Here is a 128,366-nt window from a genome sequence, read left to right on the forward strand (position 1 = left end):
GGATTTTGAGGAAGGGATAAAGCCTTCTTTGGCGGCAGTCAAGCCTGACAACTTTGCACTATTATTGTCAACTGTTACCCACTTCAGACACCCATGACTCTTTGAGGACTAGGTTTTGATTAAGGGAAAAAAAGAAAAAGGGAGAGGTAGAAAAACGGGGGTGAATAACTAAAGGAGAATGGTGAGAGGGAAAAGGAAAGTGTGCCTGATGGGAAGTCTTCTTGATTCTTCATTCCAGGTGATGCTCAGTGACTGAACTTGAGGTATAAAGCTACTTTCTCTCCATTAAAGACTTGAAGACCCCGCCTTAGTTTACGGCTTCATTTAATTTCCAGACTGTCTTTTTTGGCCTGTAAGGTGCAAGCGTAGGGCATTAGGACCCAGCGATTGTTGTAGTGAGAGTGGTTGAATCTCAATCTCTCAATTTTTCTCTCGAGCTCCCTCCTCTCTCTTTGTCATTCTGGCTGCCTGCTGCCTCCGCAGCGTCCCTCTAGCTCTCCCTGTGCTAACTGCCTGCGCCTTAGACCGACGGGGTGCGCAAAGCAGAAGGATTAGTTGGGACCTGCCTGGGTGACCCTATGGCATCCCCCAGAACCGTAACTATCGTGGCCCTCTCAGTGGCCCTGGGACTCTTCTTTGTTTTCATGGGGACTATCAAGTTGACCCCCAGGCTCAGCAAGGATGCCTACAGTGAGATGGTAAGTGAAGCAACCGGGCGATGAGGAGCGCACCCCCATGGGATTGCCAGTACCTCTCCCCTTCTTTCTTTCTATCTCCAGTCCCATCCCCTTAACCTCTACCCCCACCCCGGATCCTCCTTTCTCCCCAACAACTTTGCAGCTCGGGAGGAGCAGTTGGACAAGAGCGATTTCATTCGTGAGCTATACTGGGAGCAACTGTTTTGGAACCACTGAATATCGGCTGGGGGAGGGGCTGACCAGCAAGTACCCCCAACCCCAAGTAAACCAGAAGGCTGAGCCCTGTGTAGCACCTGTCATTGGCAGGAGTCCTTCCCTCTTTCCAGCACACACCCAAAGTCCAGGGCACCAGTCAGCAAGTCCGAGTCCTTCCCTCAGAGCTAAGAGTTTTAAAAGCTGGAGAGTTTATTTATTTTAGGGAGGAACAAAGAGGGAAGAGGGGAAGAGCTGGGGAGAATGGGTTACTAAAAGAAGCAATTTGTAGAGGCTGGCTAGGTATTCCTCATCCCAGGTACAGAGCTGATAGTATTCCTCTAGCTCCCAGCGTGTATCTGGGATCCTTAAGACAAAGCAGTCTTGGCCCAAATAAAGGTCATTGCGCTCCTGCTTCTACCCTTTTCCCAAGGGAGAGTTAGATGTTTTATTTTGTTTTGTGATGTAGGCTAATCTACAAAATATGCAAAGTCTGCCTTTTCTCCCCTGCAAAACAGTCCATAATCCCTACCTTGCCTCCTGTGGATGCCTGGGGCCAGGCCCTCTGCAGGTTTTCCCCTCTGCAGAGTTGGAATCACCGAAGGTGACTGGCCAAAACATCTCTGCAACCTGGGGGCTGGGCTGCTTTCCTCAGTTGGGTGTGATGAGGACTTGGAGTACTAGGAGATAGCAAGGGATGTTTCCAGCACTTTCGGTCTGTTGCCTCTCTCCCTGTCACTTTACCTCTTCCTTTCCCCGCCCCAGATGAAGGGAACCTGCTTCTCCAAGCCTTTGCCAGACTGCCAGTAATGGGAGGGAGCACATTACTGGGCTCTCAAGGTCAAGAAGGAAATGAGCTTAGGGGAGGAACAGAAGAGAGAGAAAAGAGGCAAGAGGAACTCCCTGTTAGGGCCAATGCTGAGAGGAATAGCCTCACACGTTGAGACAAATTAATCACTCTCCTGGAGCCCAATGCAGAGCTTTCCAGGGCCCCACAACGTGAGCTGCAAATGGATCGGATCGAGACTGGCAAATTGTAGATGCTCAGAAAATATTTGCAGGCAGCTCTGGCTTCTGTCTCAGGGTTTGAGCTTGAGCTTTCCATTTCTTTTTTACCACAGGATCACCCTGAGGTGGGGGAGGGTGGCTGGGACTCAGGGCTTAGGTCTAGCCCCAGTGGCAAATCCTAATATGCTTCTCCTTTTCCCCTCCCCTCCTCCCAGCATGTTTGACCAGATGGAATTGAAATCAGGTCAAAATGAGTATCCAAGGCAGTCTGGGGACGGGGGGTGGTGAGGTAGCAGAAGCCACAAAAGGGTTTGAAAAGATTGGGGCAGATGGACAGGGTGGAGGGGAAAATGCCACTATATTTTTTGTGTTGGTTATAGTAGTTTAGTGTTAGATTATAAATAAATAAATGTGCTCTTGCTTTACTCTTCATATGTACACATATTTATATATTTGTGTGTATGCACCATAGGTATTTTAAAGCTTTCCCTTTCTTAGGGAAATCATACCCTTCTTCAGTATATATATCCTGACCTCCGGACCTTGCTCAGCTGCTTTAGAGGCCCCCCCAAGCTGCACCCTGAGTACAGTGTTAGGTTCTGCAGACAATCCAACTAAGATGGAGTCACTGGGAAGCTTCCTACCAGCTTGGCAGGAGCTCATGAGGAGGACCAGCCACACATGGGTTTACAGTAGGTTTGTTCCTAGGGAGTGGAGCTGTCTATTGCAACCTAATGAAAGAAAGAAGAAACAAACAAGAATATTTCATTTCATGTCATACACAGGAATGTATTTAAATAGTTATAATCTAATATAGTAGAGTGGAACCACTGTGTTTGTGTGTGTGTGTTTGTGTGTGTGTATATGTGTGTGTGTATTCACGTCTGTGCTTCTGTGCATCTGGAGGGAATGGAAAGACTACATCTAACTGCAAGGTAGATGTCATTGTGGTATGAAGCTTTGAAGAGGATTTTAAGACTGCCCTTTTTCAGGGTTCTCTCCTGCACTAAGCATCAGGATAGAGATGACTCTCTGGGATAGGACCCACTGCATAGTGCCTAGGCTTGGCCCAGCTTTATTCTTAAACCCATAGGAAAGGGGGAAGATTCAGTTCTAGTACAAAGAAGGCACTCAATGAGTGTGTTTGTGTGTAGATATACATACACACATATATACACATATACATACACACAAGTGTGTGTTTATATGTATGTATATATATATGAGTGAATAAAAGAGTCATTGTAGCATTGCCTTGGTTGGTCATCACCCTTCAGATTTCTCTGGTTTTCTCTTGATTATGCAGTTCAGGAGCTATTTCTTGTTATTTAGAAGAGGCCAATAGTCCCTCAAAACCACAAGCCTAGATCAGATTGGATGATTATCTGGAATTTTCTGTTTTGCATTTAGAAGTGATTCCTCTGCATGGGGTTAGTCATGTATTGACTGCAGTGGCATTTCTCATAAGATCTTAAAATGCTGTTTTTGCTGTTATTGTTTTTAAGATGATTTGTTTTTAAAACGGCTCTGTGAGATAGATTCATTTTATTAGTTATTCTTATTTTACTGATGAATAAACTGAAACACCTTATCCAAGGTCATAGGGTAAGCTGTTGTTGAAGCAGAGATTAGAAACCAAGTTCATGAGCCAATACTCCCAGTCGAGGGGTCATTGATGGTTAAAATTATTGGATTTTGGGGGAATGCCAGAACCTACAACTGACCCTTGAAAATATCTGGTATGTTCTGCCTTCCTTTTTTTGTACCAGTTCAACTCCTTAATCTATATTTTTTTATTTTGTTTTACTTTTTCTTCAGAACAAATTTTTCAAAAATTTAGAATTTTTTTCTTCTCTGCCAATTATTTTTCCTGTTCTTAAACCATTAGTCTTATGCTTAGGTGTTATTTCCTCCATGGAGAATGACTGCTAAAAACTGAATGGACAAATGGTTATGAACCTTTTTAACCCTGTCTTGACTGGAGAAGCCAGAAAAGGTTAGAAGAAAAAGTACAGGTTATTGTTATTGTTATTGTTGTTGTTGTTGTTTTGTAAGTACTGGAGATCAAACCTAAGGCCTTACACATGATAGGCAAGCGCTCCACTACTAAGCTACATCCCCAGCACACGAATGTAGGCTTTGGATTCATACAAGCTTGGGTTTGTGTCCTGGCATTTTGGTGTCTCAGTTTCCTTATTTATAAAATGGGGATAATAATACATACTTCAGAAGGTTGTAAATATGAACCAAGATTGCATATGAAAGTGTCTTATACAGTGTTTGCTATAGAGGTATTCAAGAAATACTGAGGGAGAGCTGGTGATGTAACTCAGTGGTAGGGCCCAGCATGCATGAAGCCCTGGGTTTGATTCTCAGCACTGAAAAAAAAAAAAGGCTCTGATGAGATGATGATAATTTATTCTATTTTATGCAGTGGATTTCTAACTAATTTGAATGGTCTGTTTAAGGGATTGAAATCAAGCATTAAGAAGAAAAAGGTGCTATTTTTGTGTGCCCTGGTAAACAAAATTATGCGATCAGCTAGTACTAAAAAATCCACTTGCTGCTGGGTAATGCACAGTGGATCCCATGTGGAACTTGCAGATGCATCTCTGAATAGCCCATTTGGCATGTGTTGTCTCATACCTCCTCCAGAATAAGCAAGTATTATAGAGTACTCTAAATCCTACGTGAATCCAACATGATTTGCTACTCCTTTAACTAAATGCCTTCATTAGTTTACTTGAATTGGAGGCCAGTACTTACAGGTGCTGCTAGGCAGTTTCCTGTGCAGTGATTAGAACATGAATGGTTAATTTGAATTAAATTTGAAATTCAGCTTTTTGTAGCAGTGGTTTTATCCTGTAAGCACAGGGGCCAAATGTGGAATGGTAGGAAAACACCGAAATTCTGTCACAATGAAGCCAAAAAATTTTGACCCTGAGGATAATGGGACACGTCTTAGATTCTTTGCATCCCCTCATAGTAAAGGTTTGTTGATTTGATCGATTTGGTTATCTGCAGTTGAATTGCCCTCCCGTTTGTGTAACCCTGGGGAAGCACACCTAAAATATTCAGGCAGCTTATTTAATGTTCATAGGCAATCGTTGACATTAATTGGTTTCCAACTAGGTAATAAGGTAGTCATTCCCTGGTGCTTAGACTGCTCTCTGAAGTGGTACAGTATGTTTTTTTCCTTAGAGAGGAAACTGAGACCCTGAGATAGGAAGTGACTTTACTTAGTTAACACAGCTTGGAGCTTATGTCAGAGAGCTTGAAGATGCTTAGCATGGCCAACAGCTTAGTTTGTTTCAAAGCGACCTTTGACAGTAAAAGCCAGATTCTTCTGCCCTAAGATGTAATGTGGGAAGGATCCCCTATGGTTAGGAGGACCAAGCTTTTCAGCTTCCTCTTTAGGTGGGCACTAAATGACAATAGAAAGTAGAATTGCTTGAAAGGTGTTTATCATTCATATGGATATTTGGGATATTTAGAATGGAACAAATGATGAGCTTTTTATTGCATTTAAACAACAATCTATGATTCACAGGTGGCTTTTTTTCTACAGAGATTCAGGAAAATCATACATGAGTCAGTAAATTTTGCAGCACTTATGTTGGCTTTATGGTTCAAGATAGCAACCAGGCTGAGATTTTTGGCCAAAATATATTTTTGTGAGTGCCCTCTTCTGGTTTCACACTGTTTTCCCCTGCAAATTTTATTGAAGTATAATATTTATACCAAAACATGCACAAGGAATTTTCAGGATGCCCCCATGTAACCAGACACTCATAACAAGAAACAGCACTGAGCCTGGCGCTGTGGCACATGCCTATAATCCCAGCAACTCTGGAGGCTGAGTCAAGAGGATCGCAAATCTTAGGCCAGTCTCAGTAATTTAGCCAGACCTCAGCAACTTAGTAAGATCCTGTCACAAAAATAAAAATAAATGGGGATGTAATTCGGTGGTAAATTTCCTGGGTTTAATCCCCAGTACCATTAAAAAGAAAGAAAGAAAGTACTGAGTAACACCCTTAGCTACCCAGCCTCATGGACCATTCCAGTTACTTCCCTCCCAAGGGTAATTACTCTCCTGACTTCTAATAACATAAGTTAGTTTTACCTATTTTTGAACTTTTTTAAAAAACATTTTTTCAGTTGTAGGTTGACACAATACCTTTATTTTATTTATTTGTATGTGGTGCTGAGGATCAAACCCAGCGTCTCACATGTGCTAGGCGAGCACTCTACCGTTGAGCCACAACCCCAGCCCCTATTTTTGAACTTTTTATAAGTATATTATACAGTATATTTGCCCAACAATTTTTTTTCTTTCACCTAATTGGTATAAGTGAACTAAAATGGATCAAATCACTTGCCCTCTTTCCCCATTTTGTCTTGTTAGCTGGCTTAGGTTGGTTATTAATTATAATCAAAGATGAATGGTATTTGACAGTTTTCAGCTGTTCAAAGTTTAATGTCATTAATATGAGATCATGGCCCCTGGGGTGAAGAATAAATGACAAAAAGGAAAAAGAGGTACCACTAAAGAAAGGCTCCATAACACTTTTGACTCATGTCTGAATCATATATCCTCATACCAGAAGAATGGACCTGCTTGATTCATCACTATTATCATTGAAATTACTGTGATTTGCAAATGTATGGATTTCTAATTGTGTGGTTCATTAATGATAAAATGTATGCATATGATTCTTTAAATCCTCCAAGTGCTCATTTCAATGAAAAAAAGGGAAACTGAGGTAATAAAATACTTAGTAATTTTCTCTAAGCAATTGGGGTAAAACCAAAATTGGAGGGCCTGGTGATATGGCTCAGTTGGTAGAGTGCTTGCCTAGCATGCACAAAGCCCTGGGTTCAATTCCCAGCACACACACAAAATTGGAATTTAGACCATTTTAAGAATACTGGTGAGCTGGGCACAATGGTGCAGGCCTGTAATCCCAGCAACTCAGAAGGCTGAGGCAGGAGGATCTCGAGTTTAAAGCCAGCCTCAACAACGCAGGAAGGTCCTGTCTCAAAATAAAAAGATAAAAAGGGCTGTGCATAAAGTGCCCCTGGGTTAAATACTTGGTACATCCCCCCTGCCCCCTGCAAAAGAAAAAAGAATATTGCTCCAAGGATATTGCTGGATGATTGCCTTTGACTGAAGGGATTTGAAACATTGACTAAACCCTTCTCTTTCCTACTTCTTTCCCCTGTAGGGAAACTAGGTTTCAGGGTCTGCCTCAATTCAATAGAAAGAAACAGAACTAACAAAGTGAACTGCAAGACCCTTTTGGGAAAATGAATGGGTCATCTCTCTTTATTCTTACGATCAATACAATTAAAGTCTTTAAAGACCTAGTTACCATAGACACAAGACTGTGACCCTTCTATTGTTAGAAATGAGGTGCCTGGGACCAAGCATAATAATGGGGCTGGCAACAGTGGGATTCTTTTGATGTCTCTATGTTACTCTACAAGAGAAAGAATAAAGAGCTTCCTATAATGTCAAGAGCCATCCAAGGGCCAGAGGCAGTGGCACAGGCCTGTAATCCCACCAGCTGGCTCGGAAGGCTGAGGCAGGAGGATCACAAGTTCAAAGCCAGCCTTGGCAACTTAAACACTCACTGAGACCCTGTGTCTAAATAAAATATTTTAAAAAGGGCTGGGATGTTGCTCAATGGTTAAGCACCCGTGGGTTCAATCCCTGGTACCAAAAAAAAAAGAGCCAAACTCAGTCCCATCTCTAAGAAATTACACATTCCCTTTTTGGAGTTCTAGAGAATAGATCCTATCTATACCTACTCAATTTTAAACTAAAGACTTGATAAATGGCTTATTCACATACAGTTTTCTCTTTAGAAAAAGAGGAAAGAAAGATGCAACAGCTGCATAAAAATATCCACAGCTGCAGTTTAACAGGCTAGCTAAACCGCTGGTCATGGTGGTGCATGCCTGTAATCTCAGCAGCTTGGGAAGCTGAGGCAGGAGGATTGAGAGTTCAAAGCCAGCCTCAGCAACTTAGCAAGGCCTTAAGTAACTTAGTGAGACCCTGTCTCTAAATAAAATATGAAAAAGGGCTGGGGATGTGGCTCAGTGGTTAAGTGCCCCTGGGCTCAATCCCCAGTACACCGCCCCCGCAAAAAAAAAAAAAATTTAGCTGGAAAAAAAGGAATACAGAGTTACACCAAATTGAGAGAAAAAAAGATCTTGGAAGTCATAGGAACTTGATTTAAACACCTGAAATTTGGACCCAGGCTACACATTCCACTACAGATAGATAAGAATCTATTTTTTGTATCTGGAATTGAACCCAAGGGCACTTAAACCACTGAGCCACATCCCCAGCCCTTTTCATTTTTTATTTTGAGACAGGGTCTCTCACTAAGTTGCTTAGGGCCTCGCTAAGTAGCTGAGGCTGGCCTCGAACTTGTGATCCTCCTGCCTCAGCCTCCTGAGCCTCTGGGATCACAGATGTGTGCCACCACACCCTGCCCAAGGATCTATTCTTGAATAAATCGTTAGCACTAGCCAAAAAGGGGGAGTTACCAGAAGCCGTCCATCAGCATCTGGAAGTCTTGGCTCAGAACTGACTGGAAAAACTCATCTTGCTTCCTGTGTTCATCATTAAGAAGCTTACACTTAGGATTTAGGAATTGCCCCTTGAGAAACTTTATGTTGCTAATTGGAAATGGTCCTTACTTAAAAGTGTTAAGGAAGCCTCTTGGGTCTACATTTCTTTTCCCAATGTCCCCTTGCTACCATCAGCTGAGTGCAGAGGAGGAGGACATAGGCAGGTAGTGTATTTAGGTTAATAGAGGAAAGGGGTAACCATCACCCCTGACCCTCAGCTCAGTTCTGCTCCACATGGGTCTGGCTTTATTCAGCTTAGAGTTTACATACTGGTCAATATCTTTCCTAATTTCTCTCTGAAAAATCCCTGATTTAACCTAATATAAGAAGAGAGAGGGTTGGGGATTTAGCTCAGTGGCAGAGCCCTTGCCTAGCAAGAGCAAGACCCTGAGTTCAGTTCTCTGCCCTGAAAAAAAAAAAAGAAAAGGAAAGAAAAGAGAGGGCCAGGTAAGGGGGGTGGCACTTGCCTGTAATCCCAGTGATTCAGGAGGCTGAGGCAAGAGAATCTCAGATTCAAAAACAGACTCAGCAAATTAGTGAGGCCCTAATCAATCTAGCAACACTGTGTCTCAAAATATAAAAAAGGGCTGGGGATGTATCTCAGTGGTTAAGTGCCCTTGGGTCAATCCCTGGTACGAGAGAGAGAGAGAGAGAGAGAGAGAGAGAGAGAGAGAGAGAGAGAGAGAGAGAGAGAGAGAGAGAACTACAAACATTTTATATATCCTTGTGTGCTTGGGATCAGGTAGGGATCAGGGTGAGTTGAAATTTTAAATAGAGACAGTCTCTGACAGGGGATTAGGGATAAAGTGAGGCAAGGTCATGTAAATTAAGAGTCAGAGCCTGCCTTTATTTAAAATTGTTATAACTTGTTCATCACAGATATTTTTCTTGTTTAATGAGTGTTTTTGAAACTCCCTTAAACTTCCTTAAATCACCCAAGGCAAGTAGACTGACTTACTTTGCCTTAGTCCCCACCCTGCTCAGAAAAATGAGACAGAGAGGTCAAATAATTTGCTCATGAATATCCAACTGGAAAGTGGCAGAGTTGAGCTGGTTGTAGTGGTGCATGCCTGTGATCCCAGCGAGAAGGCTGAGGCAGGAATAACACAAATTCAAGGTCAGTCTAAGCAACTCTAGCGAGGGCCTAAGCAACTTAGTGAGACCCTGTGTCAAAATAAAAAATTAAAAGGGCTGGGGGTGTGGCTTAGTGGTTAAGTAACCCTGGGTTCAATCTCTGGTACCAAAAAAAAAAAAAAAGAAAGAAAAGAGAAATAAGAAAATAAAGTGGCACACCTAATTTGAATAAGTTACACTCCATGTATGTATAATATGTCAAAAAATGCACTCTTGGGCTGGGGAGGTAGCTCAGCTGGTAGAGTGCTTGCCTCGAAAGCATAAGGCCCTGAGTTCGATCCCCAGTACCGCAAAAAAAAAAAAAAAAAATGCACTCTACTGTCAAATATATCTAAAAAGAACAAATAAAAAAAGAAAGTGGCACAATTGGAATTGGAAGTCCAGTCCACTTGGGTCTATTCTTAAGGTGTTTTTTTTTTCCCACTAAACCATCAACTTTTTTTTTTTTTGGTACTGGAGATTGAACCCAGGGGCATTTAACCACTGATCCACATCCCCAGCCCTTTTTATTTTTTTAATTTTGACACAGGGTCTTGCTAAGTTGTTTAGAACCTAAGTATCTGAGGATGGCTTTGAACTTGTGATCCCTCTGCCTGGGCCTCCCGAGTCACTGGGATTGCAGGTGTTTGCCACCATGTCCAGCACCATCCGTCTTTTAAAAGTCCTCATAGAGGATTATCTGTGCCACTTGTTATATTAACTCATCAAATAAAGGTGCATTCACATGTCTAGGAGTAGGAGAAATGTTTTAACATTTGTTCCAAACCTAGAATGTGCGAACACTATTCTGAGTGCTAGATGTTTCTAAGAGGTCAAGTTGGCTTTCTGCCCAATTCTTATAGCACAGTTTGTCCCTTAGTATCCAAAGGGGATTGGCTTCAGAAACTGCCTAAGGACACCAAAATCCTCGTGTGTTCAAGTCCCCTATATGAGATGGCATAGTACTTTCATGTTATCTGTGCACATCTTTTCATACACTTTAATTTTTTAATTTTTATTTATTTATGTTTATGTAGTGCTGAGGATCAAACCCAGTGCCTTACATGTGGTAGGCAAGTGCTCTACCATTGAGCCACGACCCCAGATCCCTTTCATACACTTTAAATCATCTCTAGATTACTTATAAAACCCATACAAGGTAAATGCTATGTAAATAGTTGTTATATGTATTGTTTAGGGAATAATGACAAGAAAAAAGTCTGTACATGTTCAGTACAGATGTAATTTTTTTTTCATTTGGTACTAGGGGTTGAACCCAGAAGTGCTTAACCACCGGGCCACATCCCAAGCCTTTTTTTTTTTTTTTTTTTTTTTTTTTTTTGGCGGTGCTGGGGATTGAACCCAGGGCCTTGTGCTTTCAAGGCAAGCACTCTACCAACTGAGCTATATCCCCAGCCCACAAGCCTTTTAAAAATATTTAATTTACAGACAGGGTCTCACTGAGTTACTTAGGGCCTTGATAAGTTGCTAAGGCTGGTATTGAACTTGCGATCCTCCTGCCTCAGCCTCCTGAGCCTTTGGGATTACAGGACTGTGCTGCCATGCCCAGTTAGATGTAATTTTTTAAAATACATTTGATTTGCATTGGTCGAATCCATGGAGGTGGAACCTGTAGAGATGAAAGGCTGCTTTTAATTGTCTGGCATCTGGTACCTTTTATGTGTGTGTGTGTGTATGTGTGTATGTGTGTGTGTGTGTGTATGTGTCTGTATTTGGGGGGAAGCATGCATGTGCACACTGAGGATTAAATCTAGTGTCGTGCATGTGCTAAGCATATGCTCTACCACTGAGTTATACCCACAAACCCATTAGTCTCCTCTTAAAACTCCTCTTGGATCTGGGTGTGGTACCACATGCTTGTAATCCCAGTAATTTGGGAGATTGAGGCAGGAGGATTGTGAATTAAAACCCAGACTCAGCAATTTAGTGAGGCTCTAAGCAATTCATTGAGATCCTATCTCTAAATAAAATATAAAAAGGGTTGGGGATATGGTTCACTGGTTAAGCACCCCTGGATTCAATCCCTGGTACAACAACAACAAACTCCTCTTGGTGTCTAAAATTCGCTCTCCTGGTTTGTCACTCACTTTTTTGACCATAACTTTCTTCTGTATGCTTTGTGGACTCTCTTTTTCTTCCTATTTCTTAAATGTCTGTCACACAATTTTTCCCATTGTATATACCCTCCTTGGGCATACCAATGACTATCCACTCTTAATCTTTAGCCCAGACTTCTCTGATTGAGCTGCCTACAAGTCATCTCCACTTGGATGTCTTTAGAGATATCTTGATTCAAAAACCCCAAGTCAAATTCCTCATTCAGCAGGTCATGGTGGCACCCACCTGTAATCCCATCAGCTCTGGAGACTGAGGCAGGAGGATTATAAATTCGAAGCCAGACTCAGCAAAAGTGAGGCACTAAACAACTCAGTGAGACCCTGTCTATAAATAAAATACAAAAAAAGGACTGGGGATATGACTCAGTTATTGAATGCCCATGGGTTCAATCCCCAGTACCAAAAAAAAAAAGGATTCCACATTCATTCCTTCTCTTAGTCCCCCTACTCCCATCCCTCTCAATATTTTCCTCATACTTGGAAAGTGGTAACACCTGTTTACTGAGGCACCCAAACCAGAGAGCACAGAATCTTTTTTTGGTACTGGGGATTGAACCTCGGGCTTTGGTGCATATGAGGTAAGCACTCTACCAACTGAGCTATATCCCCAGCCCTCAGAAAGAATCTTTCTTGACTCTTTTCCTCAGTGTCTACAACCAATAAGACACCGATTTCCATTGATTTTTGCTTTCAAAGTATTCTTTTCTTTAAAAAAATTTATTATTTGTTAATAGACCTTTATTTTATTTATTTATATGTGGTGCTGAGAATCAAACCAAGTGCCTCACACATGCTAGTCAAGTGCTCTACCACTGAGCCACAACCCCAGTCCTCAAAGTATTCTTAACTTTGTTTTTTTTTTTTCCCCTCCATCTTTTCAATGTCATTATGCTAGTCCAGGTCTCTCCCCTGATCTCTTTGTTCCCAAGAATATCTCTCCCAGTCCATCCTCCATGCTATTTCTAGAAAAAGCTTCCTTAAAAAGCAAATTGAAGATAGTAGAATGAAACAGTATTACCCTATGTATATGTATGATTATATGAATGGTATGAATCTACATTGTTCATAACCGTAAAAATGAAAAGTTGTGCCCCATTTGTGTACAATGAATCAAAATGCAGTCTGTAAAAAAAAAAAATTTAATAAAAAAAGCCAATTGATTATGTTACTCCCCCTGGCTTATAGGACAAAGTCCAAAGCTCCATAACAGAACAGATACGATTCTTCATGATCCAATTCACGTCTATCTCTTCTGTTTTACATCTCATCTCTCTTCCTTTCCTCTCCCAATCTATGCCAAACTGAGGAAGTTTTTGCAACAAACCAGTGTATTTTGTGCTTTAGGGGCCTTTTCTCATCCAGTTTTCTCTGTCTGCAAAGCCCTTCCTGTATTGATCTTGAAAATGCCTATTCTTTGAAGATATAATTCTCAATTTTCTGTCACCATCTAGGGAGATTTGACCACTTACTCTGGTGTGCTCCCACTGTTCCCAATACATAATTTTATGCAGCACTCATAACATTTTATTGCATATATGCTTTTACACATCTACTTTTTCCCTGTAAACTTCATGCTTCAGGATGGCAGGGCCCTTTGAATGATTGATATCTGTATTCAGAATACTTGGGCTGGAGGTGTGGCTCAGTGGTAGAGTGCTTACCTTGTACATGTGAGGCACTGGGTTCTATCCTCAGTACCACATAAAAATATGTAAATCAAAAATAAAGGTATTGTGTCCATCTACAACTGAAAAAAGTAAAAAAGAACAATACTTAATACAGTGCTTAGCACAGGGAGACAATAAATATTGAGTTGGTGAATAGATTTTTAATGAAAAATAAAGCAGTGGACCAACCCAGTAAGACATTTGATAAAATCTCATCGATATACTCCCAAATGAGGATTATGCCGATCTGAATAGCGAAAACTATGAATGATCTATTGCTCTAAGATCTATATAATTCTATTATTTTGTAATATATCTAGTGACTCTTTCCTCTGTCCTATAAGGTTTCCTTTTGGGTTGCCATTGGACCTTGTACAGACATCTATTATATATATTTACACATGCTGCTTTATAATGTCATTTACATATCCACCCCACCCCCTGCCACTAGACTGAGAGCTTCCTGACCCTGTCTTAGTTCTCTCCGTATCTTCAATGCACAGCCCATAGTAGGTGTTCAATAAGTATTTGTCATATTAAAATTAATGAATTTTTTTATTGTAAACAAATGGGATACAGGTTGTTTCTCTGTTTGTATATGGAGTAAAGGCATACCATTTGTGTAATCATAAATTTACATAGGGTAATGTTGTTTGATTCATTCTGTTATTTTTTCCCTCCCCCCCACCCCTCCCACCCAAAATTAATGAATTTGAATTAAGCTAATGAAAGTATTATCTTGTAAAGTTCTGAAGTTTATCTCATTGAACACTGGAATGATTTTTTATCTTATATTAAGATATATAAGGAGCTAATACTTGTATACATTTTTATTTTTCAATTTGCACATTAATTTTAAAATTTTTATATATTCCACAGATGTAAACTAAAGCTCAGTTCTTTTTGGAAGTATGATAAATGCCAAATTAGGGAAGTACAAATTAATGAAGCTTTATCATACTATGCCTTGCCTTATTTCATTTTGTTTGGTATTCTTTCATGTGCATCTGAGATTGTACAAGGCAGGCCCTAGAAAATGTAGATATGGCTACTACACATCAGTTTTTATAGGTCCAATGAATTTTCTTTTAAATCCTTAATGCTTATGATTTCTTTTTGGCAATGCTGGAATTGAATCCAGTGCCTTGTGCATGCTAGGCAAGCACTCTACCACTGAGCTACAACCTCAACCCAATGGTTATGATTTATAATTGACAACTTTTTTTTTAAACTATGAAGTCAAATTCTCTGCCTTAAGACATTTGGTGCATGTCTTAGTCCATGCAGACTATTGTAACAAAATAACATAAAGTGGTATCTTATAAACAACAGAAACTTATTTCTCACAATTCCAGAGTCAGAGAAGTCCAAGGTCAATGCTAGCAGATTTGGTGTCTGTTGAGGGCATTTGTTTTGGTGCCTTCTAGCTGTGTTCTCACATGGTATAAGGGACCTCTTTTATAAAGGCACTAATTCCATTCATAACAACTCCATCCCACAGTCTTATTAATTCCTAAAGGCCCTACCTACTAATACCATGACCTTGGGGTGTAAGATTTCAACATGAATTTGGGGAGGACACAAACATTCAAATCACAGTAGTACTATTACTAAGTTTTAAATCACAGAGATCCCAACAGATAGTTTGCTTTCTTCTTAATTACAAGGCTTTCATTTAGGGGACAAAATGAAAAATGGGATACCTTTGGCTGGTGTGGAAGTGTGATGATAGGTAAGGAGGCCCCTGTTTGTGTTTTTCTTCATTCTAATGTTAGCAACATGGTTAACACAGTGATTTCCTTATGACATTCCCACTCTAGAAACGTGCTTACAAGAGCTATGTTCGAGCCCTTCCTCTGCTGAAGAAAATGGGCATCAATTCCATTCTTCTCCGAAAAAGCATCGGTGCCCTTGAAGTAGCCTGCGGCATTGTCATGACCCTTGTGCCTGGGCGTCCCAAAGATGTGGCTAACTTCTTCCTACTCTTGTTGGTGTTGGCTGTGCTCTTCTTTCACCAGCTGGTCGGTGATCCTCTCAAACGCTATGCCCATGCTCTGGTGTTTGGAATTCTGCTCACTTGTCGCCTACTGATTGCCCGCAAGCCTGAGGACCGATCTTCTGAGAAGAAGCCCTTGCCAGAGAATGCTGAGGAGCAACCCTCCTTATATGAGAAGGCCCCTCAGGGCAAAGTGAAGGTGTCATAGGAAAGTGGAAGTGCAAAATGTGGACCTTCCAGGCAGTTGCCTCCATGACACCCAGGAAGATGTCAATGTGTAGTTTTCATTTGATTTATTTATCTTGGGGAAAAAGGAAAATATAATCTGCAAGTTAATTGGCTTGTGTACATCTGTACTCTAAAATGACCTTCCCACGTTGACATTTGTGCACCACCTTTAATCACTCTGGGGCAACACTCACATCTGGCTGCATGTACATGTATACGGCTACTATTGAAGTGTATTTGTGAGATGGACTCCAGCAAGCATGTGACTGTGAGATTATGTGTGGGAAAATGTATTTAACTACCGTGTGTGTACACACACACATGTGGAGAAGGCTCTGATCTTGAACTAATCCTGCACAGGTATCCTTCCCTTTATAAGTTGATTCTAGTAAAGACAGAATAAAACAAACTTTTTTTAAAGAGAATCCTACTTTTGGTATAAAAGAAGTGACCTATTCCCTTGTGGGGAGAGTATCCTTCTCTAGATGAAGCTGAAAACTTAAACTCACCACTTTAGGGAAAAGTTCCTTTAATTTGAAACACTGAGTTATGTGTAAAATTAATTAGCCTTTACTTCAATAGTTAAGTTTTAAATACTTCATATTGAGTTTAATTAAAACAAAGGATACATGCAGTCAATTGATAGTCTATTCTTCAAGTGATAAAATAGGTTGTTTCACCTTGCCTTTGTACAAGCCCAACTTACTGAGTTCTTTTACTAACATTTAAAAACGGAAGTAGTAGGATTTTCTTAAGCCCACAGCTGCCTCACTTCCACTATTCTTAGTAGCTAACCAGGATTTGGCAGCTGCTCCACTGTTATGGTTGATGGAGCAGGAATTGGTCCTGTTAGAAATTGGAATCTCAAACATTAGCTATTCTCTGAAACCGTCTCTGAAAATTGACAGAGAAGTTGTATCCTGTTTCCCTGCCAAACAGTTTCACTACTCCTATTGATTCTTTACTGAACTTTGCTAGTGTAAGAAAAGTTCAAATCAGCCCCAGAATTGTGTCCTCTATATTTCTTTATCATTCCAGTAGGTGGAATTTGGCTGGGGGAAGGACATTTGACATGGGTTAGTTGGATTGAGCAGTATGGAAATTTGCTTTCTTCATTACATACTGCTGTTTCTCCTTGTTAAATGTGCTTTGATGGTTTTAATATTATTGTGCCAGGGATGGGGAAAGGGGTGGGGGGTTGTGTGTGGGGAGAGTACCTATTGTATTTTCTTCAGTGTCATTGTTCTTGGTAATTGATACCTCTGTCTTATTTCTCTCATTCTTTCAAAATAAAAAAAAAAATTTTTGAAATTTGGAGGAAACTGTCTGGATACATACTGAAAATCTGAAAAGAAAGGGTACTTAAAAGGAAGAGAAAGGAGAGTATAAATATAATCACTTAATACTCTAATGAAATTGTCAAGGCCAGTTTGCTAGTCCCTTATAAATTCCCTCACTTTTTTCCCCCACCAGTACTGGAGATTAAACCCAGGGCTTTGCACATGCTAGGCAACTACTCTACTACTGAGTTATATCCCCAGCTCTTTCTATTTTATTTCAAGACTGGATCTTGCTATGTTGTCCAGGCTGGTTTCTTTCTTTCTTTTTTTAATATTTCTTAGTTGTCAATGGATCTTTGATTTTATTTATTTATTTATATGTGGTACTGATGTTCAAACGCAGGACCTCACACATGCCAGGCAAGTGCTCTACCACTGAGCCACAACTCCAGCTCCTCGGGTTGGTTTCAAATTTGAGATTCTCCTGCCTCAGCCTCCTAAGTACCTAGTCCCTTACACTTTTTTTTAACGCGCATAAGACAGAAAGCTGTAGTTAGGTTCCCAATCCAATTTTCAGGTTTGGGAGTTCTTTATTAGTTGATGCTAAGTGAAGTTAAATTACTTCAGAGAAAACTGAAGGTTTATTAAATAAATATGAACTACTGTCTCACCACGTATGTGTCCATAGAGAGGCCTATGTTTTGCAGTGCCCAAAATTTGTCATGTTAGGCAAGTTATTTCATTGCTTAGGCATCAGTTTCAAGGTATACAAAAAGAAGGTTGCTGGGCATGGTGGTAAACACCTGTAATTCCAGTGACTCAGAAGGCTGAGGCAGGAGGAATGAAAGTTCAAGGTTAGTCTGGGTAACTTAGTAAGAGTCCATCACAAAATAAAAAGTAGAAAGGGTTGGGATGTACGTTAGTGGGAGAGCACCCCTGGATTCAACCCTCAGTACTGCAAATAAATAAATAAATAAATAGGTGTCAAAGTCTTAAGATCCTTTCCAATGTGTGTTTATTTGAGGCTATAAAATGATTGAAAGCATGAAAAATGACAACAATTTTTCAGTTTTACTAAAGAGTAGCTATCAGAAAAATTGCAGTCTCGATTTTCATGCATGAGTAAATAAGATTTCTTCAAACTACTCTGAAAACCACATAAATATAAGATGCGCTAGTCATTTCTGCTGAAGTCTTTTCCAAATACATTACCTTAACTTTTGATTATTCATCTTTCTCTAAAATTGCAAAGTTTCCACCTACATTATATTTTGGTCTCAAATCAGGGAGTGCCATTACATTTAAAGCTTTCCTCTATTTTTAAATTTTTATTTTATTTATTTATTTTTTGTACCAGGTATTGAACCCAGGAGGGTTTAACTGTTGGGCCACATCTCCAACCCTTTTATATGTTATTCAGAGACAGAGTCTCACTGAGTAGCTTAGGGCCTTAGCTAAATTGCTGAGGCTGGCTTTGAACTCAGCATCCTGCCTCAGTCTCTGGATCCACTGGGATTACAGGTGTGCACCACCAATCCCGGCCTATCCTTTTTTTTTTTTTTTTTTTTAGGTACTGGGGATTGAACCCAGGTGCACTTTGCCACTGGGCTACAAACCCAGACCCCTTTTTCCCCTCGGTAACCCCGGGGAGATTAACCAATAAGTTACACTCCCGACCCCCTTTATTTTTTGAGACAGGGTCTCAGTAGGTTGCTGAGGCTGGCCTCCATCTTGTGATTTTCCTGCCTCAGCCTCCCTAGATCATAGGACTAGACATGCGCCACCGCATCTGGCAACCCCAGACTTTAAAAAAAAATATTTATTTTTGGTACCCGGGATGAAACCCCGGGTGGGGAACTTTACCACTGAGCTAAATCCCCAGCTCTCTTTCTTTTTTTTAATTAAGACAGGCTCTCCCTAAGTTTCTAAGGACTTAGCTAAATTGCTGAGGTTGGCCTCCAATTTCCGATCTTCCTGCCTTAGCCTCTTGGAGTTGCTAGGATTACGGGCATGGACCATCGCGCCAAGGCTTTTTTTTTTTTTAATTTTAATAAGGTCTGTTTTAGTTGCTGAGACTGGGCCTCAAACTTTCCATCTTCCTGCCTCAGCTTCCCCAATTGGTGGAATAACAGTTATGCACTACCACACCTGGTTTATAGTTCTCTTATTCCTAATTTAATAAGAAATTAAATCAGGTCTTAGACTAAGCCATTGCTAATATTTTAGCGAGCTTCTTTATGGTCAATGGATTCTTCAAGGTTAGGAATATATTCGCTACAGCCCGCAATCTGCAATCTTCTAGGTTGTTCAACATCTGGTTTAGGACACAGGTTTCCAGAAAACGTGGGATGTTATCCGTCCCTACTCTAGGTAAAAGGAGGGCATAACTTTCCTCCCAACCCCCTAGCTTCACAGGAGGAGAGCGATTGCACCCTTTCAATCTCAGCAAGAGAGAAATCGCTTTTACAGTGAAGTTTGCGGTCTCATATTTTCCTGCAGACTCAAATTGATATCTGGGGTCAATATGGGCAAAATGAACACTATAATCGATCATGTTAAATTTAAGAATCCGGACACCAGTTACCCGCTTCTACGCAAAATGACGAATGAGAACATTATTAGAAGAGTGAGAACGCCACCCAATCAGCTAACTCCAGCAGCAACGGCCCACTCTCTGCGTTTCCCCAGGCCTACGTAGGTGGGGCAAACCGCTCTCCGTAATTGGGTCTGCGTCATTATCTGCGCGCGCGCAGACTCCCGCCGTAGAACTGTATTCCAACCAATCAGGCTTCAGCAGAACACGTCACTCCGCCCAGTCGCCTCCCGGATCTCCGCGGAAACGCATGCGCGGGTCGCGGCCCGCGTCTTTGAATTCGGGAGGTGGCTTTCAGAATCCAAGGTTGTGGCCGAAGAGTGTGTCAGGTGAGGAACTTTTAAACACCGCGCGAAATAGGGCCTCTGAGAGCGAGGGGAATATCCCAACTTCGAGGGCGGTACTATATTGTGAAGGATAACTGGAGTCGGGATTTCTTCCAGCTCATGAATTTGTCTAATGGGTGTCGTCTTTGATAATTTCGCTCTCTGCTTCAGCAGGTTGTGAGAGTGGTCCTAGGCAAGCACTGACACGGTTCACCCCATGGGGTCAGAAACTGCTTCCCCACCTTCTTTCTTAGCACTCTAGTAAACTACTACGAGTTGGACCGTCCCACTGGATTATATATGTTATATATAATAGGTTACTCTGCTGTTCTAGATAGGTGGGGTTGAGTAAGTGTCATTTCGAGCATTCTTAGTTTTTCCTATTTGAAGCCAAAATTTTAGAATTCATTCTTGGTTCTCCTCTTTCTTTTTCCTACATCTCATTCTTTTGTTGTAGCCGCCCAGTCTACCTCCACAACATATCATGAATTCAGTCTTTTTCCACCACATCTTAGGCCTAGTGCAGACTAGTGATTCATCTTCTGGACTTCTGCAAGGACCTTTACGTGGTCTCTTGCCGCTCTTTGACTCTTGATGTTCTTGTCTCCATACTGCAGATAAAACGGTCTTAAAACACAAATCAGATATTGCTCCCTCCCCTGAAGACCGTCCTCCTCTTCCTTCTCCTGTGCGAAAAATCCAAACTCCTTACTGCTGGCCTACAAGATGCAGTGTGATATACTCCATGGCTGCCGTTCTGACTCTCACCACCCCTTGCCTCTGGGCATTATCACCAAACTGGTGTTGCTGCTGTTTCATTAACATACAAAGCTCTTTCTTGCTTTAAAGTCTTCGAATGTTTTCCTTTTCCCTCCCTATAAAATACTCTTGCAATAGATGCTTACATGGTAGGTTCCTTGACACACAAATATCAGCTTAAGGGTTACCACAGAGGGACTTTTTTGAACACTTATTTCAAAGTAGATTTCCACCCCACCCTATTTCTATCACATCTCTGTATTATATTTATTATTATTTGTTATTTATTGATTCTCACTTCTCCTTCAGCCTCTCTCCACAGTGTGAGTTTCATGAATGTAGGGACCTTGATTGTTTTATTATTTTATCCCTGGTAACTAGAATTGTGCTTGGCATATAGACAATATTCAGTAATTATTTACTAAACACATGCATTAATAAATGGAGAATGTTTCTGTCTTGAGAATGCTTAGTATGGCTCCCAATTTGGCTTTTTAACTATGTAATTTTAACTGAGCACTGACAAAGTGGGGACCATAATGATTAAAAGCAAAATCAAGGAGGAGTGCAGAAAATAGGAGTGGAGAAAGTAAATTGAGTTCATGAGGTATATTAATTTTGGACTTGCTTATATTATATAGCCATTCTAAGAGGACACTTTAAGTTTCTCACAGTTCAGCTGATAAATATTACCTTGGCCAGTTGTTAGTTTCTATTTAGGTTAAGGGCTTTCTGAAAAAGTTAACCTATATGTTTTATTTCCTAAATTGTTTTGAACTTATTAATTGCATGTCTTTTGTGTGCTAGGCACTAGGTACTAAGTGTGGGAATATAGGCAGATATGGTCCCTGTCTTTGTGGAGGAAAAAGTATTGTTTGACTAATGATAACAATGATAACTTGACACTTGTTTCTGTATAGAACATATGTAATAATGTCACCTCAAAAGAGAGTCAAGAATTCCCAGGCACAAAACAGAACTTCACAGGTTAGTAGTTGTCAGACCAATCTCTCAGCCTGGAAAGCAAAACCAAGCAACTCAAAGAGTATCTTGAAACAAAACACAGTGGAAGATTGTGAACATGCTGATGATCAAGCTGAAGATGCTCTGCAAATAACATTGGAATATTTTGAAAAAGGTAAAGACATTGTTTTCCTTATGAAAGTCCTATTTTGATAAAAATACTCATCTTTTAAGATTTTTTAAAGGAAAACATGTTTTCCTTATTTATGCATTTGTTTACTTACATTTGTTGAGAATTTACTGCATATCAGTATACTAGTTATTATGAACACACAATGAAACATCTTTCCCATTGGAGTGGTTCCCAAACTGCTGTACATTGTGATCACCTGAGAATTTAAAACATATTGATACCTAGCATCCACTCTTAGACATTCTGATTTTATTGTTATGAGATGCAGCCTGGCATTAGGACTTCTTAAAGGCTTCCTAGGTGATTACAATGTATAGCAAAGTTTGGAACCATTGTCCTAGTGTTGAAAGAGATTATAGTCTAAGTTGAGGACTTTTAGTTAGTTTATAGCGGGGATGCCGGACGTGATACAGTTTTTCTCATTAAAGGTACTGTTGCTGTTAAATATTTTAGACTTTTAAAGGCTTTCAAGGGTTGGAAAAGTTTTTTCATATAAAGCCATTCCTTTAGAGCATGCCAAGTTGTGATTGTTGGGGCTAAGGACTGAAAACATTTTAAAGGTCTTATTATTTAATATTATTCTTTTCTTAAGGACCTATTAAAACTTCAGAGAGTAAAAATAAAATCTTGGAAAAACACTTGAAAACTGTGGAAAGTACGGCTTGGAAGAATGGGTTAGCTGCAGAAGCAATTGACATTCTATTAAATGTGGCACTCAGTGGCAAATTTGGTATGTCAAATGGATACATTTGTCATGTGTTTGCTATTGGTTTTGCCTTTCAGACTTTGGATTAGATTATTTGTTGGAATCGGTTGCAGTCTTTATTTTGCTATTCTCCTAAGATTAATCTGGTAAGATTATAAAATGGACCTTTCTTGGGTTTAGAGTACTTTATGAGCTAAAAATTTCTGTCTGCATATTGCTGAAAATGGCCTGTTACCACCTACCTTGCAAATTAAATGCAGAATCTTGTCACCAAACACATGGAACCATTTTTAGTTTTTTCTTTTTTTCTTAGGAAGCATAGAGGGGCTGGGGATATGGCTCAGTTGGTAAAGTGCCTGCCTCGCAAGCACAAGGCCCTGGGTTCAATCCCCAGTACCAGAAAAAAAAAAAGCATAGATAATATTTTATTTATTATTTGATAATATTTTAAATAATGCTGCTGGAATGCATCTTAAGAGATCACTTACTCTTTTTCATTGCCTTCAGGTTTACTTATCTAAGACTGGTTCCTTTTTGCACTGTTTTCATTCCAGTGTCTGTAATCTTTAACAGTCAAAATGCTTTTTGTTTGTGTAAATGTTTCCTTTTCTGTTCTAAGGTTATTGATTGGTGGTTGCAGTAGGAGAGGTTCTTAGAAATAACACCTGGTCAATATTATTTTTACTTGAAAAGATTCTTTAAACCTTCACTCATCCAAATTCAGAATTGCAAGGTATTTTAGTCCCTAAATATACCCATTTTAAAGAGGAGGAAACAGGCCTAGAACAGTTAGAGACCTTCATAATGTCAGAGCAATAACTGGGGAAATCAGATCTCTTATTGCCGGGCTAGCAGTTATACTGCATACTACATGACTATTGCTTTTTTTTTTCTACTTAAAAAAAAAAAAACCTAATACACTCATCAATACTGAATTCTTTTTTTTTTTTTTTTTTTTTTTTTTGTGGTACTGGGGATCGAACTCAGGGCCTTGTGCTTGCAAGGCAAGCACTCTACCAGCTGAGCTATCTCCCCAGCTCCTGAATTCTTTTAATACTAAATGTTTCTGAATCCTTGTGTATTGGCTTGCTTTGTGTATACAAGTACACAATAGCATCCAATTTACAAGTGTGTGTTTTAAAGTAAAAACACATTCCTAACTGAATTCAATCTGTAACTCAAGTATTTTTTTTCCTCTTTTACCTGATTAGTTCTGTGTGTTTTCTTAGAAAATTAAGTTAGATCTAATAAAATTGACTTTTATTCTTGTAGGAAGTGGTTTCAAATTGTTTGGTTCTAATACCTTTCCAAGAGTACATGTTGATTAGTGTCTATCAAGATCAATTTTACCACTCACTTATCCCATTAAAACATGTATAGAGGGGCTGGGGAGATAGCTCAGTTGGTTGAGTGCTTGCCTTGCAAGCACAAGGCCCTGGGTTCGATGCCCAACACCCCCCCCAAAAAAAAACCATGTATAGAAAGTACATGTTTTATATTTTGGAATTTATCCTTGGTGATATTTAAAAATTAATGGTTAGGGAGTTTTCATGATGTATGCCAAGTATTTCAAAAGGCATGTCTCAGGCTCTGGAAACTTGTATATAACAATTTAAAGTGAAACACTCTGGCTTTCTGTTGTTTTCATTTTTCTTTTGGGCTGAAATTTACTAAGGTTGAATATGACCTCCTTAATTCCTTTTCTCTCTCTCTTTTTTTTTTTTTTTCGTACTAGGGATTGAGCACAGGGGCACTTGACCACTGAGCCACATCCCCAGCCCTATTTTGTATTTTATTTAGAGACAGGGTCTCACTGAGTTGCTTAGTTAGTGCTTTGCTTTTGCTGAGGCTGGCTTTGAACTTGCAGTCCTCCTACCTCAGCCTCCTGAGCTGCTGGAGGTGTGCACAACCCTGACCGACTCCTTTTCTCTCTTTTAGTTGGTTCTTTGATACATCCCCATCCCTGCTAGATCTTTATATGTAGCTCTTTTGGGAAATTGAAATGCATATTTAGATGCATATTTTGTGGGCAGTTATACTAGAAATATCATTATAATTAGGTTCAAAGGAATCCTGAGGAATTACTTAAAAAGTCACTGGGAAATAAAAGTAGAGTCAGTACTGAATTCCTTCTTTGAATTTGGTACATGTGTAAGGTGTCAATGGTGAGACCGTTTTAAAATTTTAAAATGTTAGAGAACAGGAGTGGGAGAGAAAAAATACATAAAAATAAGAAACTTCAGAGTAGAAAGCAGGGATTTTTATTCTTGTGATTTTTTTTTAACGTGCCATCACTGCTTTCTTCTCCACAGGGTAATGGGATAGATATTGATGATATATATATATATTTTTTTTTTTTGGGGGCGGTGCTGGGGATTTGAACCCAGGGCCTTGTGCTTGTAAGGCAAGCACCCTACCAACTGAGCTATATCCCCAACCCAGCTATATTTTAATTGAAACATTTTTAAAGGATTTTTTTTTAGTTGTAGATGGCCACAGTATCTTTATTTTATTTATTTATTTTTATGTGGTGCTGAGGATCAAATCCAATGCCTCACACATGCTAGGCAAGTGCTCTACCACTGAGCTACAATCCCAGCCCAATTATTGAAGCTTTATTGAACATAAGTTAGAATAGGGAATATACAAAGCCATTATCTGTAACTGGCTTCTATTACTAGATGAAAGAATGCAATGGAGGCCAGAGGGCAAGATGGAAAGATTAGACTAGAATAAAATATCACCTCCAGCTAATCCCAAGAAGATGTTTCATTTTGCTATCCTTCCCCCTTTTCTGGGGCAGTGGAATCTACACATTTATTTATTTATTTATTTATTTTTTAATGTTTTTTATTCTTAGTAAGTATACATCAGTTTCATTTGGGAACAGGAAAAATGTGAACATTTCAGACTAATCTTAGTACAGTATATTTATTTATTTTGAAATGTAGCAGCTCATGTAAGATGTCTACTGTGGCTTTAAATAAATCAGTCTGTTTTGCCATTAGAAATAATAAAATAGGGCTGGGGCCGTAGCTCAGTGGTAGAGCGCTTGCCTTTCACATGTGAGGCACTGGGTTCAATCCTTAGCACCACGTGAAAAAATTGATGAATAAGTAAAGATATTGCGTCCATCTACAACTAAAAAAAATTTAAGAAATAAGAAAATAAGAAAAATTTGAAATTTCTCTGTGATTAAAGACTTTTTGAGATATAATTCACATATCATAAAATTCATGTATTTGAAAATTCAGTGCTTTAGCTTATTCCCAGAGTTGTGCAACTATCAGCACTATGTAATTCCCAATTCTTTTTATTGCCTCAAAAAAACAAACCCTATGCTCATCTCCCCTTTTAAAATAGAAATATGTGGGCCAAATAATTTGCTTCATAGTTTATTTCAGGAATTAGAAGTACAGTTTTGTTTTGAGCATTGTTTTATAATGAAGATAAGAGGTAATGAAGATAATTCTAAATATTATATAGTTTTGGTTTTTATTGCCTTCAAGATAAAGTATGATTTGTATGACCAATAGTGGATAATAGTAAGTAAACAATTGAGATACTAAAATGTAGTTTAATTTCGAGTTTGTTGTCCAGGGAATGCTGTAAATACACGGATACTGAAGTGCATGATTCCAGAAACTCTAATATCAGAACATTCTGTGGTTAAGGCAGTCTCCTGGCTCTGTGTTGGCAAGTGTTCCGGTAGCACCAAGGTAATCTTTTTAAACACTTTGATGATAAGTCCTTCAGAACCACTTAAGGGCTAGCAGGGAAGAGCCTCTTATGAAGTAATGGCAGTGGCCTTTTGTGTAAAGCCTGTAGTTTTGGAACAGTATAGCTCAATATGAGGACTCCGTTCGAACAGGAATTTTTACTGAGAAATGAAATCTATTATTGTACTTTGTGATAGAAGCGTGTAAAACAGCCCTGAGGGGGAAATTAAGCTCTTCTGTGCCTGTTAGTTGTATTTCTTTAAAGATAAGCATTTTGTCTCTTGATAGGTACTTTTTTATCGTTGGCTGGTTGCAATGTTTGACTTCATTGATCATAAGGAGCAAATTAACTTGCTTTATGGCTTCTTTTTTGCTTCATTGCAAGATGATGCACTGGTAAGTAAACATTGGATAGCATCTAGCATCAATCAAATAGTACATGGATATGAATTGACACACCATATATGTTTCAGGGTGCTATCCAATGTGTTTTCTGTGTTTATTTAAAAATATATCAAATATACAGAAAGTATAAAGAATAACATAGTACAACATTGCATTATCTCTCAGATTAACAAATATAAAAATTTTTACCATATTCTATGTCATCTTTAAGGAAATAAAAGTATTACAGATTGAGTTGATTCCACAATGGAGTCTCTTTGCTGATCTAGAGCAGTGATTACCATTTTTTTCTCTCTTAAACCACTTTAGCAAACTCCTTTGGGTCACTTACTCTACATTTTCTTGATTAACACTGCAAAAATTTCATCAGAATTAATGAGAAGGAGAGGATTACTTTTTATGAGTTGCCAATGGACTGATTATGATTAAATGGCATAATTATTCCCATTAAAAACATTAATAACTCTAAGAAATCAATCTACTGTCCTCCTGGAAGACTTTCAAGGATTATTAGTAGTTCACATACATTGTGAGCAACACTTCTAGCAAAATTCTTCTATAGGAAAGGAATTCATTCACTAATTTCATTTTTAAAAATACATGTTTCAGCCAGGCATGGTAGTATGCTCCTATAATCCCAGTTACTTGGAAGGTTGAGGTAGGAGGATAGTAAGTTCAACTTACTGGGACAACTTACAGGGATCCTGTCTCAAAAAATAAGAAAGGGCCAAAGGGCCGAGATAGTAGCTCAGTGGTAGAATACTTGCTTATCATTCACAAGGTCCTGGGATCAATCCCTCTACTGCAAAAAATAAAAAAAAATTTTTATTGTGTTTCTTGCATTGTAGTACGCACTGTAGAAGATTCAAACTTTAACACGGAGTTTCTGTACTCCAAGAATTTAAAGTTTACCTGAGGAATTAAGGAACGCACATGAAGTTAAATAACTCGAGAGTGAAATTATGAAGACAGTATATGATAGTGTGAGGATAGTAATTGCTACAGTATTTCCAAGAAGGAAGAGAGCACTAAATCAGAGGGATTAGAAAAAAGTATCATAAGATATGTGGGTGTTGAGCTGGGCCTTGAAGGTTGAATAGAAGTTGGGATTTGATGAGAGGAAAAGATATTTGAATATTTCAAGAAAAATTATGAGATGCATATATTGTTTAGGGAATAATGACTAGAAAAACATGTTCAGTACAGATACTTTTTTTAAAATTTATTTTTATTATAAACAAATGGGATACATGTTGTTTCTGTTTGTACATGAAGTAAAGGCATAGCATTTGTGTAATCATACATTTACAAAGGGTAATGGTGTTTGATTCATTCTGTTATTTTCTCCTTCCCCCCTACCTCTCCCACCCTTCCTTTCCCTCTAAACAGTCCCTCCTTCCTCCATTCTTGCCCCCCTCCCACCTCCCATTATGTGTCATCATCTGCTTATCAGTGAGATCATTCATCCTTTGGTTTTTTGAGATTGGCTTATCTCACTTAGCATGATATTCTCCAATTTCATCCATTTGCCTGCAAATGCCATAATTTTATTATTCTTTATGGCTGAGTAATATTTCATTGTATATATAATACCACAGTTTCCTTACCCATTCATCAATTGAAGGACATCTAGTTTACGTCCACAATCTGGCTATTGTGAATTGAGCAGCTATGAACATTGATGTGGCTATATCTCTGAAGTATGCTGATTTTAAGTCCTTTGGGTATAGGCCGAGGAGTGGGATAGCTGGGTCAAATGGTGTTTCCATTCCAAGCTTTCTGAGGAATCTCTACACTGTTTTCCAGAGTGGCTGCACTAATTCGCAACCCCACCAGCAATGTATAAGTGTACCTTTTTGCCCACATCCTCTCCAACACCTATTGTTGCTAGTATTCTTGATAATCGCCATTCTAATTGGGGTGAGATGGAATCTTAGGGTAGTTTTGATTTGCATTTCTCTTATTACTAGAGATGTTGAACATTTTTCCATATGTTTGTTGATTGCTTGTAGATCTTCTGTGAAGCAGACACATTTTTTCTGAATATTTTTTATTTGCAGTGATTGAATCTGCTGATGGAATCTGCAGATACAGGCTGACTAGCTGCTGATGGAACTGGGAATGAGAGTTGACTATAGACATAGTATTGAAGGTCCAGATGAAGTTAGAGAACATGAATTTTGGACCTTGCAAATATGCACTAGTGCCAGGCGTGGTGGCACATGCTTGTAATCCCAGTGACTCAGGAGGCTGAGGCAGGAGGATTACAGGAAGTTCAAGGCCAGTGTCAGCAACTTAGTGAGGCCCTATCTCAAAAAGTAGAAAGGGATGGGATGTGGCTTAAGGGTTAAGTACCTCTGGGTTCAATCCTTAATTTAAAAAAATCCCCCCAAAAATATGCAAGAATGAGTGATTTATCCAGAGTATGAGAAAGGGGAAAGAGAGTGATTAAACTTTGGACCATGGAGTGAAAAGGGAAGAAAGTAAAGACAAAAGAGGGTAGATCTGGAGCACATACATCTTAGATTCAGGATGCCTTGATGACATTCAGGAAACATTGAACTTAGGGGCTGGGGAGATAGCTCAGTCGGTAGAGTGCTTGCCTTGTAAGCACAAGGCCCTGGGTTCAATCCCCAGCACCCAAAAAAAAAAAAGAAACATTGAGCTTAAAAGGTGGATTGATAGCAAGTTGTAGCACTGAAGTTTATGATTGAGGGGATGACTCAACGTAATGACAAGGTTCTGAGAGACCACCAGGTGTTTTGTTGATGTACAGTGAGGGAATAAAGGTTATTAAAGTAGATATTTTCTATATCCTTAGGGATTTTTTGTTGTCACTGTCCATCTGCCAGTAACTGAGTGAGGTATGTTAAAAATCAGCTACGAAGGCAGATTTGTCAATTTTCCTTTAAAATTCTCTCAATTTTTGTTTTCTGTATATTTTGAGTGTATTACAAGGTATATGCAGAATTATAATTTTTTTTAGTACTAGACCTTGAACCCGGGGGTGCTTAACAACTGAACCACAACCCCCAGCCATTTTTATTTTTTATTTTGAGACAGGTTCTCGCCAAGTTGCTTTCTACGTTGCTGAGGCTAGCCTTGAACTTGCAGTCCTCCTGCCTCATCCTCCTGAGCTGCTTTGATTACAGGCATGTGTCGCTGTACGTGGCTGTATTTCCCTCTTTCAATTTTTTTAAAATTTGTTTTTACGTACCAGGGATTGAACTCAAAGGCAATTTACTACTGAACTACATCCTCAGCCTGTTTTTTTTTTCCAATTTTTGATTCTTTCATTATAGTTATACATAATATTGGGGTCCATTTTGATATAATTATACAAGCATGAAATATAGTTTGCTCCAATTCAGTCCCGAGTACTTTCCCTTTCCCTGCCCTCCTCCCTCCCCTGTTCCCTTTCCTGTACTCTACTTCTATTTATTTATAGTTTTTTAAAATGATTGTATTATGGATATATATATAAACATGAAATTTACTGTGGTAAGTTTGATCAGATTCATTCCACTGTTTCTTTCTTTTCCTGTACCTTCTCCCTGCCTCAATCCCCTTCCTCTACTCTACTGATCTTCTATTTTCATGGGATGTCCTTCCACTTCTTCTTTCTTTGGTCTAGCTTCCAGTTATGAGAGAAAACATTTGACACTTGACTTTTGGGGTCTCAATTATTTCACATAGCATGATGTTCTTCAGTTCCATTACCAGCAAATGCCATGATTTCATTTTTCTTTGTGGTTGAGTAAAACTTGATTGTGTATATATACCACATTTTCTTTATCTGTTCAGCCCTTTTATTATTTGTTTGTTTGTTTGTTTATGGTACTGGAGATTGAACTCAGGCATGCTTTGCCATTGTGCCAGATCCCCAACCCTTTTTATTTTTTATTTTGAGACAGGATATCACAAAGTTGCCCAGTCTGGCCTCAAACTTGTGACTCTCTTGTCTCAACCTCACAAGGAGATGGGATTATAGGCATGCACCACTTTGCCCACCTGTAATCTTTTGATTTTTAAAAAATCTTTTTCTACATCTGTGTCTCTTTTGAAAATTGCATACAACTCTGTTTGTGTATATGGTGCTGGGGATTGAATCCAGGGGCTTGTGCACGTTAGGCAAGCTCTGTACTGCTGAGCTATACCCCAGACCCTGGATTTTAGTTTTGATCTTTTTTTGGGGGGAAGGGACTAACAGAGATTGAACCCAGGGTGCTTAACCTCTGAACCACATCCCCAGTCCTCTTTTGTTTTATTTGGAGACAGGGCCTTGCTGAGTTGCTGAGACTGTCCCTGAACTCATGATCCTCCTGCCTCAGACTCCCAAGCTGCTAGGATTATAGGCATGCACCACTGTGCCCTCCTTGTTTGATGATTTTCCTTTTGGCTTATTTTACTTCTTACTTTATTTAATTTTATAGTGATTATCGCTCTGGTAGAAATAAACTCAAATATCTTATTTTGAGTTTTCTAAATCACCTTTTTTTCTCCCTAATTCTTCTCTATCTCCTTTCTTTTTTTCTTTTTTTCCCTACTTTCTTTTGTATCGATTTTGGTTTTTCCTTTATTTTTGTTTGGAAGTTACATACTCTGTGATCTTCTCTTTAGTGTTTTTGTAGCAGTTTTCACATACTTACTCAAAGTCTAAGTATAGTTGGTATCTTTATCTTCTGTAATTCAAGGACTTTAGAGTGCTTTAACTCTGATCACATCCCTCAAAGTTATATGGTATTATTTGGTATTTCTTCTCCATCCTCCTCCACACACACAAAACAGACTTCATTATTATTTTTACAATTGAGTTTATTTAGATTTACCTTCATATTTACCAGTATCTTTGCTCATCATTTTCTTTTGTATCTTATACATTTAATATGAGATCATTTGCCTTTTTTTGTCTAAGAAGTATGTTTAGTAGAGTATAGACTATTCTTTCAGTGAAAATCTAAATGCTCTGTCTGAAAAAGTATTTTTTACTTGTTTTTGAAATCTGGCTTTGCCCTATGTAATTGATGCCCTAGGATAATTGTTAAGTTCTCTTAGGATAGCCACAATATTATTCCATTGGCTCCTTACTTCCATTGTTGAATCAGTCTAAATGTAATCTGTCTTTTTTTTTCTCTGTGGCTGCTTTAAAAAAGTTTTGAGATATAATCCACATGCCATACATTTCACCTATTAAAGTATGCAATTTACCGGTTTTTATGTAGTCATAGCAATCATTAACATAGTCAGTTTTAGACTATTTTCATCATCTCAAAAAGAACCCCCAAGCCAAGCATGGTGGCACATTCCTGTAATCCCAGCAGCTTGGGAGGCTGAGACAGGAGGATTGCAAGTTCAAAGCCAGCCTCAGCAACTTAGCAAGGCCCTAAGCAACTTAGTGAGATCCTTTCTCAAAATAAAACATGAAAAGGACTTGGGGTTGTGGTTCAGTCGTTAAAGTACCCCTGAGTTCACTCCCTGGTACCCACCCACCCCCAAAAAAGAAAGAAACCCATACCCTTGAACTGTCATCCTCCTCATCTCTATTTACCCCTAGCTTAAGAAATCCCTAATATATTTTCTGTCTATATAGATTTGTCTATGCTGAAATTTCATATAAATTGAATCACATAATATGCGGTCTTTTGTGAATGACTTCTTTTACTTAGCAAAATGTTTCTAAGCTTCATGTTGTAGCTTATATCAGTGCTTCCTTTATAAAATCTGTTCTGCTTTTTTCTATCCTGAAATTCACTATTTTAATGATTTCTGTGTATAATTCAGCAGCGTGAATTACATTCACAATGTCGTGCGGACATTACCCCTATTTCCAAAAGTTTTTCATTACCCCAAACAGAAACTCTATGCATTAAGCAATAACTCCCCATTCCTGCTTCCTCCTCTGCTTCTGATAACCTCTCATCTACTTTCTGTTTCTATGAATTTGCCTATTATAAGTACCTCATATAAGAAGAATCATATGATATTATCCTTTTGTGTCTGGCTTCTTTCACTTAGCATATCTTCAAGGTTTATCTATGTTATAGCATGTAGTGGAACTATATTCCTTTTTATGACTGAATAGCATTCTCTTCTATGCATATACCACATTTTTGTTTATCCATTTGTCTGTTAATGGGCACTTGAGTAGTTTCTACATCTTAGGTATTGTAAATATTGCTGCAGTAAGCAAGGTAGATAATAAAGTGTCCCTTAGTATCTGTGGGGAATTGATTCTAAGACACCATCATGGATACCAAAATCCAAGGATGCTCAAGTCACTCATATAAAATGGTGTAGTATTTGTGGATAACCAATGCATATCCTCTTGTGTATTTTAAATAATCTCTAGACTGCGTATAATACCAATACAATGTAAATTCTATTTAAATATTTGTTATACTGTATCCCTTAGGGAATAAAGTCAAGCAAAAAGCCTGTACATGTTCAATACAGATGAGTTTTTTATTTTTATACTTTTAGATATACATGACAGTAGAGTGTATTTTGACATATTATATATACATGGAGTATAACTTATTCTAATTAGGATTCTGTTGGGAGAAATCCTAGTTCTTGGCTTGCAGCAGTTTATGTCTCAAGTGTGTAAACTTGCAGAGAGGAGCATTCCGCTCTGACCACCTAGGAATGTAAACAACTGCCCCAAGTTGACCTAATGAGTGTTAACAAGGGAACCTGTATAGGAGCCTGGTGGTCTGATCCCCTGTGCCACATTGTGATTGGGCAAGAAACTTATAAAATGTGTACCTGTTCCTGCAATAAACGAGTTTGCAGGCTGCTCACCACAAGCCTGCTTCTATCCAACTCCCAGAGTCTGGGTCTTGACTCCTTGGCCCTTACCTGCACCTGAGCTAGCCTGGCACCCCTACAGTATCCCCAGCCCCAGCATTTCCATTTTAACCAGAGTTGATTGTCTTTTATTATTGGGTTGCAAGGATTCTTCCTTTCTTCTACTTCGTTTTTTTTTTTTTTTGGTGGTGCCGGGGATTGAACCCAGTGCCTCACAGATTTCAGGCGGATGGTCTACCACTGAGTTATAACCCTATTTGTTCTTTCTTTTTTCTAGATACAAGTCCTATATCAAATCTATAATTCGCTTAGGAGTTAAAACCAGTTCTTTGAGTATTTCCAGGTCATAACAGTAGTGTTAACTCAAAATGTAGACCTGCATAGGACTGGCTGGTGATTATAAAGTTTTGAGAGTAGGTTTATTTTCTTTTTACCCAGTCCCAAGATCAAGACAGGAAAGTTTATTTGCTGTCATTGTCCACACAGTGGGGTTTGTTTTTATTTCACAACAATATATTAGTATATAATTTTGTGGGTTCCAATTTTCTAATGGATCACACTTTTATCTCCTGCAACACCCCCTCCCTGCCACACACACTTTGTAGCTGTTAAACCCAGAAGTTTAAGGTTTGTAAGCTTTGGCAGAACATCTCGAGGAAAGAGCTTGTTTAATATTTAGTGTTCCCATATTCCCTTTGTCTTCAGGAGCTGCAAATTCTTTGCTTTCATGTCCACTCAGAAATGTGTTTATATAGCTGAATACAATTTAAAAAAGCTAAGTTGGCAGTAAAGCATACAGGTTCGTTGAGGGTATCTAATATATAATATTTCTATGAATAATAATCAGATTATGGCTGGGGTTGTGGTTCAGTGGTAGAGCGCTTGCCTAGCATGTGTGGGACCTTGGGTTTGATCCTTAGCACCACATAAAAATAAAATAAAGGGGTTGTGTCCACCTATAACTTAAAAAATATTTCAAGTATAAAAAAAATCAGATCATTGTAGTTAAGAAGGTCAATAAACTGTGTGGCTAATGTGATTTGTTGACCCAGAGCCTCTTATACACTAGGTAAGTACTCTGCCACTGAGCTATGACCGCAGCCTTGAGTTGTACCTTTTATAACCCAATTCATGGCATATAGTATGTAAAGTTTACAAGAACAGAACTTTTTGTCTGTTCATTCACTACTCAATAAATATTTCATGAGTGAATAGAACTACTTGTAAATTTCAAATCAAATGCAATCTCTTTGAGTAGTTTTCATTATACTAACTAGAGAATTTCTTGTTCACTTTGGCAAGAGAGAAGGGAGCCAATTTTCTTTTTCTTTTCTTCTATCCTTTTAAGAAAAGTATTTAATAAAGTATAATATAATGCAGAAAATTGCTGATCAGCTTGGTTAATTTTCACTAACTGAATGCTCTTGTGTAAATATTACCCAGATCAAGAAACAGCAGAAACAGGCCCAAATTTTCAAAAGTAATACTTTAGAAAAGTAATTTTCATATAATTTCGTGGGAATCTGACTCTGTAGCGACTCAGATGTGGTAGTTAAATATTTGCCAGAAAGGTGACTGTAAAATGTTAGCTGCACATGAATTTTTCCTTTATAGATATGATTAAAGGAGAATGTCAGATTTCTTATAATCCTGGAGCCCATGGCCAGTGATTGTGTGGCACTCATACTCAACATGATGAATAGTGTTGCTAATGGTTTGTATCCTAGGGGTGTGAGATAATAAATTTTTTATTGAACTCTAAATTCATGCTTTAAAGTACGTCTAGAGTCTGCATCCATTTCTATGCACAGAAAAGGCAATATGGAATATACTGTACTTTAAAGTTTAGAATCAAAGTTTTTAAAAGAAAGTGTTTTGTTGCTTTCTCTAGTTCCATTAAATAATTTACCTTTTTAACTTTTCCTATCATGTAGAGCAAGTGTTGGCAAACTTTTTCTTTTTTTTTTCTGTTTTTTATTCTGTCATTTATTTCTAATTTCAATCCATTATGATCTGATAGAATACAAGGTAGTATCTCTATCTTCTTGTATTTGCTAACAGTAGCTTTGTGGCATAAAATACGGTCTATTTTAGAGAAGGATCCGTGTGCTGCTGAGAAGAAAGTGTATTCGTTCTTTGTTGGATGGTATATTCTATATATGTCCGTTAAGTCTAAATTGTTGATTGTGTTATTGAGATCTGTGGTTTCTTTATTCAATTTTTGTTTGGAAGATCTATCCAGTGGTGAGAGAGGTGTGTTAAAATCACCTAGTATTATTGTGTTGTGGTCTATTTGATTTCTGGATTTCTGGAATTGAGAAGGATTTGTTTGACGTACATGGATGAGCCAATGTTCGGGGCGTAGATATCTATGATTGTTATGTCTTGCTGATTTATGGTTCCCTTAAGCAGTATGTAATGTCCTTCTTTATCCCTTCTGACTAGTTTTGGCTTGAAGTTCACATTATCTGAAATGAGGATGGATACTCCAGCTTTTTTGCTGTGTCCGTGTGCATGCTATGTTTTTTCCCATCCTTTCACCTGTAGTCTGTGGGTATCTCTTTCTATGACATGAGTCTCTTGCAGGCAGCATATTGTTGGATTTTTCTTTTTAATCCAATCTGCCAGTCTATGTCTATTGATTGATGAGTTCAGGCCATTAACATTCAGGGTTATTATTATGATATGATTTGTATTCCCAGTCATTTGACTCATTTTTGTTTTTTGACATGATTTCGTTTCTCCTTTATTTGGCTATTCCTTTAGGCTAGTTCCTCCTGTTGTTGATTTGCATCATTGCTTTTCATCTCTTCCTCATGTAATATTTTGCTGAGAATGTTCTGTAATGCTGGCTTTCTTTTTGTAAATTCTTTTAGCTTTTGTTTATCAAGGAAGGATTTTATTTCATTGTCAAATCTGAAAGTAAGTTTTGCTGGGTATAAGATTCTTGGTTGGCATTCGTTTTCTTTCAGGGCTTGGTAAATGTTGTTCCAGGTCCTTCTAGCTTTTAGGGTCTGGATTGAAAAATCTGCTGATATTCTTATTGGTTTCCCCCTGAATGTAATTTGATTCTTTTCTCTCGCAGCCTTTAAAATTCTGTCTTTATTTTGTATGTTAGGTATTTTCATAATAATGTGCCTTGGTGTGGGTCTGTTGTCATTTTGTATATTTGGAGTCCTATAAGCCTCTTGTACCTGGTTTTCCATTTCATTCTTCAGATTTGGGAAATTTTCTGATATTATTTCATTGAATAGGTTGTTCATTCCTTTGGTTTGTTTCTCTAAGCCTTCCTCAATCCCAATAATTCTTAAATTTGGCCTTTTCATGATATCCCATAATTCTTATAGATTCTGTTCATGATTTCTTACCATCTTCTCTGTTTGGTCAACTTTGTTTTCAAGATTAAATATTTTGTCTTCAATGTCTGAGGTTCTGTCTTCCAGATGTTCTATCCTATTGGTTATTATTTCTATGGAGTTTTTAACTTGGTTTATTGTTTCCTTCATTTCAAGGATTTCTGTTTGGTTTTTTTTTTTTTCAATATCTCTCTTTATTGAAATGATCTCTTGCTTCCCGTATTTGCTCTTTTAACTGTTGATTGGTGCGATCATTTAATGCCTGCATTTGCTCTTTAATCTCCTCTTTTGCTTCCCTGATTGTTTTGATTATGTACATTCTGAACTCCCTTTCTGACATTTCTTTTGCTGTGCTGTCATTGGGATTTATTGATGTAGTATCTAGATTTGTTTGGGACATTTTCTTCCCTTGTTTCTAATATTGGTCAGATTTCCTCTTTTGGCTTATAGTGTCCCTATAGATTTCCAGTATATCACCTCGTAGCCTTCAGTAGCCTGAAGTCTTGGAGGAACTTGATAATGCAGTGCTTCCGAAGAAAGCTGCCCCTAGCCCGCTACTGGGTCCAGGGCTGGGGGCTGGTTCTGTGTGGAAATCCTCCTGCTGGCTGCTTGGGGAAGCCTCTCGCTGCCCTACCCTGGTCTGAGAAGCCGCCTGCGGGCCGGGACCCGCTGCTGGGTCCGGAGTTGGGGCCGGGCTTGGGGCTGACTCAGTGCAGAAAAGCTCTCACTGGGCGGGCCTGCTCCTAGAAGCTGGCTGTGGATCGCGCCTGCCGCCGGAGAGAGCAGGGCTGCTTGGGGAAGACTCTCTGCTGCCCTGCCCTGCTCCGAGAAGCTGTCCACTGTCCAGGCCTGCCGCCCTGGCCGAGCTTCGCCCGGTGGGAGAGACTTACCCCGCGGCTCTATGTTGGTCCGAGTCTCTCAATACCTCCCCTTCTTGAATCCTGAGTTCTGGAGTGACGGGAGATGCAGTCACCCTCTAGTCCACCATCTTGGATCTCTTCAGACATTTTTCTTAAAGGACCAAGTACTAAATATTTTAGTATTGAGGGTGGTACTGTCTCTGTCACAACTACTCAGTTCTGCTAGTGTAGTGTGAAGCCAACTGTAGACAATACATAAATGATTGTGAGTGGCTGTGTTCCAGCAAAACTTTATTTACAAAACAGGTAGTTTGCTGACCCTGATCTAGAATAAGACCTCAACAAATGGATACTCAATGAATTATCATAGGGGAATTCGTCATTCAGTAATTCAGTTAACAAATTACTGAGTGGGTGCTAATTGCCAAACTGAGGACTAGGCTGTTAACTAAATTATGGTATACCTGGACTACATTGGAGTTCTAGCTCAGTGTGGGAAATCAAGATAAAAGTTTTAAGTTTATATCTTAATAAATACAGACTGATACTGAAAGAAATGTATAAATTTTTGTTAGGTAGAAAGACAATGGAAAATTCTTTTCTGCTTTTCAAATTGTCTTCAGGGTTTTTGCATTCCAAAAACAACTAAAAGTGACCTAATGGGATGCCAGTTAAAACTTGTTTTCATTGCTGTTATGTACAGATTGAACATACTTAATCTGAAATCCAAAATATTCCAAAACTCTAAAACTTATTAATCATGGACATGATGCCAATAGAAGAAAATTCCATACCTGATTTCATGTGATGGGTTTATTAAAACACAGGCACACTAAAAATATTGTATAAAATTATCTTCAGGGGCTGGGGAGATAGCTCAATTGGTAGAGTGCTTGCCTTGTAAGCACAAGGCCCTGGGTTCGATCCCCAGCACCAAAAAAAAAAAAAAATTATCTTCAACCTGGGTGTAGTGGTTAATGTCTGTAACCCCAGCAATTTGAGGGACTGAAGCAGGAAGATTGCATGTTTGAGGTCAACCTTAACAATTTAGTGAGACCTTGAGCAACTTGGCAAGACCCTGTCTCAAAATAAAAATATAAAAGGGCTGAGGCTATAGTTCAGTGCTAAAATGCCCCTGGGCTAAATTCCCAGTACAAAAAAAATCACATTAATTTTATATTTAGACTTGGATACATTCTCAAGGTATCTCATTACATATATGTGAATAATCTAAAATCTGAAGAAGGAAGAAATCCTCATCACTTCTGATTTCAAGCATTTTACATTAGGGATACTCAATTTATAGAATGAACAAGAAGTTTTGTAAAACTATTGTTCAGTGAAGTTCTGAAGCCTTTTTACCTAATCAGTATAAGGTTGACATTTGACAGTATGTTTCTGCTTTGTTCAACATATATTGTCATTTCTCTTTTAAATTTTTTTTTCTATTTTAACAGTGCCCTTATGTCTGTCATTTGTTATATTTACTTACCAAAAAAGAAAATGGTGAGTATTTTCATTTCAGTTGTGTTATATTCACTGCGTGGAATTAGCATTTTGGCATTTATAAAGTTAAAATAATTATTAGCATTAGTTATATGACAGGATTTGAGTTGGGAATATAGCTCCATTTGTAGAGTGCTTGCCTTGCATGCATAAGGCCCTGGATTCAATCACCAGCACCACACACACACACACACACAGAGTTATATGACGGGATTCATTTTGCAGGAATTGCTTTGTAGTACTTTTATCTAAGATCATCTGCTTAATGGCTTAACTGAACAGGGTGTTTTAACAAGAAACACATGAACTACGTGTTGGTTAAGTATAATCTTTTTTTTTTTTTGAGCCAAATGCATAAAACTTCTTTTCTTTTACTTTTTCTAGTCAAACCATTTCGTGTAAGAAAGCTGCTTGATCTTCAGGCTAAAATGGTGAGTACTGAGAAGACCTGAGACTAGCTAGTTTATACTATGAACCAGGTACTAAAGTAGGCTTTGTAGATAGAAAATCAAATAAGTCATTATCTTAAAAGAACTTGTTTTCCAGGGAACTCAATCAAGCAAAAAATCACAGGGCTGAGGGTATAGTTCAGTAGTAGAGTGCTTGCCTAGCATGCATGAAGCCCTGGGTTTGATTCCCCAGTACCACAATAAACAAAAAAAGAAAGAAAGAAAGAAAGAAAGAAAGAAAGCAACAAGCAAGGATCAGACTGGGGTCAAGGAGGAGAGTTGATGGTTGAGAGAAATTTAATGGGATGAATAGGATTTAAAAGGCAAAGAAGGGAGAGAAGGATACTCTGTTAGAGGGAATAAAGAGCCTGAGAAGAGATATGTAGATGTCAAACAACAAAATACTGTTTTAGGGAAGTGGGTTGTAGCCAGTCACAGAGGTGTACACCTGTAATCCCAGCGGCTCTGGAGGCTGAGGCAGAAGGATCTCGAGTTCAAAGCCAGCCTCAGCAAAAGCAAGGCACTAAGCAACTCAGTGAGACCCTGTCTCTAAATAAAATACAGAATAGGGCTGGGGCTGGGGCTCAGTGGTTGAGTGCCCCTGAGTTCAATCCCTGGTATGGTCCCCGCCCCTGCAAGAAAAAGGGGGGTAGTGGGTCGTTAGGACTAGTATACTGAGTACTGGGAATAGCTAAAAATGAGTTTATAATTTTTGTGGATGTTTCTAGAAAAAACATTTCAAGACATTTTCTTCTAGATACTTAAACTTTAATATATTCTCTGACTATTATCTCTTGTCCTTATAGCTCTCTTGCATTGTTATTTCCAGTATACCTGTTCAGTAACAGAGGTCTCTGAAGCTCTGGAGTAGTGTCCATGCCTATTTCAAGTTGTCGTGGCATACCTAAAGACATTCACATTGAGTGAAAAACACAAACATAGAATATACTTACGTTTCTCCAATGTGAAGTTTCCTCTTAGTGCATACAGTTCAATAATTGATCTTGTTTTATAGCCTCTTGTTTTGGTTCCATGAGTACAATATCTTCTCTGAGTTCTCTGAGGCTATTAATGATAATATTTTTATCCAAGTTGAATTTTATTTCACCTGGATAGAAATTGTGAAAAAGATGTATATTTTCCCATGCTACAGCAAAATATTTCAATGGAATAAGAAAATTCTTTCCATAGTATAAGTTCCTATTGATTTGTATAACAGAAACACAGTGTATATTCAAGGTAAAAATGAGTTATTAGATGATTGTCTAAAAATTTAAAACCCAGGTTTTAAATGTATGGTTTCATTATTAATATTTGATATAGTACATTGTTAAATTATTCCCATTATAAATTAACACCCATTTATAAAGATGCATTTATAACATTGTTTTAAGTTTTGATTAATTTGGGCAAGTTCAACAATATCAAATCAAGAAGACTTATATTCTCATGTGTAATCTGACCTGCTTGTAATAGTAACAGGATACATGAGCAAATCGATTTGTGAATTTCTGATGCCAGCTAAGACTTGTATCCTGTCCATCCGCATCCATGCCCCATAACTCCCAATATATAAGGAAACAAAACCAGTAATTGCCTTTCTGATGATAGGCATTAACGATGGAAAGTAGAGCAGGCATGTTATTCTCCCACATATACTGGACTTTGTTGAAAGTCCAGTATTCTTTGGAATAAGAAGGGGTATTAGGTTTCATCCTAAAGGTTGATGAGGATAGTTTCTGGGATCTTCCTCTACCAAAGCATGAACCTTTGTTTATGCACTTTGGACTGAGCTTTTTTTCCCTCTTCGCAGTTTTCTCCCCGCCACCTTTTTAAGGCAGGGACATTCTACCACTGAACTATGTCCCCAGCCCTTTTTAATTTTATTTTGAGATGGGGGCTCACTAAGATGTTGAGGCTGTCTTCAAACTGTGATCCTCCTGCCTCAGCCTCCCAAGCAGCTGGGATTATAGGTGTGTACCACTGTACCTGGTGCCAGCTCTGTTTCTGTTTCCTCATAGTTTTTTTTTTTTTTTTGCGGTGCTGGGGATTGAACCCAGGGACTTGTGCTTGTGAGGCAGGCTCTCTACCAACTGAGCTATATCCCCATTCTCTCATAGTTCTTTTATAGCTTATTTGGTCTGTCTTTAATCATAGTGGGCTTTTATCAAATGCTTGGTAGAGCTTGTTTGTTCATATTTAATAGTAAAGCTCTAAAATGGTGATTGAAAACTTGTGTGCCTGAGCAGGACTTTTTCATCGTAGGATCTTGATGTCTCACTGGGGAGCCTCCCTGATGAATGTGCCAATTTTCCCAGAGAGATATTCTGTTTCCTGCCTGGGGGTTCCAGGGTTCTCAGAGAATGAGAACCAATAGTGTATGTGTGTGTGTGTGTGTGTGTGTGTGTGTGTGTGTGTGTGTGTATGTGTATGTGTATGTGTGTGTGTAGACTGTCTGCTATAGAACCCAGAAGAGCTGATGGTTCGAAAAAAACCTGAAGGCAGTCTGCTGGAAAAGTCTTTGTCCCTCAGAGAGACTGGTCTTTTTGTTCTATTCAGACCTTCAACTGATTGTACAAGATCCACCTAAATTATAGAGGCCAATCTGCTTTACTTAAAGTTTTCCTAGTTAAATTTTAATTTCTCCAGAACACCCTCAGAAACACTCCAAAATAATGTGTCAGCCAAATTGATACATAAAATTAGCCATCATAGGGGTATAAACCTGGCTATTGGTACTCTGTGACATAAGTAGTAGGAAGGAGAAAAGAGTGGTTGGTCTTGGTATTCTTCCCTAGATGTGCCTGGAATCTTAAGTCCTGCTTCATCTTCGGGGAGTGAAACCCTAAGGTTTTACCAGTGTAGTGAAGGAATTTGGGTTATAATTGCTTATGTAGGCTTTCAAGTGATCCTATTTTCTTTCCCTCTTGAAACTCCACTTTTCATAGGTATCTAGTCCTTCAGAATTTTGAACCTTTTTGGAAGTTCACAAATAGGAATTGGCTTCCTTTGAGGCTTTTTGTATTGGTGCCTCAGTTTTATATTCTCTGTTCTGCTTTGCCCATCTTTATTTTTTAGGTTCCAGAATATTCAGATCTCTCATGTACTCTTGTCTCTTCTGTTGTTCTTCTTGAACTTGTGCTTTCTGACTTTTTCATTCCTTTACTGTTTTTAATGGAGCTTTGGCAGGACCTTAGGGTTAATCACATATGTTCAGTATGCCATATTTAACTGAAAGTCTTCTACTTTTTAAATGTTAACTTTTTGACAAAAAATATTAGTTTAGTTAAAAGGTCTCTGCATTCCCAGGTGTAGTATGTACGTCTGTAATCCCAGTGGCTTGGGAGGCTGCTGAGGCAGGAGGATCACAAGTTCAAAACCAGACTCAGCAACTTAGGCCCTAAGCGAATCAGTGAATCCCTGTCTCTAAATAAAATTTTAAACGGTGGAGGGGCTGGGGATGTGGCTCAGTGGTTAAGTGTCCCTGGGTTCAATCCCTGGTATCAAGAAAGAAAAAAAAGAAATTAATAAAGGGTGTGGTAGAGGGTTGATAAAGGGAGGTTGGATTTGACCAGTGCAAGGTGTATGCATATGTGGAAATATCACACTGAATCTAGTTAATATGTGTTTAATAAAAAACAAAAGATTTTTAAAAAGTAAATTTTAGCTAGGCATGGTGGTACACATCTCTAATCCCAGTGACTCAAGAGGCTAAAGGTAGGAGGATTGCAAATTTGAGGCCCTTCTGGGTAACTTAGTGAAAACCTGTCTCAAAATAAAAAATAAAAAAGTGCTGGTAGAGTACCCTTGGGTTCAATCGATAGTAACACACACACACACACACACACACACACACACACACAAGACTTTAAATTAACTTAATTTTTTTTGGTACTGGTCATCGAACTTAGGGGCATATGACAACTGAGTCACATCCCTAGCCCAATTTTGAATTTTATTTAGAGACAGGGTCTCACTGAGTTGTTTATTGCCTTTCTTTTGCTGAGAATGGCTTTGAACTCGAGATCCTTTTGCCTCAGCCTCCCGAGCCTCTGGGATTACAGGTGTGTGCCACCATGCCTGGCAATAAACTTAATTTAATGAAGCTTTTATAAAATAGGAAGAATCATATGCCACATAACATTTTCATTAACAATAGGCTGCACATACAATGGTATTTATCATAGAGCTTCTATGTAGTATGTAGTAGGCTGTATATCTAGATTGGTGTAAGTACATTCTGTGATGTTCACAATGATAAAATCACATAACAATGCATTTCTCATAACATATCCTCATCATTAAGTGACACATATCTACTATATTTCTAATCTCTATTTGCTACCTTTGTACAGTATTAAACAAAATTTTAATATAATAAAACAACTTGGTTGCCTTTTTGGATTCATTTTACTGGTATGCTTTCTCTGGATAGCTGATATCTAGCAGTAGTGATTTCTTTCATTGTGAAGTTAGTGTGTTTGTGAAGACTTTTTTCAATAATAATCAAGTTGCTTGACAGTTGGAAACCAATTTTGAGATTTCCCAGTCAGTTTCACAAGATTTATGATAATCAGGCATCACATTAATATTTCTTCTGCTCTGTTTCCTTGGCTTCCCTGCTGAACCTACCTCCTTGATGTCTAAATCACGGATGAGTAAACTAAGTCCTGAATATGCTACTAGTGAGAATAAGCCATGTTATACTAGAAAGTGTGACTGGCAAGACTAAGATATGGGTAGGGAAGAAGATTAAATAGGAAGAGGAGAGGAAATAACAAGGAAGAAGTAGAACAGGTAGAAAGGTCATAAAATAGAAGTTCTCGGGTTGGCGAAGTTCGTTTTATGATGGTTGATTTAAATATCTGGTTACTTATTCCTTTATTTTCTGTAGCATCTTTCTATAGTTATAGTAAAATTGGAATCTGAATATCTGTTTAATCTCAACTTAATATTTTTATTCTTCTTGGTACTTGTTTCTTTAGTTTCTTACTGGCCATAAAATTGAAAATGGAAAATTGTGATTTTATTTCAGGGAATGCAGCCTCATCTCCAGGCTTTGTTGTCGCTATATAAGTTCTTTGTTCCTACTTTGATTTCTGTAACTTTGCCTGTAAGGAAGAAGGTAAGGGATTATAGAGAGATAAGTCATATTGAAATTGAAATATATTATTTTTATAAGTTTACAGATTTGAATGAAAATATGTATTGCTTATTGTATAAAGATCTAGTGTTGTAGCACTATTTGGAAATAGTTTTATTAGGGATTGGTTTGTGTTGTTCCATTTGATGCATTTAATAGATTCTTGATTAGGAATACACATTAAATGGATTTGTGTGGGTACAAAATCATAATAATATGCTTTCGGTTAATGAAGAACTTTATAGTTTATTTTGCTCCAACTTACCAGTACCTACTGTCTTGTACTTTACACCCAAAATTATAGATCTATTTTAAGAACTCAGAGAATATGTGGAATTCAGCTCTACTTGCTGTGAGGCTAAGAAATCGACAACCTTTTCCAGAACCTCTAAAACTGGTGTTAGGTCCAGCAAATGTCCGTCCTCTAAAAAGAGTAAGTGCCTGAACCTCATATGACTTGTGTGCCTTTCTTTTGTAAAATCCAAATAATAACCATTCAGACATTGGAGGAAATTATACAATTTTAAATCCATTTTATTTATGCAATATACTATGGAAACCACATTTAGACTCCAGTAATTGAAACAACAACTGCTTTTATACTTATAATCTATAGTCTCTTTAGTCCAATGATATTTTGTTCTATTATCTGTCTCCTTTAGAAATGGAATTCTCAATCAGTTATACCTGTGCTAAATTCTGGTAGCTACACTAAAGAATGTGGAAAAAAAGAGATGAGTCTTTCTGATTGTCTCAATCACAGTAGATCACTTCCAGTAGAACAACTTCAAAACTTCTCTCAACTCTTAAAAAACATCCATTGCTTAGAGGTATGTGATTGGACTATCTGTTCATCTGTATTTTCTATTTGACTTTCATGGCTTTAGTTTTTGTTGTGTATTCCCTATATGATGATTTCCTTGTTGCCATGACCCACTTTTTATATACTTACTGCTGATTAGCTGTTTTATCTTTATAGCTGCCTTCTCAGATGGGCTCAGTGCTGAATAACTCTCTGCTACTTCACTATATTAACTGTGTCAGAGATGAGTCAGTCTTACTGAGGCTTTATCACTGGTTGAGTCAAACATTACAAGAAGGTAAGACTTAATACTTTAAAAAGTATTGAATAAATAAGAACAGAACAAAATAGTTTACAAATGAGTTTCTTTTATAAGGGTGCCAAATTCTAGATAAGAAGAGACTTCATAGGCTGTGATCATTTCTCTGGTAATCATGTATTCAACACAAGAATACTTCTGTTGTAATTTTAAGGCAGTAAGAAAGAAGGGTTGTTGTTAAACACTGCTGGATGGCTACAAGAACTTACTGACCATCACAATCCAAGGTCTCTTTTTCCTTGCATGCCCAGAAACTTGCCATCAGCAAGAGTATTGGGTTAATGCTGACAAAACTCAGAAAAGACTAACATATAAGCTAGAATGTCAAATTACTATTTTATAATCAAAAAGATTCTTTCTGATAACCACAATGTTTATATCTGACAACTAGAATACCCCTTCTTTGCCACTAGTATATATGGAAGACAGGTTTGTCATTAGAAGATTTCTTAATTATAGGATTAAAGGAAAAGGCAGTAAGAAGTCTTTCACCTAGGACATAGTAAAACATGATCATTTCATTCCTCCAAAGGGGAATATTTCTCTAGAGATAGTCTTTCTGTTTACCAGAATATGTGTTTCTTTACTCGATACACAACTTCTGACTCTTCAAGTGTTTAAAATCAGTTTTAGTCTGTTCTAGGCTAATTCTTCTACTCAGAGTCTTTCTTTAGAAAGGACATGATGTAATACATTAGATTTCCAATTAGTAAATTGTTACCATATGTAGATTATATCCAATAAACCCTAATTGAAGCATAGTGTATTCTCAAACTTTTTTTGTGGGGCGTACTAGGGCACTCAACCACTAAGCCACATCCCCAGCCCTATTTTGTATTTTATTTAAAGACAGAATCTCACTGAGTTGCTTAGCACCTCACTTTTGCTGAGGCTGAATTTGAACTTGTGATCCTTCTGTCTCAGCTTTCCGAACAGCTGGGATTATATGTGTGTGCCACTGTGCCTGGCTCAAACTTTTAATTTGTATGTTAATAGTTTCTTGGATTACTATGTGATATAAAGCTAATCACATTCATTATATATTAATTTTATCAGTTTTTTTCATTATAAACCTTCCTCTAAGCTACCATATTTTTAAGGAGCATCTTACTATCACCTCCTTATCCCTGTTATACTCTGTAGTGTGAGTTGTTTAGAATGTGAGACAACTTTTAAAATTTGTCATTTATTTGTCACTTTAGAGTAGTGCTAATTATATGTTGTTTATTTTTTATTATTATGCAACCATATGCTTATGTTCACTATTTGTGATCTAGAATGTATTTGGTATAAGGTGACTAATTATGAACATGGAAAAGACTTTGCCAACTTCCTGGACACTATCATTAGGGCACAGTGCTTCTTACAGGTAAGATTCCACTTACTTTCTGCACACTCCACCACTCTTTACTAAAATTTATTTAGATGTCCATCAAAAACTTTTTCTTTAGTACCTGACATCTTTTGTAAGCAACATTTGCTCAATATGAAATTCACTGTAAATAGAACTGAGGGGGACCGATGTTTGTCTCTACACTGTTGGATTTGAAGAAAGAATGTTACATTTTACATTTAAAAAGGAAAGGCCTATCTGTGATTCAAGAGAAAACCTGAAGATATCATTGAAGGCATATAAATAATTGAATTAGCCAATAATATAAATAATCGATTTAGCCAATAAAGTGAATCACATAGGGTCACTACGCGTATCATTAATAGCAACAAACATTCTTTGAGTGTCACGTATGTTCCAGCAAATGATCTATTTAGCCTGGTAATCCTGAGTTATATTTTAAGCTGTAATACAGATATCAGTGCCATCCCAAAGCCTTCATGCATCACCCAAGTCTGGATTAGCTACTTGTTTTACGTGTCCCCATTTCTCCCTGTTCTTACCTCTATCATGGCCTTTTCAGCATCCATTTTCCCAAACATTATGAGCTTCCAGAAGGCAGTAACCATGTTTAACTTTTCTTAATGTTCTACTTGGTACCTAATTCAAAAGAGATGCTCAGTCAATGTTCAGTAAATCTTAGGGATTTGGTATGAAACCATTTAGTTGGAAACTGCGTGTGAATGATGGTAGTGAGAATTAAAGGGAATAATTTAGGTTGACTTTTGGGTTTCCTGCTGGGAGGATAAATGGCCTTCACTGAGAAAAGGAATATAGGACAAGAAGTCTTGAAAAGAAAGGTAAGTTTTATTTAAGAGTTGTCTTGGATATCTAAGAGGTCATATCCAGTAGGTAGTAAGATTGAGTCAAGAGCTCAGAAATGAGATTTGGGCTAAAGATATAAATTTAGAACTTTTCATGATAAAGGTGGTATTTTATCTCTCATATGGATGAGATTATCCAGAGATTTCATGTCATGAAAATAAGGTTTTGAATAGCATCCTGGTGAATGCTAATACTTAAGGCTCAAAGGAAAAAAGGGAAGTACTAGTATTTACTTTGGTGGAGATGTAAGCATCCTAGACACTTGGACTTTTGCAGATGGGGCTACTCAGAGTTTGGATTTGGTCTATGGCCCCTAAAGAAATTCTAACCCTATTATATAACATTGTACACATTTTGTTGACTATTCAAGTTATATTTTATGTACTCTAAAATGATGAATTTCATTTATCCTTAAAGATATTCCATTATTTGACTTTTTACCTTCTTAAATTCTTTCAAATATATAAAGTTTAAAAAAATTTTTTATTCTAATTTGTTGTACATGACAGTAGAATGTTTTTATACCAGAATTTCATTCTTCTGGTAATATTCCATCATACACACACACACACACACACACACACACACACCCACACACCCACACACACCCACACACACCCACACACACCACATTTTCTTTATCCATTCATCCATTGAAGGGCATATAGGTTGGTTCCATATTTTAGCTATGGTGAATTCAGCAGCTGTAAACATTGATGTGGCTGCATCACTGTAGTATGCTTATTTTAAGTCCTTTGGGTATAAACTGAGGAGAGGGATAACTGGGTCAAATGGTGGTTCCATTCTAGTTTTCTGAGAAATCTCCATACTGCTTTCCATAATATAGTGTTTGAAAAGTATATTGATAAAGATGGAAATATATCTAAATACTAATCATGTCATACATTTTATTAGCACTTATGGTGCCTAACACTTTTATTAGATTGATGAGAAAAAAAATTAGTGATAAAGTGAAACAGCCATAGTGTAAAATAAGAATAAGCTGGTTTCCTGTAGAGTAATTATGACTATAAAGAGTTCCATGTAAGGTTTTGCTATCAACTTGTGTTTTAGGAGGGGTTTTATTCCTGTGAAGCATTCCTGTATAAGAGCCTTCCTCTCTGGGATGGCCTCTGTTGTCGGTCACAATTCCTTCAGCTCGTGAGCTGGATTCCTTTTAGTAGTTTCTCAGGTATGTATCTGAAAACTTGGAGTCATTTAATTCAGTGTAATATAAATTTAAAGGATTTTTAATATACTTTTTTTTTAAATTCCTAGAGGTGAAGCCGCTTCTTTTTGACCATCTAGCACAGCTCTTCTTTACATCAACCATTTATTTCAAGGTAAAAAAAATTGTCCCAGTTAATCTCAGTAAGAGGTATTTTTTTATTGCCTGTGGTACATAATTCCAAATTGATATTATAGCAATGATTTTTTTGAGTGATTCTGTTGAATCTGAACTTTGAGGTATTGTATTACTCAATTCAAAGTTAACAGAATTTTCTGCTTTTAATGTTTTGTTTTATGTAGTTTTCCTGAATTGTTTCCACTTGTACCAAATGATAAAGTGAATGAATGTGGAAAATGTGTCTTCATCTTCTTAGTATTGTTAGAACTGGAGATTGAAGCTAGGGCCTTGCACATGCTAGGCAAGTGCTCTACCACCGAGGCATACCCCCATCCTGCAAATGTGTATTAAAAAAAAACTGGGAAATACTCAACCATACTTGATTTGATTGTTGTGGTTTGTATTTTTATAGATAATACTTATTCATTTCACAAATATTCATTGAGCACCCACTGAAATCGAAGTTTTAAAATGAAACTCAATTCCTTGCTTCTGCTGGTGGGTGGGGTCTGTGTAAGGTTGCAGAACTCTGCAACAGAGAAGTGTTGTAGCTATTAATGGTGGGTCATGCCCTCCAGTGTTTCAGCAGACCCCAGTAGCTCACAATCAGTTTCTTCTCTCTGGATTTTTGTCTTGCGAATTGGAAGAATGAAATCCACAGACCAGTATGAGTGAGTGTAAGAGTAGGATTTAGTGAAGAATAGAAACAGGAACAGAACTCTTGCAGTGCAAGAGGGGATCCAATAGCAGGTTTTCTCCATCTGAGTGTGCTAGTCTAGGGGTTTATATAACACTTGGGTCACTGCTATTGGTCCAAACTTATGCTAATTAGGGTTTGGAAACATACTAACACTATTGGTCAACTCTAGAGTACAATCTCTTCAGTCCCAAATTCCATCCAGGTCTGCCCCAGTTCCATTTTCTCCTCACAGGTTAAGAAGCAGGAGGTTGAAGTTGTGAAATGGTCTGTGCTTGCAGGTTCCATGCTGCAGCACTGAGTGGAGTGGGCTTCTGCAGCAGGTGTCTGAACTGTGCCAAGACCTGGCCACCAAAGTGTGATAGGTTGGTGTGCCTTGGCTTTCAAGGCCCCAGGACCACCACTCCGGCATGGTGGTCTCCATGTGGCTTCAGGCTGCGCTTGTCACACATACTCCAATCCACCTGGGCTGCCACTGCTCTACTCCACTGTTCTGCTGTGTCCGTTGGGAGGGATCAGTAGGCCGCCTTGGTGGGTTGGCAGCCAGGAAGCCATGTCACCACTATATACTAGGCGCACTCTTCTTAACACTGGGAATATACTAGTGACCAAAGCAAACAAACTCCTTGTGACATTCATATTGTGTATTTATAATATAGTCATTTTCAAATTCTTCCAGTTTTATTTGATAAAATTAAGTGTGTTATTATTTTTGGGGTGGTCTCCAAAAAGACCACTCTGGCTTTCCAGATCTACCTGGATGAGTTTAAGGCCCATTTTCTTACAGAATATTTACTTTACTCCCAAAAGAGTGATAATATAAATAGTGTTTCTTTTACAACTTTTTTTCATTTAAATCACTTACTATTCCAGGAAAAATATGTTGTTCTGGTTAGCATTTGTCATAAATGAATGGTACTTTATTACTTGAATTTGATTTTTTTTATTAGAACTTTATGGTTATACGTAGTAGATGGGTTCATCCCAACAAACTCATACATACATAGAAATCAATTTTGGTTCATGATCCCCCCCTTTTCCCTCCTATCCTCCCTCCCCTCTCTTATTCTCCTTCCTTCACTCTACTAGACTTGCTTTTGCTCATTTCTTATTTTGTATTTCATTGTTTCTTTATGTAATATTATCCTTCCTTTCCCATTCCTTTATTTTACTCTAGCTTCCACAAATGAGATAAAACATTTGACCTTTGAGTTTCTAAGTTTGGCTTATTTCACTTAGCATGACACTATTCTCCATTTCAATCCATTTACCATCCATTTTCAAAATGGATTCTGATAATTCTCTGGATTTCAGAGGGGTCCGTGGTGATAGGTCCTTTTCATCTCTGATCTCATTGATGTGCTTCTTCCTCTTTCTTTTGGTTATTTTGGCTAAGGGCTAGTCAATTTTATTTTTTCAAAGAACAAACTCTTATGTTACATTGATCCTTTGTGTTCTTATTCTCAAATTCATTGATTTTGGCTCTGATCTTAATTATTTCTTATCTTCTATTGGTTTTTGGGTTAGTATGTTCTTTTTCTAAGGCCTTGAGGTAGAGCATAAGTTGATTTATATGGGCCTTTGTGAATTTTTAAAGTTTGTTCCAAATAGTTATACATGACAGCAGAATGTGTTTCAAGTCATGGTACACAAATGGAGCACAACCTCTCATTTTTCTGGCTGTACACACGCAGAGTCACACTGTTTGTACAGTCATACATCTATATAGGGTAATAATGTCCATCTCTTTTCATCAATATTCCCACCCCACACCCACTCCCCTCCCTTCACTCCCTTCTGCCCAAACCAGAGTTCCTCCATTCTTCTCTGTCTGTCCCCCACCAATTATGGATCAGCATCCACATATCACAGAAAACATTTGGCCTTTGATTTTTTGGGATTGGCTTATTTTGCTTAGCCTGATATTCTCCAACTCCATCCATTTACCTGCAAATGCCATAATTTTATTCTTCTTTATGGCTAAGTAATATTCCATTGTGTATATATACCACATTTTCTTTATCCATTCATCTGTTGAAGGCATCTAGTTTCGTTCCATAGCTTAGCTATTGTGAATTGAGCTGCTATAAACATTGATGTGGCTACATCACTGTAATATGCTGATTTTAAGTCCTTTGGGTATAAACTAAGGAGTGGAATAACTGGATAAAATGGTGGTTCCATTCCAAGTTTTCTAAGGAATCTCCATACTGCTTTCCAGAGTGGTTGCGCCAATTTGCAATGTCACCAGCAATATATGAGTGTACCTTTTTCTTCACATCCTGCCAACACTTGTTGTTGCTTGTATTCTTAATAATTGCCATTCTGACTGGAGTGAGATGAGATCTTAGTTATTATTTGTATTTCTCTAATTGCTAGAGATGTTGAACATTTTTTCATGTTTGTTGATCGATTGTATTTCTTCTGTGAAGTGTCTGTTCAGTTCCTTAGCCCTTTTGTTTTTTTTAATATTTTTTTTATTTGTAGATGGACACAATATCTTTATTAACTTATTTATTTTAATGTGGTGCTCAGGATCAAACCCAGTGCCTTACATGTGCAGGGCAAGTGCTCTACCACTGAGCTACAACCTCAGCCCAGGGTTATTTGTTTTTTTGCTGTTAAGTTTTTCATATTCTTTATATATCCTGGAGATTAGTGCTATACCTGAGGTACATGTGGTAAAGATTTTCTCCCATTCTGTAGGCTCTTTCTGCACATTGTTTATTATTTCCTTCGTTGAGAAGAAGCTTTTTAGTTTGGGTCCATCCCATTTATTGATTCTTGATTTTATTTGTTGTGCTTTAGGAGTCTTGTTAAGGAAGTCAGGTCCTAAGCCATCCTGGTGAAGATTTGGGCCTACTTTTTCATCTGTTATACGTGGGAGTTCTCTTGTCCTAGGTCCTTGATCCACTTTGAGTTGAGTTTTATACAGGGCGATTGATAGGGGTTTAATTTGTGTTGCATATGAATTTCCAGTTTTCCCAGCACCATTTGTTGAAGAAGCTATCTTTCTCCAATGTGTGTTTTTGGCGCCTTTGTCTAATTTGAGATAACTGTATATGTGTTTGTTGCTGTGTCTTCTATTCTGTACCATAGGTCTACATGTCTCTTGGTGCCAATACCATGTTGTTTTTGTTACTATTGCTCTATAGGTTTGTGTGTGTGTGTGTGTGTGTGTGTGTGTGTGTGTGTGTGTTGCTGGGGATTGAACCCAGGGCCTTATGCCTGTAAGTCAAGCACTCTACTAACTCAGCTATATCCCTAGCCCCTCTGTAGTATAGTTTAAGGTCTGATATCATGCTGCCTCCTACTTCACTCTTCTTGCTAAGGATTGCTTTGACTCTTCTGGGTCTCTTATTTTTCCAGATGAATTTCATGACTGCTTTTTCTATTTCTATGAGTAATAATATTGGAATTTTAATAGGAATTGCATTAAATCTGTATAATGCCTTTGATAGTATGGCCATTTTGATATTATTTTTGCCTATCCAAGAACATGGGAAATCTTTCCATCTTCTAAGGTGTTCTTCAATTTCTTTCTTTAGTGTTCTCTAGTTTTTATTGTAGATGTCTTTTATCTCTTTCATTAGATTGATTCCTAAGTATTTTATTTTTTTTGAGGCTATTGCAAATAGGGTAGTTTTCCTAATTTCTCTTTTAGAGAATTCATCAGTGATGTATAGAAATGCATTTGATTTATGGGTGTTGAATAAATGAATTCTTTGCTGAATTCATTTATTAATTCTAGAACTTCTCATATCACGCTTTACTTCACAGATTATTTTAACTATATACATTCTAAACTCCTTCTGACATTTCTTCTACTGTGCTGTCATTGGATTCTACTGTTGTAGCATCTTCGTTTGTTTGGGGGCTTTTTTCCCTTTTTTTATGTTGTATGGGTGTCTTTCTCTATAGCAGTGTGGATCCAAGGTATTACCCTAGACTTATAAGTGTCCCTGCAAGTTTCCAATACCTTGCCTTTAAGGGGGAGATCAATATTAATAGCACACAAGCAAACAATATATATCCTTAAACCAAATAACTCCATTAAGACATTTACAGTTTTGTCACTATAAACAGAAATGGTGTGTTCAGTTATTATCTACAATATAATCACTGTAGGTCCACAAAAGGGTCTACAGTTTTTGATGGTGAACACAGAGAGAAATGGGGGGAGGTGTAGAATGTGATGTTTGTGAAGTAGGTGAGAATATAGAGGTGTTAGATCATAGGAAGAGTAATAGGCAAATCAAAAGAAGTTGACTGTTAGCAGGAGAAAAGAGAGAATTTGGGGAAACAGATAAGTGAGAGGGGAAAAATACCAGAATATATAACAAAACTGTTATATACTAATCAGACATCCCAGTCCTTAGTAGCCTGATGCATGAAAAGTACTTGGTTTCAGAAATGTTGGGGATGTGAGTGTGGGAAAAGAAAGAAAAAAAATCTCCAAGGAAAATTGAACTATTGCTTCTGTTGGAGGTCAGTATTTTCTCTGCTTTCCTTCTCATCTGATAGGTGAGGTTGTCTGGAGTTTGCTGCTTTTTCCACCCTCAGGCTAGTGAAGGTTACTAGGGTGGTAGGGTTAGTCTTGGAGGTGGCAGTCCTGAAGGCGGGGTATAGCAGTTGCCCATCCCACTGGAAGACTGCAACCTCAGGAATCTCCTTTGGGATATACTCATGTGATGTAGGAGCCTGGTCTTAGCCCCTTACATTGCTTGTGGATGCCACAATTCCTGGTCTCTAATTTAGTCTCTAAATTGTATCTCTCCCACCTCTAACCTTTCAACTTCCCAATCAGGCATCTCTCTCTAGAGGTCCTGAGGGCTGTGCACCAGGACCTGTGCACCTGTTGTGGAGAGCTGTTCTATATCGGGCAGATCAGGACTAGGGGTTGAGAGCTGCAGTCTGGCCATGTAGCTACAAGTGCTGGGCCGGGTTGGTGGGTGTCAGGGTCAGGAGACTGGGGACTGGGAAGCCAGGGAGCCCTGTTGATTGCCATACTGGACCTGGCTGGTGTTGGGTCCCAGCAAGTGCTGCCTGGATTGGCCCTGGAAACCTGGTGGGTGCTGTGCTAGTTGTCTGGGTGATCCAGGATCAAGATGCCTCCATACCTTCTTCCAACCTACCGACCTGTGCATGGCTCTCTCCTGACTGCAGCATGATGGTAGCTATTAGCACACCTGGCAGGGAGACCTCAGGTATAACCAAACCTTCAGGGACCTTGGTGATGGTCTTCTAGGCCCTGGCTCTTGCCCCTAGATGGAAGTGGCCATGTCCCCAGTTGGTGGTGGTGGCAAGCCTGTAAGTACCTTGACGTTGGGCTTGCAGGGCCCCAGCTGATGTCCCAAGATGGAATCTGCCCCAAGTAAAGATGTCAGTGGCTGCAGAGGAGGTAACCCAAAATGGTGGTGGAGGTGTTCCAAGATGGAGGCGAATTCTTTCATAGATAGGGCAGTGAGTGTGGGCGGTGTGGTGTCGTTGGGCATCCTATTTGGAGATGCAGTGCTGTGGTGGGCAGTGCCGTGGTGGGCGGCTGTCTCTAGGCCCTGTCTGGCATTGCATGGTGGAGGCTACCACATCAAGGGGGCTATGGTGGCAGCTGCAGAGTCCCAAGATGGAGGCAGCCCAGGGAGCCAGGCATTGGTACATACGAAGCCCATGGGGTGGGAGGTCCAGTGCATGTGGTACAAGGACTGGAATTCTGGCACGCTGTGCAATGAGGCCTTCAATTTATTTCTTTAGTGTTCTGTAGTTTTCATTGTACAGGTCTTTCACCTCTTTTGTTAGGTTTATTCCCAAGTATTTAATTTTTTTGAGGCTGGTGCAAATGGGGTAGTTTTCCTGATTTCTCTTTCAGTGGATTCATCACTGATGTATAGAAATGTATTTGGTTTATGGGTATTGATTTTATATCCTGCTACTTTACTGAATTTATTTATTAGCTCTAGAAGTTTTGTGGAATTTTTGGATCTTCTAAATGTAGAATCATATCGTCAGCAAATAGGGATGGTTTGAGTTCTTCTTTTCCTATTTGTATCCCTTTAATTTCTTTCATCTAATTGCTCTGGCTAGAGTTTCAAGGACTATGTTGAATAGAAGTGGTGAAAGAGGGCATCCCTGTCTTGTTCCTGTTTTTAGAGGGAATGCTTTCAATTTTCTCCGTTTAGAAGGTTGTTGGCTTTGGACTTAGTGTAGATAGCTTTTACAGTGTTGATGTATGTTTAAGATTAGACTGGGGTAACCTGATCAGAGGATGGTAACTGGAGAACAGGCAGGCCAGATATAAACCAAAAAGAAAAACTATTGGGATGGCTCGCAGGTGAGGTTCACCAGTTCAACAGGATGGGGCTGAAGAAGTTGCATGCTGCCCCTATGGGGCGGCATCTTTATAATCTGGGGTGGGAAGGGGGAAGTTTGAGGACTTCATGTCCTCCTGGGATTAACTAGGAGCTCTGCTGGTGATCAGGTGATTGGGAGGCACCATTGGGGGTTGTTTGTCAGCGCTTGATTGATTGCTCCTTTGCACATGCGCAGGCTGCTTGATGCCCTGCCCCCATCCAGCTGCTTGTTGCTCTACCCCCATCCAGCTGGCCCAGATTGCCCTAACATTACGTTTCTACTATCCCTGGTTTTTCTAGTGTTTTGAACATGAAGGGGTGCTGTATTATGTCAGTGCCTTTTCTGCATCTATTGTGATGATCATGATTCTTATCTTTAAGTCTGTTGATATGATGAATTACATTTATTGATTTCTGTATGTTGAACCAACCTTGAATCCCTGGGATGAACCCCACTTGATCATGGTGCATTATCGTTTAAATATGTTTTTGTATGTGATTTGCCAGAATTTCATTTAGAATTTTTTGCATCTGTGTTCATCAGGGATATTGGTCTGAAGTTTTCTTTCCTTGATATGTCTGTCTGGTTTTGGTATTAGGTTGATACTAGCTTCATAGAATGAGTTTGGAAAGGTTCCCTCCTTTTCTATTTCATGGAATAATTTGAGTGGGATTGGTATTACTTGTGCTTTGAAGATCTGGTAGAACTCAACTGAGAATCTGTTTGGTCCTGGGCTTTTCGTGGTTGGTCGTCTTTTAATGGCATCTTTTATTTCATTGCTTGAAATTGATCTATTTACATTGTGTATCTCCTCCTGATTCAATTTGGGTAGATCATATGTCTCTAGACTACTATGGCAGCCGTGGTGTCCCAAGATGGAGACAACTGTATTTGAAGATGAGACAGCCGCTGCTGGCAGCTCAGCGATGGTGGATAGCCACGTTGGTAGATGGGGAGCCCATTGTGCGCTAGCTCTCGTGAATTTTTTAATGTAGGTACTCAGTGCTTTAAATTTTCTCTTAGAATTGTTTTCATGCTGTCTCAGAGATTTTGATGTTTTATCTTTGTGTTCTTTTCTAAGAATTTCGTGATTTCTGTTCTCATTTCTTAGATCCATTTTCATTTAAGATAGTATTGTTCAATCATCATGTGTTATGTAGTTTATATTATTTGTCTTGCTGATTTCTAGCTTCATTCCATTATGTTTTTATAGGATACATGGTATTATATCAGTGTTTTGTATTTGCTAAGATTGCTTTATATAGCCCAGAGTATGATTTATTTTGGAAGAAGTTGCATGCACAGCTGCAAGCTGTTTTGGGTTGGAATATTCTGCAGATGTCCATTTGGTTTATAGTGTTTAGGTTGGAGGTATCCTTACTGATATTTTTTTTCAATGCCCTGTCTTTTGGTGATAAGGGTTTATTGAAGTTCTCCAGTATTATTGTGTTAGGGTCTATGTGGAATTTAATGTCATGGAATATTTTTTCCATGTAATTGGGTATTTGACATTTGGGGCATAAATGTTTATTATGCTTATGACTTCCCTTTACTAGTATATAGTGGCCTTTGTCTCATTTGATTAAATTTTGCTTGAAATTTGCTTTTTTGATATGAAAATAGCTACTCCTCACTGTTTTCTTGGACCAGATACCTGGAATATCTTTTTGTCCTCCTTAGTTTCTTCAGTGTGTGTATGGCTTTGCCTATGAGATGAATCTCTTGTAAAGAGCATGTAGTTGGATCTTGTTTTTGACCCATTCTGTTAATCTGTGTCTTTTATTTGGGGAGTTGAGACCATTAACATTTAGTGTTAGTATGTTTTGTTTTTATTTTTTCTGTCTTGATTCTCATTTAGGGGATTATTCTTCTATTGAACTTCCTCTGTTTGTGGACTTTGGGAATTATTTTTTAGTTCCTCTGTGTGCACTTTCTCTTTGAGTCTTCTTTTAGTGCTGGTATGGTGCTCACAATTTTTTTTAGTTAATTCTTGTTGCAGAAAGTTATTTTGCCCTTGAATTTAAAACTGAATTTTGCCAGGTATAGTAACCTTAGCTGACATATTTTATTTATTTTTATTTTTTTAGGGCTTCTCACCTCAGACTCTTCATTTTTGGGTTTCTCTTGCAGCTTTTAATATTCTTTTCCTTATTTTGTATGTTAGGCATTTTGATTATGATATGCGTTGGTGAGCTTCTCATTTGACTGGATCTATTTGGGGTACTGTAAGCTTCCTATATGAAGATGTCTATCTCGTTTGTGGTTATGGGAGAAGTTTTCTGTAACTACATCATTGAAAATGTTCTTTATGTCTTAGTTTGTATCTCCTTGTTCTCTTTTATCTTAGTGATTCTCAGGTTTGGTCTTTTAAAGTTGTCCAAGAGTTCTTGTATTTTCTGTGATTTTTTTTCCTTTTTACTGTCTTCTGTGTACTCAAGTTCATGTAGTCTGTCTTCAGTGCCTGAAGTTCTGTCTTTGAGGGTTGAGATTCTATTTCCTATACAATCTAATCTGTTAGTGATATCTTTGAGTGACTTTTTAATTTGATTGATTGAGTCTTTCATTTCTAGGAAGTCTGCTTGTTTTCGTTTCACTATTTCTTTGAAGTGGCCTTTTATCTCCTGTAATTGCTTTATTAATTCCTTCTTATGATATTCAGGTTTTATAATCTTTCTCTGGGTTTTTATCCACCTCTCTATCAGTGGAATCCTTTGGGGGATTGTGGATTTTGAGGAAAGATTTGTTGCATGTTTTCTCATGTTTTCAGACATCTTGGTCTTGTGCATCAATTGAAGCAGATTCCTCTACCTCTTTTATTGTGTGTAGTTACCTTATTTGTTATGGGACTTCTCTCTGTTTTTGATGTATGTATGGATGTCAAGGGGTATGACCTGAGTTCCTCCCTGGGTTTTTTCTCCTTGGGTCCTTGTTGATGGTTTGGAACTTCTGTCTTTTCCCTTTTTTGAATTGGCATAAAGTCAGGGGAGTGTTTAGTTCAGTTGCAGAATCTCTAATCTGTGAACTTTTAGTATCCCTGTAGGTTCCCAGCTCCTCACAGAATGGGGACAAAATAAATGATAGTATCAACTCTTGCAAACAACAAATAGTAAACAGTGTTAAAGTAAATGTCCAGATCCTATAATGCCATCTTCAACATTAATTCCCAACAATAAAGAAGGAATGGTGGATTCAGCAATTATCAGTAATGAAAACAATAACTATGAACTAGCTCTGCCTTTAAAGCAAATAGCAGATGTCTACTTTATCATTTACAATGGGGACAGGAGTTATGTAAACCAATTAGTTCTGAACGATGGTAAAAATACATGAAATGTGTTAGGAAATTAGAAAAGACTACAATTTCAGAAAATGAACAGAGAGAATGCAGAATAGGTATACTAGATGATGTTTATACAGAGGGAGGGGAAAATAGTAGACGCAAGGTATTAGGAGAGGAGAAAGAGCAATATAAGTTGGCTGTTAGTAAGGGAAGATAGAGAAACAAGAGAAATAACACATGAAAATAATACAAAATCAGACTAAGATATACAGACTAAAGAACCCAAGCCCTCACAAGACAGTGCTAGGAAAAGATAATTACATTTTTAAAAATGCTGAATATAAGGGAAAAAATGACAAATTAAGTATATGTATGTATGTCCCTGGAACAATCAGGACTGCCAGAACTCACAGGTGCATGCACACACACACGGAAGGAATAAGGAAGAAAAAAATTAAAAAATATACATATATTTATATAAATTCAAAATCTTGGTGAAGACTGGAGATACCTTCTCCACTTGAGTTGATCAAAATATTTGACCAGAATGGGTAGTCATTGTCTCTCTTCCCAATTTTTTTTAGTTAATGTACTAGTAGAACAGTGGGTGGGGGATGTTGGATGTTAACCCCTTCCTTTTTTTTGTGGTACTCTCTGAATTACCAGTTGGAATGGCCTAAGATTGGAGCTGTTTAGTTGTAGATGGACACATAGCTTTATTTTATTTATTTTTATGCAGTGCTGAGGATTGAACCCAATGCCTCGCATATGTTAGGCAAGCACTCTCCCACTGAGCTACAGCCCCAGCCCTGTATTTTTATCTTATTTCACTAAAGAGTTATTTATCTATAAACATTGGGATGAACCATTATGCAGTTGCCATTTTTCTAGGTCAAAGATAGTCAACAATTAGCAGTTTCTTATGATTAACCCTAAAACGTATATACACATTTATGCACGCATACATTTATTTCTATGAAAGTTAGAGGTGGGCTGGGGGAGGGACACTGGAAGGGAAAACAGACAGTGTTTGTAAGAACCCAGAAACCACTATGGACATGGGAACTCACATAAGAGAGTTTATTAAGCAAACAGAGTGTTTCCCTGCAGGGTAAGAGAGAAAATGAGAGGAAAAGAGAGAGAGAGAGAGTGCATGCGTAAGAGAGAGAGTGAAATGGAGGAGAGAGCAAGAAAAATGGCGGGAGAGCTATTCTTAAGCAGTTGAATTCTGCAGGCTAAAGGGACCAATAACAGAGAAGGATACTTGCAAGCTGACTGATGAACCAATAGCTAGCTAGGATGTTCACAGACTGACAAGTAGCTGGGAGGTGGGGAAATGACTGCAGTGTAAAGGGCAGGGGAGCAGCTTTATATTATATTATATTTCCCTGTTTTTGTTTTTAAGAGAAGATCTTTTGTTCTCCAGTTCTCTCCCCCCTTATCTCTCCTTCCTGTCTACATGACTAGGCCTGGTTTTGCAGGTGAGATTTAAAAAGTAAGAAGCAGATGGGGCAGGGTAATTCAGCCAGGCAAGGGCCCAGGGGACATTAATTAGCAGCTCCTTGCTTGCAGTCCTTGATAAGGGCAGGGAAATTTGAAAATCAATGTACTCTGAAGATCCTTGACATTCCATTCTCCCAGGAGCAGTCTCCAACTTCCAGACTTCCAGAGGCAGATGGCTTTCATGGACTTCATTTCCTCGATTGACTGATCCTATTTCCACACTAACTGCCTGTCCCCAATTCTGGCTTCATTCCCCCTCTACTTTTAGGAACTCCTTAGTGCTGTAGGGAAAGGGGTGCGATGACCACTCTGGCTTCTTTGAGCTGGAAGGGGGCAGCGTGGGGCAAGCAGTTTGGTGTTCCCTTTTTAGAAATCGGGTCAATTGAGGGGTCTGTGGTAGAAGTCTGGTTGGGGAAGAGCAGGTTGTAAAGGCATCTGGGGGTGGGTGCTTCTATGAGAGAAGAACAAAAAGACATGAGTACTGAAATGAGATTAATATAATATAAATGTTGCAGAATCTGGACCATGTCAATGAGTATCATGAAGATGACAGAAGTCAATAATCCCTCACCAGGGGGTGGAAGAACTGAGAAGTTGTTCCCATAACAAGGTCTAGCAAAGGCTGGAGAGGACAAGGCCTTTATTTGGGAACTTTAACATTGTCCAGGTTATCAGGAATGTAAACACAACATTTAGTAGAGATCTCTATATTTCTGTTACTAGCAAACATAGATTAAGCCTACCTGTGTCTGTAGGCTTTAAACTGACTAAAAACTTCTGACTCTGGCAGTTTCTCTTGATAGTTATTAGGCACATTTGCCTAAGAATCTCTCTTTTGTAGCTTCCAGTCTTTATTCTAGTGAGCTAACACAAGTGTATATTTTAAGTTACATTTAACTATTATTTCTTTTAAATGCCCAAGAATGGCAATATTTTGGTTTTAACTGTTTTTCTAGGTGTCTAAGATCAAGCTGGTCAAATTGACCTGTTCCTTTCTTGTTAAAGAGTCAGCTGAGTTCCCACAGGGGTCACTCATGGGGAACTTGAGAGCAGCTTCTTAGCTCCTTAGTGCCATTCATTAGGCAGGGTCTCCTCGATGAGGTGGCTTCCCTTGGAAGCATCAAGGATGTCTCCCTTTTCCAATGACCCTCCTCTGCAGCAGGTGCACTGATTGGTTTTTTATCCTCTACTGGTCTCCTTAGAGAAGTCCTCTTGTTCCTGGGTTCAGGCTGACTTTGAGGGCAAGATACTGGTTTTTCTTGGTCTCTGTATTTAATTTCAATCTCTAAGTTTGATCTTATCCATCCAGCAAGCCAGTCTCACCAGTCATAAAGTAAAAGTGCTGGGCTTTAACTTAAATGTCTGTAACTTTATAGTTATTTACCCTTTTATTTAACTGGAGTCTGTATTAGTCCTGGAAGTTATCATTATATACTATCTGTTCTGTAGGTGATGACTTATTATCACAAGTTACCTAGGTTCTTGAATCAGTACCTCTGCAAAACAGGTAACAGTTTTACAAAATGTAATTAGCAAGAGTAAAAATACATTCAGCTTGTATAATAGCGATCTTGAATTTTTGGCTGAGCTCTACTTTATATCCCGTTTGAGATCACAGTAGTTTTACAACAAGAATGAATCTTTTGAATGTAACTTTAAAGAAGCTGGAGTCTGGCTTATTTTGGAGCCACTCTAACATGCAGTAAAGGTGGGAGGGGAGGCAGAGTCTTATCTCGGGTAAGGCGTGGCTCTTTACAAATCTTAAGTGAAGTGTTTTAATTCTGATGTTCAACTTTGCTTCTTTCTTAAATGTCATTTTAAGAAGTTTACATATATTGATTCCTGAGTTTATTTGAACATTAGTTAACACAATTTAACATTATATCTAAAACATGAATTAAAGAAAGGCTGAGAGAGCTTTTAACTTTCCTTTTGTGTGGCAAAGTGGCAAAATGCTTTCATGTTTCACAATATTAACCTTTAAACAAATCAGGCTCTCATTAACTTTTAGAAATACATTTACATTTAATTTTTTTTCATCTCAGTGTAAAAAGTAACAAATTTTACATATACCCTATTGATGACAGATCCTATAATAGAACATTAAATAGAAATAGAAATAAATCCCCAATAACATTTACTCTTCTTATAAGTTTAAAATTACCATTACATACAAGTTTAATTTAGAGAATAGCAGCTTGATAAATTTTCTGCTTTAAAGGCTTGTATACCTGGAAAATATGAACACATTTAATATACAAAGAATGACCATTCCACAATTATTACCAAATTTAGTTTTTAAAGAAAAATTTAGACTGTAACATAGTACAGTACTTTAACAGTTGTTGTTTAACCATAATTGTATAAACCCCAATTTTTAAGACTAGTTGTTCTAAAGAGTAGAACTTAACAGACATAATATTAAGAGTAAACTTTACCAACCTATGAAAACACCAATAATGTTTAAGTATGTTACTCCATGGAATTTAAGGAGTTGAGAGTACTCGATGTTATTTAATAATTAGCATTTTAACTTTGTAAATTAATCAGATGTCTCTAACAAACACATTTGAGTAATCCCATACATGTCAACTCTAATTCACTCATCTTACTGTAAAAAAAAAATCACCAAGATATCAGACAAGTGTACCAACAGTATTTGCTGTCTCTTTCCTGTTGAAGAAAGGTCCTAGAAAAATTGATGTTAGACATTTTATAAACATCAACATTTTATTAGTTTGACCACCTAGTGACTTGTGAGTTAATTTTAAAGATATTTTAGTTTTATTAGTTTACCCAATTTAAATGGAACCTTTTTAAATCACGTGAATTAAAAGTATTTGGATCCATTTTTTAAATATTAATTTTATGTATGCTTATATTTAGTTGCACACAGACAGACAACACATAACACAAAAGCAAAGGCCTTGTAATGTTTATCTCCAATGCAATATAACAGATGTTCAAAAATAACTCTAGAGTTGGATAAAAAGAACTGATCAAAAATCATTAACCTAGGTATGTAGGATCAAAATTGTGAGTTCAAAAAATATAGCATTTAAGAAAAACAAGAGTCCCAGAAGAAAAATGATAATGGCCATTTATTATAGCATGAGAGAGTGAGAAAGAGAAGGGCAGAGAGAAGGGGTAAGAGGGAGAGATAAAGTGTTCTGCGATGCAGCCCAGGAGAAATTTAAAGTGGACACTTTTTTTTTCTTGGGTTTGAGACTGGTCTTCCACCCAGCCTTCTGGCTTCCTCCATTTGCATTTCAATGTAAGCCTTGACTGAGATCTGAAAGGTTCTAGCAGAAACTTGATGTCTAGGGCATTTTAACCCTTTTTCCTGGTTAGTAATTAACTCAGGTTTGGATGCAGAAGATTGTGAAACATTATCTCCCACTACTTTTGAGGAATGGGGCTACTATACCATACTCCTTACTGCGACATGCCACTGGCTGGTTACTCCCTCCACACCAGCCATCTCCTGTAGGGAGACTAGAATACGTGTTCAGGAGCTGTGCCAGGAGGACTGGGTGGGCTGGGCAGAACGGAAGCAGAAACAACAGGGCAAAGGAGATGTAGGAGCAGTGACTGGAGGGACCTCTGCTGCAGCGGACTGGTATGGGGGTGGTTTGTTAGCTGAGTTGAAGTTGGAGAAGGAGGAGGGATTAAGAGGGGGAGAAGAAGCCAAAAGGAGACATTCAAGATTGCAGGAAGAGCAAAGAAGTTCAAGTAAGAAAAGACTTGAAGATAAGGACTCCCTCTCCATCTGCCCGCTCGCTCACAGAAGCTGTGTGCCATTTTGTGGCCATTTTGGATTGATTCTTAATGGCAAATAATAAGTTTCAGTAGAAATCAGCAGGGGAGCCATCTGGAGAGCTCACTGAAGAGAAGTGGTCTCAGTAGCATAGTTTGCAATTATCTAAAGGGTACTGTGGCCAAATATCATTAAGTTTTGATGGCTTTAAGCTGGGGGTCAGGTGAAGGGTTCTGAAGTTGTCTAATAGACATCCCAGGGGTGAATCTGCTGGAATGGAGGACCCAGATCCCATGGTGGAGACTGATACAGCCAAGTTAGTGGCCAGGGCATCCTGAGGTCAGAGTAGTTGGCTGGAGACGAGAAGGCAGCACAGAGAAGGGGTCGTCACACACGCATCAGTCTGTGTGCAGGGCAAAAGCCGAGAGAGTTGAGGACCTGACATCAGGATTTTCGAGAGAGAGTGAGCACAAAGAGGAGCCTCAACCCTGAGAGAGAATCTCCACCATAAAGATCAGGGCCCCACTTTAGATAAAGTCAACTAAGGGGGCCAGCCGTAACTGCAAAAGTCGTGGATGGGTGAGCCCCTATTCCTCAACCACCTTGAGGGTATCGGACCATCAACTGTCACGTCTCAGGTCAGCAGAGGAGTGTTTAAGCTGACCTAGGGAAAAACTCACCAATCTGAAGGCCGGTGGTAGATGTGGAGAGCGTCTGGGTAAATGGAAGGTGAGACCAGCGTCTGGGGGTCTGGGGCAACGGATGGGATTCCACCCACCTAAGCAGTGATAGAAAAGCCCATCCGAGTAATGGCACCAATGTAAGAACCCAGAAACCTCTCCGGATGTGGGAACTCACATAAGAGAGTTTAGTAAGCAGAGTGTCTCCCTGCAGGGTAAGAGAGAAAATGAGAGGAAAAGAGAGAGAGTGCATGCGCAAGAGAGAGAGTGAAATGGAGGGGAGAGCATGAAAGCGAGGAGAGAGAGAGAGAGAGAGAGAAAAATGGCGGGGGAGCTATTCTTTTTTTTTTTTTTTGCGGTACTGGGGATCGAACTCAGGGCCTTGTGCTTGCAAGGCAAGCACTCTACCAGCTGAGCTATATCCCCAGCCTGGGGGAGCTATTCTTAAGCAGTTGAATTCCGCAGGCTAAAGGGACCAGTAACAGAGAAGGATACTTGCAAGCTGACTGATGAACCAATAGCTAACTAGGATGTTCACAGACTGACAAGCTAGGTTGTATGTTGGGAGACGGGGAAATGACTGCAATGTAAAGGGCAGGGGAGCAGCTTTATATTATATTAGTGTTCAAGGACAGAACTCAAGGGAATATTCAGTATTTATTTCTAAGGTTGAAAATGAGGAGAGTCTGCAAAGGTACCTTAAGGAATTAACAGAGTTATGGAAAGAACTAGGAGAAGAGTTTAAATAAAGGGACTACAAGATATCAAGAAGGAGTGAAGGAATAATGTTGCCAAATAGCCCAGGAAGGTCCAGAAAGATGCTACCTTTGTTTTTTTCTGTTGTTGTTGTTTTTCTTTTGGAATGACAATACTGAGATTTTGGCTAACTTTGTGACTAATTTTAGTGGCGTGTGGGTCCAGAAGCCAGGTTGTGAGGTTTGAAGGGTGAATATGAAGTGAAAAAGTCAAGACAGCTGGGGATATAGCTCAGCGGTAGAGTGTTTGCCTAGCATGTATGAAACCCTGGGCTCATCCCCAGTACTGAAAAGAAAAAAGTGAAGACAGTGTTTCCAAATTATGCTTTAAAACATTTGCCTAAAAAGAAGAGGTTCAGAAAGAGAGGTTTAGTAGGACTTTCAAAGGAAGTTGTATTTGCTTGTTTGTTGCCCCCAGAATGAGAGAAACTTGAGTTTATAGACAGAGTAGAAAGAGCTAGTTAAGAATAGGGACAGGCTGAAAATGGAGGAAAGATAGGGGATAATTAATGGTATAAGTTTCCAGAAGGAACATGAAACTATTGAATTAAGACTAGGTAGAGGGGGCTGTGGCTGTGGCTCAGTGGTAGAATGCTTGCCTCACATGTGTGAGCCAATCCTCAGTTCAATCCTCAGCACTGCATAAAAATAAATAAATAAAATAAAGGTATTGTGTTCATCTACAACTAAAAAAAATATTTTTAAAAAAAGACTAGGTAGAGGAGCCAGTCACAGTGGAGCACACCTATAATCCCAGTGGCTTGGGAGACTGAGGCAGGAGGATCATGAGTTCAAAGCCAGCTTCAGCAACTTAGTGAGGCATCAAGCAACTAAGTGATAACCTGTATTTAAATGAAAAATAAAAAGGGGCTGGGGATGTGACTCAGTGGTTAATACCCCTGGTACAAAAAGAAAGAAAGAAAGAAAGAAAACACTAGGTATAGGGAGGCACCACTTATCCTCTAAAATTGGGGAAGGACATATGGATAGGTGGAAGGAAGGGCAAGAGAATAGAATAACTTGTGCCTGAGATTGTTGAACTTTTCAAAATAGGAAGCATGTTATACAGGAAAGAATTAAGTAGGAGGACTCAGGAGGTTGTTATCTGTTTTGGATAGCCACAGAGAAAAATGCGGGAGGGGAGTAAATAGCATGCACTGGTCAAAGACAAAGGATTATTGAGCTTCCTTAAGGGTTCAGCTGAAGTTGAGAACGTAAATTTGGAGTAGCACCAACATGTCTAGTTTTGTGAATTTCTTCAGCTTAAATGTAGAAGAGAAAGCATGTATTAAAATTGAATTAATCTGGGCCTGGGGAGATAGCTCAGTCGGTAGAGTGCTTGCCTTGCAAGCACAAGGCCCTGGGTTTGTTCCCCAGCACCGCAAAAAAAAAAAAAAAAAAAAAAAAAAAAAAAAAAAAAATTGAATTAATTGGGCTTTGCTGGTTGAAGGGAGTACAAGAGAACTGAGAATGATTGATGGTGTGGTCTGGTCTAGATAGGGAAATTAGGATAGGAGAAGGTTAGTAAGCTTGAAAATGGAAGTTAAAACAAAGTAATCAAGGGATTGAATGTCTGTGAAGTTGAACAGCAAGAGTATAACTAGTTGGAGTTGAGGGTGTGAGGAAGCAGGAAAATAGGAAGTTACAACAGAAAGTTAAGTAGTAGATTTCAGTGGTGGGTCAGTTCAGGTTATGAAAGAATGTAGCGTGTGAATGTAGGAGTGGGTAAATAAGGTAAGTGAAGGTTGTTTGATTTAAGGTCAAGAAACTAAAGCTGAAGTGTTGAGTGGATTATCTTTGGGGACACTGACATAACTGAGTTATCAATGGCAGACATGAAGCAGAGTGTTAAGGTCCTCCATGAATTTGGATGAGTTGCCAGGAGATAGATAGCAGAGATTTGGGGGAAATAAAGGGGGCCTGTGGGTGTAGCTCAGTGGTACAGCACTTTCCTAGCATGTGTAAGGCCGTGGGTTCGATCTCCAGCACTGCTAAAATGAACAAACAAAAATGTGAAGGTTAGTATAGTTGGATAATGTGAGCATCAAAGGAGAAAGGGCTTTTTACACAAGGAAGGAGAAATAATTGTTTGGAAATAGTGTTGAAGATATACAATTTTGTGTTTTGAAAACCAAGGAATAGTCAAAGTCATGAGAAAAACTAGCAAAATGCAATCTAAATTGGGGGTCTTTAATCTTAATGCTAACAAATACACCTGTTAACAGTTGTTTGACTTATGAGGTTCTGTAGTTCACAAAATATTTGTAAACATTCTGAAACAAAGAGATTTTTTCCTTGTGGCACCTGATTAAATAGAAGGTCCTTTTGATATTTTGTTTTGTTTTGGGTGCTAGGGATTGAACCCAGCAGTTCTTAACCACTGCACCACACCCCAAACCCATTTTTAAATTTTTTTGCGACAGGGTCATACAAAGTTGCTTAGGGCCTCACTAAGTTGCCAAGGTGACTTTCAACTTGCAATCCTCTTGCCTCAGCCTTCTGAGCCTCTGGGATTACAGGTGTGCACCACCATGCCTGGGTATGGTGTCTTTAAATGAAATCTGATTTCTCTTAAAGTGGAATTTCTGATTTTATATTTACCTTCTTAAAGAAGGAGTTTTTATTCTGTTCCCACGTTTGCAATGGGCAGTCCTTACCTCTAAGTGTTAAAGTAGAATATAGAAATATATTTCAAAGAAACAGAGTCCAGGTTAGATGACAACAAAGAATCAGAATATGGTTAAGGTAAGAAGACAAAGAAAGCATACTTTTAGAATATGAAGATGTAGGTGCAGGTTACCATTGAATAAAGGTTTAAGATATTGCAACTGAGATTTGAGAAGGGTAGAATCAATGAAAGGGGAATGAAGCACAGAGAAGTATAAAGTACAAGGATAAATATCCAAAGGGACATAGATTTTATGTGGTGATTAAGAATAATAGAAATGTGAAATAGGGTAGGATTAGCTAGAAATTCCATTAGTTTCTGAGGCTTTATAGTAACTAATTATCACCTTACTATTGTATGACTTGAGTACTCACCTTAGTCTAATAAATGAATAATATTTTAAACAATCTATAAATGTATTTTAACATTTTAGTACATTTTGTTTATGCCTAATTAGTTGTGTCTGTCTTAAAACAACTTTTTTTTCATTGTAGAATTTAGCATAGGAAAAGCCCCATAAACCCACTGTAACCATGCTATCTTTACTTTGGAATGTTACTTATCCAATTTCTGTTCTTATTGATTTGTCATTTTCTATACAGTTGCAGGCATAATGGACATAATTTTTAAAAACTGAATACAAAATTACCGTTGCATAACAAATTTCATGTTTCCACGTAGTCTTTTTTTTTAGGGGTGGGTGGGTGGAGGGTACTAGGAACTCGTACCTAGTTCGAACTCGGGGGCACTTGACCACTAAGCCACATCCCCAACCTGATTTTTGTGTTTTATTTAGAGACAGGGTCTCCTTGAGTTGCTTAGCGCCTCGCTTTTGCTGAGTCTGGCTTTGAACTTGAGATCCTCCTGCCTCAGCCTCCCGAGATGCTGGGATTATAGGTGTGTGCCACCACGCCTGGCTTCACATAGCCTTCGTAATATTTTTAATAGTGGCACCACAGTCATAGGACCATAATCTATTTAGTCATTTCTCCATTATTTCTACTTAGTTTCTGTTGTAGAAATAGATAGCTGTCTTGAGCATCTTCATAATATATACATACTGCTCTTTCTTTGCTAAAGCATTAAACACTACAATGTGCACTTGATGGAGTGCTTTAAATGCAAGGGTCTAGCAGCCATGGAGAAAGAATTAGGGTTTGGGAGATGAGACTAGAGTATGGGAGACTAAGTAGGAGGATAGTGACCTCAGAGATGTGAAGGACTGGTATAGGGTAATTATAATGGAATTGGGAAGGAAATGAATAAGTTAGACATTTTGAAGGAAAAACTTGATGGGATTTGGTGACTGGAAATGAAGTACGAAGAACCGAAGATGACTTCAAACTTTCTAGCCTGAGATAGTAAAGGAAGTAGGGAGATTTTTCCTGGGGAAAAAAAAAAGACTAAGACCTTCAGGTATTTGAAGGATCTTCACATGGAAGGAGTATTCTATGTCACTGTAAGAGGCAGAGGTAGCTAGAGGGCAGTATTTATTTATTTATTAAAGTTTTTTGTTTATTTTGGTACTGGGGATTGAACCCAGGGTTGCTTTACTACTGAGCTACTTCACCAGCCCTTTTTATTTTCTGTTTTGAGACAGCATCTTGATAAGTAGCTTAGGGGCTTGCTAAATTGCAGACTGGCCTTGAACTTGCCATCTTCCTGCCTCAGCCTCCTGAGTTGCTGGGATTACAAGTGTGCACCACTATGCCTGGCTTAGAGGGAAGTATCTTATTACAGGTAGAGCAGATTTAAAAATGAATAAAGGCTTTTCACAGGTAGTAAGTATTTCTTAATAGTGGAATAGGTCAGACAGAGGTTTAATGTTTGTCTACTGGGGTTATATATGTAGAAAAGATTCACACACAGGGTAGAACTGTGCTTCTCAAGTTTTTTTTTTTTTAAAAACCTATGTCTCCTACCATAAACATGAAAACCTCATACCTTCCTTTGTTGTGGGGGCAGAGTAGGTATGTGGGAAAATAAAAAAAAATTAATTTGTACATATAGCATTATAATATTGAATTCTTTTCAAATTATAAAATTCCCTGGCAGAGGACTTTTCAAAGTCAGTATTATTTTAGATGACTTAGGTTGCCTTCAACTTGGGCATTTTTTTGTGGTGCTGGGATTGAACCCAGTGCCTTGTGCACATGAGGCATGTACTTTACCAACTGAGCTATATCCCCAGCCCTGACTTGGGCATATTTTTAATATGAAGTATCAGTTTCTTTTTTCTTTTTCTTTTCTTCTCTTTTATTCTTTGTATGTATATGGGTGGGATATGGGGGATTAAACCTAGGGATGCTTTACCACTGAGCTCTATCCCCAGCCTTTTTTTTATTTTTTGAGACAGGGTCTCAGTAAGTTTCAGGCCTCAAACTTGTGATCTTCCTGCCTCAGCCTCCTAAGTTGTTGGGATTACAGGTGTGGGCCACCATTCCTGGCTGATGTGTCAGTTTTGTGAAGTAGCACTGAGCACCCTATTGCTGAAAATATCTTTCTTAAAGATATTTAAGAAAAGTTTCAAATTTATAGGTACTATAGTTTATAATCATTATTCCCTGGATAAATTTCTATTATGACTCCTACTTTTTTATATGTGAATAAGGTTGGGAAATCAAGGCAAAGCCTGAGAAAGGAAAGATTATATTATAATTGTTTGTTGTCTAAAGTCACAGAAGATAAGATAAACTTTATGACTCTCAAAAAGAAAGTAACTTGTAGTTGTGGATCACAAGGTACAAATGGTGGGGAACTCATATCTGTAGCAACTTCAAAGGATCTCTTGAGAGGGAACAATAAAGATGATTGTTTTTGTTTGGTTCCCCACATCCCCGCTGGGGCTCTCTACCACCAAATTACATCCCCACCCCTTTTTAATTTTATTCAGGTTTTTAAAATATATATATATTTTTTAGTTGTAGGTAGACATAATACCTTTATTTTATTTTTATGTGGTACCAAGGATGGAACCCAGTGCCTCACACATGCTAGGCAGGCATTCTACCACTGAGCCACAATGCTAGCCCCTTATTTAGGTTTTTTAAATTGATTTTTTCCACATTATTTTATTGGTGCATAATGTTTGGAGTTGTTTCTACATATTCATCTACAATGTAACAATATAATTTGACCATTATCACTCCCAAGCACTCTAAATTGATTTTTTAAATTCGTGTATTATAGTTATACAAAAAGTGGAATTCATATGTTCTTACATGCATTGTTTTGTTAATTTCATTCTACTGTCATTCCCCTTTCCTATCCCTCCTCCCTTCCTCTATTCCATTGTTCTCCCTTCTATTTTCATAAGATTACCCACCTGCCACTTTTAAAATACCTTATTTCTCTCTAGCTTCCACATATAAGAGAAAACATTTGAACTTTGACTTTCTGAATCTGGCTTATTGCACTCAGCATGAAGTTCTCCAGTACCATTCATTTATCAACAAATTACATAGTATCATTCTACTTTATATACTATAACCCCCCCTTTTGGTACCAGGGATTGAACTCAGGGGCACTTAACCATTGAACCACATCATCAGCCCTTTTTTGTATTTTATTTAAAGATGGAGTCTCACTGAGTTGCTTGGGCCTAAGTTGCTGAGGTTGGCTTTGAACTTGTGATCTTTCTGCCTCAGCCTCCTGAGCCGCTAGGATTAGAGACCTGTGCCACTGTGCCTTGCTTATCCCAGCCCCTTTTTAATCTACAGTTTTTTTTTATTGTAAACAAATGGGATACATGTTGTTTCTCTGTTTGTACATGGAGTAAAGGCATACCATTTGTGTAATCATAAATTTACACAGGGTAATGTTGTTAGATTCATTCTGTTATTTTTTTCCTTCCCCCAACCCTCCCACCCCTCTTTTCCCTCTATACCGTCCTTCCTTCCTCCATTCTTGCCACCCTCCTTAACCCTAACCCTAAACCTAACCCTAACGCTAACCCCTCCCACTCCCCATTATATGTCATCATCCGCTTATCAGCGAGATCATTCGTCCTTTGGTTTTTTGACATTGGCTTATCTCACTTAGCATGATATTCTCCAATTTCATCCATTTGCCTGCACATGCCATAATTTTATCATTCTTTATGGCAGAGTAATATTCCATTGTATTACAGTTTTTTAAAAAAGGTTTTTTTAGAAGTTGATAGACCTTTTTTTTTATTCATTTATTTATTTGTGGTACTGAGAATTGAACCCAGTGCCTCATACATGCTAGACAAGTGCTCTACCACTGAGCCACAACCCCAGCCCCCCATATTTCTTTTGGTGCATTATACTGGTACATAATAATGGGATTTGTACATACACACAATATAACAATATAATTTGTCCACTATTATTCTGCAGCACTTTCCCCTCCCTCTCAGACCCCCACCCCTATTCCTATTCCTCTATTGATCTCTCTTTGATTTTTAGGAGATCCACCCCCATCTTTCTTTTCTTTTTTCCTCTCTAGGTTCTGCATAGGAGAGAAAACATTTGACCCTTGACCTTCTGAGTTTGACATATTTCACTTAACATGAGGGTTTCTAGTTCCATCTGTTTTCTTGCAAATGACATAATTTCATTTTTTTATGGGTGAATAAAATTCCATTGTGTATCTATACTACATTTCCTTCATCCATTCAGCCATTGATAGACACCTAGACTGGGGCCCTAATTTGGTTGTTGTGAATTTTGCTGCTATAAAAATGGGTATGCATGTATTGCTGTAGTAAGAGGACTTTAATTCTTCAGGATAAATTCCAAGGAGTGGTATAACTGGGTCATATGGTGGTTCCATGCCTGGTCTTTTGAGGAACCTTCATGCTTATTTCCATAGTGGTTGTACTAATTTACAGTCCCACCTACAGTGTAAAAATGTTCCTTTTTTCCCACATCCTCTCCCTAGCCCCTCCCCCTCTTTTTTGTATTGGGGATTGAACTGAGGGCCACTCAACCACTGAGCCACATCCCTAACCCTGTTTTGTATATTATTTAGAGACAGGGTCTCACTGAGTTGTTTAGCTCCTTGCCATTGCTGAGACTGCTTTTGAACTTGGAATTCTCCTGCCTCAGTCTCCTGAGCCACTAAGATTACAGGCATGCATCATCATGCTGGCTCCTTAGCCCATTTTTATTTTGAGACAAAGTCTCATGAAGTCACCCAGGCAGGCCTTGAACTTGTAATCCTTTTGCCTCAGCCGCACATGCAGATGGAATTACAGGCATGCTCTACTTACCACTCCTGGAAAGGATGTTTTTATTTGATGATATAATATTTGTTATAAATGAATATAATTTAGAGAAAAGTCTGTTCTAGGGCATCCTGTTCAGGTGTGTTTCTTGTAGAGAAAATAGAAAAATAAACTTGTATTTGTAGTCTGTCACCTAGGGAATAACTATGTTGGAGCAGCAACAACTGAGTTCTAAATCAGACAGTCATCTCTGGTCTCTTCTGCCTCTAAGTTTCTGTTCTGAAAACTGTTACATCTGAATGATTTCTTGAATGAATTTTTTTTTGTTTGTTTTACTCTCTCAGTGTAGTGTTCTTCAGAGTCTGAAAGAGCTACTGCAGAATTGGCTATTGTGGCTTTCTATGGACGTTCGCATGAAACATCTGACGAGCAGTCCTCTGTGAGTTATCTTACGGTCCTCCACAAAAAAATGATCTATACAAAAATGTTTGCATATGGGGCTTAATATTGTGACATGAAACCTCATCGTTTGGTAGTACTTTTCTGAAAGATTTTTTTTGTTGCTTTTCATTCTTCTTCCCCACAAAAAGAGAAGTTAATTCTCCAGGTTCCTATTTTATGTCAGAAAGCAACCCTTTAACCTCAAAGGAACTTGGCATGAGTTACTTAGCAAAACACTGGAGACCTAAGATTAGCATTTGCAACTCTGACTTTCATTCAGTTTAATTTACTTTATAAAATGTATTCTTATATGTAAAGTCAATTTTGCTGATGGTTAGAAAATCTTTGAGGTATTTTTTGCTGCAAAGTTTTGATTATATGTTCCTCTGGTGTAATTTGGTTATGTGCATTAATTTATCTTGACGTTGAGGTTAAAGAGCCTAAATTTCCATTAAATGTGCACTTTACCCTAAAAGTGAAAATAAAAGACTGGATTTCAAGGAACCACATAATCGTATTCTATTATCAGCCATGTTATTTTATAGCATTTAAAATTTTTATGTTCTAGTAAGTTGTAAATATAATCAAAAGTAGAGAAAATAGTGCATTTTTCCTCTAGGTACCCATCATCCAGCTTCAAAAATTACCAATCATGGTTAAATTTTTTTCATATATAACATCCTTCAACTTACTCCTGGATCATTTTTTTAAATACCAGTTTTTTTGAGGTATAATTAATTCACTTAGCATAAAGTTCACCCTTCAGAGTACACAATTCGTTGGGTTTTAGTATATTCACAGAGTTGTACATCTGATTTCAGAATGTTTCCATTATTCCCCCAAAGAAATGCTATTACCTATTAGCAGACATTTCCCTACTATGCCCTGGCAACCACTGATCTACTTTTTATCAATTAATTTACCTTTTCTGAGCATTTCATATAAATGGAACCATGCAGTATGTGGCCTTTTGTGTCTGGCTTCTTTCACTTCATGTTTTTTTCCCCTACATTTTGCTGGGGGAGTAGTGGAAATTGAACCCAGGGGCACTTAGACCACTAAGCCATATCCCGAGCCCTTCCCCTTCCCTTTCCATCCCACCTCTTGTTCCTTTTCCTCTATTTTAAAAAATTTTAATGAATTTTTAAAACTTGTTCTAATTAGTTATATATGATAGTAGAATGCATTTTGACACATCATACATAAATGGAGTATAACTTCTCATTTGTCTGGTCGTACATGATGTGGAGATACACAGGTTATATAATCATATGCACATAGGGTAATATTGTCCAATCCATTCTAATGTCATTCCTCATGTCCCCTCCCCCCTTTTCCTCTATTGATCTCCCTTTGATTTTTAGGAGATCCACCCCCACCTTTCTTTTCCTTTTTCCTCTCTAGGTTCCACATAGGAGAGAAAACACACGACCCTTGACCTTCTGAGTTTGACATATTTCCCTTAACATGAGGGTCTCTAGTTCCATCCATTTTCCTGTAAATGACATAATTTCATTTTTCTTTATGGGTGAATAAAATTACATTGTGTATATATACCACATTTTCTTTTTTGATATATTTTTTAGTTGTAGATGGATATAATACCTTCATTTATTTATTTGTTTTCACGTGGTGCTAAGGATAGAACCCAGTTCCTCACATGTGCTAGGCAAGCGCTCTACCACTGAGCTACAACCCTAGCCCATACCACATTTTCTTTACCCATTCAGCCATTGATAGACACCTAGGCTGGTTCCCTAATTTGGCTGTTGTAAATTGTGCTGCTACAAACATGGGTGTGCATGTATCACTGTAGTATGATGCCTGTAATCCCTCAGGATAAATACTGAGAGTGGTAATAAGTTGGTTTTGTGGTGGGTCCATGCCTAGTCTTTTGAGGAACCTCCATACTGATTTCCATAGCGGTCATACTAATTTATAATCCCACCAACAGTTTAAAAGTGTTCCTTTTTTGGGCTGGAGAGATAGCTCAGTCGGTAGAGTGCTTGGCAAGCACAAGACCCTGGGTTCGATCCCCAGCCTCGCAAAAAAAAAAAAAAAAAAGTGTTCCTTTTTAATTATTATTTCAAAATAGATTCTTTTGTCATGTGTAACTAAAAACTCTTCTTTTTTCTCCTCCCTCCTGGATCATTTTTAAGTAAAACCCAGATACCATCTTAACTGTAAAATAATGATACCATTATGATATCTAAAAAAAAAAATAATAGTTCTTCATATTGGGGGGGGTACCAGGGATTGAGCCCAGGTGTGCTTAACCACTGAGCAATATCCCCAGCCCTTTTTATTTTTTAATTTTTAAAAATTTTTGAGTTGGTCTTGCTTAGTTGCTTAAAGCCTTGCTAAGTTACTGAGGCTAACTTTGAATTTGCCATCAGCGTACCCCACTGTGCCTAATAGTTCTTAATATATTCAAATATGCAACTGATGTTCAAATTCCCCTTTGGTTCAGTTGCATATGAGTGATTAAAATATGAGCTCAGGCCCATTTTCCTTGTATTCTTAACCCTACAGTGATCTACTGTTTGGTTAGTAGAGGATAGAACCTTCTTGAGGGTAGCATGAAAAATTGTTTTTAATTCATATTCATCTTTATAATGTTTATATATATGCCTGATGGTTTTTAGAAGAAAATGGAGCATTAGTAGATAGTGAAAATGTTTTAAAGTGCTGCGTTTCTCAGTGTGTGGTCCTTTGGACCAGTAGTGTCAGCATCACCTGGGAACTTGGTAGAGATTAAAATTTTCAGTCCCTGCCTTAGATATACTGAATTAAACTTTGGAGGTGTCCCAGTAATCTTTTTTTAATACTTCCATAATTCTGGTGCAAGCTAAGGTGTGCTAATAACTATTATAAAGAAATTGTATTGAGTAGTTTGTTTGCTTCATTAACCTTTGGCCAACTTGCAGTGTAAGTCTCAGACACTCCTGAAATAGGTATATTACAATTTCTATATTGTCTTCTTAAGAATCCTAGGATCTTTCTTTATTAGTGTTATAGATTCAGGGAGAATATCTACAAAGAAGCAGGGCTTTCTAAAATTCTTAAATAAATGAGCATATATATACATATATAACTTTTCTCATTATAATAATATTTGGTATTATGTAGTTTAGCTCTTTAGTTCTCAGTAATTCCTTTTGGAAATATGAGTACAATGCTATATTTCTATCATACGATCATATGTCATGTGAGTGTTGAAAAGGAAGTGAATTGTAGTTATAGATCACAAGTAGAGATTGTTAGGAAACATTTTCAGTAGTGGTTCTCCAAGGACATTTCTAATTGTCATAGTGACTGGGAAGAGGGTATTGCTGTTTTGGCAGCAGCTAGGGATGCTATATGCTGTGGTAGGGAATAGGAGGTTGTCCTGAATAGTGAATTGTTTCATCCAAAATGCCAATAGTGTCCTGTGGTAAAACACTTCAGAAGAGGTTCAGTGGTAGAGTACTGGCCTAGTTTGTGTGAGGACCTGGGTTCAATCCCCAGCACTGCCCCCAGTTTTTTTTAAAAAGATGTTCTGAGCGATCATCATTATTTCAAATTATTTCAGACACATTTGCCAAGTGCTTCCAAAAATCATCATTAAACCCTATCAACTTTGCTAGTAACCAGCTGACTGCATGAATGCCACCTATTTGAATTGTCTCCTAATCCTCCCTTCCTTGTTCTGGCACTGAACCATCAGAGTGGAAGTGGTAGAGTCATCATCTCTGAAGCTCTGAGACTACATATTCCTTTTTCCAACCATTGTTGACTACCTGGATAGGAGGGTAAAGCTATGAATTCACATAGCAAGTCTCTTCCTAATCTATTTAAAAGCAGATTGAAACAATTGAGAAATGGATGGATTGAACTAACTATGCCCAGTGTGATTTAAAGAGAATTAGTTCATTGATTTGGGAAGAATGTAAAATACCCATATCTGCTTTTTACTAAAAGAATGAAAGATGCCAAAAATTTTGTTAATTCAATTTTAGGATTAGATTGAATTCAGTAGGGACTATACATATATTGTCATATCTCCAACCCTTTTTTGTTTTTTATTCTAAGACAGGGTCTTGCTAAGTTGCTTAGATCCTTGCTAAGTTGCTGAGGTTGACTTTGAACTAGTGATCCTTCTGCCTCAGCCTTCTGAGTTGCTGGGATTACAGGCATATGCTACTATGCCTAGCTCCAGTGAAAATATTTTAACAGTATCTTTAACTGAGGAATTCAGGCAAAACTGGGTTTTGATTTATGTATTAGGTTTCACTCATTGTTTTGCAATGTTACGGGCATCATAAGAAATGATTCCTAAAGTCATTTTAATGTTTATCCTTTTAAACCACTTGTGATTTATTTGAGATTAATGAGTTTTCATTATATTTTTTTCTGGTTTGCTTTAACATTTTGTTAATTTTCAGATTTTATTCTGAAATTTTCATGTTGCTTTGTTATGAACTCATTCCCCCAGTTACTAGAAATAAGTATTCTCTGAGGATCCCTATACATTGGTAATGTTATTTAAAGTCTATATAGAAATTAATCCTTTTTTCCTCCCTCATAATTACTAGTAGAGTCTGGTTACTGAGGATATTCTATGAACTGATCTTAATGGTTCCCTAGAGGGCTAAGTGTAGTTTTATGATTCATCACTGTGATTTTTTTTTAAAAGGGAATTATACATTGGAATACTAATAGTCCTTGTTGTATATCCTATCTGCTTCTTGCTATATGTTATCTACCTGTAGCTTGGAAATTGTGAGCACTTTTGCTGGTCTGGATCTGAATGTTATGCATTTCTTTATTGCAGAGAGACAACTCTGGGTGGATCCATGAACTCTGTGTCTAAACTGATTCACTATGTAGGATGGCTGTCCACTACTGCAATGCGATTGGAGAGTAACAATACTTTCTTGTTGCACTTCATTTTGGATTTCTATGAGAAGGTAGCACACATTCCATTTTTCCAGTTTAGATTTTTGTGATAGCTATTCACTTTTCTAGCCTATTATTTAAATTTCATGGACATCCATCAAGGTGTGCTGTGATCTTATTAGCATGGTTAAAATAACCACACATTTTGAAGTGGATTATTATATTTTCATCTGAATAAATGACTTTCATAAAATAAAGTATAAAAACAAATGTCTTTTGTTTTTGGTCTAGTTACCTACCACTTTAATACACATTGACCTATACTAATACTGGCCCTAGAGGGAAGTCTGTTTCTAGCATCACTTTTTGCTTATTCACTGTACATCACCAACCTCTGGCAAAAACCAAGATATCATCTTTTTTTTTTTTTTCCAGATCTCTACACCTACCTTTCAATTACCTATATTCTCCTGGTACTTAGTAACTTTATGATACTAGTACTCTTACTGTTTTATAGTATTTAACCTGGAAAGAACTATTACCATGAAATACCCATTAAAATCTCACTCTTCCTACCTTTCTTTCTTCATTAATACCTAATTGTCTTGTGTTATGTGTTTGCTTACAAGCATGCTCTCCTTTAATTTTCTAGGTCAAGCACTGACTAATGTGATAAATAAGTATTCATGGAACTTTAGGAGAAAGAAATGCTCCTTCTTCTACTCTTTTAATAATTGTGTCCTAGAAATAATTCTCTATGGTTGATATTTGATGAAGTTTATTTTCAGCAGACTGGTGGCTACCTATTCTATTTAGGTAGATGTTTTTATTATTTATGTTGATAATTCTTTGGGACAACTTGACTGATTACTGGTGAATAATCTATGTACTGATGTTATCATTTTTCCCAAAAGGTATGTGACATATATGTAAATTATAACCTTCCATTAGTGGTATTATTTCCTCCTGGGATCTTCTATCCTGCACTCCTCAGCCTGGATACCAGTATACTGAACCAGCTGTGTTATATTATGCACAGGTACAAGCCTTTTTACTATTTATTACTTACTACATCATAATTTTATCTTTATCTTTCAAGTGTAACACAATAAACATTCCTATTCATTTTCTGCCAAGGCATACAAAATAGGAAATATGGTGTTCTGTTGGATACAGAATTCCAATATGGGATAAGATAGCTGTGCTATGTGTAAGCCCCCCACTACAAGGGATATGGAATTTAAAAAATTCATAGTTAAGGATCTGTTGTGTAAGGTATAATTGCACTCAACTTTGTTAATTTCTGTGTCTTAAAGAAAAATTAGTCATTTGTTGATAACTGGTTTAAGTGTATGTAGCTTTTCTGGGAGATGAGAGGAGCTATTGCCAATTATATGAAACTCTAAGTATTATTTCTGATCTCTTATTCTTTCACTTGTGGACTGAAATTACTCTTTTCAATCATAGGTGTAGAACCTTTTTGGCTTAACTTGTAGAACTATGTCAAGGTTAAAATATTTTACAACTAATTAGATAATCATTCTCAGGCAAGAAAAAAATATATCCTTTTTTCTGCTGTGACTTTTTTACATGAAGAAAATATATTCTGTATCAGTGAGTGACTGCTTTTAATTCTCTATTAATTTTTGATAGTGAAACATTAGAAAGTTGTTGTCTGTTGGGCTGGGGTTGTGGCTCAGTGGTGGAGTGCTCACCTAGCACATGTGAGGCACGGGTTCCATCCTCAGCACCACATAAAAATAAATAAATAAATAAATAAAATAAATAAAAAAATTTAAACTTTAATTAAATAAACTAAATAAATAAAATAAAGGTATTGTGTCCATCTATAACTAAAATATTTTAAAGAAAAGCATGTCTGTCATTGTTTTGTCTTTTTAAAATAAGGTACAATTTACATACAGTCAACTGCACATCTTAAATGTACAATTCAGTTTTGAACCTCTATTTTTAAAATTCTTGGGGGAGAATATGACACAAAATGATAAAGTCATTAACCAGACAGCTGAATATTTGTACGTATTTACATTTATTTGCATTTAAAATGTAAGTTTTTGTTTATTAGTATTTCAAAAGCATTGCATCTAAAGGCATGCTAAACATTTCATTCTATTTGTTCTTATCTTAGGTATCGTAAAAATTTGACTGCAGCAAAGAAAAATGAGTTGGTACAAAAGGTATGAATAATAAATCTCTGTGTTAAATCACTATTTTTTAAAAACTGACCTGTTAACAATAAAAAGGAAAGTTCGAATAGATATTAATGATAATTTTCTTTTCTTCTTTGACTCTTTAGGCAAAATCAGAGTTCAGTTTCAGTAGCAAGACCTATCAACAATTTAATCATTATTTGACAACCATGGTTGGTTGCCTGTGGACATCCAAACCCTTCAAGAAAGGAACATACATTGATCTCCAAATTCTCAAAAAAGCTAGAGTAGTGGAGTACAAAAACAGTTTAAATTTAGTTTATCACCCTTCTCTATTAAGCTATGCTGCCTCCTTTTTGTTGCAGGTAAGAGCATTTAAAAGACTTTTTAGATTTTATATAGTGATACTATAATGGCAAAAATAGGAAATACCACAAATTTAGTGTCTCTGAATTGCAAAATACGTGTTCAGTATTTTTTTTTAAGTAACAATTAAGTTTTAGGCATTGTGGAGGCTTTAGGGATTCAGTTAACTTAAATAAGTCTGTCTTCTAAGAGAATTTGGGCTTATAGTTGCAACAGACTTGTAAACAAATTAATACAGCATAGTGATGTGAAGTGAGAAAAAGTAGTTGTGAGAATGATAAGGAAATGATTTGCTTAGTTCTGCTTGGGTAGAGGTGGTGCCAATTAAGAGGCTTCATAGAAGTGAAAGTTCTCATATAATCTTAGACCAGTTGGAAAATGTAGGCCAGATAATATTATAATTAGAGTCTTCTCAGAAGCATGCTGATTTAATGGATTGATAACAGTGTGGGCAGGGGGAGGGGTACCTTCGCAGTACTTTATCCTCAGCTCTGTCATTTTCAACATTATCAGTGACTTGAAGAGGATTCATATAGTGTGTATATCAAATGCATGGATGACACAACAGGGTAGGATTGCAAGTACTCTAAAAGAATATAGATTCAGAATTTCCTTAACAGGTTGGAACAGTAAGAAATCTAACAAAATGAGGGGCTGGGGTTGTGGCTCAGTGGTAGAGTGCTTGCCTAGTATGTGTGAGGCACTGGGTTTGATTCTCAGCACCACATATAAATAAATGAATAAAATAAAGGTCTATCAACATCTAAAAATTTTTTAAAAAGAAATATAACAAAATGAAAAAAATGTATTGAGGGGGGAAGATAATTGAACAAATGTTTAATATACACATATAATGAACCAAGCACTGTAATGAAAAGACATATCTGGGTGTTGCCCCTCAAAGAGCTTACAGTTTAGTTGGGGAGGCAATCAATCAATAGACATCTTAGTATAAACAGTGATGAGCAATGTGTGAGGTTTCCATTTTCCCCACATCTTTCCCAACACTTGTTATCTGTATTTTTTATCCTAGTCATCTTACAGGATATGAAGTAATATGCATTTTGGTATTGATTTGCATTACCATGGTATCTGTTGATGTTCAGCATCTTGTGCTTATTGGCCATTTGTATATTTTCTTTGGATAAATATTTATTCAGACTCTCATTTTAAATTTGTATTTTGTTACTGGTTTGTGAGAGTTCTTTCTATATTCTAGATATAAGTTCCTATCTAAATATATACTGGCAAAAGTTTTCACCTATTCTGTGAATTGACTTTTCACTTTTTTGGTTTGCATCTTTTTTTAAAAATATTTTTTAGATGATAGACCTTACATATTTTTTGATAGACCTTTATTTTACTCATTTATTTATATTTGGTGCTAAGAATCAAACCCAGTGCCTCACAGATGCTAGGCAAGTGCACTACCACTGAGCCCCAACCCCAACGCTGTTGGTGTCTTTTTTTAAAAATATTGTTTTAGTTGTATATGGTCACAATACCTTTATTTTATTTATTTATTTTTATGTGGTGCTGAGGATCGAACCCAGTGCCTCACACGTGTGAGGCAAGCACTCTACCACTGAGCCACAGCCACAGCCCTTGTCGGTGTCTTTTGAAACACAAAAGCTTTCAATTTTGAAGTTCGATTTATAATTTTTTTCTTTTAGTGCTTGTTCTTTTGTTTCAAATTTAAGAAATTACTGTCTAACCCAAGGTCATGAAATTACATGTCAATTTTATAGTCAGCTTGCCAGTTTCTACAAAGAATCCAAGTATTATTCTGATAGGTAATGCCTTAAATCTGTAGGTCAATTTGGGTAGTACTGCCATCTTTAAGTCCTCTAACACATGACCATCAGATATCTTTCTATTTATTTGGTTCCTCTTTAGTTTTTTCAACAATGTTTTATGCAATGAGTATAAGTTTTATACTTCGTTAAATTTATTTCTAAGTATTTTTCTTATGTTACTACAAATGGAGTTGTTTTTGAATTTAATTTTGATTTCTCATTGCTACTATAGAAATGTAATTTAATTTTATATATTGATTGTATTTCCTGCAACTTTATTGAACTTCTTTATTAGTTATAATTTTTAGGTGATTCCTTAGAATATTCTTTATCTAGAATTATGTTATCGGCAAACAGAGATAATTTTATTTCTTCCTTTCAAATCTCAGTGCTTTTTCTTTGTCTTGCCTAATTATCCACCTTTAACTTCAGTTATATTGTTGAAGAAAAGTGGCAAAAGTGACCACTTGATCATGGGGAAAACATTTCACTTTGTTACCAGTTTTCTCTGGATACCCTTTATCAGATTGAGGATTTCTCTTCTATTAGTTTGTTGAATGTTTTTATCATGCATGAGTGTTGGATTTTGTATAATGTTTTCCTACATCTACACACTTGATCCTATGGTTTTGTCCTTTATTTTTTCAATATAGTATATTACATTAATTGATGTTCAGATGTTTAACCCTGCATTCCTGGAATAAATCCCTCTTTGTCATGGAGAACAATTCATTTTATATGTCACTAGATTGTGTGTGTTAGTAGTTTGTGGAGATTTTGTATCTATATTCATAAGACATACTGGTTTTTCCTTATAATGTCTGACTGATTTTGGTTGCAGGTTAGTACTGGCCTCATTGATTGAGTTAAGAAATGCATTTTTATCTTGTACATTTTGGAAAACTTGGTGAAGAGTTGGCATTATTCTTTAAATATTAGATAGTGAAGCCATCTGATCATGGGCCTTTTTTTAGTGGGAGGTTTAAAAATTACTAATTCAATCTTTTATTATAGGTTTATTCTTATATCCTATTTCTTTTTGATGTTCCACTTTTTAAAATATAGGTGTTTATAGGTGCAAATTGATCTCAAAATGTTTTCTCATTTTACCTTTTTTTTTTTTTTGGCGGGGGCGGGTGCTGGGGATCGAACCCAGGGCCCTGTGCATGCAAGGCAAGCAGTCTACTGACTGAGCTATCTCCCCAGCCCTTCCTTTATTTTTGATACTGGGGATTGAACCCTAGAAATGCTTTACCACCGAGTTACATCCCCAGTCCTTTTTATTTTTGAGACAGGGTCTTGCTAAATTGCTAAGGCTGGCCTCGAATTTGCAGTCTTCCTGCCTCAGCCTACTGAGTCACTGGGATTTACAGGAGTGCTGAGTGTTTAAAGACAATTTTTGCCAACTGCCAATTTTGTTAGGGAATATAGTCTGGATTTTGCTGTTTACATCACATGTTCTTGTGTTCCTGCTATTTCCTGTAAGTTAGTAGTTAGATCTAAGGGTTTGATCAAATTTGGGATCTTTTGAAATTTTAATAATCTTTTAATTTGGCAAGAAAATTTTATAGATAGCATTATTTATTTGCATTAGAAGGAACTTAATATATCTGATCATCTCTCTTTTATATTAGTGTGCATTGCTGATTATTGCCCAGATTTAGTTCATCAAAGTGTTGATGTGGTGATATTTTATCATTCCTTCTTTATTATCTGAAATATTTTCTGTAAAGAAAAATTTTTCTTCATTTTGATGCTTTTAGGATTTTAAAAATTGTTCCTTTTTTAATTGTCCTCAGGTATCATGGGAATGACCTAATCTATGATTACTGAAAGTGAAAGTCAATGTTGTCATTAAGAACTTAGAAGTTATTGCTTTACTCATATCCTGGTATTATTGTTTAGTAATTGTGTGATCATGGACAAGTTCTTTAAACTCTTTGGGCTTTATTTACCTTGTCTGTTAAATAGGACTGATAATACCTACTTGTTTGGGTTGTTATAAAAAGTAAGTTTCATGATACATGTGAATCTAATTATCTTTGGCATATAGTATTGCTTGGATAAATGTTGCTGTTGTTATCTATTGATTGATTTTTATCATAATTCAAGAATATTTTTTGAAAATTTTGATTATTAGTTATTATTTCCCAATTCTTTAAAGCAGTAGTTACAGTTGAGGGAACTGACATTTAGCAATGTCTGGGGACATTTTTGGTTGTCACAAATGAGAAAGGGAATATACTGGCATCAAGTGGGTGAGACAAGGGATGCTATTAAATACAGTACACAGGACATTACCCCCCCACACAAGGAATTTTTCAGTCTAAAATGTTAATAGTGCCAAAGTCAATACACCCAGCTTTAAAGGTTTTCTCTCCACAGTCTGTCTCCAGCATCTTACCTGTACTCATCTTCTGATAAAGCTGTCTTATTAGATGATTTGATATGTTCTTGAGTGTATGCTTGTAATCAGTTTCATGCTGCATACTCTCTTACTTCAATGGATATTGTTTAGTGAACTTAAGATCCTATTTCTGTTAAGTAATTTTTGACATGGTGAAAGTTTTTAAAATTATTTTTTTGAGGAGGTTGTACTTACACATACAAAAAGTCAGAAGTTACATAAAGGTATATAATTTTAAGGAAATGATACATTTTGGATTTGCTTCAAAATAATTAAGAAGTATTTGGAAATTCCTCAAAAAGTAAACAGAATTTGTCATCTGACCCCATAATACTATTCCCAGGTATATACTTAAATTGAAAATGGTGCTCAAACAAATGTATGTACACTTATGTTCATAACATTATTAATACAATAGCCAAAACAAGAAATAGCCCAACAGTTCATCAGCTGATGAATGAATAAATTACAGCATAGCCATACAATGGAAATTATTCATCTAAAAAAGGAATGAAATACTGATACATACCATAATGTGAATGAATTTTGAAAGCATTTTGCTAAGTGAACAGCCAGACACAAATGATCACATGTTGTTTAATTTTACTTATATGAAAAACTCAGAATAGCTGGGCATGGTGGTGTACCCTTATAATCCCAGCAGCTCAGGAGTCTGAGGCAGGAGGATGGAGTTCAAAGCCAGCCTCAGCAAACTAGGGAGGCCCTAAGAAACTCAGTGAGACCCTGTCTCTAAATAAAATACAAAAAGTGGTGGGGATGTGCCTCAGTGGTTAAGTGCCCCTGAGTTCAATCCCTGGTACAAAAAAAAAATCCAGAATAGGCAAATCCATAGACATAGAACACAAATTGGGTTTTAATAATCTTACCCATTGTATCCTGTGGTTACTTCATTCCCCTCCCCAGAAACAACTACTCTTAAATATCTTATACCAGATACATGGTGTACATTTCTGTAAGTTATCTTTTTCAACACCATGTACTACACTTACTGTTTTGTCTCTCAATTTTTTTAACTTAATATTTGGGCTTTTGTTTCTTATTAATACATAAAAGGTTGCCATATTTTTTTTGGTGTTTGCATAGTATTCCCTTATATGAATCTAATATATGTTAAAGTGATCCTTATTGAGAATCTAAGTTGTTTATAATCTTATTAAGTTATTCTAATCAACACTCTTGAATTGTATATATTATTTTACACATATGCTAGTATGTTTGCTAGATAAAATTACTCAAAGAAGAATTGATTTTAAAGGAATATCTTAAATTTTTGTGATTATTGTCAAATTGCTTTCAGTGGAAATTTCTATTCACACAAGCAATGAATGGGTTTCCATTTCTCCATACTCAGTCAACATATGCATTTCCTACAGTTCTTTAATAGATTGTTGTAAAAATATTTTCATTAGCCGTTGATGGACCTTTACTTTTTTATTTACTTATTTATATGTGGTACCAAGAATTGAACCCTGTGCCTCACACATGCTAGGCAAGTACTATACCCCTGAACCACAACCCCAGCCCCCTATAATTCTTAATTGGAAAAGCATATAATGAATCATAGATAAAGCATAAGTGATTTTCATAAATCAGTATTTTTTTCTCTAAGAGGGAGGTGGAACAGAAAGAGAAAGACTCTTAGTTATAAGATTTAATCTCTAAAGTAGTAAATTTATCACCTTGTACATAGGTAAGCAAACTTATTTTGGGGGGATAAGTAATTGATATAATCTTTAAAATCAAAACCATTTTCCAAATGTTTAAGGAAGATTCGTTTTGGAAGTTTAAATTTTGGCAGCATAGAGTAATACATTTGGCAAAATGCGAACTGCCATTTCTCTAGTTAATATTGTTTCTATGTGGTCCAGACATGTTAGGCTTTAAGATTAATACAGCAGCTTTCCTTTAAAAGAATGCCTTTTGATTCCCAATCACCAACTAACTGATTACTACCTGAATACTGATTACTTACTTATCTTTGAGGTGGTATATACAACCTCTGATACCATGGCTCTATGATTTAATTCTGACAACTTTATTTTACTGAATTATTCCATTATAAATGTTTCTTATTAGCTGTATTCTTTAGTGACAGTTTAATAAAATGTACTTTGGCTAATCAGTTCTCAGAAAATGTGTAGAGCTTATATTTCAGGTAATTCTGAAGCTTTGCATGTGTGTTGAGGGGGGATACTAGGGATTAAATCCAGGGACATTCTACCACTGAGCTACATACCCAACTCATTTTATTTATTTTTATTTATATATTTATATAAATATATTTATTTATATATTTATACATTTTTATATATTTATGTATCTATATATATTTTAATATATTTATTTATGAGACAATGTCTTGCTAAGTTGCCTAGGATGAAATTTAAGCAGGGCTGCAGTATGGTCTGAGTTGATATTTAATAGAGATCCCTGGCTTCTTTGTGGAGGATGAGTTAAAAGAGGAGGCCTGAGCCGGGCCTGGTGGCACACACCTGTAATCCCAGCCACTCAGGAGGTTGAAGCAGGAGGATTGCAAGTTCAAGGCCAGCCTCAGCAAAAGCAAGGTGTTACGCAACTCAGTGAGACCCTGTCTCTAAATAAAATATAAAATAGAGCTGGGGATGTGGCTCAGTGGTTAAGTGCCCCTGGCTTCAATCCCCCCTGGCTTCAATCCCCCATACCAATAACTAACTAACTAACTAACTAAATAAATAAATAAATAAATAAATAAATAGATACTTGCTAAAATCTGAAAGCAAGATCAGGGGAAAAAAAAGAAATTGTGTCTCAAGCATCAGTTTGGTGGCATAACAACAAAGACAAGAATTATTTTAAGGTGGAATAAAAGAACTTGGGACTGCCCAGTGACCCATGAGTATTCAGTGAATCGCAATTGCTAAAAGTGATATAACTTGTGAATTTATTATCAGTTAGTAAATTCTGACACTATGGAAAGACAAAAAAATTACTTTAAGGGCCACAATTATTTGACAAAAGGATTTGGAAAGAAATCTTTGAATGCTTTTAAAAAACAATTTAATAACTGCATTGTTTTATTTAAATACAAAATAGGGCTGGGGATGTGACTCAGTGGTCAAGTGCCCTTCAGTTCAATCTCCAGTACCAAAAAAAAAAAAAAAAAAGGAGGCCTGAGTGGAAGCAGAGACACCAAGTAGGAGGCTACTGTTGGAGTTGAGAGAAAATATATTAATAATGATTTTTATGCAAGTGGTAGTTGTAGAGATGGGAAAAAATTGACTGGTTTGCAGTATATCATAGCAGAACAGGCAGGACTTGATGGTGGCTTGATTGGAGGTGGGAATGAGAAAAGGAATTCTTGAGTAACTGTCAATAGTGGCTCCATTTGTAAGAACCCAGAAACCACTCCGGACGCAGGAACTCACATAAGAGTTTATTAAGCAAACAGGCAGAGTGTCTCCCGGCAGGGTAAGAGAGAAAATGAGAGGAAGAGAGAGAGAGAGAGAGAGAGAGAGAGAGAGAGCATGCAAGAGAGAGTGAAAGCCAGGAGGAGAGAGAGAAAATGGCGGAGGAGCTTTTCCTAAATATTGGAATTTCATGGGCTAACAAGGGACTAATGACTGAGAAGGAGACTTGCAGGCTGACTAATGGACCAGTAGCTAGCTAGGATGTTCACAGACTGACAAACTAGGTTGTACGATGGGAGGGGGAGAAATGGCTGCAGTGTAAAGGGCGGGAGAGCAGCTTTCTATTATACTATTTATTAAAGAGAGGAATACTGATGAATGAACAGGAGAGGTTATTTTGTTTGGGCAGGGAGAATAAGTTTAGAATTGAGTTATCTTTTGGCCTAATTAAGCTTGAAATGCTTGTTAGACATCTAAAAAATGTTAAGTGGACAGTTCAAAATAGGGACTTGGATCTTAGGAGAGAGATTAAAACTAGAAGAATATCATATGGAGTTCATCAGGATGTATTATATTTGATCAATCTCCAAAATACTTTTTTTTTAACTTTCTGATTTCCCAGAGATCAGGATGCATCTTGTGATCATTGTCAGCCAAGCAATAATCATGATATAGTTGTCATTTGCTGTTCAAGCATGCATAGGCAGACTGTTAGAATCAGACTGTGCAGAATGAATGTTAGCAGTTTGGGGGCACGGAGTTTGGAGGCAATGTTGGAGCATTGTTTTAATGCTCAAATCCCAAATAATTTGGGAGGAGGGAGAAGGAAAGCAATGAACCACACATGTTATAGACTTTCCTGAAGCAGGAGCCAAAAATTGAATTGATTCTTGGTATCCTTGGGGGATTGGTTCCAAGAACCCCTTTTCAGATAATAAAAGTCACAAGTGCTGAAGTCTCTTATATAAAATGATGTGAGATTTGCATATATCCTCCTATATACAGATGTTCTTCCACATAAGATGAGGTTATGTCCCACTAAACCCATTATAAACTCAAAAGATCTTAAGTTGAACCATGGTTAAATTGATCATCTCTGCAATACTTATGTATTGGTTAGGGAATGAGGACAAGAAAAAAGTCTGTACATATAATCATTGGTGCAAGGTGAATATTGCTCAAACAATGAGTATGGGGAGAGATTTAGGGTCTTTGAAATGGTGGGAGGTTACAGTTGGGTATACCTACGCATCACTTCATTCATGTGGATTCAGCATAATGCTCAGCACACAGCAAATTCCTTAGAAAACTTTTCTTTAATACCCTGCATCTCTAGACTAGTGGCTAAGTACAGAATGAAAAAAAAAATAAAGCCATAGATTGGCTAACTGGTGCTTGCTTTTTCTACTGTGATTTTGTTTCCTCTCTATTCGCTTCTAGGAAGAAGGAACTGTGGAGGGTTGTAGTGGGTGTATATTCAAAAGGAATCCAAGAGTGATGGTAGGAATAGGATGTAGCAAAATGAATCAGAGTGAAGAACCATCTTGATTTTCTAGTGTTTTTGCTAACAAAATATCTTCATCCCCATGTCTCCCCACTTTTTTTTTAAAGGAAAGCCCAGAAGACAGGACAATAAACACGAGCTCTATTCGGGTAAATAAATTTACTTTCATTATGGTCAGGGATTTCATGTAGCTTAATATCATCAAGAGATTATATACCTTTAAATTTTTCTGAATCTTAAGTCTGCTGCCTCTACAAAGTGAAAGTGAAATGTTTGTCTTCTGAATTAATTCCAGTGACTTATATGAACTTATTCGCATATACCTTCTTCATTGTTCTCTAGGATATAACTCTTCATAGTTTGATACTTGCTGTTGTGATCATGCATCATCTAATTTAGTAGTATAGTTGCATATATACAAACTGTGCCTGTAATGAAACTAATTTAACAAAACTCTGTATAATTATTTCATTATTATAGAAACTCCTGTTGTGTGTTTATTTATTACAGACAGTAGCATAATAATGTTTGCTCCTGTATTATCTATTTTAGATGTTAAATTTCTGGAGTATGGAAATGGTGGCAGATTTTCATTTCATAGTATTTTGTTCAGTTGAACAGATTATTTTTGCCAATATAATGAAAGGGATGGTTAGCCCTTGGACTTTGGGTATTTTCTGGTTTGAACATTACTTAGTGACTCAGCTCCAGATGTGAACCTGGCCCTTCTTCTGAGATAACGCTTGTTATGTATATCCAGGATGCTGTGAACTTTTCCTAGGGAAAGAAGAGGAAATAGAAAATAAGCATATGTATTTGATAAGTACTTTTTTTTTCTCTGCCTGCAGGGGAAGAAATGGAGCCAGTATTTGGAATATTTATTTTCAGAGGGGTTACAAGGCTTGAAACTTTTCATAGAAAGTAATATTCATCATTCTTCTGTCCCATGATCAGAGCTGTCCCCTGATCAGAGAGCATAACCACTATGATTGATAAATGTTGACTTACAAGCCGAACATGCCAGACTAAATTCCTTCCTCAATGCTAGAGAGGCAAAGTAGCTCAACTTGTGTTTCCTTATTCATTTCACTAATGGACTGCCATCTTCAAGGAGTACTCAGAATGGACTTCTGTCCATGGTTCAGGAGGGCCTTGGTGTGGCTAACTTATATTTCATGATTTAGATTTTTAGCTTACTGGTGAAAAATGACAACTTCATCATGCTCTGCCTTCTATCAAATTATACATGAAGAGACACGTCTGCTTTGTGGTGGGATTTTTCATATTTTTGTATACAATGAGCTGCTTTTATAGAAGACAGCAGGTAATATATAGTGTTAGTTAATCCACAGACATACTCATACAGAATACTGTGTTGACTCTGTGAAACCTCTGTGGATATTGCCATTTTTTCTTATGTGAACAAGAGCATCAGCACCAAATCAATAGGATACAACACTATAACCCTTAAGATCCCTGAGTAGCTCATGGCCTCCTGGGCCTTCAATGGTAGGAATTTGTTGAGGGAAGGAAGGGGAAAGAATTGGGGTGATAATCAAAATGTTTTTGTTTATGCTGATATGGTTTCATGAAACTATTTTATTTGTGTGTATATGTGTATGTATAGATCTATTTTTTAAATGTTCAGGCCTAAATAAAGTGTAATTTTAAGAAGTAATTCTGAAGCCTTTTATGAATTTCATATCAGCTTAACTATCATGTTGACAATATAAATTTTTGTGTCAGCTGAATAACTCTTACTCTTAATAAAATTCATATTATTTGAGAGGAATGAAACTGAATCTATCTTTGTCTTTAAGGGCACATTCTTATCATTTTTTTCTATTCATTAAAACAAAAACTGTATTATTGGATAGTGGAAATCCCATTCATCCATTCACAGATTGAATTAATATGTATTGAGTTCCTTACTATGTTGCAGGTACTCTTTTTTTCCTCATTTATTTATTTGTTTTTAACTTAAATTTTTATTTTTACAGACTGCATTTTGATTCATTGTACTGCCAGGTACTCTTCAGTGTGCTGGTGATACAGGTGTATCCCATACAAAGTACCTGCTTTTATGGAGTTTACATTCCAATGAAGAAATCAGACAATAGCACTATAAGCAATATATAATATCAGGTGCTAAGAAGAAAAAGCAGGGAATAGGGATAGAATGTGGAAGTGGTTGCTACTATATATAAGGTGGTTAGGGAAGGTTTGTATGAAGAGGTGATAAAGGCAGAGAACCTCATAAGCATATGAGCCATGTGACTGGAAAAGAGCATTCTCCACAGAGGTAAAGGCAAGTGAAAAGGCCCTAAAATGTTGACTTATGTGGCATATTTAAGTACTAGCAGAGGCTGGTGAGTTTATAGCATAATGATTAAGAAAAAAGAGTGGTAAGAACTAGGGAGAAAGTCAGAGACTACTTTATGAAAGAAAGGTTAGGGTTAGGGTTCTTTTTTTGCCCATATTTCTCTTGGTAAATTTTAGATCTATTCAAGATAAGATATATGGCTGTGTAAATAAGCTAAGTCTAGTTATTTCAAAAATCTGTTTCGAAAACTCTTCATGGCAAAAAATGGATTTAAATAAGAATTACTATTTTGCTTTAGTATAAAAGATATCTGAAGAAAATGGAGATTTTGGTTTTATTGCAATTGTACATAAAGAATACTTTCTTTACCCAATATTTGTGTAAAATTGTTGACTTTATAAATTTTTGACACTAAAGTTACTATTAGATTTTTTTTTGCAGTACTGGAGATTGAATTCAGGGGACATTCCATTTTATTTCCAATTCTGCTTTTAAAATCTAACATCTACAATTTTTATAATTTCCTTAGTGCATTATAGTTACCCATAATATTGGGGTTCATTTTGACATAATCATACATGCATGAAATATAGTTTGGTCCACTTCAGTCCCCAGTATTTCCACTTTACCTCCATTCCTCTTTCCCCATGTTCCCCTTCTATGCTATTGGTCTTCCTTCTATTCATTTATATTTTTTTAAATAGGTGCTTTAAAATATACATAAAAGTGAAATTCACTGTGGTATATTCATATGTACAGAACATTGATTTCTAACATCTTATTTTCCTTTGTATAATAGCTTTTCCTCTTGGTCTTGGGGTTAATCTGGAAAAAAAGTAGCTCAGTCTATGGTGCCTGTTATAACTTTTATTAACATAGTGGAATGGCCTATTAGAAAAAAACATTATTCTCTGAAATTAGTACTATAGGATGGTGATATAGCTCAGTTGGTAGAGTATTTGCCTTGCATGCACAAGGCCATGGGTTCAATCCCTACCACCACAAAAAAAAAAGAAAAGATGGTTGAAATTAGTACTGTATTTTTAAGATGTCTTTTCAGTTGACACACCATTCCTTTTGTTTAAATTATTGGACTGTCTAATCTAGAGAGCCTGTATTTTAGTCATGTAAAAATTCTAATAAAGATGGACAACAGCATTTAATAGAGTATATCATTGACCCAAATGACCAGTGTTTTATTTATAGAATACTCAGAAAAAGGTGTCTTTCCAAGGGCCATAATAGTACATGTAAATTAAAGTTACTTATAAGTATGTAACAGAAACACAAATTTATTTTTTTAGCTCATCAGTAAGAACATTAGCATATCTAACTAGATTTGGTACACAGAACTGGAGGCTAGATGTCAATGCCCTTTGCTGCTTCTGGTTTATGTCATTAATGAATGTATGACCTTGGAAAAGTCGGTTAACTCCTTTGCCTCTTGATTTCCCCTTTGGTGAAATTTAGATTTGAATGTCATATCTTTCTGAAGTTTGACATAGAAAATGATAAAAAAAATTAAAATTATATTAAAATGGGAAAAAAAGATGTAGAAGTTTTTTTTCTACCTTTGAAGTGTAACTAATATAAATGTATTTAAAGACCATCCAGGAGGACTGGGGAGATAGCTCAGTCCGTAGAGTGCTTGCCTTGCAAGCAGGAGGCCCTGGGTTCAATCCCCAGCACTGCCAAAAAAAAAACTCTCCAGGAGGTAGTAACTCACTGAGGTAATTTGCATTTTCTATAATTTATCTTCATGTGTGAATAGGTTACTTGAACCTTTCTGAATGAAGGGCAAAAGGTGTGATTGAATGAGCACCTATTTAATAGATTAACATCCTGGATATCCATGAGTATTCCAACCCTGGATACGACTCAGTTTCACCTATGCAACTGAACAAGATTTAATTTTTTGTGTTCTGTACCTTGACCCTTATATCTATCTGTAGGCAACTTTTTTGTTACCTAGAACAATGAGGAAAAATGTAGTATACAGTTTTTTAATTAGCCATTAATTCTAGCTTTTTAAAATTAGAAATGAATAATTTTTCTATTTATAATCAGATTTGTAGACTAGGTTAAATTCCAAACTTGCTCAACAGTTTCTGCATAATCAGTTGAAAATTTTAATGTGGAGGATCTCTGCATGACATGCAAAGAGCTCATTGGAACTTCTCCCCAGAGAAATATTTGTTTTATTTGGTCAAAATTAGCTAAGGTGATCATTCAGGTTCTCTGGAGAGTAAACAAAGGCCTTACAAAATTGAGAATCATTTATTCAAAATCTGCAGAATTCAGTAACAATTGTAGGAAGCTGTAACATCTGAGCTAGAGGTTATACCCATTTCCGCACCCAATTTCATGTTGGAGATGAGCTATTGTTGTGGAATATGTATTTTAGTGTGCGTGGCAGCAAAATGGTAACTATCATCTCCCTCAGATACTGCTCCATAAATATAGAGGTTCTACCAACACACGGTTTAAAGCAACCCTCAATGACTAGCAAGACCCTGGCCCTGCCTGAGGGGTCTGATTTTGGAGGAATTTATACCTCCAAGGAATTGCTTAAAGCAATAGAATAAACTGGGAGCAGTCTGTAAAGGCTAACAGCATGCCATGGTACCAAGAGGAAGACCAGCCAGAAGTTAACAGGGACATCTGAGAAAGAGACAGCAAAGGAAACCCTGCTAAACTCATGGCCACATCTGGTAATATGGAAGAATGTATGTATATCTCAGCTGCATTCTCTCAGGAGTAACTAAAGAGGAAACTGTTTTGTGATTAGTTCCTGACTAAATGTGAAAAAACCTTGTAAACTCCCTGAAATGTGAAAGCAGTCTCTAAGCTACACAGAACAAATAGTAGAGAATGAAAACCTTACTGGCTCCAGGGGGCTTAAAAACAACTTCTCATCAATCAGTGACATACACTAACCTGTACTGACCTGAGGATAACCCTTTGAAAACCAGATTTAAAAGTAAAAACAAGTGTGGGGGGAAGCAGGGACACAGAGTCTGCACACTGTGGGAGAGCAGACTTGACAGAATTAGTCCAGCCAAATTACCAAACAAGTGAACAAATAACGACAAAAACAGGATCCACACAAAATTTTGCAGCCCCATGAACTCTTTTTTTTTAAAACTTAAAAAAAATTTTAGTTGCCTGGTGAGTTTTGCATTTCACATTATCTCCTTCCAATTTGCAAAAGAGCTGAGAGGAACTCCAAAATAACTTGTTTTATTTATTTATTTTTATGTGGTGCTGAAGATCAAACCAAGTGCCTCACACATGCTAGGCAAGTGCTCTACCACTGAGCTACAACCCCAGCCCCACCCCAAGGACTCTTGTGGTAGAGAGGTGCACCTCGACATTAGTCCTGCCCTCAGAGCACACAGCCCAGGAAGCTTAGGGAAAGAAAACTCACTTACTGAGCTCAGCATTCTGTGCTGACTCCTTATTGCTACAGTGCCAGTGTTGACCCCACCCTCAGAGTGTGCAGCCCAGAAGCTCCAGCGGGAATCTTAGGTAACTAAATCCACATTCTGAACTTGCTCATTAACATGCTGCAGCAAAGGTGTTGACCCCACTGCAGCAGCACAAAGGACTACTCAGAACCGTTGCCTAGTGAGTTTTGTCCCCCACACTAGTTTCTTCCAATTAGCAAAGCAGCTGAGAGGAACTCCAAAACAACTTCAGCCACAAATCAGTCCTTGCCAGTCACCAGGCAGAGCACAAGGCAAAAACATGGGAGGTGAATAACCTGTAGCCTTCACTGTATTTTGTTTGTTTCTCTTCTTTTTGTCTTAATTTTTCATTTTTTCACATTTTTACTTTTCTCCATCCTCTTTGCCCTTTTTAATTTTTGTTTTATTTCCTTTGCTAATCTTTTTAATTCTGTATTTTTAAACCCTTTTGTTTTTATCTTTTAGAATCTTTTTTTTACTTTTTCACTTTTTCTTTTTTTTTAAATTTATTTTGTTGTTATTGCTTTACTGTTTTTATCTTATTTTTTTGTAGTGCTGGTCAAGCCCAGCTTGACCCAGCTGCTGGGTGGGTTCTCTGCTACTGAGCTACACTCCAAGCTCAGCTGAGGGGAATTGCATGTAACTCCAGTCACAATCTAATCCTGCCTGAACTTTGGCAGATAGTTCAGCTTAAATAATTGAGGGGAGCAGCATGGGTGGGCATAGCTAGGAGGTCTGACATCCTGCTTCTGGACTGTCACTCCCCACAGTACAACAAAGAGAAATAACACAACTGTTGTGAACAGCACACATACAAAGATCCTCAGCATTGGTCACTTCCACACACTGTCAGATTGCACCTTATTGACAACATTGGATGTGAGTGCCACAGAGGGAGAGCTCTGATCCTGGCCCTCATCTCTCCACAAGAAATGCCAAGAACTGCACTAGTGTCTAAACAGAGGATAAAACTTCAGTCCCTTCACCACAATTGGAACAGCCAATATCACAATCATTTTCATGTAACAGAGCCAATATCAATAGTGCCCATGGTAATCCCACCATCTAATAAGGATTTCCTCTTCCATTATAGGCGTAACCACCAAGTGTGCACCCCACATACTTTACTTTCTGCACCAGGCCAGCCTGAATTACCAGAGGGATCCACTCTTGCAAAACCTACAGATAAAATGGATCCCTCATGTTCTGATACAGTACTCATTATGTTAAAACTCACTAATTGCAGCCAAAGAAGCCACAGTGAGATTAAACTACAAAATAAAATTGGAATTCAACTGTACACTGCACAACAAACCAATACTCGGATCACATCATCCAAAGAAAGGCACTTACTAATAAGGCCTTCACAAAAAGTGCAGGTGATATCTATCCCAACAGATGCTAAAATGTCAGCATAGAAACATTAGAAATATGAAGAAACAAGGCAATATGACACCTAAAGTTCATAGTTTTGTAGTAACAGGTTACAAAGATACCAAGTTATATGAAATGCTGGATAAAGAACTCAAAAGAGGGCTGGGGTTGTAGCTCAGTGGTAGAGAACTTGCTTAGCATGTGTGAGGCACTGAGTTTGATCCTCAGCATCACAAAACTGAAGGCATTCTGTCCACCTACAATTTCAAAATTTAAAAAAAATGAATAATTTTTTAAAAGTTCAATTCTAAGAGAATACAGAAAAACAATTGAATTAAGGAAGACAATGCAGGATATGAATGATAAACTTAATAAAGAGAGATTTTGGAAAAGAAACAAATCTTGAAAATGAAAAATTCAGATGAAAACTCAGTTGAAAGCCTCACCAGCAGACTAAATCAATTGGAAGAGAGAATCTTGAAGATATTGAAGACAAGTCTGATGAAATATCACATTCACACATTAAAAAAAATAAGTGAAAAGAACATACAAGATCTCTGGGACATTGTTAAAATATAGAATTTATGAATAATCACAATGAGGAAAAGCTATAGACTGTAGGCATAGAAAACTTATTCAATGAAGTAATAGAAAATTTTCAAAATCTTGGGAAAGACAAGGGCAGTTAGGTACAAGAGGCACTTGAAACTCCAAATGGACATGACCAGTAAGGAAACTCTGTGACATAGTTAATTGCCAAGAGTACAGGACAAAGAATATTAAAATCTGCAAGAGAGAAATGCCACATCACATTTCAAATCAAACCCATTAGACTGTCAGCAGAATTCCTAGAAGAAACTAAAGATCAAAAGGTCATGGAATAATGCGTTTTAAGTCCTGAAGAAACAACAACTGCCAATCAAGATTGCTATGTCCAGCAATGTTATCTTTTAAAATCAATGTAGAAATAAAACAACAAACTTTCAAGGTAAGCATAAACTAGGGAATTCATGACTACTAGACCAGTATTACAGAGGATGCTTAAGTGAATCCTATTTCCAGAAAAAGGAAAAAGAGGGCTGGGGATATAGCTCAGTTGGTAGAGTGCTTGCCTCACATGCACAAGGCCCTGGGTTCAATCCCCAGCACTGCAAAAAAAAAAAAAAAAAAAAAAGGGAAAAAGATAAATGTCATCATGAGAGCACATGAAAGAATAAATCTCACTAAAAAAATAGGCATGCAAAACAGAAATAGGAAATGATCAGCATTCAATACAGCAGACCATCAAACTTCTAAGATGAAAATGAGAGGAATAAATTTACATAGATTATTCAAACAACAAAAACAATAAAATGACAGAAACAAGTATGCAACTTTCACCAATAATAATGTAAATGGTATTAATTTTCCAATTAAAAGACACAGACTGGTGGAGTGTATTAAAAAACAAGACTCAACAATATGGTTTCTACAAGAAACCTTACCTCATCTGCAAAGACATTCACATACTGCAAGTGGAAGGATGGAAAATGATATTCCAAGCAAATTGAATGCAAAACACAAGCAAGAGTATATTTATCCAACAAAATAGTCTTTAAAACAATCAGAAGACACAAAGAAGGTCTACAGTGAAAATTACAAAACACTGAAGAAAAAATTAAAGAAGACACTAAAAGGTGGAAAGACCTCCCATTTTCTTACTTTGGGAGAAGCAATATTAACATGGCCATATCTCAAAACAATCTACAGAATCAATGCAATCCCTATCAAAATACCAATGACATTCTTTACAGGACTAGAAAAAAAATCCTAAAAGGAGAGGTGCTGAGGTTTCAAAATAATTGACTTAAAAACATTATGGAGCCAGAATAACAAAATCAGTATGGTATTGGCATGAAAATTATCATGTAGACCAATGAAACAATATGGAACTCAGAAATAAATTCACACATCTTTAGCCAACTAATTCTCAACAAAAATGCCAAAAACTTACATTGGAGAAAGGATAGCCTCTTCAACAAATGGTGCTGGGAAACCTGGATATCCACATGTAGAACATTGAAACCAGACCCCTGTCTCTCACTCTGTACAAAAATCAACTCAAAATGGATCAAAGACCTTAATGTAAGACTTAAAACTTTGAAACCACTAGAAGAAAACATAGAAGAAACACTTCAAGACACCGGCACAGGGCTAGGGATATAGCTCAGTTGGTAGAATGCTTGCCTTGTAAGCACAAGGCCTTGGGTTCAATCCCCAGCACCGTTAAAAAAAAAAAAAAGATACTGGCACAGACAACAATTTCCTGGTCGGTTACAATAGTTCAGGAAACAAAAGAATTGACAAATGGAGTTGCATCAAATTAAAAAGCTTATGCATGGCTAAGGAAATAAGAGAGTGAAGAGACAACTCCCAGAATGGGAGAAAACATGTACCAGTTATTTATCTGATAGAGGATTAATGTCCAGAATACATGATGAACTCAAAAAACTTTTAATAAAACAATCCAATAAAAATACTGGGAAAATGACCTGAATAGAAACTTCCTAAAAGAAGTACATATTGCCAATAAACATGAAAAAATACTCAACATCTTCAGTCAACAGAAAAATGCAAATCAAAACTACATTGAGATTCCATCTCTTTTGGTTAAAATGGTGCTACAAAAAATGCTAGCAAAGATGTGGAGAAAAAGCAACCTTCATACAACACTGTTGGGTTGGAATATAAATTAGCACAGCCACAATGGAAAATAGTTGAGGGCCCTCAAAAAACTAAAAACTACCATATGAGCCAGCTATACCACTCCTGAGTATATATCCAAAGGAAATGAAGTCAACATTCAAAAGAAACACTTGCATATGCATGTTTATTATTGTACTATTCACAATAACCAAGATATGGAATCAGTTCTGGGTGCCTGTCAACATATGACTAGTTAAAGAAAATATGGTGTGTATATACAGTGGAGTGTTATTCAGTCATAAAGAAGAATGACATCTTATCATTTGCAGGAAAACTGATGTAAATGGAGGATATATCATGTTGAGAAAAACATGCCAAACACAGAAAGACAAGCATCACATCTTTTCTCTCATATACAGAAAATTTAAAGAAAGATGACTTGAAAAGGGTTAAATGTTTTCTCCCATATGTAGAAGCTAGAGATAGAGAAGAAGGAATGGAAAAGGGGATCTCACAAAAGTAGAAGGGAGACCAATAGCATCGAGGAAGGGAATCAAATGGGAGGGAAGAGAGGAGGACATGAGGAAGTGCTGGGGAACATAATCTACCAGATTATGCTTTGTCAGTGTACTAGAGTGAATCCCACTTATACATGTAGCACAGTATTCAAAATAATAATAGATCAGTAAAGGAAGCAGAGGAGGGGACAAAAAGGGAAGGTACCAGGAATGAAATGGATCAAATTATGTACATGTACAAGTATGTGATAATCACATTATCATGTATAATTATAATGCACCAATAAAAGTTTTTAAAAGGAGTACAAGAGTAGGGTTTGTTCAAGTCTTTATTTGTTCTGAAGTCTCCTTTTGATTTGTAATTCTGATTAAATGAACTACCATTTAAAAATATTTTTAGTTGTAGGTGGACACACTACCTTTATTTTATTTATTTTTATGTGGTGCTGAGGATTGAATGCAGTGCCTTGCAGGTGCTAGGCAAACATTCTATAACTGAGCTACAGCCCCATCCCGTGAACTATCATTTTTACAATGAAAAAAGGGTGACCTGGAAATAGAAGAGGGACTTGGAAGGGGAAAGATGGAAAGGGCAAAAGAGAGTAGACAGGAGGGTGAACATGATCAATGCATGATATATGAATGAATATGTTACCCATTAATTTGTACAATTAAAATGTGTTAATAAAAAATAAAATTTAAAAACAATTTTAAAAATGGGCAAAGAATAAACAGATATTTCTCCTAAGAAAAACGTGAAGGAACTTGAACATGAAAAGGTACTTAACATCATTAGTTAAATTCAGTTTAAAACTACCATGATCTATATAGCAAGGTTATAATAGAAAAAGAAAATAACAACTGTTGGGGGGTTATTTAGTCAAATTAAAACACTTACACTTTGCTGGCTCAACTTTAAATGTTGCAGCCAGTTTGGAATAGTTTGACATTTTCTTGAAATTTTAAGCATGGAGTTACCATATCACCCAGCAATTCCACTCCTGGATATATACTCCCACAAAATGAAAACTTGTCCTCAAAGAAATTTGAACATTCTGGGGCTGGGGATATAGCTCAGTTGGTAGAGTGCTTGCCTTGCAAGCACAAGGCCCTGGGTTCAAATCCCCAGCACCGCAAAAAAAAAAAAAAAAAAAAAAAAAAACATTGAACATTCTGACTAAAAGGTGGGAATAATCCAAGGGTTCAACTGAAGAATTAATAAATTGTGTGTTATCTATGTAATGGAATACTATTTAGCAAAAAAATAGTAATGCATAGTGCAAAGGGGACAAACCTCAAAGACATGCTATGTGAAATAAGCCATTAACAAAATGTATATATATATATGACCCCATTTATATGAAAATGTTCATAATAGGCAAATATATAAAGACAAAAATGAATAAGTGGTTGCCTAGGGGCCTGGGGCTGATGGGGATAGGGTGGCAAGTAATGGGTAGTGTCTGCTAATGGATACAAGGGATTTTTTAGATGTGATGAAAGCATTTTAAATTCAGTAAATACAATTTTTAAAACCACAGATCCATACCTTTTTAAACCAATTAACTTTATTTTATGTAAATTATATCAATAAAGCTGTTTTAAAACTTTTAAAGATTATTTCAAGTCCTGCTTTGGAAAAGGATGAGATGAGTAATCTTATAGCTCTCCTGTTTGGGTGTAGTGGTCCACTCCTGTAATCCCAGCTGTTTGGGAGGATGAGGCAGGAGGATTGCAAGTTCAAGGCCAGTCTTGGCAATTTAATGAGACCCTGTCTCAAAGGGACTAGGGATGTAGCTCAGAGGAAAATTGTTAAGATTAAGCTTATTTCAGAAACTTAGCTCCATTTTTAAATGTTCTGTTTGAAAATCTTTGTAATGTTTAGAATTCCATTTTTGCTGAATGTAGGATAGCATACCATTCTCCTGCTGGGTGTTTACCCCACTATGAGGAAGTAAGAATATGGCTTCTTCAGCTTGGCCTGTACAGGTGCAGAGAAAGTGAAAGTAGGGAAATTGGGTGTGTTGAGCAAAATGGGGAGCTAGAGTATAATTCTAAATTTCCTGTCCTTCCCATCTTCAAAGAGCCATTTCCCTGGTGTTTGGAAATGTATTGAGTTGAAGGAAAGGGCTTAAAGATTCTTAGTCTGTAATTTAGGTTCTAGGGGTTGGGCAATAATTTAGCCTTTCTAGGATCTATACTGTGTGTATCTGTGTGTGTGTATGTGTGTGTGTTTGGTACCTGGGATTGAACCCAGGGTCACTTAACCACTGAGCCACATCCCCAGCCCTTTTTAAAATTTTTGTTTTGAGACAGGGTCTCACTAAGTCCTTAGGACCTCACTAAGTTGCTGAGACTGGCTTTGGACTTGTTATCTTCCTGCTTCAGTCTCCTGAGTCGCTGGGATTATGACTTGTACCACCACACCCAGCTTCTAGGATCTATACTTCTTAAATAATTCTGACTCTGTAAGACACTTTATATAAGAGGAACCACACTGGTTAATAAGTACAGTATCAGTTCTTAGTCTTTTCCTTGCCATCAGTGGGTGTTAGGTTTGTTTGTTTAGCATTTCATTTTATTCTATCACCAATAGGTTTGACTTTGACTTCTTAAATATCTCATAATTTGTATTTTTGTATTATTAGATTTCTTTAAAAACTTGATTTATCTCATAACATTTTATCATCTCTTATTTTCTTTTTGTTCTTTGATCTACTGGTTATTTAGAAGTGTGTTGTTTGATTTCTATATACTTGTGACTTTCCCAAATTTTTTTCTTTTATTGACATCTAATTTTATTCCACTGGTGTCAAGAACACACTTTGTATGACTTCAAACCTTTTAAATGTATTGCAACTTGTTTATGTTGCAACATATGGTATATCATGAAAAATATTCTATATGAACTTGATAAGATTTTATATTTTGCTATTGTTGGTTGGAGTGTTCTAAAGATATTTGTTATGTCTGATTTATTATGTGCTCAAGTTTTCTATTTCCTTGCTGATTTTATTTTTAGTTGATCTCTACATTATTTAAAATGGCATATTGCTGTCTTCCACTTTCATTTTGTTAGTTATTTTTCATGTATTTTGGAGTTCTGTTGTTAGGTGCAGATATATTTATAATTGTTACATTTTCTTGATAGAGTCTCACAGATACATGCATGCATTCCATTTTTGTCTCTAGTAATAACTTTTTATTTTAAAGTCTGTTTTTTCCTGATCTTAGTATAGCTACTCCAGCTGTCTTTTGGTTAGTTCTCATGATATATATTTTTTCATTCTCGTTCTTTCCACTTATTTGTATCTTTGAATCTAAAGTTTTTGCTCTGGCTAGAGTATGTGGTTGTATCATGTATCTTTAAAATCTTAGAAATTATTTTGCTTAGAAAATAGATATTTTCTAGTGTATCATCTTAATTCCCTTGTTATTCCAGTTACTATGTTTTTTTAAAATCAAATTTTAGTGGTTGCTTTGTGTGTTACAATTAACATTTTAATTTAAAACAATCTAACTTGGATTACAGTAACTTAATTTCAATAATATTCAGACTTTACTCTTTAATAGCTCCTTGCTGAACCTCCTTTATACTGGTATTATGCAAAATACATATGTGTATATTGGGTATCTTTCAATACAGGTTTATAATTAATGCTTCATGCAGGTGTCTTTTAAATCAGATAGGAAAATAAGTGTTAGGATAAAATATACATTATTTTATAGTTACCTATGTAATTATCTTTATTGGTTCCCTTTATTTCTTCATGCATATTCAAGTCACTGTTTCATGTCCTTTCTTTTCAGTTTGAATGTCTCCCTTTTAGTGTTTCTTATAAGGCAGGTCTACTAATGATAAACTCCCTGACTTTTGTTTATCTGATAATATCTCAATTTCCCCTTCAATTTTTTTTTTTGGTGGTGCTGGGGATCAAACTCAGGGCCTTGTGCTTGCAAGGCAAGCACTCTACCAGCTTTGTTATCTCCCCAGCCCTCCCCTTCAGTTTTGAAGGATAGTTTTGCCAAATATGGAATTCTTCTTTTTCCAAATATAGAATTCTTGGTTGACAGTTTTTTCCAGCATACTGAATATGTCCTCCTACTGACTTTTGACCTGTATGTTTTCTAATGATAAATTAGCTGTTAATGTTATTGAGAATTCTTAGTGTGTGATAAAACCACTTCTCTCATCTGTGTGGCTACTTTCAAGAGTATATCTTTTAACAGTTTGTTGATGCAATATCTAGGGTCTCTTTGAGTTTATATTACTTGGAGTTCATTGAGATTTTTAGATATATAGGTTGTTTTTCATCAAATTTGTGATAAAATGGGCCATTCTTTCTTCAGATATTCTTTCAGCTTTTTTTTCTCCTTTTTTCTAGAACTCCAGTTTTTTGTGTATCAATAAGCTTGATGGTGTTCCATGGATATCTTTGTCTCTGTTTCTTTCTTTTTCTTTCTTTATTCTCATATTAGATAATCTCAACTGACCTTTCAATTTGCTGATTATTCTTGTACCTGCTCAAACTTGCTATTAAATTCTTCTGATGAGTTTTTCATTTTGGTTATCGTATGTTTCAACTCAAGACTTTCTATTTGGTTCTTTTAAAATAATTTCTCTTTATCAATATTCTCTATTTGGTGAGTCATCATTTTCATACTTTAGTTATTTAGACATGGTTTTGTTTAGTTCTTTGAACATATTTATGATAGCTGATTCTAAGTCTTTGTCTAGTAAGTCCAATGCCTGATTTTCCTGAGGCACAATTTCTATGGACTTCTTTTTCTTGTATATAGGCCATGCTCTTTTATTTATTTGCATAGCTTATCATTTTTTGGATGAAAACTAGACATTTTGATGCCACATTTGATGTGGCAACTCTGGAAATCAGATCCTCCTCCTAACCTCGATTTATTATTGTTTCTGCTTTTTTTTTTAACTGGTGTAGTTGTTTTAGTTGTTTGTTTTAGTGACTTTTCCTAATTACTTTGTAAAGTCTGTGTTATTTGTCATGTATGGTCACTGAAGCCTCCATTCAATTGGATTAGAGGTCAGCTCATGTTTAGATAGAATTTCTTAAATATCTAGAACCAGTAAATCTCCTAGTCTTCCAAGTGACTTCTGTGTGCACTTTAACACTTAACCAAGTCATTGACAATGCTGTCTTAACCTTCACTTCCTAATTGTGCAAGTACTCCAGATCAACAAGATATGGTTGGGGCTTTTTTAGGTCTTTTCTGATTATGCATGTAGTCCTATACACCCATATGCTCTTCTAGATTCCCAGGATATGTAGTAGCTTTTAAAACTGCCTGTAGATATCTTCTCAAATTGTTCAGGTTTTTTGATTAGTCTATTGTGCATCTTAATGTTATCCATGGCCTCAGACAGCTGAAAAGCTAAAACATTTGCCTGTATTTGTTTTTGACAAATACTTCCCCAGTGGAGACTTTTTGCACTACATTAACTCTGGATCAGGTAAAGTGCAGTTTTGTAAGTAGTGTCTTCCAGGGAACCAACCATCAGACATATACAGTAGAGGCAATTGTCTAGGAATGAGACTTTGAAAGATATTCAACCTCTTTCTGCTTCCTCATATGTCTTTGTGTCTGCTGGGGTGCTTGTTTTCTTAAAAATATGGGCTGTAATTTTTTTTTTTTTGGTACCAGGGATTGAACCCAGGGACACAACCACTGAACCACATACCCAAGCCCTTTTTAATTTTTTATTTTGAGACAAGGTCTCCCTCTAAGTTGTTTTAGGGCCTCCCCAAGTTGCTGAGGCTGGCTTTGAACTTGTGATCCTCCTGCCTCAGCCTCCCAAGTCACTGGGACTACAGGTGTGTACCAGCACACCTAGCCAGGCTGTAAATTTTTAAGGCTACTAAAGAGCTGGAGAGTGGGAGACAAGTTAAAATGACATTAATGCTCGTTGCTATTAAGGAGATTCAAATCCTTATATGTGTGTGGTGCTGGAGACTGAACCCAGAGCCTTGTGCATGCTAGTCAAGCACCCAAACTCCTCAGGTGTTTTTCTTGAATACATGTTCCCCATTTAATTAAGCCTTAGGTTAATTTCTACAGTTCTGAAAATGTTGATCCTGACTAATTTTGCCAGACTTTTTTACTTTTATGGAGGAATGAATTTTGGTGGGTCTTTACTATGCTTTTTTCACTGACATCACCTCAAGGATTATTTTTTAATAATGAATAATGCCTTATGATGTGTTAAAATTTTAACAATGATAATAGCTAGTAAGTATACCATTTAAAAGTAAAGTCTTTGACAGTAAAGAAATAATTCATCCAAATCCTAAATATTACATAAAGTGAAAAAAATGTACTCTTATAATTAACTGCTATATTGACTAAGACTCTCGTCTCAAGAAAGCTGAATGTTTACAGCCAGTAATACCATCCATATTCTAAATAGCTTATTAATGATACTGTCTTTGGTTAAATTATGTTATGTAAAAACTCCCAGAGAAATGAAAAAGAGCACAATATTAAACAAGATGTATAAAGTTCCCAAATTTTATTAGCCTACCAATATGGTCATCCTAGTACTGAACACACTTAAAAATTTTTAAAAATGAAATTAACTTATTTGACATATGATACAGCAATCTCATTAATGGGTATTTATTCTAAGGAAATGAAATCAATATGTTGAAGAGACATCTGCACCCCCATGTTCATTATAGCACTATTCTTTTTTTTTCCTTTGATTTATATGAGTTAACTTTTTTTTTATTGTAAACAAATGGGATACATGTTGTTTCTCTGTTTGTACATGGCATAAATGCATACCTTTTGTGTAATCATAAATTTACATAGCATATGTTGTTTGATTCATTCCGTTATTTTTCCCCTTCCCCCCCACCCCTCCCACCCCTCTTTTCCCTCTATACAGTCCTTCCTTCGTCCATTCTTGCCCCCCTCCCTAACCCTAACTCTAACCCTAACACTAACCCCTCCCACCCCCCATTATGTGTCATCATCCACTTATTAGCGATATCATTCGTCCTTTAGTTTTTTGAGATTGGCTTATCTCACTTAGCATGATATTCTCCAGTTTCATCCATTTGCCTGCAAATGCCATAATTTTATCATTCTTTATGGCTGAGTAATATTCCATTGTATATATATACCACATTTTCTTTATCCATTCATCAATTGAAGGACATCTAGGTTGGTTCCACAATCTGGCTATTGTGAACTGAGCAGCTATGAACATTGATGTGACTGTATCTCTGTAATATGCTGATTTTAAGTCCTTTGGGTATAGGCACTATTCTTAATAGCTAAGAAGTGAAAACAACTTAAATGTCTATCATCTGATGAAGGGATAAAAATATGTGGGACAAATGCACAATGGAATACTCTTTGGCCATCAAAAAAATTAAATCCTGTCATTTGCAAGGATATGGATGGAACAGGATATTATTATGCGAGGCACAGAAAGACAAGTACCACATGATCTCACTCTTGTAGAATCTAAAAAAGTGGATCTCATAGAAGTTGAGAGTAGAATGGTGGTTACCAGAGGCTAGGGAGAGTAGGGTGAAAGGAATGGGGAAAGTTGATCATTATAATGGGAACAAGAAGTATGGCTTGCTGTTGCACAGTAGGGTGACTAGTGCTGTACATTTCAAAAAGCTAGAAAGTATTTTGAAAGTTTTCACCATAGACAGGTGATAATGTTTGAGGAAACTGATATGTTTAACCTGATTGGAATATTACATAATGTATACTTGCATCAAAACATTACATGATACCCCATTAATATGTATCATTTTATGTTTTTATGCATCTGTTAAAATAAATTTAAAATTTTTTTAAGAGATTAGAAGTGGTATAATACACTAATAAAAATATGAAAGAAAACAGGGCTGGGATTTTAGCTCAGTGGAAGAGTGCTTGCCTAGCATGTGTGAGGCACTGGGTTTGATTCTCAGCACCACATATAAATAAATAAAATAAAGGTCCATTGATAACTAAAAAATATTTTTAAAAAATATGAAAAAAAAACCAAAAAAGATCATAAATGGATAAATCTACCTCTGATCTACCACCACAGGATTTCAATTCATTGAGATTTTAGTTTGTAACTGATCCAAATAAATGTACAAGAGACTCTCTTCTTTAAATGATTTTTAAATTTATACATAATAATTGTGCATATTTATGGGATACAGGGAAAATTATGTATAAAATGTTTAATGATCAAATCAGGGTGATGAGGTTTTTCATCTTAAATTATCTTTTTGAGTTGGGAACTGTCAAACTTCTTTCTTCTCATTCTTTATGAAATATGTAATAAATTGTTTTAAACTATAGTCACTCTACTGTGCTGTAGAACACTAAACTTATTTCTCTTATCTAGCTGTATTTTGGTATCCTTTTTATAACCTTTCTCTATTCCTCTTACCTCCACAATTCCTAGCCTCTAATGACCACTACTCTATTCTGTACTTCTTTGAAATCAATTTTTTTAGTCTTCTCATGTAAGTAAGAACATAGCAGTGTTCGTGGTTTTGTGCCTGAATTCTTTACTTAACATACTTTACTTAACATAGTGTCTTCCAGCTAAATCTGTGTTGCCACAAATGACAGAATTCCCTTCATTTTTATGACTGAATAGTATTCCATTGTGTATATATACTGCACTTTCTGTATCCACTCATCCATTGAGGGATATATCTAACTTTATAGATTCAAAATCACCTTTTTCTTAAAGAGTGTCCAGCATGATTTAGTATAGAAAATAATTTTTAAGATTAGTTGAAACTCAAAGGGCATCCTAATTTTCCAATTTAGAGGTCTCTACATTATTTAGTTCTCATGATTCATATGCAGATAGTCAGTATCTACTATAGTTCCCAGTCTATCTTTTTATTGATTTGCCTTTTCTTACACCAACTGAAAAGTCTCTCAATTGCAAGCTTTCAGAGACTACTAAGGATTATTTCTAGAAGTATTTAATTGTGTTTGTAAACTGGGCTAAGGCAACTAGCCATGCCGACAATTTTAGTTCATCTGTACTTAATTCTGCTATAGCCTGTCTATCTGAACAGATTCTCTCTCAAAGAAATTTATGGGATTATATGGAAAAGAATATAATGACAAGAAGGCTATCTACCTATTTATGCCATATACCTATTGGCCCTAATTCTGCCCTCTGGAAGGTCAAAGAATAAGTTCAACTCCTCTTCCACATCTTGGAGGAGATGGCTGTGGCTCCTTTTCTTCTTTTCCCTAAGCCTATTTTGAGTGGAAACAACTAGACTTTTACTCTTTTGGTTATGCTCAGTATGCCATCTAGTTTATTGATGTTTTGCCTTATGTTATCTACTTTATTAACACAGCCTCACATCAAATGTTGTTGGTGAGCCATGTTTGTTCATACGGTGGAATATTATACAGCAATAAAATATCTTTATCTCACAAACATGATGTCGGATGAAAAGGCCATACACACAAGAATATATCTTACTTTATTACATGTATATAAAATTTTGGAAACCAACAAACCAAACCATTAATATTCAGGGACATGTGTAAAGCCATAAAGAAAGATAAGGACATAATTCTCATAAATGTAAAGCTAATGATCACCTTTGTGGATGAGAAGGACTCAAAGATTGTTGGAATTTTGGGGAGCTAGTATAGTAATGCATGTTTCATGATAGGGGTACTGGTTACATGACTGTGTGTGTGGCTCTTGGTAAACCATTGAACTATATATTTCTGTGTGCTTATTTTTATATGTGTTATTTTGTTGTTGTTTTATACCAGGAATTGAACACAGGGTCATTTAACTACTGAGCCTCATCCCTAACCCTTTTTAAATTTTTTAAATTTTGAGACAGGGTCCCACTAAGTTGCTTAGGGCTTTGCTAAATTGCTGAGACCGGGCTTGAACTTGTGATCCTCCTGCTTGAGCCTCCCAAACCCCTAGGATTATAGGCATGAGCCACCACATCCAACTGTATGCGAATATTACTTACAATATAAAAGGTATACAGCAGCATGATGCTTTAATGCTTCCAGATTTTATTATCTTTATTTATTTATTTTTATGTGGTGCTGAGGATTGAACCCAGTGACTCACACATGTAAGGCAAGCACTCTACCACTGAGCTACAGCCCCAGCCCATGCTTCCAGATTTCTGATGCTATTTCCTTTGTCACTGTTTCTTTGTCACTGTTTCTGAACAATTGATAGGGATTCAGTAGTTTTATCTGTAAGTACTTTGGGACTCATCCAGGTAAAGAGAAATTATTCTTGATGTTTCAAACAGGGAGTTTCATAAAAAGAACTAGATATTAAGAGTTTTAAAGGAATTGTAGAGTTAAAAGGAGAAGGAGGGGGCAAAAAGAAGAAGAAATGATACTCAGAGATCAAAAACTAATACTCCTGGGTAGAGCTCACCACTTGTATCACTAGAGACATGGCTGAAAACTACTGGGGCTCCTGCCATCAACCCATACACTGAGCCAAAAGCAAGAAATGTGTCTTTTTCCTGCCTTGTGATCTCCTACCAGTGCCTCCTATTGGCAGACCTTACCAGCAGCTATGTTGGCAAGAGAGCCTGGGAAATGAATAGAGCAGAGACTAGAATGGCAGGAATAGAGTCAAGGGGCAATTGGTTTGGGTCCTTACAATTCAATTTTAGAGTGTTAAGATGTTGTCTTGACAGTTGCTTAACTCATTTTTGGATAAAATAATCAATAATTGCTTTACCCCTTCCAGATGAACAAATGATAATTTTCCAACACAGAAAAGACAGAAAAAAAAGAGAGATGATATAATTCTGCTTTCTTTCTTCTGTTCTTTAAAGTTTGAATATTTAGAAGTATCCAAAAAAACTTGACTTATAATGTTGTGGTTAAGATTCTACACTCTGAACCTATTGCCTAGGTTAGAATCCAGACTTCCACATTCTAGGCTTTGGACAAGTTGTTTAATCTCTCAGTCTCAGTTCTTCTATGTGTAATACAGGAGTAATAATACCACCTTCTTCTCAGGGTTGTTTCAAGTATTTTGTGAATTAATGCATATGAAGCACTTAGAACAATGCTTAGTATATAATGATACTTGATAAATGTTAACCATTATTAGTATTACTTCTTTACCAAACTTATCACCATTGAGTACTAATATGTGGAAAGCAATAATGATGGTAGTTGATGGATTTAAAATTTTTTGCCTAACAATTCTCTGAAGTGATAATCTTTACTCAAGAAGATTCTGAGTATTTACTGGGAGGAATGTAGTGTGGGGAAAATAGTTAACTTGGTTCTTATTAATGGTTTTGCCATTGATATATATTATCAGAAAAAAACAAGTAAAAATAAAACTGACAATTCAGACACTAGCCACCAAGAAATAAAGGAAGATGAAGGACTGGAAAGGAAATGGGAATGGGCTATTAGTGACCTACTCCTGAGTATTTTTATATTGCAAACAGAAGAGGTATTTTCTCCTGGAGACCAAGTATAGGAAGAAAGGTGCCTATGGGTCCTGTAGCTATCAAGAGGAGGATACATATTTAGATTGGAAAGAAAAAGTACCTGGCATTCACTTAGAATGAATTTCAAAATACTTCATCAGAAGCCTGGAATTGCTGAGTTAAAGGAGTCACACTTGATATCATATCAGAGCTCTATTCAGATCTCTTTGTATGTATCCAATATTGAAATAACATCATACCTCTTAAAATGCCATAATCAGTAATACTCCTAATGTTGTAAAATCTAAATGAAGATATTTAACCTTTTAAAGAGACACTCAGAACTGTAGAAGATGTAGATGAGGGCTAAATCATCCTGGTTAATTTTTCTGAATGCTTGTCCTAGGAAGGAAAATTTATTAGATCAGACAGTGATGTAGTGTGTCTAGGATAGGAAGTTCAATTCTACAACGTGAGTTAGTTTGCCAGTGAGATTTTTTTTCCTTTTTAACATTCAGGGTAGAATGAGGAAAGTGTTCTGGTTATCTATTGTTGTGTAACAAACTACTTCAAGTCTAAAACGATTTTTGTCTCAGTGTTGTGGGTTGAATAAGCTCACCTAGGCAACTCCTGGCTGAGGTTGGAAACATCTAAAGGTTCAATTAGTCTAATGTTCAGGATGGTTCGTCCACATCATTGGTGACTGATACTGGCTGTGGGCTATGAACTCAGATGGGGCTGTCAACTGGAACACTCACATGTGCTGTCTCCATATGGCCTGGGTTTATCACAGCATAATGGCCAGATTCTGACAGGAGGTGACACAAGGGCCTAGGTGGAAGCTATTTGGCTGCTTCTAACCTAATCTCAGTACTCACACAGTGGTACTGCTATCTATTGGTCAATGAAGTCTAGGACCAGCCGCGATTCAGGGAAGAAGGATAAGATGTGACTGTAGGGAAGAATGGCTCACTAGGGGACTGCCAGAGGAAGAAAAGATAGTAATGTGTATTGTAGCTTATACAGAAGTGTCACAGCAACAAAGAAAAAGAAAGAATATGGAATATAATAATGCCACTGAGGAATTACTAGGGAACATCAAGCATGAAATAGGGAAGGGAATTGAGTATCAAGTGTCTACCATGAGTAAGCACTGATTACAAAGATGAATAAATAAAATGTAGTCTGCCTCCCCTTTAGGGTTAAGGTCACTTGGGAAAATATTTTGAAAATATTTTCTTTTTGTTGGTACTGCATGTGAGTGGGGAGAGGGATTATTGAATGTTAACACAATAGTGCTTTTATTTTATCTTTAATTCAAGAATTAATTCATTAATTAATTTAATTCGAGAATCGTGGCATCAGCTTAGTCATAAATTTCCTTTTGTGCTAAGCTAAGGGATTCAGACTGATCTTAAATGACATGGGGAACCTTGAAGGGTATTAAACAGTGGAGTAACATGATCAGATTTGGTTTTTCAGAAAGTGTGAACTACAGTGTGAGTAGGGAATGTATTGGAAGGGACTACAGTGGAGGCAAGGGGACAAACTAAGAGACTTTGCTACAATTAAGGCAAGATGAGGTCCTGAATTAACAATAATAATAGAGTTACAGGTCAGAAAGATTTAAGACGTAGAATGAATGTTGAACTTTCTGACTGATTATATGGGAGCATGTTAGGTTAGGTTTCTAACCTAAGCTAGTGAGTAAATAAAACAGTAACATTCACTGAGTTTGGTTTAGTGAGAGAACATTGGTTGCAAGCAGAAAAAAAGACTCTAGCTGACTTAAACAAATAATGAAATGTATTGGAAGGATATGAGATAGGTCACACCCAAAGGAAGAGCTGAGCTACTGGACCTTAAAAAGGATAGGGACAAAGTAGTTATGAGTTTTTCTGCAGCTGGAAATTGGGGATGTCTTTTTAGTTGTTATTAGATAACCAAGTCCTAGCCAACTTCCATCTTCATATCCACTTGAGATTCAAATTCTTTAAGAAAATTTTACCTTACTTGGATTATATACCCGCTACTATGACAGGGAGGTGGAGGTACTGTGACGGATTTCCATAAGAACCAATGAAATAGGGGAGGTCCAATTCCCTCAAATGATGATGAATTTTTTTTCCAGTACTAGGGTTGATAATAGGCAGACATACCTACTGAGAGAAGCAGGCTATGAAAGAAGAGTGGTTATACAGAAGTGAGCTATGGGGAACTCAATTTTTTTCATATTTTATTGGTGCATTATAATTATACATAATGATGGGATTCATTGTTACATATTTGTACATGCACACGATATAAGATTATAATTTGACCAATATCATTTTTCAGTGCTTACCCTCTTCCTCTGCTCCTCCCTCCCCTGGTCCCTTTCCTGTATTCTACTGATCTCTCATTTTCATGAGACCCCTGCCCACCTTACTTTCCAAACAGGAGCTCAGTTTTTAAGCATGTTCAGTTTGGTATGCTGTGAAACACCCAGTAAGATCTAATCAGTAAGAACCTTTAAAATGTGGATAATAATAGTGACTACCTCAATTGTGTTGTGAAAATTAAATGAAGTAAAACAGGTAAAGAATTTAGAATGGATTTTGAACCATTGAATACTAAGTAAGTGTTAGTTACTATACTATCCCATGGCCATCCTTTTGAAAAGTATTTGCTGAATAATATGTGCTAGACATTCTGCTTGATACCTAGGGTTGCCATGGGAATGAAAAACGAGAATGCATATAAAACTCTCTGCAGAGTACCCCATGTAGAAATAAGCAGAAGCCAAATAGAGGAAAAATCTACTGAGCAGAGGATGCACCCTGGTGGTTGGTAGGGATAAAGAAAGAGAGAAATAATTTATTCTGTTTTTAATAACTCATTGTTAAAAGACAGACAATTTAAGATGTGATGTCACTTATAAGACAACCAGCCTCAATTTCTCCATTTGAAAAATGAAAGTAACACAAACTACTACTTGGGTTATGGTAAAAAATAAATGAGATAACGGTTATATTGTATAGCACAATAGATACTCTATACATATTTGTTGAATAAATGAGACTTTTAAAACTCCCCTATTGTATTCATAATGCCATAAGTAAATCAAGGATGAAAGAAGCAGAATATGATGATCCTCAGGACAAGTTATCACAGGTCCTTGGCTAGTGTTACTGCTGTAAGCCCTAGCAGAAACTCCTCACTAGCCCCACAGATAAAAACTTCCACCAGAGAAAACCTCACCACCAAAGATCCTTTATGCAGAGCTTCTTTTTTTCTTACTTCTACTTATGTCCTATTAGGTCTTATTTCTGAAAAACAGTAATTCCAGTACAAATGTTAGGACTGGTCTGCATTCATTCAACAAATACTGAATGGTCTTGTATTAGTTGTATCAGTGTGCTCAGTCTGCCATAACAAAATACTACAGGCAAAGTAGCTTAAACAACAAAAATTATTTTCTCACAGTTCTTGAGGTTGGGAAGTCCAAGATCAAGATACTGGCCAATTTATTTTCTGGTGAGGGCTCTTTTCCTGGCTTGTAGATAGTTACTTTCTCACTGTGTTTTCATTTGACCTTCCCTCCATGTATAAGTAGGGAGGGAGAACTCTGATCTCTTTTCCTCCTCTTAACAAGGTCACTAACCCCATGGGATTGGGATACTACTCTTATTACTTCATCTAGCTCTAACCACCTCAACAAAGGCTCTATTTTCAAATATGGTCACACTGGAGGGTAGGGATTTGACATATGAATTCAGGGATGATACAGATACTCAATCCAAAACACTATGTGTAGATACTATGATAGAATAGGGTTAGAAAGATAAAGAAAGAAAAATCCCTGTTATAATTTATCTCCATATCACATATTTATAGTATAGCAGAGTGGTTTTGAAACCACAAAGACTTGAATTAGAGTTCCAGCTATGTGACCTTGTGCAATTTATGCCCTTTTTGACTTATTTGCAAATCAATGTAACCAATAGTACCTAATTCATTAATTAATTTAACAGGTATTTGTTGAGCGCCTTATATATGTCCACTATTTGTTCAACCCATTAGATTGTGAAGCTGAAAGGACTAAAAATACATAATACACTTAGTGCAATGTAAATATTCCATTAATGTGAGTTTTCAGTACAAAGCAGAGATTCACTGGAAATTGAATTCTAGGGCTAATGATACCACCTCGACAAAGTCAAGGTCATAACTTCCTCATGGTGTGCCTTTTACCTCTTAGTACTCCCTCACCCCAGGCAAACAAACAAATTTGTTCTTCCTCCTTCATTCCTTCTCTCCATTGCCTTAACATCTGAAGTCACCCATATTAGACATGTCCATCATCTTTGATTTTTCTTTTTCCCCTCCATATCTAATTGACCATTTCATAGTGCTGTGCTGCAGCTGGCTCATACTGGCTCAAGTGAGCTGATTGAGCACGTCTCCTAACTCTACACTCAGCAATGTCCTGTTGGTAGCTTGAAATCAGCCTTGGGAGAGTATTTATACCATGGAAATCAGCAAACACTATAAATGAGGATTTTATATTTTTCTTTGGGGGAGCCGGTTGCTTACCAAGTTACCACTGTTTCTTGGTGTTAAAATCTGCCATCTTTTAATCCCTGCAACCAGTACCCAAGATGTAGTTCTCATTTCTTATCTAGACATTTGCTAGAGCCTCCCGAATAGCCTCCTTACCTATGCCAACCAAGCCTCCATACCTGGGCTCATGTGGATTGAATTGTTTCATCTTCTTAGAATGCCCCATGGCCTAGAGAAGTAAGCCAACTCCCTTAACATGGCATTCAATGCCCTTCACAATCTTCCCCACTCTACCTTATCACTTGCTTCCACTGCCTCCATTGTAGCACCCCTCTGCTGTTCAGTTTCTGGATCTTGACTATGAGAATAATGCACTTGAATACCTCTGTGCCCTTGCTTATCACTTACTCAGCCTGAAATGTTCTTTTCTACCTGATGAACATTTAAATATCAGCCCCTCTTGGAAGTCTCACAGATGCTCTTTCTTTGAGGTCAGAATAAATTTCTCAGTCTGTGTGTGATTAGGCTGAGCTTCCCTCCGAATAGGAAATAGTGGTTAAAAAAAAGTAGTGATAGTAGTAGCCTCAAGCTTTCAATGAACAGATCTTTTGGCTAGCTCGGGCCCTGGTAGATTTGAACAGAAAATATTAGACTGAGTTGGTCCTAAACCTGCTTCTCTCTGTGAAAGTCAGGAAGTATAATCAGAGGTTCACAGGGCTGGAAGAGGCCGTCTCTTCACTTTTAGGCAGAACTGTGCCTAACCCACCCAGGAGTAGCAAATTAGAACTTTTTGAACATATCTTGCACAAGAGAAAAGTATTCATAGAAAATTACTTGTCTCTGCCTGGTACTTCCCCCTCACTGTGAGCCTTCTTACCCTAAGTGGGAGGTGCAAGGAACTCTGACGGAGGAATCTGGAGAGTGTACTGATGCGTGGGCTGGTAGCTCCTTGCTGCATAAGGTTCATTTTGCTCAGTCTGCCATTGCCCTGTTTCCCTAACAATTAGATTGCTCACAAATGGTTGTTCACCAGCCCACTGCTTCTGAGGATCAGTCCAAAGGGAGTGGAAAACAAAAACAGGGCCTCTAAATGGCAAAGGGACTTGAGAGAAAATAGCAGAGCTGGCACAGGAATGCCTCATGATGTTAACCCACATGACGTATACCCTAGGGGTCCTCCAGCCCTTCCTTGGGAGGCCCAGATATACTTAACTGGGTTAGATTTTTGTTGTTTTGGTACATGCACATGTGTGTATGTGTATGTGTATAGTATTACACCCAGGGCCTCACATATGCTAAGCAAGTGCTGTACCACTGAGCTATATCCCCAGCACGGTTGTTGTTTAAAGACAATGGAATGCCAGCCCAATGAGGGACTAGTGCCTCAGAGAACATAAACATAGAATTTTATGCACTTCTGGCTACAATTCTATAACAAACAGAAGTGCCCACACATGGTTTTATGTGTTTGTGAATTGAGTTCAAAAGGCCCTAACTCTAAGTGCTGTATGTAAAATAAAAGCAATTAGTGCAGCTGTTACCATTGTATTCCCCAATCTGAAATTAAGTTATGGCAGAAAATACAAAATATTTTTCCCACTTCAGTTTAATCTCAGTTTGGAAACAGGAAGCTTATTTGTTGTTTCTTTTGTGTCCCTTGCAATGCTTGGCACTACTGTACACAGAATAGACATTCAATAAACATGAAAGCCAGGAATGGGATTAAAGATTCCTACTTTGTAGCTATTAGTAAAATCAAAATAGAATTCTGTCATTCTGTGGCCTGGGAGGCTGAGGCAGGAGGATTGCATGTTCAAAGCCAGCTTCAGTAACTTAGGGAGGTCCTAAGCAACTTAGTGAGACCCTACTTCTAAATAAAAAAAAATTTTTTTAAAGAGCTGGGGATGTGGCTCAGTAGTTAATCACCCCTGGGTTCAATCTCTGGTACCAAAAAGAAAAGAAAATAATTCTGTTATTCTCTGCCTATATTTCTTTTTATGTGGTGCGGAAGATTGAACCCAGTGCATCACACTTGCTAGTCAAGCACTTTAACACTGAGCTACAACCCCAGCCCCTTCTTTTGAACATTGTTCTGGAAGGCTCCCAACTCTCTCAAGATAGTCATAAATTAATCCTTTCCTCATTATGCTCATCAATCAGCTTTTCTGTCTGCCACTGTTTTGCTTTCTCTTGGGGTCATTTGGGGTACCCTCAATGCTTAGAACTACTTCCAAGTAAAATATTACTGGGGGAAATTTGGGATAATTTGGTTCTAGACTTTGCACTCAAGAATCACTGCCCTAGGTCTACATTGTACTTTATGTTCTGTGATGGAAAATGGGGATCCTAGAGGCTGGGTTGTGTGAGCAGGAAGTCATTTACCCTAGAGCAGAATGTATTGATGTACAACAATGTCCTCTTTAGTGTTAATATTCTTCTGAAACTTCAGTGCTGCTACAAGTCATTCTCTGGCATTTAGGTGTCATTTCTTCTTGAGTGCCTTCAATTGTGACACCTTCTCCACCACTCTTCTCAGCATGCACTTCTTCCCCAGAGCACTTCAGCAATGGGTCCATGAAACTAGCTGATTTTTACTTCATTTTACTTCATTATCCATTGTCTATTTTCCATTGAACCCTGACAGGTATGCTCTGATTCAGCATGAACAATAATAATAGCTAACATTTATTGAATTATTACTATGTGTCAGGCAGCATGCTAGGCACTTCACATGTGGATCTCATTTTATCCTCATAACTACCTTCGGGCATGAATAATTGTAGTCTTTTTGTTTTACTGAGAGAGGAACTAAAGTCAATAAAGCAGAGAGTAGGTCTTCAGATCTTGTTCTGGTAACAACTACCAGTACCACTCTGAAGTATTAAAATTAAGTGCTCAATAAGTATTTGAGTAAGTAAATTATTAGAGGTCTCTAACTTCCAAAGTACTTCTCCAAGGCCTCCCTCAGGTGGTATAACGTGTTTTGGGTCCATTGCTTTGAGGAGAGTTTAGACAGATGATTGAGGGCAATTAGATTGTGCTTGACATTTTCAAGCACAATTGAGTCCCACTTCAGGTAAGTAGAGAACAGTTCAAAAGTGAAATACCTTCTCTGGTCTGTTGAATATGAGTTAACTGTGCTCTGGCAGCCTTCTTACCCTTAGCTACTCTTAGGAGAAAGGTTTGAGACCTGGGGAGTAAACACCCCAAACCCACATCATTAATAACTGCAGCTTCCTCATGGTTAGGGGTGAGAGTAAGATGGGGAAGACACAGATCAGTTTAGTCTGGAAATATGATTTCCTTTTAATATTATTGATTCAATTAATCTCTATGTGCCTCAGGGTCTCCATTTATGAAATGGAAGCTTCTATGGTTTGAATGCTGAATGTCCCCCAAAGGTCCTTGTGTTAAAGGCTTGGTCCCCAGGGTGGTACTACTGGAAGGTGGTGGAACCTTTGGGAGGTGCAACATAGTGACAGCTTCTTAGTTCATTGGAGGTGTGCCCTGAAGAAGACTATAGGATCCTGGTTTCTTCCTGTTTTTTTAGTCTGATTCCTAAATCATGATTTAAACTGTTTGTTCTGCCACACACCTGCCATCATCTGCTGCCTTGTCAGAGGTACAAAGCAATGGGGCCACTCAATCTTGTACTGGAAACTCCAGAGTTATGAGCCAAAAAAACTTTTTCTTATTATAAGTTATCTTAGGTATTTTATTATAGTAATGTGAAGCTGATTAACAGAGGAGTAATCTCCCTGGGTTTGCTTCTTATTTCCAAAAAAAAATACTGAATTAAAGTGATGCTAAGACTACAAAGACTCTCTGAAGACTTAGCTGATTATAAGCACTATCTCCCAAAGTTGTGGTATATTAATGCAAAAAGGTGTAATGGGAATGATAAAGGTAAAACAGTAGAATGAAGAAGGGGCAATAAGGAACTGCTGATATAATATTTGTTTGTTTTTGGTAAGAAAGTTGCAATGAGAGATTATTACTTATAATGTACTTTCAAATTACGAAGCACTTTATAACCATTTTTCAGTATAGTCCTACAAACTGAAATAAGACAAAAAGTAGTAAGGCAAGGCCTGAAACAGTCAGCCAGTGTATGTGAAATATGAATTGTCAATGAAATGAGAAAATGACAAATATACTTCTTAGGCCCAATACAGTATACCTTTTTTTTTTTTTTTTTTTTTTTTTTTTTTTTTTTTGCGGTACTTGGGGGGATCGAACCCAGGGCTTTGAGCTTGCAAGGCAAGTGCTCTACCAACTGAGCTATCTCCTCAGCCCAATACAGTATATCTTGAAGAGACTTGTTCCTGCTCTTAAAACTATTTCTTAGAAAACTCTGGTTTAATGCTATAACTGGTAAGGGTGAAGAGCTGGGCTACTTTGTAACATTTTGGGCTACTTAACACTGTACTTTGGAAGAATCATGTCTGTTTTGCCCTAAGATCCCTCTATATTTCCTTATTTTTAATACTTCTTGTGTTCTCCTTTTTTTTTTTTTTTTCTAATTTTCCTTGGTTGCAAGTACTGAACGAGAAGCAGCACAGAATGAAGCAAAAGTCTGTCTGGACTTTTATAACTTATAAACTAGTGGTAAAATAAGGGGGAGTATAGAACTTTATATATTGTCAGGCAAAGACATGACCAACTATAGTCTACCATGCCCATCATTTCATAAAAGAATGAGCTTCTTAGTGTGGCTAACTATGAGTTAGCCATTTTAAAATCTTGTTTGGTGTTGGAAATGTTTTACACAGACTACCCCTTCTTATGTGCTATTCAACTCTAGGAACCTAAGCAATTCAACTGGTCCTAGTGCTGTATGGCCTAGTAATGGCTGATCAAGCACATGCTTGGGAAATCAGCTAAACAGAAGCTTTAAAGTTTTTTAAAAAAATAATTAGGTATTTGATATCTCAAACAAGGATTGGTTCAGTAAGATATCACTTTACACCCTCTAGGATGGGTATACTTAAAAAAAGACAATAATAATTATTGCTAAGGATGTAGAGAAATTGAAATCCTTGTGTATTGCTAGTGGGAATGTAAAATTGGACAGCCACTTTGATAAACAGTCTATCACTTCCTTAAAAAGTTAAATATAGAGTAGCAATATAACCCAAAATTTTATTCCTAGGTATACACATAAAAGAAGTGAAAACATCACCCAACATAGTGGCATACACCTATAATCCCAGCTACTTGGGAAGCCGAGATGGGAGAATTGGAAGCTCAAAACCAGCCTGGGCAACTTAGTGAGACTCTGTCTCAAAATAAAATAGAAAAAGGACTGGGGAAAAATAATAATAAAAACAAAAATGAAAATTAAAAAAGAAAGAAAAATTGCTGGTAGAGTGTATGCCTAGTATGTGCTAGGGCCTGGGTTCAATCCCTAGTCCCCAATACTGTAAAAAAAGGAGAAGGAAAGGAAGTGAAATATGTCCATGTAAATACTTGTTTTTTTTCCCACCTTGGGGTGCTGGGGATTCGAACCCCAGTCCTTCCACATGCTAGGCAAGCACCCTCCGAGATGGGCTATATCGTCAGCATTAAAAACTTGTACATAAATGCTCATAGCAGCAATATTCATGATAACCAAAAGGTAAAAACAACCTAAATGTCTATCAACTGATGAATGGATAAATAAAATGTAGAATATACATGCAACAGAATATTATTGTCATAAAAATGAGTGAAATACTGATACCTGGTACAACATGGAAGAACCTTGTTAACATTATGCTAAGTGAAAGAATGTAGATACAAAGGTCACATATTAAATGTTTATATTTATGTAAAATATCTGGAATAGGAAATTCTATAGATACAGGTATAGATTAGCAGTTGCCTAGAGTTGGGAGGGGAGTAGAGGGAAATGGGGAGTGACTGATAATAGGCATGGAGTTTTGGGAGAGTGTGATGAAAATTTTCAAAAATTGATTGTGGTGATGGTTGCATAACTCTGAATATACTAAAAGCCATTGAACTGTGTACATTTTTTAAGCTGTAAGTGAACACAATACCTTTATTTTGTTTATTTATTTTTATGTGGTGCTGAGGATCAAACCCAGTGCCTCACACATGCTAGGCAAGCGCGCTACCATTGAGCTACAACCCCAGCTTGAATTTGTACTTTTAAAGAATTAATTGTATGTCAATAAAAAAGGATTGCAGTATTAATTATGGAAAATTTCAGTTTTTAACTCTCATGTTTAATTTACAGGTTAGTATTGCTTTGCTTTTGAAATATATATGGGTTTTTAAAGTTTGTACCATTATCTCTTTGGTGCTTGGGGTTTTTAAATGTCTTAAACTAGCCCTGCTAAATCCTAGATGTACATCATATATCACATTGGATCTGTCTTTTTACCTTCCCCTTCAAAATCATTTTCCCTGTGTCTCATACCTGTCTGGTGATTAGAATGAAAGTGACAAACTAATGAGTATAATGTGTAACAACTGAAGATAGCACTTACATTTTGACAGATGTTTTAACCTGAAGGAAGTGATTAATAGGGAATTGCAGGCAATGTGACAGGGCCAGTGGGAGAAGTAATTTTGATTAGTGATAGCATTTCAGTCTTCCTCAAATCATACCAAAGTATGTACCTACTGTCTCTATCTACTCCTGTAAGATTGAATTTAATATTGAATCTAAGAAGGGGAAATCTGAATCTTGATTATTATTGACCAGGCAACACTGTATGAGGCATCTTTTATCACTGACAGGCCCTCACCTTGAAGCAGTTCTCATTTTTGCCTCTTCCAGGCAAATATCTTGCCTTTATTTTGTGATATATATAGAGTTCACTATGAGATGCAAAAAATTAACAACCCTTGTCTTTTAGACCCAGAGTTGCTTTAGATTCCAAAGCAAATTCAGGGTTTTAAGTCATACCTAAAAGGAGCCTCTACCAGTTGATGGTCAATGTATTTGCCAGATGTTATGGCAATAAGTGCTTTTGAGTATGCCAAGAATTATGAAGTGCTAAGTTCTAGGATATGTCCTATTTTTCATATTGTGGGCCTGCTTAGAAGTAGGAGAGAAGTGGGAAGAGTGTCGGTTTTGGAATCAGAAGGATTTGGGATTGAATCCAGCTTGCATTTCTTATTGGCTTTATAAACCTGTGCAAATTGCTTAACATCTCTGAGCTGCAGTTTCCTTGTCTGTAAAGTTGGAAATAATAATCCCTACCTCACTAAAGTGTTTTGAGCACTACAGGATGTAGTGCTCAAAACTTTAATACTGTGTTTGGCACAGGATACGATCCCCAAGAATGCTAATTCCCTTTCTCCTCTCAATGCAGGTAACAAGAATTGCTTACCTTGCTTCAGCAACCTAAACATAATGAAATTACAAATCAGTAGTAGTTATGTTTAGCCTAGAAAACCAGTAGTTCTTATTGAGTCGTATATCTTATCCTGAAAGCTCGTGGTGAGTGTGCATATGTCTAGCCGTCTGGGTTGGAGGAAGGATAATGTGAAGGATGGTGAATAATAGTCTGAACTGTATTGTTGGTATGTCTAGTTAAAGAACTATGGTATCGGATCCAGCATGGAAACAGGGAGCTAATTATATTCCTGACACGGCTTCCTTAGCTACTACAATCTATTCTAGGTCTTTATGTCCTCTGTAGAGAGGGAAACTGCCAGGACCTTAATGCAATGGAAATAATAATCTCTTACATTTGAAGAGCACTTTATGATTTTAATGTATTCAATATATATTCACACCCATTATCCCATTTGATTCTCAACCTAATCAAATGAAGTAAACAGAGCAAATATCCCCTTTCTGGTGAAGGAAAATAACCAAGGCTAAAAGAGGTTAACAGCAATTTTGTAGCAAAATTGGGAGTAGAACCTTTGTCCTTTGACTCTTAATTCATTGTTCTTTCCTCTGTACCACTTTGTAGCTTGGATGATTTTTGTCTAAATGGAATATATCTGAAAACATAAATAGAGCATAATATTTTGTTATATAACACCCCAGATGCTGGAACTGGTTTAGCAGAAGCTTGAAGAACAGCAGAAGAGGGTGGGAGGTAACCAAGAGTGTAAAATGAGTTCTGAATTTTGAGATGTTCAACAAAAGCAGCCAAGAGTGTTCAGAGCATTGACTGGGATGACACTAATTCTTCAACCCTCAGTATATTATGGCTTTGCATTATTCCTCAACTTCAAAGACAAAATTTGATCTTTTGGCATTGGTCCCCTACATCTCTAACATGTTCCTTCACCTACCTGTTTCCTTCACTTATGTCATACATGCTTGGTGGAAACCCTTCCCTGTGACTCATTCTTCCATCCCAATTAATACTAATCTTACTTGTTCTGAGGCATTTTACTTCTGTCTGTTACTCTACTAACCCTTTCAGTTTTACCACAGGAATTCCCATTCATTGGAAGAAATCTCTGCTACATAAGTAAAAGAATAGGACAGAAGACATGTTGCAAATGGTAACTGACAAAGCTTTATTATTATTATTATCCTCTACATTTTGGTCATACACTTTACTCCTTAGTCTTAGTTGAAACTTGAGAATTATTTGCTTTGATGATATTGCTTCCCCCCAAACTTTCTCCAGCATGTCAGTATCACAGTCTTGACCTGGTTGCATATGTGAGGTGGGTAGGGTAGTGCTGGGGGGGACTTTGTCTAGTAGGGAAACATTCTTCCCAATTCCCAAATTCATATGAGTCAACAGACTTTCTGCTCCTAATATGATTGTAGGCAACAGGAAAACAGAGATAATGAAAAGATTGAGTATTTTAAAAAAGCAGGAGAGGGAAGGAAGTAGGGAGGGAGAGAGAGAGAGGGGACAGGGGAGAGAAAGAAATGTATAAAGAAGTTCTAGGCCTGGGATTGTAGCTCAGTGGTGGAGTGCTTGCCTAGCATGTGTGAGGCACTGGGTTCAATTCTCAGCTCCCATATAAATAAATAAAATAAAGGTCCATTGCCAACTAAAAGAATATTTAAAAGAAGAATTTCCCAGAGGAGATAAGGAGAGAATGTTGCAATGTTATAGGTAGAGTTGTTGACTTCAGGGAGGAAGAAAAAGGATTTTATTTTGTTTGAAGATGATGTAAAGGGAAGACTTAAATTCTAAAGTGGAGAAGATTTCAGAGATAGCAAGAAAGGAGGTTATTTGCTGAGGTAGGTGGGGTGTGGTTGGGTGTTTAGGAAGAGTAGAAATGATTTGAAGTAGTACTTTGGTAAACTTGGCCAGGGAGTCAACAGTGAGGTTATGGAATGGTAAAAGCAGCAAGGGGAATTAACTACACTACTTCCCAGTTTATTGATCATTTAGTGACTTAGCAAGTAATCAATCTAGGAAGAAAAGATAAACGAAAATGGTAATATGAAGAAGATCCACTAGGGGAGAAGGCCCATTCTTCTAAGACAGGTCTAATTACTCATTTTTCCACCCTCACTACAGATTGCCCTACTTCAGGTCCTCAACAGATGAATGCTGCAACTCCCCCTACTAGACACCCAAGCTTCTAGCCTTTCTCCCCTCCAAATATCCTTCATTACACTCATCACTCTGTTGTATTTATGTTTAGTTATCTCACCTCTTAGTCTGTGAGCAACTTGAAAGCAGTTTCAGATCCTTCTCTATGCCCTTGGGTCTAGCACAGAACCTAGTATTTAGTAGGTACTTAGTGATTTTTTTTTAAATGGAAGCCACTTACTAGGTTGATATTTCCAAAACAAATATGATCTTGCCACGTTCCTGTTGAAATTTTTTAAATGATCCTTAGCATAAGATTCCAATTCCTCTAGGGTCTGTGATCCTTGTGCTCTTCAATTGCTTCATATTCTACCATCTTCTTCCCTTTCCCAGCCCAAGCCCTATCTTAATTTAGTCATACTTAACTAGTATTTACAGTCCTTTGGTAAGCCATGTTCCAGCTTTGTGCTTTTACACATATTTTCTCTGTACCTGAAATGCCCTACCTATCCTTGTCTACCTAGCAAAGTTTAGCTTAGTAATATCAGAGTAGGTCCAAACTTCCTCTTTCCAGTTACCAAGGTGGGCTAAAGTCAAAGCTTGTGACCCAACCTATTTTATCCTTGTTTGCCTTCCTTTAAGAAATAGTTGAGGCTAAACTATTCTGGTTCTCTGGTTTGTCCAGATATCTACTGGGTAAAAATGAATCTTCCTGAGGTTTAAATGTGAGAGTTGTGATGGTAAGCATAGAAATTGTCTCCTGAAACACAACTAGAGACCCTGTTCATCCTAACAGCCCCTAGAAAAACCAAAACAAAACAATCCTCCAAATACCCTAACAGACCAACAACAGTAAGGAGTGCACCTTCGTTGGCTTATGAGATTGGCTCATTCTCCAAAGCTTCTAGGAGCTAAGTAAGTTGTATAAGTGTGTAGAAGAGGGCAGCAGGCTGTGTGGGTACCATGACAAACTGAAGCACTCTAACTCATCTAAAGGTTATTTGTCTCTTCTCTTTCTTACTCCATTCATAATCACATTCTTGTGGGGCTTGTTCACTCAGGACACTTCAGAGAAAGAAGTCTGATGTCTAAGATCTTTTGTGTTTCTGACCTCTAAAGGAAAGTTAGATATTTTGAGTACAAGGAATAGCATAGGACAAAAGATAGATAAACTATCCTGGGAATTCTGCCCTAGTCGTGTTTTGTTTTAATTACTTAGGCCTGACACTAGATCAGGCCACTGCTAGG

The 128,366-nt window shown here is 37.2% G+C and overlaps 2 protein-coding genes and 1 non-coding gene across 3 annotated transcripts; 2 read left to right on the forward strand and 1 right to left on the reverse strand.

The window, feature by feature from the left end:
• The first annotated feature begins 439 nt into the window (after window positions 1-439).
• On the forward strand, window positions 440-16,864 carry Tmem35a (transmembrane protein 35A). The gene is made up of 2 exons (XM_047536467.1): window positions 440-698; window positions 15,276-16,864. The coding sequence occupies exons 1-2, from the start codon at window positions 579-581 to the stop codon at window positions 15,657-15,659; spliced, it is 504 nt and encodes a 167-aa protein (XP_047392423.1). The 5' UTR covers window positions 440-578; the 3' UTR covers window positions 15,660-16,864.
• On the reverse strand, window positions 10,992-11,064 carry Trnas-uga (transfer RNA serine (anticodon UGA)). The gene has a single exon. It is a non-coding gene; the product is annotated as a tRNA-Ser (tRNA).
• Window positions 16,865-19,789: 2,925 nt separating the features above from the next.
• Window positions 19,790-93,060, forward strand: Cenpi (centromere protein I). Its single transcript, XM_047536012.1, has 21 exons — window positions 19,790-19,881; window positions 21,558-21,775; window positions 22,386-22,523; window positions 26,100-26,218; window positions 26,507-26,614; window positions 39,104-39,152; window positions 39,537-39,583; window positions 44,637-44,726; window positions 45,049-45,177; window positions 45,407-45,574; window positions 45,724-45,844; window positions 47,143-47,234; window positions 49,158-49,275; window positions 49,362-49,426; window positions 74,655-74,749; window positions 79,565-79,700; window positions 80,544-80,668; window positions 81,779-81,827; window positions 81,947-82,165; window positions 91,388-91,429; window positions 92,129-93,060. The coding sequence occupies exons 2-21, from the start codon at window positions 21,571-21,573 to the stop codon at window positions 92,228-92,230; spliced, it is 2,217 nt and encodes a 738-aa protein (XP_047391968.1). The 5' UTR covers window positions 19,790-19,881; window positions 21,558-21,570; the 3' UTR covers window positions 92,231-93,060.
• The last annotated feature ends 35,306 nt before the right edge of the window (window positions 93,061-128,366 follow it).

Source organism: Sciurus carolinensis, chromosome X (assembly GCF_902686445.1).
Source record: "Sciurus carolinensis chromosome X, mSciCar1.2, whole genome shotgun sequence".
Taxonomy (NCBI): Eukaryota; Metazoa; Chordata; class Mammalia; order Rodentia; family Sciuridae; genus Sciurus; species Sciurus carolinensis.

Bases quoted from the DNA above. Each gene is read 5' to 3' on its own strand.
- Cenpi (XM_047536012.1), top strand. From the start codon at position 21,571: ATGTCACCTCAAAAGAGAGTCAAGAATTCCCAGGCACAAAACAGAACT. The intron at 74,750-79,564 runs GTGAGTTATCTT...TCTTTATTGCAG, and splicing joins CATCTGACGAGCAGTCCTCT to AGAGACAACTCTGGGTGGAT. The intron at 79,701-80,543 runs GTAGCACACATT...TTTTCCCAAAAG, and splicing joins TTTTGGATTTCTATGAGAAG to GTATGTGACATATATGTAAA.
- Tmem35a (XM_047536467.1), top strand. From the start codon at position 579: ATGGCATCCCCCAGAACCGTAACTATCGTGGCCCTCTCAGTGGCCCTG. The intron at 699-15,275 runs GTAAGTGAAGCA...TTCCCACTCTAG, and splicing joins AGGATGCCTACAGTGAGATG to AAACGTGCTTACAAGAGCTA.